Genomic DNA, 142411 nt, shown 5'->3' on the forward strand with positions numbered 1-142411 from the left:
TCAGATGGGTTTTCACCCTTATACTTCTCCAACCCCCCCCCCCAAAAAAAAAAACCAAGAAAAGAAAACAAACAACCCTGGCTTTTAAAAGAATGTCTGAATGTCTCTTAAGTGTTTCTTCTGTTCAGGAATGTGTCTGAATATGGGATGGGTCCAGAGTGAGAAATCTAGAATCTGAATCAAACAAATTCTTGAACCACACTGATACTTGTTCTTGTGTTCAAGACACAGGTCCATAGTTTCCAGATATTTTTGCTAAAGCCCCAGAAGTTGGAAAAAGGTGATACTGGGTTGTTATTCTTATTCTTTTTTATTTAAGCTCCTACATAATCAGAACATTTCAGCTTTGAAGATTGCTTTTGAAGTCCATGGCACCTTCTTGATCTCATGATAACTGTCGTACAGGGTCCACCTTTAAACCCAGAACTTATTTTTTGTTTATGTGGGGAAAAGATCAGCAACTTCAAGTTCTCCAGCACTTGTGGTTATAATTTTTCTCTAACCTCAAGTTACTAGACACCTGAAAGTAGGAGAACATGTCCTACTTTTCTCCTCACTTCCTCCATCTGGTGGGTATAGCCTTAAAGATTTTTGGCCTTTGGAGTAGTTTATTAAACACCTTTTCTTTGGTGTGTAGCCTGTCTGTAACAAATGCAATTAGCATGGTTTAGAATTAGAAAACTCTGTTTGATATTGACAAGACCTTTATCAATTACACATTGAAGACTAACTGCTTGTACTAGCACAATTCCTCTCAAAGTACATTTGCTGCTGTGTGCCTGTATTCATACTTGCAATCCCTTCCTCTCCAAAGAATGTAAGTATGTTAAATAGGGTGTCCTTCTCCCAGATTTGTCCTCTTTTCCAATTCTTTGTGTTATTTATTTATTTATTTATTTATTTATTTATTTATTTGTAAAATTTATATGCCGTCCAATCCCTAGGGACTCAGGGTGGCGTACAAAATTAAAACAACAAGTATAACAATTAAAAATGAATACATTCACACAGCATCTCCCAATCGAATCCCGCCCCCCTGGGGACATCAACCCCAGGCCTGCCGGAACAGGAGAGTTTTAATAGCTTTCTTGAAGGCCGGAAAGGTGGGAGTAGTTCGAATCTCGGGGGGAAGTGGATTCCACCACATCGGAGCCACCACAGAAAAAGCCCTTCCCCGAGGGCCCGCCAGCCGACATTGTCTGGCCGACGGGACCTGAAGGAGGCCCAATCTGTGGGACCTCACCGGTCTCTGGGAACTATGCGGCAGTATGCGGTCCTGTGAGTAACTTGGTCCTAAGCCATAAAGGGCTTTAAAGGTGACAACCAACACCTTGAGTTGCGTCTGGAGACTCACAGGAAGCCAGTGCAGTTTGCGGAGGATAGGTGACACGTGGGTGTACCTTGGTGCACCCACAATCGCTCTCGCGGCTGCATTCTGAACCAACTGCAGCCTCCTTAGCCTGGTCAGGTATTAATAACTATATTCTGCCATTAGCCAGAATGGCTAATAATGGGGAACAGTGGGAGTTCTACTGAAATTCATCTTGAGGACTTTTGGGTGAAAAGAACAGACCAGTGTTGAGTGTAGCAATTGACCAAACTCTTGAGAAACAATGATTATAGGACTGTGGTTATCATCAGCTAGTAAACAAGCAGACATGTGTTGATATGTAGGGAAAAAGTGTGGGTATTTACATGTGTGTGTTTCTGTCTGCATATTAAAACAGAAATACATGAACACACAGACAGAACAAAAAACAGATGTACACACAGACCAAACAAGAAACAATGGATGGAACCTAATCAAGGAGAGAAGCAACCTGGAGAAATTTCCTGACAGTGGGAACAATTAACCAATAGAACAGCTTCCCTCCAGAAGTTGTAGGTGCTCCAACACTGGAAGTTTTTAAGAAGAGAGTGGACAGCCACTTGTTTCAAATGGTATTGGGTCTCTTGCTTGAGCAAGGGGTTGGATTAGAAGACCTCCAAGGTCTCCTTCAGCTCTATTCTGATTGATTGATTGATTGATTGATCTCTTTTTGTTATCAGGATATATAAGGAGGATGAACTTACGTGAAATATTGTTAAAACTTCTACGAATGATCCTGAAATGGTCAACATTCCTTCCAATTCTACTAAAATTGTGGAAACTGCTTCAAATATTTCTAAAATATCAAAAAGTTCCTCTTCTCCATATGAGTAATTGTTCGATAATTTAACACAAAACCTATTCAATGATTTGAATATTTGGACAGTTCATGGATTCTTGAGACAAGGGCTGACTCTCTTTTTGTCGCTTTCTGTTAACAGGTGTGATAGCTGGACAGAATCTTTTAGAACTACTTCTACTCTTGGTGATTTAACACGATTTATCAATGGCTTCATTCTCATTATCTGTATTTTGGGACTGATGGGAAATGGAAGGACAATTTATCTCCTGGCCTATTCTATTAGGAGGAATTCTTTCACTACTTTCATCCTGAATCTATCCATTGCTGATTTTGGGGTCCTCACATCTCTTCTTGTTGTAGCTATATTTGTGGCTGTTTTAATTCTGCATGAAAAAACTAACTTCCTAACTTTCTTCTTATTTCTTGAGCTCTTTTTCTTCACCTATTCTGCCAGCCAGTTTCTGCTGATGGCCATCAGCCTGGAGAGGTGTGTGGCTGTCCTCTTCCCTCTCTGGCATCGCCGCCATCATTATCCATATCTGCCCAGCCTTGTTTGTGGCCTCATCTGGATCCTCTCCTTTCTGCTTTCTGGAGTGCACTTCATTCTCCATCTGACTAGAAGCTCTGGAAGTTCACCTTTGTTGTACCAGCTTATTGTGAATGGTTTACTTTGTACGCCTATCATGGTTGTGTCCACTGTGACTCTCTGGATTCTTATGAGGTCTAAATCACAACGCAATCAAAGGAAGTTGCTCACTGCCTTATTGCTGGCTCTCCTTTGCTTCCTCCTTTTTTCTCTCCCAATGAATGTCTTTTATGTCACCGAATATTTTGGTTCCTGTCATCCCATCCTCCTGACCATTGGGATGGGATGTGCCTCTCTCAACAGCAGCATCAACCCACTCCTTTATTTCCTAGTCGGGAAGAGGAATAAGGGAAAGGATCAGCCCAGAACATCCTTCAAGATTGCTCTGCAAAGAGTTTTCCAGGATGAACAGGGCAGCCCAGCAAAGCAGCAAACCATGAAGGAAGACCAGTTGTGAAGAATCACTATCACTGTTGATTCATTTTAAAAGTCATATCATTTCAACAACAACAGACGAAGTTAATGTAACTTGTGAAAGAAAATAGCAAAATTTGGAATCATTGCTGTATATGTAGCTTCTAGATGTGAAGAAGAGTCAACTGTATCAAATATTCTTAAATTAGATATGTCCACTATATTTCTTAGTAATAGTAATGATTACTACTGTATTGGGTTGGAATCACTGGCAAGAGTAGAGGGAGGAATAAAGAGGGGTTCTAGTTTGGAGTCTTTCCACTGGAGGAAGTGAGAGAAACCAGACCCTTGAAGCCTTTATGTTCCTGTTCCCCAGAGAATGCAGATAAACTAGCAAGGTTCTTAATCTACAAAAAAGAAACTACTTTGGCCTACTTATGTAGTTGTTCTTGTTCCTTATGCCAGACATGTGTGAAACTTTAAATACATCTAATATTTATGGTGAGAAATATTTGTCTTTATTACATTTTTCAACCCAATGTTCCCAAATTTCATACTTTAAAAGATGTGCTCAGTATAATCAAAACTTGGATTTTTTGAAAATGGATCTAAAATTTAAACCTGAAGCTTTTCTTTTAGAGGTGGCAATAAAGAGTTGGAAAGACAACATGGCTCTTTGTTTTTATATATGGTCTCAGTAGCAAGGTTGTTATCAGTGGTGGGATTCAGCCAGTTCACACCAGTTCAGCAGAACCAGTAGCTAATTTTTGTTGCCCAGGCCTAGAATGGACTTCTGGAAGTGGCATCCACACAGAGAACCAGTTGTTCACATATTTGAATACCACCACTCTTTCCTTCCTTCCTTCCTTCCTTCCTTCCTTCCTTCCTTCCTTCCTTCCTTCCTTCCTTCCTTCCTTCCTTCCTTCCTTCCTTCCTTCCTTCCTTCCTTCCTTCCTTCCTGTGGTTGGATTCACCTGGTTCTCACCACTTTGGCAGAACCGGTAGCTAATTTTTTGTTGCCCAGGCCCAGAACAGACTTCCGGAACCAGCATCCATACAGAGAACCGGTTGTTCACATATTTGAATCCCACCACTGGTTGGGATGGAAAGAAGAATATATACCCATAAAGCAAGAATGGCATTTGAATGTAATGGAGCTAGCTGAGATGGAAAAAAAATGACTGTTTGGATGACCTTGTGTGCAGAATTCTGTGCTGATACTGTGCAGAATGGGTCACCTGGGGATCATATCATTCTCAAATCAAGCCATCAGGGAAGAAACTTTTCAGCATATAGCACTACTCGCAAAAAGAAGTATCATGTGATTTTTAAAGATGATCAAAACTAGCAGAGATCTCATTACAGGCATTTCTTATCAGTAAAACAAGCATTTCTTAGATCTGGTATATCTCATGTAGGCAGGAAAAACACCCAGATTAATCAGATCTGATTCAAATTCCCATGTTTCTTATAGCACACACAACTGGTCTAATCACATCAGAGCAACATGATAGCTTTATGAGTCTAACTTCTCACTTTAGCTTTGTATGTGAACATTTTTCTCAACAGTGGGGAAGGCCATTTAAGATATTAAAATGGCTAAAAATGGCTACAAAAGTACAACATGGCTACATTATGATTCATCAATATCATGGCCCAATTGGAAGTTCCAAGTACGCTTTAAGGGCAGCCCCATGTAAAGTGCACTGTAGTAGTAGCCCAGTCTGGAAGTCATGTGGGCATGGTGACCCTGAGTAAGGCCCCTTGGTCCAAGATTACATGTAATGGATACACAGCCTTAAGCTGTGCAAAAACTCTCCTAGCTTACAGTAGGTAGGTTTATAGATGTAGGTCCTCCCAGCTGGCCAGTTGGAGAGACCAGTTAGGGCAGGGGTCTTCAAACTTGGCCCTTTTATGACTTGTGGACTTCAACTCCCAGAATTCCTCAGCCAGCATGCCTGACTGAGGAATTCTGGGAGTTGAAGTCCACCAGTCATAAAAGGGCCAAGTTTGAAGAGCCTGATATAGACTTTAAGAAGAGTGGACTTCAACTCCCAGCATTCCTCAGCCAGCGTGCCTGACTGAGGAATTCTGGGAGTTGAAGTCCACAAGTCATAAAAGGGCCAAGTTTGAAGACCCCTGAGATAGGGTATAGGGCTAAGTTGGGTGCAGCTGGGACTGATATTGAATGAAGGCTCCAATCAGTGGTGAGAGTATCCTTCTTCCACTCCCCACCCAGGTTTCTTGGATGAATGTGGATGGCTGGGGGAAGAGAAGGCCCTCTGACCCAGATGAGAGATATGACAGGGTTGGGGGAGGAGCAACATATTCAGGTGGTGACAGGCATGATTGGATTGATTGGAATCAAAGGGCAGGCAATTGCAAGGGAGGACACCCCTGAAGTTTAAGACCAGTGGTATATTCCATTCCCTTTTGCTTCTGCCTAAACCCTGGACAATCCCTTAAATAGGAGACAGCAGAGTGCTGCAGCTGCCAAAAAGACCAACACAGTGCTAGGCTGCGTTAACAGAGGGATAGAATCAAGATCACGTGGAGTATTAATACCACTTTACAAGGCCTTGGTAAGGCCACACTTGGAATACTGCATCCAGTTTTGGTCACCACGATGTAAAAAAGATATTGAGACTCTAGAAAGAGTACAGAGAAGAGCAACAAAGATGATTAGGGGACTGGAGCCTAAAGCATACAAGGAACGGCTGCTGGAATTGGGAATGTCTAGTTTAATGAAGAGAAGGATGAGGGGGGACATGATAGCAATGTTCTGGTATCTCAGGGGCTGCCACAAAGAAGACGGAGTCAAGCTATTCTCCAAAGCACCTGAAGGCAGGACAAGAAGCAACGGGTGGAAACTAATTAAGGAGAGAAGCAACCTAGAACTAAGGAGAAACTTCCTGACAGTTAGAACAATGAACCAGTGGAACAACCTGATTCCAGAAGCTGTGAATGCTCCAACACTGGAAGTTTTTAAGAAGAGACTGGACAGCCATTTGTCTGAAATGGTATAGGGTTTCCTGCCTGAGCATGGGGTTGGAACTAGATGACCTCCACGGTCCCTTCCAACATCATCATCATCATCATCATCATCATCATCATTATTATATGTCATCCATGGTTGTTTCATTATCTCAGTGGTGGGATTCAAATATGTGAACAACCGGTTCTCTGTGTGGATGCCTCTTCTGGAAGTCCATTCTGGGCCTGAGCAACAAAAAATTAGCTACCGGTTCTGCCGCACTGGTGCAAATTGGTTGAATCCCACCACTGCATTATCCTCTCTTTTCTAAAATAGGCTTCTTGTGGTGACATTCCTTGGGCAATTTAGGAAACAATCTTGTTTTTTAAACTCTATGTATATAGAATAGAAGAAGAGGACGACAGAGAATGAGGTGGCCGGATGGAGTCACTGAAGCAGTAGGCGTGAGCTTAAATGGACTCCAGAAGATGGTAGAGGACATGGGGTCGCAATGGGTCGGACACGATTTTGCAACAACAACAACAACAACGTATGTCAGGTCTAACAAGAGGATTCTTAAACACCACATTCACTTCTCATTTCTCATACAATACGTCACCGTGGAAACCAAATGTTTTGATATGATGGTATCTTTAAGTCTTCCTTTGCATCTTGTGTGCAGTAACACTTTCAACTGCAAAAGTCAGAGACATATTTTATATAAGATCTTTTTTTTTCCGAGAAAGTTTGCAGATTGGTTCTGCTCAATTCCTCTTTCTCACTATAAATGTATCCAGTGCAGGCCAACAGGATTCATTGAGAAACATGTCATCCTTTGACTCGGTATGTCTAGGTATGTCAGTAGTAAAGATAGAGTTTCTGTTGTGATAGTTATTATTTGCCAAGTATTCTTTTTTGTCAAACTCAATTTAACAACATTTTTTCCCCTCAGGATGGTGTGACACCATCTCTCATCTCCAATACATTTATATATATATATATATATATATATATATGTTTTTATTCATAATGCAATTAAAACAACAATGGACAAACATGACATTCCAGAATGAATTTTCCTATCAGTTCCTATCATGGTACAAAAGTTTAATACATCGTTCTTAACCTCTATATAAGCCTCATCTTCTATACAATACAATTATATATACAATTATATGTACAGTTATATATATCTTTTAATTCTACCATTAATTTGAAGTCCGAGCAGTTCTCTTTAATTCATACCAACGGTAAAATTTGCCGTAGATTTCGAACTATTCGTGTTCTGTCTTAATCATTGTAAGCCTGTCCATCTCAGCACATGATAAAATTTTATGCAGGATCTCTTCTTCCGTTGGAGTTCCCCTATTCCTCCAATTTTGAGCAAAAACCAGTCTGGAAGCCGTTAAAATGTGTAGCATTAAATAAAGTACGCCTTTGTCATGCTTTTGCGTAGTTAAACCTATTAGAAAGAGTTCTAGTTTTGGTTCTACCACTTGCTCTAATATTTCTTCCAACCATACTTTAATCCTGTTCCAAAAATCACAAGCTCGCGTGCATTTCCACCACATATGATAGTAAGTTCCACTTGTCAAATTACATTTCCAACATTTAGGGGAAACATTGGTACACATTTTAGCCAATCTTTTGGGTGGGAGATGCCATCTATAAAACATTTTGTAAAGGTTCTCTTTGTAAGAGGTGGCCAAAGTAAGCTTCTTGTTTCTTGCCCATAGTTCTTGCCAGGTGTGCAGATCAAAATTAAGACCAAAGTCCTTGCTCCAATTCAACATAGTCACTTTTACTTGTTCCTCGTACATTGCCTGATCTAACAAATAGTAGTATAATTTTTTAATCATTTTATCCTCCGACCCCAATATTATTTTTTAAAGATTTTATCTCAATTTTTGGATTCCTTGTTTTATGGTTACTGTATCGTATTGCTGGTCTTTTGATTGGAAAAGGGGGTGGGAAGAATCTCAGAAGGGACCCACGTTAGTTTTCTGGAAAATTAAAATAAGCAAGAGTGAAGGGCTTTCATACTTGCCAGATTCTATTCTTGCAACTCCACAATAAAGGTAGCATGTGGGACTACTTCACTAATATTAATCTCGCCGATCAATGACAAGAAATCAATATTTGCAGAACAATAGAAAATTAGCAAAAATAGGTCAAACCCCTTAAATATAAAGAGCTAAAGCTTCCAGAAGCCCCCAGATTCTATTCTCCTCCTATTGTTTCTAATATTTTCCCTTAATTTTTAAAATTCCTTTTTAATAGTTATTGTATTTGATATTTAGTCTTTTGATTGTGTTTGGGCTTGGACTTTAAACATATTTCGTTATCCTGATGGACTGGTTTCAGTCTGTTATTACTTGTCACTTCTTTCAAGTTATGATTAAGTTCCTAAATATTTGCTTCAAACAAAATTTGTAGAAATGTTTTCTCGTTTTTGGTTTATAGCAAGTTCCTCTTTTCTTTAAGATGGAAATCTGTTCCTTTGGTTGGACAAATTCTCCTTTTCTCTACAGTTAAATCTCTATGAACCGAACTGAATTCGTCAAAAAAATCTATCTTTATGAATTTCTTTGGATTCTCAAGGAGACCTCTTGACTGTAACTCTTGCCCATCCATATAACTGTTATATGAAAATAACTCTTTCCAAGTTCAGGATGAGCCTCAGAAACTTCTAGGGTGAAATAATTTGACTATATGATCAAACCCTCACAGATGACCACAGATAAAAAATGTTAAATATTTAGGTGGTGGAGATATATTATTTCTGGAAATACTTCTTCAAAACTGTAAGTCCTAACCAATGTAACCACCTATATCTTTATGCCAACCTACTTACCTTAAAAGTATTAATGGACCCAACTGCTCTTTTCACATCTCTCTGGAGACGGTGTGGAGGTTTCTGATGCATCCACTATTGTGTGACTTAGAGCATTCCCATTGTGTAACACTATGAATTATAAGCACCGAATCATCCTTCAGTGAGGGCTCAGCCTAGTTAACCATGTGGTCCTACGACTCTTATGAAGTCCTAATCTGCAGTGGGTCACAAATCTTGCTCTTCTCGATACATGTGGCTATTTGTCCTCCGTTTCTTTCCAATGTTTGTCAGAAAGTGTGTAAAGATGTCCTTTTCTGATCCTCTTCTCCTGCTGACTTTTCCAACACCCTTGACCCAACTCTTAAGCTTCTTGCTTTCATTCTGGAGAATCTCCTTTGCATATAAATTGTCTTGTGCAATTGCGCTCCCTCATTATGTTCCCGGCAGGAGTTGGAGTGAAGAACAAGAACTCAACCCTGCCTCATGGCAGCTTTGGGGACTCAAACACACGTGAGCGAACCTTCTGCCCAGTGTTGCAAGCATTCGAGCCACCATGCTCTTGGCATAAGAGGAAAGTGAGGGGAAATGCTCTCCAGTTTTTAGGGGCTCCTTCCCCCCCTGATATAAATAATAGATATACATGGAAGCAAGTGGAAGACTCTACTAAAACCAGCAGTTTTGTTCCATAAAAGTGAGCCACCTGAAAGAAGGTGGCAGCAGTATTTACTAGAAAGAAAGAAAAAAACCAAGCCAAACATTATAACTGATTACTTTGTCAGACTTTCAAGATTTTCATATCATAACTGATAGCTATTACATTTCCATTGTTTGTTTCTTTTTTTGTGGTGTCTGTTCCTGACCTGTTATATCTCAAATGACTGTCACCTACTTATGCATCTATCAATAAAAAAGCATAAATAAACTAAAATAAAAGTCCCAAAACATCAAGGATGGAAGAATATACTAAATGTTATTCCTAAGAACATTCTGCTTAGAATTCAAGATCAAAGGTCTTTTCAATGCTAGAAAGAGTACAGAGAAGAGCAACAAAGATTACTAGGAGACTGGAGGCTAAAACATATAAGGAACGGTTGCTGGAAATGGGTATGTCTAGTTTAACAAAGAGAAGGATGAGGGGGGATATGATAGCAGTGTTCCAGTATCTCAGCGGCTGCCTCAAAGAAGAGGGAGTCAAGCTATTCTCCAAAGCGCCTGAAGGCAGGACAAGAAGCAATGGATGGAAACTAATCAAGGAGAGAAGCAACCTAGAACTAAGGAGAAACTTCCTGACAGTTAGAACAATTAACCAGTAGAACAACCTGCCTCCAGAAGCGGTGAATGCTCTGAAATGGTGTAGGGTTTCCTGCCTGAGCAGGGGGTTGGATTTAATGACCTCCAAGGTCCCATCCAACTTTATTATTATTATTATTATTACTATTATTATTATTATTAAGTTTCCCAGCTTTACATTTGAATGCTTGGAAAGCAGCATGGTGACTGGGCAGTCAATAGTTCAATAACAAAGTCTCTAGTACATATCTCAGGTTGCATTATCAAAAATTCCTTCTCTATTTCCCTTAACATTCAATGTATCATATTTAAATTAGTAAATTTCTAACCATGGCAAACTCAATTAACACATTTATCAATATATTTTTTGCTTGTACATATCCATATCCTGTTTTAAGTTTTAGCTAATTTTGTCATTTTTAATTTCAGTATTCCAATGTACCTTTAACATCCATTGTTTTTAAAGTCCTGGTAACCCAAATTTCCTTTATTTCACTACGCAAAAATTATAATATCTAAAATATACATATTACTTACCTAAATATATTCACATTCTATTTGATATAGATTTTCTATTCCTTGTCCTAGCACATCACTACTTACAAATAGAGTAACCTTTATTGTCCCAAATCCATCATCTATATTTTCTGTGCTAAAGAATAATTCAAGGCTGACTCCTAATAGCTGTTTTCAATTTCCCTTATAAATCTAAGTCCTAAATATTAAGCCAATCAGTCCCTTATTTTTTTAAAATCATTTTCCAGAATATTTAAATCTAATAATCATATTACCCTTCATCTCAAAATCTCCCTTTAGCCTATTAAGACTGTAAAATCCTCTCTAATCAATCAGAAGGCCCCATTTTTTAAACCTAACTTTGCTTTCTTTTTATGCCAACCAGGCTTCCATGCCAATGCCTTTAAATCATCAGATATATCTCTCTTCATTCTTGCATATGTTGCTTGAATCAAAGGAGACCATCTAGTCATCAATTTTCCAGAGGAGCTGGCCCATTTATAATCATTAAATTGTCCTGGTGGAAACCCCCAAATTTTTAAAGCCTCTCAAAACAGCTACCCCAGGCCTGTTTTTTAGACTTCTTTCATTCCACAGCAGTGAGCAGAAGTTGCTGGTAAAGAATAGAATAAATTCCAAATAAGGAGCACCAACTCTTCAATCCTTACCCCATCCCAGGAAAATAAAATCCTCTCCCCATTCAGAAGATTTTTTTTCCCTTTTTGGTGTGAACATTTGTTCTAACCCCCATGTAGATTCCCTCTAGAGGTAATGTTTAGATAGAGTTAAAAGATACAGACATTTCTAAAATGCAAATTCTTGTTAAAATTCTTGTTCACTTGTCGCCATATTAGTAGAAATATTTAGCAGAGCAGATATTAATCAGATTCCAAAGAACAGTATTTTCTTCTCCTGTGTGACGTTTGTCTGTGGCTAAATACAAACCAGAATATGATTTAATGTTCTGCTAATTACAGGTGGTGTCAAAGAAAGCTTTTTAGAAGGACAAGGATTATAATCAATAACTTTGTGCAGCAGTTTGAAATATGCTTTAAAATAAAGACAGAAAGAACCCTACTGTATTGTATGAGTGATCCTATGAACAATGTATTCTTTTCGTTTTTGATATTACACAGTTCTTGTGCAGAACCAGAGGAAACAAACTCCCACAGAACTGAAAAAGGATCTCCTCTTTTATCTGATCGAGTAATCAATCAACCTGTCCCTCAGGAGTCATTTCTGCTTTGCTCCTATGGAAAGGCATTGAAGTGAAACAAGTCCTTTGTGGGAATCAAGTTCGTCATTAGTTCTCAAAAACTTATACATGTCAGATAACGGACTGCCCCATAAAGCTGAAAACTGATGGAAGGGAATAATAATCTACTGTAACCACTGTTGCATTCAGGGTCAAGAAGCAAGGCGGAAGTATGCAAAAGCATAACCCAATTGACTTCTGCTGACTTTCCCACAACCTTCACTGTGATTCTTGGAAAAATCAAAATAGAAGCAAATGACACTTGATCTCTGTGGACTAAAGTAAGGGTGACTAATTCATTTGTTAGCTTTCTGGATCCTTCATTATCCCTCAGCAAGAAGCAGAAACAACAACAACAACAAATATTAAAATAAGAAACATTTCCACAGAAGAAGAACAACCGACATGAGAACCATCTTTTCTGGAATAATGGATGCTAAAATAGGAAACTGGATATTCAATTCTACTAAACCCAATGACATTGATACCGTACCCCCAAAGGGCAAAATGTATCAGCCTGGAGTTTGGGGAGTAATCATCTATTCTGTAATCATTTTACTCTGTATTCCAGGGATTATTGGAAATGGAATTGTCATCCGAGTTTTGCATTGCCAGATTAAGAGGAATATCCTCAATTTGGCTGTGGCTGACAGTGGGACTCTGATATTCCTATTTATCTGCACAATTCTGCACTTAACTATTAAAGATTCCTGCATAGAAATCTTAGAATGTTTAGTATGCACTTACTGCACTGGTCAATTTCTTCTGACAATCATCAGCATTGACCGGTGTTTGGCTGTCTTCTTCCCAATTTGGCATCGATGCCATCAGCCAGCATACTTGTCCACCATACTCTGTGCCATTACATAGATAGTCTCCATCCTCTTCTGCACAATCCATTACACTTTGATTTTGGTTGAAGGCCGTGAAAACATCAGCCAATTCTACCACATTTTCATATATACCACAGTTTGGGTCCCCCTCATAGTGGTCTCCAGCCTGGCCCTCTTTATCAAAGGCTTCCTTAAATCACAACTGAAGAGGCGAGGAAAGCTTCTCAGAGCCATCTTGCTGGCCCTGTTCTTCTTCCTCATCTTTTCTTTCCCGCTAATCATCATTTACCTCATCAACCTTATATCCAAGGAAAAGTATTTCAATTTCTTTACATATGGCTACTTGTGTGTCTGCCTAAACAGCAGTGTTAACCCACTGATCTATTTTCTACTGAGGAGAAAGAAGGAACATCATTTTACATACAACCTAAAAATTAGCCTCCAGAGAGTTTTCAAAGAGGAAGAAGAGAGTGAAGAGCAAACAGAGGTCCAGGTTGATGTCCAGTTATGATGTCTATCGTGAGAGTGAAAAATGTCCATTTTCTGTCCATTCTGGACATTAGTGTTTCTGGAACACTAATTAATTAACCGGCCGGGACCGGTGACGCAGTCCATGAGCCGGGTGCAGATGCCGGCAAAACCCATTTAAGTCATCATTGTTTACTGGCTCCTTAGCCCTGATGATGTTTGGAGTTTCCAAACGAAAGCTTGGCAGCTTTTAGTAAAGTATATTTTTATATTTATACTCTCCTGGTGTTCGTATTTTATTTGTACCATAGACATGCCCAGGAGTCGTATTTTTATGCAAATTTTCCAGCATATATATATATATATATATATATATATATATATTATATAATATTATATATATATATATACATACACATAAAGGTTTCCTGTCTAGTCATGTCCCGCGAAAACCTCAGAATATATATATATATATATATATATATATAGATATATATATATATATATATATGTCTTTGGTTTTGTTCGGGTTTTTCTCCCCCGCGTAAATTGGAAGTGTCTTGGCAACGTTTCGACGAAGTCCATTCGTCCATCTTCAGGCTGGTGTTTTAGCTTTCTTGCTTTGAGCAGCAATGTGTGGTTTTAGCTGTTTCTTCCTCTTTTAACTGCCAGTGAGGGTATGAACTGATTGGATGGGAGCTTGGCTGTGTTCTGATTGGGTGGAGGTGTGTTCTGAATGGTTAGGGGCTTGGCTGTGACTCTGATTGGCTGGGGGAGTGTTCTGTTTGGTTGTGCTCAGGTTAGTCTGAGTTGCAGAGGGGTTTAAGATTTTGGGGTTAGGGAGTCGTTTGTCAATAAGGGCAGGTTTCCAAATGGCTGGTAGGCGGGAGGTATCATCTCGCTTGTTCATGCTGTGTGGGCGTTTTTCTATCTCGATGGCTTCTCTGATTATTCTGTTATTAAAATGTTCACTTTTGGCAATGGTTCTGGTATTTTTAAAGTCAATTTCATGTCCTGTGGCTTTAAGGTGTTGGACCAGGGAAGATGTTGGTTCCTCTTTTTTGACTGAGTTCTTATGTTCTTCAATGCGTGCACTTATTCTTCTGTTGGTTTGTCCGATGTATGTGGTGGGACAAGTGGTGCATGGGATTTCGTATACTCCTTGATTTTCTAATTCAATTTTATCTTTGGGGTTTCTAAGGATGGTGGATATTTTTCTGTTTGTGCAGAATGCTGTTTTGATGTTGTGTTTATGGAGGATCTTACTGATTCTGTCTGTGGTGCCTTTTATGTATGGGAGGAGGGCTTTGCCGTTTTCTTGTTCTTTGTCTTGGATTTTAGTGGGGGTTTCTTTTTGGATTAGGTTTGTAATCTTATTTCTATGGAATCCATTGGATGTTAGTACATTGGTGAGAGTGTGTAGTTCGGGTTTTTAGGTGTTGTTCGTCAGCTAAGCGTTTTGTTCTGGAGATGAAAAAATAAGGAAGAAAACAGCTAAAACCACACTTGCTGCTCAAAGCAGAAGCTAAAAACACCAGCCTGTAAGATGACGAATGTGGGCTATCCGTCGAAACGTTGCCGCCAAAAGACCACTTCTCCCAATTTTTAAACGCGCGGGAGAAAACCCGAACAACCAAAGACCTACATACAAAATACCCGCGAAAACCTCAGAAAATAAATATATATATATATATATATATATATATATATATATATATATATATATATACACACACACACACACACACATAAAGGTTTCCTGTCTAGTCATGTCCAGTCATTGTCCAAAGATATTTTCATGGCATGACAATATGCCAAAGGAGCACAGAATGCTGCTACCTTCCCACCCAAGTGGTACCTATTAATCTACTCACATTTGCATGCTTTTGAATTGCTAAATGAGCAGGAGGTGGACAAGTGACGGGAGCTTATTCTGTTACAAAGTGCTCAGGTCTTGAACCTGGGCTGTCAGCTTTCCAGCCGACAAGCTCAGCATCTTTAACTGCTGAGTGCCTGTACCTTCTAATGACATATACCAGTGATGGAAAACCTTTTAGACACTGAGTGCCCCAAAACTGCCCTGCCCACTGCCCCGCCTGCCCCCAGGGTCACCTACTGCATCCATGGCCCACCGCAGCAGTTTGCCCAGGTGGCCCTGCAGCAACATGGCAGCCACACCCTCTGCCCATGCCCTGCAGCATCATCTGTGCATGATGGGGCATGAGGGCGGAATCTTGTCCCTGCTGCACAGCTGCCACGTCCTTCGCTGTGCTGCTCTGTGGGCACAGGCACCATCACCTCAGCCCCACCTCCCCCTGCAGCCTCCTCCAGAGGGGCAGCTGGTGAGGAGGCTGCAGGGGGAGGTGGGGCTGAGGTGATGGTGCCTGTGCCCACAAAGAAGACTCTGACTGCCATCTCTGGAATGCGTGCCATAGGTTCACCACTACTGACATATGCACTTCATTATTTTCCCATGCACTTTTTAATATATTGCACAATGGATTTCAATTTTAATGATACGGAATTTAACTTCGCTTTAAATTGTAATGATCTGTTCTTGTGGTTTATGGTTGCCTTGTTGCAAAGGGGTGAGATTTGGGGTTTATTACAATTGGATGCTTCACACGGTTTTGCCTCAGATTTTGCCCGAATTAACTGCATCAATTCTTTCGTAGTAAAAGTATTTTTTTCTCTAAAGTTATGGAGTGAAGGATTTTTCTTTCCTAATATTTGAGTACAGGCACGATAACCTTCCCTTCTTCCATTAACCACAATGGAATGGTTATTCCATTAACCATGTTCAGCGACTTAGCATATTCTGTGAATCCAGATAACTGAGATTTTTGCTATCAACTCTAGTCTAGCATGCTCCCTCATTGATTTAGATGGAGCAAGATTGGTGGTTAGTGTTGTTCCAAAACATCATGTTTATTGCCTCTTGTGCTGCAGCTCAAGAAATCATGCCAAGAGTGGAGATAAATCTGTCTTTTTGTGCGGAATGGGTCCCTTGGAGATTATATCATTCCCACATCAAACAACCATGAAAAAACATTCCAGAATTCTTATAGCGCTCTTCACAAAAAAAGCATCATATGATTTTTAAGATTATTAAAACCAGCAGAAATGTTCTTAAGAAGAATTTTTTTTATCAGTAAATCAAGAATTTCTCAGATTCGGTATATCTCACATAGGAAGGAAGAAACAAACTCAGACAAATCAGGTCTGTTATATTTCAAGCTTCTGTGTTTCCTGCAGCATCCACAGCCAGTACCTTAAACATCAGAGCAACATAATCACTGTCAACATCCAGCTCAAGAATCCAAATAAAACTCCAGTTCATTCCGTCTCCGAAAATCTTATTATTTATTGAATACAATGTGTGGTTATGTTGAAGCAAAATTAACTCTGAGGTTCCATCACCAAATCATAGATTTAAACAATAATTTCCCCAGCCAAACCCCCAATGTCTTACATAGTCGATATAAACAAGTTCACTTTATTATGGGAACCATCTGCTTCAAATCCACACCTGTTCTGTTGTCTTTGAAAAGGCTTCAGGCTCTCATGGTCTTCAGCAGAATTGTAGAAATTTTGTTTCTCCATCTAACCCATTCGAAAGTAACAACTCCCCCACTTACTCTAAAGACAAGTTGAAACACTGAGGCACATAGTTGTCAAAGTTTCATCCTTGACAATTGCCTTATTCTGTCTATTCTGTCACTTTAGCTTTGCATGTGAATGTTTATTTTTCCAAAAAGACTGGAAAGGTTATTCAAAATATTAGAATGAATGAAAATATAACAGAAGAGCAGGTATAGTTGAGGATGAGTGTTAAGCACTTCATGGTCCCACATGGTCCAACTTAGACTTATATATCACTTTATAGTGCTTTACAGACCTTTCTAAACAGTTTACAGAGTTAGCATATTGCCTGGGTCCTTATTTTATCCACCTGAGATGGATGAAAGACTGAACCAACTTCAAGCCGGTGAGAATCAAACCATGTGACTCCCTGTTCAATAACAAGAATCCCAGGATTTCCAGTTGCAGTTGTTAAATGATCGTTCAAGTCATTAAATGGAGGGAGTCCCTGGTAAGAGTCCTTCACCCACCCATCTCACTTCCATCCAGGGCTTTTTTTGTCATAGAACACCCAGAACGGAGTTCCGGCACCTTTTTTGGATGGAACCTTGTAGGGTAGGCAAGGTGGGTTGTATGATGTATGTGATTTCCGGTACCTTTTTTTTTTTTTTACAGAAAAAGCACTGCTTCCATTTATGTTCTTTTGGACACATTGCACAATGACAATAGCGGGGACAGCCCCAGGTTCCACTACCACACAGGTGCCCTTCAGCACCAAGAGATGTTATCAAGATAGCAGTCCTTTCCTTCTGTATGTGGACTTCATAAAAGAAAATAATTCCTGATGCAGCTTCTGGGCATAACTATCAAATGGTCAAGTGCAGGAAATCAAGAAAAATACAAGTTTCTAAGAATAGTTTCTTTATTGCTGTTTACCAATAGACAGGAATCTTGCCAGAGTAAAGCACACTCAGCATATCTGTCAGATAAATCCTAAGAAGGATTTAGAGAGGATCCCTTCTGAGCCTCTTTCTGCATACCAATGACTTAAGGACTGCTTTGCCTGATAGCTCCTTGAGAAAGAGGCCTTCCCTCCTGCAAACATTCCTCCAAATCAAATGAAATATTTATTTTGATCATAGACCAGCATAAAAAGGGTAGAATGCAAACAAAAGCTAAAAAAAAATAAAATACATAAAGTGGAAAAATATTTTGAAAAAAGCTACTATCTATTTCTATCTATCTATAGTATATCTATATCTATATCTATCTACATCTATCTTGACTCTGCTATCAATTCCCCCCTCGTCCTTCTCTTCATTAAACTAGACATACCCAATTCCAGTTCCTTATATGGTTTACCCTCCAGTCCCCTAATCATCTTTGTTGCTCTTCTCTGTACTTTTTCTAGGGTCTCAACATCTTTTTTACATCGTGGTGACCAAAACTGGATGCAGTATTCCAAGTGTGGCCTTACCAGGCATTGTAAAGTGGTATTAACACTTCACATGATCTTGATTCTATATTAATTAAGATTGACTGAAATCAGATATGAGAAGATTGTTATCATACCTTACTGAAAAAAAATGCTGCTCAATTGAGTTCCATCACAGGGCAGAAGACTCTACTGGATTAGCTGAGCCCATACTAATGGGCTCCTAGTCCTACTCTGGTCTCAAAAAGGAACATTTTGCAGATAATAAATGACCCCAACACAAACTCTGCCTTTACCAGAGACATACCTAGTGATGATGGGAAGAATCTCAGATGGAACCAGTTGGTCTCTTTGGGAATCTAAGGATGAGATCTTTTTCCAGTGAATCCCGTTAGTTGGCACTTGATGCAGTTACAGTCAGAAAGAGGAACTGAGCTGGACCCAGCTGCAAACTTTCTGAGAGAAATAACTTGTCTGATGTTCTTCTCTGAATTTCGCAACTTTGCAGAAAGGATGCCAAAGAAGCAGTTAATGATATAATCATATCTTAAAGAAGAATCAACCAAAATGTACCAGCTTCAGATGCAGATTACCATGGATTTCAAATTCCTGGAAACCAGCCACTTAAAGGAAGAACATCTTATGGCAGCCTTTGTTAATTGTGACAACAATTTATATTTATTATTTGTTAAGTTTGTATGCTGCCTATATCTCCATTGAGTGGCTTGTTAAGCTAATGTACCAAGAAACAATGCAAGCTTCCACCATTTTGACCATTTAGTCCTATGTGCCAATCTTACTGGTGAGGATATACATGTAACCAAATGCAGTCTTTCTTCTGGTTGGTTCAACCAAACAGACAAAACCTGGAATGACTTTTTGGTGTGTGTGTCTGGAAGGAGAAGATTCCTGAAGGGAGCAGTAGGTCCCCATGGCCTATAGGGAAGATACTGGTGGGTCTCTTTCTTTCTACTTTCCTTTGACATTCTCTTAAAAACAAAATGGTGTCAGGAGCAAGGAACCAAGAAAGACACAGAGGTTTACTCAGATTAGTTTCTTTATTGTTGCTCACCCATTGACAGAAATCTTGCCAGACTAGAGCACAATATGCATATCTATTTTATATACTCTGTGAAAGGCTGCAGGAGGGTCCACCCTGTGCCTCTTTCTTCATTCCAAGGATTCTTGGTCGATGTGCCTATTACTCCTTGGCAAAGACCTCCTCCCTCCTGCGATAATGTACATCCGACCCCATATGGTAAATCCGTAATAACTTCCCCTTATCCCATTAACCACAATGGATGAATATTAAAATGCATGAAACTGTAGGAGAAGTATAGGCAAAACTGGTGGAGTGGGAGAGTTAAGTAAATAATCAGCCTACAGTTGTTATGTCCCCCCAAATGATCCATAAAAAGAGCCGAGGTGGCGCAGCAGTTAGAGTGCAGTACTGCAGGCCACTTTAGCTGACTGTGTTCAGCAGGTCAGCGGTTCAAATCTCACCGGCTCAAGGTTGACTCAGCCTTCCATCCTTCCGGGGTAGGTAAAATGAGGACCCAGATTGTTGGGGGCAATGTAAATATATATATATATATACATTGCTTACTGGTGTACACCGCTTAGAGAGTGCTTGCACTTAAAGCGGTATATAAATAAATAAATAAATAAATAAATAAATAAATAAATATTCAGCCCACCTTGAATTCCATTGATGTTTATCTGGCTCTGATTTGGATTGGAACTTTAGGTGACAAGATTCTTGTTTATAAGCTTGAGCAATCACTGCCTTACACCAGGGGTTGACTGTGAAGAAACTGCAACAGATGAACCCCAGGAGGCACCAAGCCAGGAAGAACCAGAAGCTTATTAGAAATAGGCACTATCAGAACCGCTTTGAAATCAGATAGTGAAATAGGGCCTCCAAACCCTGGGCCTCCGGGATTAGAGCAGAGAGCAAAGCCAAGAAGCTCAGTGAGGCTCCTTGCCAAGCAGAGATCAACTTAATAGAAAGAAGTGGCTGCAATCTGATTTAAGCGAGAGTACTGACCAGTCGAGTTTTTTGTGTTGGAAACAACTATTCCATGTCCTGCCCTGCTGCGTTGCTCTAGTGTTCTAGAATTGCAGTAGCAAGTCACAGTTATAATTAAATGAGGCACCAAGTGACTCCTTGTTCAACAACAAGAATCCCAGCACTTTGAGTTGCAATTGTTAAATGATTGCTCAAGTCATTAAATTGAGGGAGTCCCAGGTAAGAATCATTCACCCCACCTATCTCACTTCCATCTATGTCAGTGGTTCTCAACCTGTGGGCCACGACCCCATTTGGGGTCGAACAACCATTTCACGGGGGTCGCCAAACAATACCGTCTGCCATTTTCCCCCCTTTTCCTTACCTGTCCTACTCCCTTTTATTCTATTGGCTTTTGAAAGCCAATAGAAGAGACTCTCTTGAATAGAGTCTAATTCTATTGGCTTTCAAAAGCCAATAGGAATTGTCCAGGCTGTCTCTGCCTTGCTGAGCCCACCAAAAGTCCCATTCTGCAAACGGTGCTGCAAGTTGTCTGCAGTGAAGGCGATCTGTGTGGAAGTTTCCACCCCTGCCTGCTGAGCAACTACTAAAAATGTAAGTAAAAGAGGGCCAGGAGTGGGAGGTTGGAGGCCGGCGGGTGCAGCGAGAGTTGCTGGCATGCATGGGGCCTGGCGGGTGCCTTATCTCCCTTGGGCTGGGCCAGCTGGTGGCCCAGCCGGTGGTTGACCTGTGCCGTTTCTGCCACTTGCCAGCTACGCCTCAGCCGGCGCAGGGGGCAGCACCACGCATGCACGGTGCTCCTGGGTAGGGAAAGTCCTTGACTTACGACCAGTTGGGTAGTCCTCGACTTAAGACTGGTTGGGGGTCGTGGCATTAAAAAGGTTGAAAACCACTGATCTATGTTGTTTTGGACACATTGCACAATGACAGTAGCAGGGGCAGCTCCAGGTTCCATTACCACACAGGTGACCTTCAGCACCAAGAGATGTTTTCAAGATGGCAATCCTTTCCTTCTGCATGTAGACTTCAGAAAAGAAAATAATTCTTGAAGAACACAACAAGTTTCTAAGAATAGTTTCTTTATTGCTATTTACCAATAGACAGGAATCTTGCCAGAGTAAAGCACACTCAGCATATCTGTCAGATAAATCCTAAAAAGGATTTAGAGAGGATCGCTTCTGAGGCTCTTTCTGCATATCAATGACTCAAAACTGATTTGCCTTTAGGCATATATTAGAGAAGATAAAAAGTAGAGGGAGGGTCCTTCTGAAATTGAGCAAATAATCAAAAGAGACAAAACTCCTGAATCTGTCATAACTCTATGGATTAAATTTCAGTTCTTTGATGGACGTGGCTAAGTGGGATTATAGGACATGAAATTTCACTTTAAATTGAATTTCAGATAATTTCAGAAGCAGAAACAAACAAACAAAAACATATAGATATAAAGAGAGACTTTATGTGTGACTGCCATTTAAGCTTGATTCCTGAAAATATTTGGGCAATTGCACTAATTGGTCCTGCACATATGCATGAATTATTTCATTTTTTATAATTGCAAAAACAGATGAGGAAACAGATAAGCAATAAGCATAAAAACCATGCATGTAAAGGGGACTATGAAAATGGCTCAATTCTTAATCAACCTCAAATTAAGTTTGCTGTCATTAGTCTTTCTGACTTCAAATGGTTCTCACCTAGACATGATAGAACTGGATTTGCTGTTATGACAAGCCTCGGTAGGCTTAAATAGTTTCAGCAAACTATTTAAAACAAAACATGGGTTATTTGAATCCAATCTAAAATTGAATCTGACCCATAGGCTTTATGTGATTGGCTTCTGGCTTCAAGTACAAAGTTATTGTTAAATGCAGAACATTTTATACATTTAAGATTTATAGTTTCTTATTTGGCGGAAATGGCAAAGATTTCAGCTTTCTTGAAAGATCAATCGCAAGAGAAGTACCTTCTGGTATGGAAAAGATGGATAGATTTCATACAATATAAGTTGGATATAAAAAAAATATCATTTAGTTTTTGAATAATTTATATTTAAAGTTTAAGATATTTTATAGATATTCTTTTTTAATTTTTTATTTTCTTTTTTATTTTATCTTTTCTTTTTCTGTTTCTTTTCTTTCTTTCTTCTTGTTTTCTTTATATATTGTTGTTAATTATTTTATAATTTCTTTAATCAATGTATTTAGATTTGCTTATGGTTTATACGTGTTTTAAGATTTTTTTTTTAATTTTAATTAAGCCTGTATTCAGCTCTGGGAAGGTCCGGGGAGGGTAGGGGAGGGTTGGGAGGGTTTGGGGAAGGGAATTTCTTTTTTGTAAAATTTAAAAAAATTTCAATAAAAAAAAAAAACTGATTTGCCTTTTAGCTCCTTGAGAAAGAGGCCTTCCCTCCTGCAAACATGTCTCCAAATCAAATGAAATATTTATTTTGGTCATAGACTAGGATAAAAAGGGTAGAATGCAAACAAAAGCTAAAAAAAAAACTAAAATACATAAAGTGGAAAAATATTTTGAAAAAAGCTACTATCTATTTCTATATATCTATAGTATATCTCTATCTATCTATCTATCTATCTATCTATCTATCTATCTATCTATCTATCTATCTATCTATATCTATCTATATATCTATCTTTCCCTTTTTCTATATCTACATATATATCTGTATCAGCTATACCTATCTCTACCAATCTTCTTCTTCTTCTTCTTCTTCTTCTTCTTCTTCTTCTTCTTCTTCTTCTTCTTCTTCTTCTTCTTCTTCTTCTTCTTCTTCTTCTTCTTCTTCTTCTTCTTCTTCTTCTTCTTCTTCTTCTTCTTCTTCTTCTCCTTCTCCTCCTCCTCCTCCTCCTCCTCCTCCTCCTCCTCCTCCTCCTCCTTCTCCTTCTCCTTCTTCATCAACTGTATCATCTATATAGTGGTACCATGGTAGCATCATAATAACATGTAACATATAAAAATACATATAATCAGTTACACGTTTAAACTTTCATTCAGTAAGACTTAGTCCTGATAGTAGTTTTATGAAATAAAAAGGAACTATATCAACTAAAACATTTCCGGTAAACAAGTGCTACAGATTGTAAAATACAGACACAGCAATACTTCCTGCTTCCATATCTTTGTTTTTAAGCATTTTGCTCAATAAATTGTATCCATTCTGTATATTCTTAAGGAAATCATATTTTATGTCCCAAATAATCCTGTATCTTCAAATATTTTATATGCAATATTTATGACCCTTCACAACTGGTCTTCCTTCATGGTTTGCTGCTCTTCTGGGCTGCCCTTCTCATCCTTGAAGACTCTTTGCAGAGCAACCTTGTATGATGCTCTGGGCTGGTCCTTTCCTCTCTGCTTCCTCCCAATGAAAAAATAAAGGAGAGGGTTGATGCTGCTGTTGAGAGAGGCGCATCCTATCCCCATGGTCATGAGGAGGAGATTATAGGTATCAAAATAATGAATGACATAAAAGACATTCATTGGGAGAGAAAAGAGGAGGAAGAAAAGAAGAGCTAGAAAAATGGTGGTGAGCAACTTTCTTTGACTGCGTTGCGATTTAGACCTCATGTGAATCCAGAGAGTCACAGTGGACACAACCATGAGAGGTGTACAAAGTAAACCATTCACAATCAACTGGTATAACAAAGGTGAACTTCCAAAAGTCTTGGTCTGGTGGAGAAGGAAGTGCACTGCAGAGAGCAGGAAGGAGAGGATCCAGATGAGGCCACAAACCAGGGTGGACAGATATGGAGGACGATGGCAGCGATGCCAGAGTGGGAAGAGGACAGCCACACACCTGTCCAGGCTGATGGCCGTCAGCAGAAACTGGCTAGCAGAATAGGTGAAGAAAAAGAGCTCAAAAAATAACAAGAAAAAGGTATCAACCACATATGTCCTTTGATTCAGAGTTAAGACGGTGACAAATATTTCTGTCATAATGAGGGATGCGAGGACCCCAAAATCAGCCATGGAGAGATTCAGAATGAAAGTGGTGAAAGAATTCCTCTTAATGGAAAAGGCCAGGAGGTAAATGGTCCTTCCATTTCCCACCAGGCCTAAAATGCAAATAAGGACAATGAACCCATCGATAAGATTTCGTGTTAAATTATCGAACAGTTGATCATAAGGAAAAGGAAGGAATTCTTGTATTGCAGAAATATTAGGAGCAATTAAGGTCTCCTGATCTATCCTAATAACAGAAAGAGAGAGAAAGAGAATCAGTCCTTCTTAGAGAAATAAATACATATATATATAGTACATACATACACCCATACAAAGACACATATATACACACAGACACACAAACACATGCACACAAACATTTTCTTAACTTACACATATCAAGAGATATCTGCTTTTGGACCGCGTGATGGCAATTACATCCCTAAAATTAAAGTTTCTTGCAAGGTGGAGAATTGCTACAATCGATTGGGACCCAAGTTTCTACGCAAAATCCTTCAAAGTCTATTTCAGGACAATTGACATCAATTCCCTTTATTAGCCATTGTGGCTGAGCGCAGAGTAGGGTTACCTGGTATTTGAACAGGCAGAAGAGCAACACAAACAATCGGAAAGGAGAAGAAATGTAGGGGGAAGATGCAGCAATCATTTAATATTTACGTTCTTTAGAATAACGGCCCCAACCCTCTGGGCACCAGGGGTTTTTCTGTGGACTGGGGGGGGGAGTGGTTTTGCGTGTTGCCTGCATCTCGCAGATGGGTCTTCGCTTGTTTGCGTGGCCCAGTTTCTGGCAAGCTGTGGCCACGGACCAGGCATTGGGGACCCCTGCTTTAGAGAGTAAGGGATGACAAGTGTGCAAACAGGCACACAATGTGACATGCACTTTGAGAGGAACATGCTAGTACTAGCAGTTAGCTTTCAGTATGTAATTGATTAAGATCTTGTCAATTTCAGGTCAGAGTTTGTTAACTTTAATAACTATACTTAGCATTTATTAGACAAAAGGTGTTTACTTTGGTACTCAAAAACTCAAGACAATTTTAAACTCCATCTGTCGGTTGGAGGAAAGGAGGGCAACAAGTAGCACATGTCCTCCTTATGACAGATGTCTACTGACTGTAGGTTAGAGAAAGTTATGATCAAAGGTTCTGGAGATCGTGAGTTGATGGCCTTTTTCCCAAGTAAAGGAAAAAGGATGTGGGCGTATAGGTGAGATTTGTCATATGATCAAGAAAGTCCCATGGATTTCAACAAAGACCAACGAAGCGGAAATGTTCTCCTGATTATGTGAAGAGATTATATGGAGAGTTGAGCAACCTCCACCATAGAAGAGTCCCTTCAAAAGAAAGGGATCCTGTTCCAGCAGGCACAAATGGGCTGAGCAACAAAGCAATTCTCCTTTCGGAATATCATGAAATTACTGGATGGCTAACTCCATTCCTGCAAAGAAAATGTTTTGTATCATAATACACTTACGAGTGGTATGTCTCCCAAATAAGATGGATTGATGCATTACCTAAGGAAGCAATAATAGTCAGTCATTGATTTGATCAATAACAGCAGGCAGAAAAATGCTAATGTGCTTTATAATCTTCATTCACATTGATTTCTTTCTTTCTGAATGGGAATCTCTGAATGTATAAATAAAAAAAATCCCCAATAGATGTCCCCCCCATCGTTGCCCAGACAGCTATTAGCCAATAATCAGTCTTTATGATCCTCTAATTACTTAACCTGATAATTAATTCAAAATAATTTTAAAAGTGCTCATTTAAAAAGTAAAGTATTTTCTCCACTCTTGTTTTTCCATCATTTTTAGAAATGCTTCTGTGCATCTAATCTTTCCCCCCTAATTAAAGAAGAATAAAGAGGTTGATTTTATCCCTTGTGTCCTTCCAAAGGACAATTCCAGGTTGACGTTGCCTGTAGGAAGTGACAGGTATCAGTGTGCTGATATTCTTAAATTCTCCGTAAGACTTACTACTTTATATGAATAAATCCATCAGAAGCCATTTTGTGAATGCACCCACTGAATGTTTTGAAAATGCCAATGCAATCCCCAACTCATGATTTGCTCCTAGAGTTTCAATTCTGGAATAAACTCACGAATCACTATGAACCCTTGAGGTTTTCTTTGTCAATAGTACCCACAAAGGAAAGGAAATGTGTTATGGAATATAGTTTTCATGCTTTTCATACCTCCTGAGTAATCAAATTGCTGCTCCATTGTGCAAAAAGTGTTTGCTTGCTTAGAAAAGTTCAAATTCGCGGATAAGGTGGACAACCTGGGGAAATACAATTATTAAAGGAAAACAAACTTCTGACCGTCAAAATGGCTGAAAGGAATTGTGTTGTTGGGGAATTCAAAGCCATTGTCGGTTTGCCATTCGTCCAAACAAGGGTAGCCCTTCCTACCTTTCAATCAAGCAATACAATTTATTTACAGTTCAAAACCAAAGGAATCAAAAGACCAGAAGACCAACAACCATTAAAAGGGAATTTTAAAAAATAAGATTTATTTTTTGGAAAGATGGCAGTTAACAATTAATAGCATGAGATTAGAAAAAAATTAACAATAGCATTAGCACTCTGTAGAGATGACCTGATGAAATAACTCATGGATTAAAAGAGTTAAACCTTTTTTTATGGATCTTAGTTATTAGCTGGGAGCAGCTGAATGAATAGATTTCCTTATCTTCAAATTTTGCTCTAAAACAAAATGCTCCAAACACTGTTTAAAATGCTTCCATGTTCCTAGCTGTTTCCTAGCAATTAGCACTTAGACGTGTATATCACTTCAAAGCACATTACAGCCGTCTCTAAGTGGTGTACAGAATCAGCCTATTGCCCCCAACAAATGAGGTCTTCATTTTACTGACCTTGGAAGGGTAGAAAGCTGAGTCAACCTTGGGTCGGTGAGAATCGAACTGCTGGCAGTTGGCAGAAATTAACCTATACTACTGCATTCTAACCACTGCTCAACCACGGCTCTTCAATAACAACAACAATAACAACAACAAATATAATAATAGTTGGAAGGCACCTTGGAGGTCATCTAATCCAACTATTGTTCAGGCAGGAAACCCTATATCGTTTTAGACAAACGGCTGTCCAGTCTCTCCTTAAAAGCCTCCAGTGTTGGAGTATTCACAGCTTCTAGAGGCAGGTTGTTCCATTGATTTATTGTTCTAACTGTCCGGAGGTTTCTCCTTAGTTCTAGGTTGCTTTTCTCCTTGATTGGTTTCCATCATTGCTTCTTGTCCTGCCTTCAGGCGCTTTGGAGAATGGCTTGACTCCCTCCTCTTTGGGGCAACCCCTGAGATATTGCAACTCTGCTATCAATTCCCCCCTCATCCTTCTCTTCATTAAACTAGACATACCCAATTCCAGCAACCGTTCCTTATATGTTTTAGCCTTCAGTCCCTAACCATCTTTGTTGCTCTTCTCTGTACTCTTTCTAGAGTCTCAACATCTTTTTTACATCGTGGTGACCAAAACTGGATGCAGTATTCCAAGCATGGCCTTACCAGGCATTTTAAAGTGGTATTAACACTTCACATGATCTTGATTCTATACTTATTAAGATTGACTGAAGTCAGATATGAGAAGATTGTTATCATACCGTACTGGAAAAAAATGCTGCTCAATTGAGTTCCATCACAGGGCAGACGACACTACTGGATTAGGTGTTCCCATACTAATGGGGTCCTAGTCCTACTCTGGTCTCAAAAAGGAACATTTTGCAGATAATAAATGACCCCAACACAAACTCTGCCTTTACCGCAGACGTACCTGGTGATAATGGGAAGAATCTCAAATGGAAGCAGTTGGTCTCTTTGGGAATCTAAGGATGAGATCTTTTTCCAGTGAATCCCGTTACTTGGCACTTGATGCAGTTACAGTCAGAAAGAGGAACTGAGCTGGACCCAGCTGCAAACTTTCTGAGAGAAATAAGAATAACTTGTCTGATGTTCTTCTCTGAATTTTGCAACTTTGCAGAAAGCATGGAAAAGAAGCAGTTAGTGATATAGTCATATCTTAAAGAAGAATCAACCAAAATCTACCAGCCTGAGATGCAGATTAACATGGATTTCAAATTCCTGGAAACCAACCATTTAAACATCTTATGGCAGCCATTGTTAATTGTGACAAAAATTTATATTTATTATTTGTTAAGTTTGTATGCTGCCTTTATCTCTATTAAGGTGACTCTGAGTGGCTTGTTAAGCTAATGTACAAGAAACAATGCAGGCTTCCACCATTTTGACCGTTTAGTCCTGTGTGCCAATCTTACTGGTGAGGATATATATGTAACCAAATGCAGTCTTTCTTCTGGTTGGTTCAACCAAACAGACAAAATCTGGAAGGACTTTTTTGTGTGTGTGTCTCGAAAGAGAAGATTCCTGAAGGGAGCAGTAGGTCCCCATGGCCTATGGGGAAGTTACTGGTGGGTCTCCTTCTTTCTACTTTCCTTTGACATTCTCGTAAAAAAATGTGGTGTCAGGAGCAAGGAACCAAGAAAAACACAGAGGTTTACTCTGATCAGTTTCTTTATTGTTGCTCATCCTTTGACAGAAATCTTGCCAGACTAGAGCACAATATGCATATCTATTTTACATACTCTGTTGAAGGCTGCAGGAGGGTCCACCCTGTGCCTCTTCCTTCATTCCAAGGATTCTTCGTCGATGTGCCTATTACTCCTTGGTAAAGACCTCCTCCCTCCTGCAATAATGTACATCTCACCCCATATGATAAATCCGTAATAACTTCCCCTTATCCCATTAACCATAATGGATGAATATTAAAATGCATGAAAATGTAGGAGAAGTATCAGTAAAGCTGGTGGAGAGTGAGAGTTAAGTAAATAATCAGCCTACAGTTGTTATGTCCCCCAAATGAGCCATATTCAGCCCACCTTGAATTCCATTGATGCTTATCTGGCTCTGATTTGGATTGGAACTTTAGGTGAGAAGATTCTTGTTTATAAGCTTGTGCAATCACTGCCTTACACCAGGGCTTGGACTCTGACTCTGAAGAAACTGCAACAGATGAACCCCAGGAGGCACCAAGCCAGGAAGAACCAGAAGCTTATTAGAAATAGGCACTATCAGAACCGCTTTGAGATCAGATAGTGAAATAGGGCCTCCAAACCCTGGGCCTCCGGGATTAGAGCAGAGAGCAAAGCCAAGAAGCTCAGTGAGGCTCCTTGCCAAGCAGAGATCAACTTAATAGAAAGAAGTGGCTGCAATCTGATTTAAGCGAGAGTACTGACCAGTCGAGTTTTTTGTGTTGGAAACAACTATTCCATGTCCTGCCCTGCTGCGTTGCTCTAGTGTTCTAGAATTGCAGTAGCAAGTCACAGTTATAATTAAATGAGGCACCATGTGACTCCTTGTTCAACAACAAGAATCCCAGCACTTCGAGTTGCAATTGTTAAATGATCGCTCAAGTCATTAAATTGAGAGAGTCCCAGGTAAGAATCATTCACCCCACCTATCTCACTTCCATCTATGTCAGTGGTTCTCAACCTGTGGGTTGGGACCCCATTTGAGTTTGAACAGCCATTTCACGGGGATCACCAAACAACACCGTCTGCCATTTTTCCCCCTTTTCCTTAGCTGTGCTTCCTTAGCTGTGCTTCCTTAGTTGTGCTTCCTTAGCTTTTGAAAGCCAATAGAATAGACTCTCTTGAATAGAGTCTAATTCTATTGGCTTTCAAAAGGCAATAGGAATTGTCGAGGCTGTCTCTGTCCTGCTGAACCCGCCAAAAGTCCCATTCTGCAAATGGTGCTGCAAGTTGTCTGAGTGAAGGCGAGCTGACTGGAAATTTCCACCCCTCCCTGCTGAGCAACTACTAAAAATGTAAGTAAAAGAGGGCCGGGGTGGGAGGTGGGTGCAGGGAGGGTTGCTGGCACGCATGGGGCCCGGTGGATGCCTTACCTCCCTTGGGCTGGGCCAGCTGGTGGCCCACCCGGTGGTCAGCTTGCGCCATCTCTGCCGCTTGCCAGCTACGCCTCTGCCGCTTGCCAGCTACACCCTACGCATGGGGCAGCACCACGCATGCGCGGTGCTCCTGGGCAGGGAAAGTCCTTGACTTACAATCAGTTGGGTAGTCCTCGATTTACGATCGGTTGGGGATCGCAGCATTAAAAAGGTTGAGAACCACTGATCTATGTTCTTTTGGACACATTGCACAATGACAGTAGCAGGGGCAGCTCCAGGTTTCACTACCACACAGGTGACCTTCAGCACCAAGAGCTGTTTTCAAGATGGCAATCCTTTCCTTCTGCATGTAGACTTCAGAAAAGAAAATAATTCTTGAAGAAAACAACAAGCTTCTAAGAATAGTTTCTTTATTGCTGTTTGTCAATAGACAGGAATCTTGCCAGAGTAAAGCATACTCAGCATATCTATCAGATAAATCCTAAGAAGGTTTTAGAGAGGATCCCTTCTGAGCCTATTTCTGCATATCAATGACTCAAAACTGATTTGCCTGTTAGCTCCTTGAGAAAGAGGCCTTCCCTCCTGCGAACATGTCTCCAATTCTGTAACACAAATCAAATGAAATATTTATTTTGGTCATAGACCAGCATAAAAAGGGTAGAATGCAAACAAAAGCTGAAAAATTATTTCTATTATTTCTATTTCTAGTTCTGCCTAGCTACCTACATCTCTATCTCTCCCTCATCTATCATCATTATATCATCACCTCTATCTATCTATCTATCTATCTATCTATCTATCTATCTATCTATCTATCTATCTATCTATCTATCTATCTAATATCTATCATCTATACAAATACAAATACGCAAACACCCATACTCAAACCTTTATAAAACCCTCTGTTCCAAAAGTTGCCATAAATACAGAATTACAGAATACAAACCCAGATGAGGTTTGGGAATGAGAAGGAAGGTCTACTAAGGTCCTTCTATTCTAGAACTTTGCCAGGTGAGGTTGTTGCCCCCAAAAATAAGGACTTGAAATGGCTATAAAAGATTGGCAGGAAGGGAGTCTTACAATGAAAGAAGTGATATATCTTTAGTCAAGAAAGAAAGCCACTAAGTAATGATTATTCATAATGAAATCATATTTTAAAATATAATTGAATTATATTATGTCTGAAATTTTTAAGGATCAAAAATGACGCATTTCATTTCAAGAAACCGTAACCTCTCTGGCAGATTTTTCCCTTATCTTTCATCTCCATCATATTTATATAAATGTGCATGTCACAAAGAAAGATGCGTAAGATAAATTACACATTTTTAAAAATTCCTTCAGTAAGACTTATTCCCAACAGTAATAATAAGAAATAAAAAGGAACTATATCAACTAAAACATTTCCGGTAAACAAGTGCTACAGATTGTAAAATACAGACACAGCAATACTTCCTGCTTCCATATCTTTGTTTTTAAGCACTTTGCTCAATAAATTGTATCCATTCTGTATATTCTTAAGGAAATCATATTTTATGTCCCAAATAATCCTGTATCTTCAAATATTTTATATGCAGTATTTATGACCCTTCACAACTGGTCTTCCTTCATGGTTTGCTGCTCTTCTGGGCTGCCCTTCTCATCCTTGAAGACTCTTTGCAGAGCAACCTTGTATGATGCTCTGGGCTGGTCCTTTCCTCTCTGCTTCCTCCCAATGAAAAAATAAAGGAGAGGGTTGATGCTGCTGTTGAGAGAGGCGCATCCTATCCCCATGGTCATGAGGAGGAGATTATAGGTATCAAAATATTCAATGACATAAAAGACATTCATTGGGAGAGAAAAGAGGAGGAAGAAAAGAAGAGCTAGAAAAATGGTGGTGAGCAACTTTCTTTGACTGCGTTGCGATTTAGACCTCATGTGAATCCAGAGAGTCACAGTGGACACAACCATGAGAGGTGTACAAAGTAAACCATTCACAATCAACTGGTATAACAAAGGTGAACTTCCAAAAGCCTTGGTCTGGTGGAGAAGGAAGTGCACTGCAGAGAGCAGGAAGGAGAGGATCCATATGAGGCCACAAACCAGGGTGGACAGATATGGGGGACGATGGCAGCGATGCCAGAGTGGGAAGAGGACAGCCACACACCTGTCCAGGCTGATGGCCGTCAGCAGAAACTGGCTAGCAGAATAGGTGAAGAAAAAGAGCTCAAAAAATAACAAGAAAAAGGTATCAACCACATATGTCCTTTGATTCAGAGTTAAGACGGTGACAAATATTTCTGTCATAATGAGGGATTATCGAACAGTTGATCATAAGGAAAAGGAAGGAATTCTTGTATTGCAGAAATATTAGGAGCAATTAAGGTCTCCTGATCTATCCTAATAACAAAAAGAGACAGAAATAGAATCAGTCCTTCTTAGAGAAATAAATACATATATATATAGTACATACATACACCCATACAAAGACACATATATACACACAGACACACAAACACACACACAGAAACATTTTCTTAACTTACACATATCAAGAGATATCTGCTTTTGGACCGCCTGATGGCAATTACATCCCTAAAATTAAAGTTTCTTGCAAGGCTAGCAGAATAGGTGAAGAAAAACAACTCAAAAAGTAGGAAGAAAATGGTATCAACGTGTGTTCTTTGACTCAGAATTAAGGCTGTCGAAAATATAGCTGCCATAATGAGGGATGCGAGGACCCCAAAATCAGCAATGGAGAGATTCAGGATATAAGTGGTGAAAGAATTCCTCTTAATGGAAAAGGCCAGGAGATAAATGGTCTTTCCATTTCCCACCAGGCCTAAAATGCAAATAAGGGCAATGAACCCACTGATAAGATTTCGTGTTAAATTATCAAAGATCTGAGCATTAGGTGAAGAAAAAGTTTCTGGCATTTCAGAAATATTTAGAGCAATTTTAGTAGTATTGGAAGGAATGTTGGTCAATTCAGAACCACTCCCAGAAATTTCAGCAATATTAATCATCCTAATAACAAAAAGAGACAGAAAGAGAATCAGTCCTTGTTAGAGAAATACATACTTATATACTGTACATACATACATACACACACAAACGCACATACACACACAAATGCACATACACACACATGTACATTTTCACACACACAAACACACAGGCAGACACACAAACACATGCACAGACACACATTTTCTTACTTACACATATCAAGACATATCTCCTTTTCGGCCGCCTGATGGCAATTACATCCCTAAAATTAAAGTTTCTTGCAAGGTTGGAGAATTGCTACACTCAATCGTGACCCAAGCTTCTATGCAAAATCCTTCAAAGTCCATTTCAGGACAACTGGAGCCAATTTCCTTTATTAGCCATTGTGGCTGAGGGCAGAGTAGGGTTACCTGATATTTGAACAGGCTTGTTTGCGTGACCCCGTTTCTGGCAAACTGTGACCACGGACCAGGCATTGGGGACCCTTGCTTTAGAGAGTAAGGGATGACAAGTGTGCAAACAGGCACACAATGTGAAATGCCCTTTGAGAGGAACATGCTAGTACTAGCAGTTAGCTTTCAGTGTGTAATTGATTAAGATCTTGTCAATTTCAGGTCAGAGTTTGTTAACTTTAATAACTATACTTAGCATTTATTAGACAAAAGGTGTTTACTTTGGTACTCAAAACTCAAGACAATTTTAAACTCCATCTGTCGGTTGGAGGAAAGGAGGGCAACAAGTAGCACATGTCCTCCTTACGACAGATGTCTACTGACTGTAGGTTAGAGAAAGTTATGATCAAAGGTTCTGGAGATCGTGAGTTGATGGCCTTTTTCCCAAGCAAAGGAAAAAGGATGTGGGCGTATAGGTGAGATTTGTCATATGATCAAGAAAGTCCCATGGATTTCAACACAGACCAACAAAGCGGAAATGTTCTCCTGATTATGTGAAGAGATTATATGGAGAGTTGAGCAACCTCCACCATAGAAGATTCCCTTCAAAAGAAAGGGATCCTGTTCCAGCAGGCACAAATGGGCTGAGCAACAAAGCAATTCTCCTTTCGGAATATCATGAAATTACTGGATGGCTAACTCCATTCCTGCAAAGAAAATGTTTTGTATCATAATACACTTACGAGTGGTATGTCTCCCAAATAAGATGGATTGATGCATTACCTAAGGAAGCAATAATAGTCAGTCATTGATTTGATCAATAACAGCAGGCAGAAAAATGCTAATGTGCTTTATAATCTTCATTCACATTGATTTCTTTCTTTCTGAATGGGAATCTCTGAATGTATAAATAAAAAAAATCCCCAATAGATGTCCCCCCCATCGTTGCCCAGACAGCTATTAGCCAATAATCAGTCTTTATGATCCTCTAATTACTTAACCTGATAATTAATTCAAAATAATTTTAAAAGTGCTCATTTAAAAAGTAAAGTATTTTCTCCACTCTTGTTTTTCCATCATTTTTAGAAATGCTTCTGTGCATCTAATCTTTCCCCCCTAATTAAAGAAGAACAAAGAGGTTGATTTTATCCCTTGTGTCCTTCCAAAGGACAATTCCAGGTTGACGTTGCCTGTAGGAAGTGACAGGTATCAGTGTGCTGATATTCTTAAATTCTCCGTAAGACTTACTACTTTATATGAATAAATCCATCAGAAGCCATTTTGTGAATGCACCCACTGAATGTTTTCAAAATGCCAATGCAATCCCCAACTCATGATTTGCTCCTAGAGTTTCAATTCTGGAATAAACTCACGAATCACTATGAACCCTTGAGGTTTTCTTTGTCAATAGTACCCACAAAGGAAAGGAAATGTGTTATGGAATATAGTTTTCATGCTTTTCATACCTCCTGAGTAATCAAATTGCTGCTCCATTGTGCAAAAAGTGTTTGCTTGCTTAGAAAAGTTCAAATTCGCGGATAAGGTGGACAACCTGGGGAAATACAATTATTAAAGGAAAACAAACTTCTGACCGTCAAAATGGCTGAAAGGAATTGTGTTGTTGGGGAATTCAAAGCCATTGTCGGTTTGCCATTCGTCCAAACAAGGGTAGCCCTTCCTATCTTTCAATCAAGCAATACAATTTATTTACAGTTCAAAACCAAAGGAATCAAAAGACCAGAAGACCAACAACCATTAAAAGGGAATTTTAAAAAATAAGATTTATTTTTTGGAAAGATGGCAGTTAACAATTAATAGCATGAGATTAGAAAAAAATTAACAATAGCAATAGCACTCTGTAGAGATGACCTGATGAAATAACTCATGGATTAAAAGAGTTAAACCTTTTTTTATGGATCTTAGTTATTAGCTGGGAGCAGCTGAATGAATAGATTTCCTTATCTTCAAATTTTGCTCTAAAACAAAATGCTCCAAACACTGTTTAAAATGCTTCCATGTTCCTAGCTGTTTCCTAGCAATTAGCACTTAGACGTGTATATCACTTCAAAGCACATTACAGCCGTCTCTAAGTGGTGTACAGAATCAGCCTATTGCCCCCAACAAATGAGGTCTTCATTTTACTGACCTTGGAAGGGTAGAAAGCTGAGTCAACCTTGGGTCGGTGAGAATCGAACTGCTGGCAGTCGGCAGAAATTAACCTATACTACTGCATTCTAACCACTGCTCCACCACGGCTCTTCAATAACAACAACAATAACAACAACAAATATAATAATAGTTGGAAGGCACCTTGGAGGTCATCTAATCCAACTATTGTTCAGGCAGGAAACCCTATATCGTTTTAGACAAATGGCTGTCCAGTCTCTCCTTAAAAGCCTCCAATGTTGGAGTATTCACAGCTTCTAGAGGCAGGTTGTTCCATTGATTTATTGTTCTAACTGTCCGGAGGTTTCTCCTTAGTTCTAGGTTGCTTTTCTCCTTGATTGGTTTCCATCATTGCTTCTTGTCCTGCCTTCAGGCGCTTTGGAGAATGGCTTGACTCCCTCCTCTTTGGGGCAGCCCCTGAGATATTGCAACTCTGCTATCAATTCCCCCCTCATCCTTCTCTTCATTAAACTAGACATACCCAATTCCAGCAACCGTTCCTTATATGTTTTAGCCTTCAGTCCCTAACCATCTTTGTTGCTCTTCTCTGTACTCTTTCTAGAGTCTCAACATCTTTTTTACATCGTGGTGACCAAAACTGGATGCAGTATTCCAAGCATGGCCTTACCAGGCATTTTAAAGTGGTATTAACACTTCACATGATCTTGATTCTATACTTATTAAGATTGACTGAAGTCAGATATGAGAAGATTGTTATCATACCGTACTGGAAAAAAATGCTGCTCAATTGAGTTCCATCACAGGGCAGACGACACTACTGGATTAGGTGTTCCCATACTAATGGGGTCCTAGTCCTACTCTGGTCTCAAAAAGGAACATTTTGCAGATAATAAATGACCCCAACACAAACTCTGCCTTTACCGCAGACGTACCTGGTGATACTGGGAAGAATCTCAAATGGAAGCAGTTGGTCTCTTTGGGAATCTAAGGATGAGATCTTTTTCCAGTGAATCCCGTTACTTGGCACTTGATGCAGTTACAGTCAGAAAGAGGAACTGAGCTGGACCCAGCTGCAAACTTTCTGAGAGAAATAAGAATAACTTGTCTGATGTTCTTCTCTGAATTTTGCAACTTTGCAGAAAGCATGGAAAAGAAGCAGTTAGTGATATAGTCATATCTTAAAGAAGAATCAACCAAAATCTACCAGCCTGAGATGCAGATTAACATGGATTTCAAATTCCTGGAAACCAGACATTTAAAGGAAGAACATCTTATGGCAGCCATTGTTAATTGTGACAAAAAATTATATTTATTATTTGTTAAGTTTGTATGCTGCCTTTATCTCTATTAAGGTGACTCTGAGTGGCTTGTTAAGCTAATGTACAAGAAACAATGCAGGCTTCCACCATTTTGACCGTTTAGTCCTGTGTGCCAATCTTACTGGTGAGGATATATATGTAACCAAATGCAGTCTTTCTTCTGGTTGGTTCAACCAAACAGACAAAATCTGGAAGGACTTTTTTGTGTGTGTGTCTCGAAAGAGAAGATTCCTGAAGGGAGCAGTAGGTCCCCATGGCCTATGGGGAAGTTACTGGTGGGTCTCCTTCTTTCTACTTTCCTTTGACATTCTCGTAAAAAAATGTGGTGTCAGGAGCAAGGAACCAAGAAAGACACAGAGGTTTACTCAGATTAGTTTCTTTATTGTTGCTCATCCTTTGACAGAAATCTTGCCAGACTAGAGCACAATATGCATATCTATTTTACATACTCTGTTGAAGGCTGCAGGAGGGTCCACCCTGTGCCTCTTCCTTCATTCCAAGGATTCTTCGTCGATGTGCCTATTACTCCTTGGTAAAGACCTCCTCCCTCCTGCAATAATGTACATCTCACCCCATATGATAAATCCGTAATAACTTTCCCTTATCCCATTAACTATAATGGATGAATATTAAAATGCATGAAAATGTAGGAGAAGTATCAGTAAAGCTGGTGGAGAGGGAGAGTTAAGTAAATAATCAGCCTACAGTTGTTATGTCCCCAAAATGATCCATATTCAGCCCACCTTGAATTCCATTGATGCTTATCTGGCTCTGATTTGGATTGGAACTTTAGGTGACAAGATTCTTGTTTATAAGCTTGAGCAATCACTGCCTTACACCAGGGGTTGGACTCTGACTCTGAAGAAACTGCAACAGATGAACCCCAGGAGGCACCAAGCCAGGAAGAACCAGAAGCTTATTAGAAATAGGCACTATCAGAACCGCTTTGAGATCAGATAGTGAAATAGGGCCTCCAAACCCTGGGCCTCCGGGATTAGAGCAGAGAGCAAAGCAAAGAAGCTCAGTGAGGCTCCTTGCCAAGCAGAGATCAACTTAATAGAAAGAAGTGGCTGCAATCTGATTTAAGCGAGAGTGCTGACCAGTTGAGTTTTTTGTGTTGGAAACAACTATTCCATGTCCTGCCCTGCTGCGTTGCTCTAGTGTTCTAGAATTGCAGTAGCAAGTCACAGTTATAATTAAATGAGGCACCAAGTGACTCCTTGTTCAACAACAAGAATCCCAGCACTTCGAGTTGCAATTGTTAAATGATCACTCAAGTCATTGAATTGAGGGAGTCCCAGGTAAGAATCATTCACCCCACCCATCTCACTTCCATCTATGTTCTTTTGGACACATTGCACAATGACAGTAGCAGGGGCAGCTCCAGGTTCCACTACCACACAGGTGACCTTCAGCACCAAGGGCTGTTTTCAAGATGGCAATCCTTTCCTTCTGCATGTAGACTTCAGAAAAGAAAACAATTCTTGAAGAACACAACAAGCTTCTAAGAATAGTTTCTTTATTGCTGTTTGTCAATAGACAGGAATCTTGCCAGAGTAAAGCACACTCAGCATATCTATCAGATAAATCCTAAGAAGGTTTTAGAGAGGATCCCTTCTCAATCACTTTATGCATATCAATGACTCAAAACTGATTTGCCTGTTAGCTCCTTGAGAAAGAGGCCTTCCCTCCTGCAAACATGTCTCCAATTCTATAACACAAATCAAATGAAATCTTTATTTTGGTCATAGACCAGCATAAAAAGAGTAGAATGCAAACAAAAGCTGAAAAAATATTTTTATTATTTCTATTTCTAGTTCATCCATGCTACCTACATCTCTATCTCTCCCTCATCTATCATCATTATATCATGACCTCTATCTATCTGTCTGTCTTTCTGTCTGTCTATCTATCTATCTATCTATGTATCTATCTATCTATCTATCTATCTATCTATCTATCTATCTATCTATCTATCTATCTATCTATCTATCTAATATCTATCATCTATACAAATACACAAACACCCATACTCAAACCTTTATAAAATCCTGTGTTCCAAAAGTAGCCTTATATACAGAATTACAGAATACAAACCCAGATGAGGTTTGGGAATGAGAAGGAAGGTCTACTAAGGTCCTTCTATTCTAGAACTTTGCCAGGTGAGGTTGTTGCCACCTACAAATAAGGACTTGAAATTGCTATAAAAGATTGGCAGGAAGGGAGTCTTACAATGAAAGAAGCAATATATCTTTAGTCAAGAAAGAAAGCCACTAAGTAATGATTATTCATAATGAAATCTTATTTTAAAATATAATTGAATTATATTATGTCTGAAATTTTTCAGGATCAAAAATGACACATTTCATTTCAAGAAACCGTAACCTCTCTGGCAGATTTTTCCCTTATCTTTCATCTCCATTATATTTATGTAAATGTGCATGTCACAAAGAAAGATGCGTAAGATAAATTACACATTTTAAAAAATTCCTTCAGTAAGACTTATTCCCAACAGTAATTATAATGAAATAAAAAGGAACTTTATCAACTAAAACTTTTCCGGTAACCAAATGCTTCAATTGAAAAATACAGACACAGCAATACTTCCTGCTTCCATATCTTTCTTTTTAAGCACTTTGCTCAGTAAATTGTATCCATTCTGTATATTCTTAAGGAAAGCATGTTTTATGTCCCAAATAATCCTGTATCTTCAAATATTTTATATGCAATATTTATGACCCTTCACAACTGGTCTTCCTTCATGGTTTGCTGCTCTTCTGGGCTGCCCTTCTCATCCTTGAAGACTCTTTGCAGAGCAACCTTGTATGATGCTCTGGGCTGGTCCTTTCCTCTCTGCTTCCTCCCAATGAAAAAATAAAGGAGAGGGTTGATGCTGCTGTTGAGAGAGGCGCATCCTATCCCAATGGTCATGAGGAGGAGATTATAGGTATCAAAATAATGAATGACATAAAAGACATTCATTGGGAGAGAAAAGAGGAGGAAGAAAAGAAGAGCTAGAAAAATGGTGGTGAGCAACTTTCTTTGACTGCGTTGCGATTTAGACCTCATGTGAATCCAGAGAGTCACAGTGGAGACAACCATGAGAGGTGTACAAAGTAAACCATTCACAATCAACTGGTATAACAAAGGTGAACTTCCAAAAGTCTTGGTCTGGTGGAGAAGGAAGTGCACCACAGAGATTAGGAAGGAGAGGATCCAGATGAGGCCACAAACCAGGGTGGACAGATATGGAGGACGATGGCAGCGATGCCAGAGTGGGAAGAGGACCGCCACACACCTGTCCAGGCTGATGGCCGTCAGCAGAAACTGGCTAGCAGAATAGGTGAAGAAAAAGAGCTCAAAAAATAACAAGAAAAAGGTATCAACCACATATGTTCTTTGATTCAGAGTTAAGACGATCACAAATATTTCTGTCATAATGAGGGATGCGAGGACCCCAAAATCAGCCATGGAGAGATTCAGAATGAAAGTGGTGAAAGAATTCCTCTTAATGGAAAAGGCCAGGAGGTAAATGGTCCTTCCATTTCCCACCAGGCCTAAAATGCAAATAAGGACAATGAACCCATCGATAAGATTTCGTGTTAAATTATCGAACAGTTGATCATTAGGAAAAGGAAGGAATTCTTGTACTGTAGAAATATTTGGAGCAATTAAGGTCTCCTGACCTATCCTAATAACAAAAAGAGACAGAAAGAGAATCAGTCCTTGTTAGAGAAATAAATACACATATATAGTACATACATACACCCATACAAACACACATATATACACACAGATACACAAACACACACACACACAAACACACGCACACAAACATTTTCTTAACTTACACATATCAAGAGATATCTGCTTTTGGACCGCCTGATGGTAATTACTTCCCTAAAATTAAAGTTTCTTGCAAGGTGGAGAATTGCTACAATCAATTGTGATCCAAGTTTCTATGCAAAATCCCTCAAAGTCTATTTCAGGACAACTGACATCAATTCGCTTTATTAGCCATTGTGGCTGAGCGCAGAGTAGGGTTACCTGGTATTTGAACAGGTAGAAGGGCAACACAAACAATTGGAAAGGAGAAGAAATGTAGGGGGAAGATGCACCAATCATTTAATATTTACATTCTTTAGAATAACGGCCCCAACCTTCTGGGCACCAGGGGTTTTTCTGTGGACTGGGGGGGGGGGAGTGGTTTTGTGCGTTGCCTGCATCCTGCAGATGGGTCTTCGCTTGTTTGCGCAGCCCAGTTTCTGGCAAGCTGTGGCTACGGACCAGACGTTGGGGACCCCTGCTTTACAGAGTAATGGATGACAAGTGTGTAAACAGGCACACAATGTGAAATGCACTTTGAGAGGAACATGCTAGTACTAGCAGTTAGCTGTCAGTGTGTAATTGATTAAGATCTTGTCAGTTTCAGTCAAAGTTTGTTAACTCCAATAACTATAGTTAGCATTTATTAGAGAAAAGCTGTTTACTTCGGTACTCAAAAAGTCAGACAATTTTAAACTCCATCTGTCGGTTGGAGGAAACGAGGGCAACAAGTAGCACATGTCCTCCTTATGACAGATGTCTACTGACTGTAGGTTAGAGAAAGTTATGATCGTGAGTTGATGGCCTTTTTCCCAAGCAAAGGAAAAAGGATGTGGGCCCATAGGTGAGATTTGTCATATGATCAAGAAAGTCCCATGGATTTCAACAAAGACCAACGAAGCGGAAATGTTCTCCTGATTACGTGAAGAGATTATATGGAGAGTTGAGCAACCTCCACCATAGAAGATTCCCTTCAAAAGAAAGGGATCCTTTCCCAGCAGGCACAAATGGACTGAGCAACAAAGCAATTCTCCTTTTGGAATATCATGAAACAACTGGATGGCTAACTCCATTCCTGCAAAGAAAATGTTTTGTATCATAATACCCTTACCAGTGGTATGTTTCCCAAATATCAGAGTAGTCATATATATCTTGGATTGATGCATTACCTATATCATATTCATATATATCTTGGATTGACACATTACCTAAGGAAGCAATAATAGTCAGTCATTAATTTGATCAATAACAGCAGGCAGAAAAATGCTAATGTGCTTTACAAACTTCATCCACATTGATTTCTTTCTTTCTGAATGGGAATCTCCGAATGTATAAATAAAATCATCCCCAATAGATGCCCCCCCATCGTTGCCCAGATAGCTATTAGCCAATAACCAGTCTTTGTGATCCTCTAATTACTTAACCTGATAATTAATTCAAAATAATTTTAAAAGTGCTCATTTTAAAAAGAAAAGTATTTTCCCCACTCTTGTTTTTCCATCATTTTTAGAAATGCTTCTGTGCGTCTAATCCCCGCCCCCCAATTAAACACGAAAAAAGAGGTTCATTTCGTCCCTTGTGTCATTCCAAAGGACAATTCCAGGTTGACGTTGCCTGTAGGAAGTGACAGGTATCAGTGTGTTGATATTCTTAAATTCTCCGTAAGGCTTACTACTGTATAGGAATAATTCCATCAGAAGCCATTTTGTGAATGCACCCACTGAACGTTTTCAAAATGCCAATGCAATCCCCAACTCATGATTTGCTCCTAGAGTTTCAATTCTGGAATAAACTGACGAATCAATATGAACCCTTGAGGTTCTCGTTATCAATAGTACCCACAAAGGAAAGTAAATGTGTTATGGAATATAGTTTTCATGCTGTTCATACCTCCTGAGTAATCAAATTGCTGCTCCATTGTGCAAAAAGTGTTTGCTTGCTTAGAAAAGTTCAACTTCGTGGATAAGGTGGACAACCTGGGGAAATACAATTATTAAAAGAAAAGAAACGTCTGACCCTCAAAATGGCTTAAAGGAATTGTGTTCTTGGGGACTTCAAAGCCATTGTCGGTTTGCCATTCGCCCAAAACAAGGATAGCCCTTCCTACCTTTCAATCAAGCAATACAATTTATTTACAGTTCAAAACCAAAGGAATCAAAAGACCAGAAGACCAACAACCATTAAAAGGGAATTTTAAAAAATAAGATTTTTTTTCCGGAAAGATAGCAGTTAACAATTAATAGCATGATTTTAGAAAAAAAATTAACAATAGCAATAGCACTCTGTAGAGATGACCTGATGAAATAACTCATGGATTAAAAGAGTTAAACCTTTTTTTATGGATCTTGCTTATTAGCTGGGAGCAGCTGAATAAACAGATTTCCTTATCTTCAAATTTTGCTCTAAAACAAAATGCTCCAAACATTGTTTAAAATCCTTCGATGTTCCTAGCTGTTTTATAGCAATTAACACTTAGACGTGTACACTACTTCATAGCACTTTACAGCCGTCTCTAAGTGGTGTACAGAATCAGCCTATTGCCCCCAACACATGAGGTCTTCATTTTACTGACCTTGGAAGGATAGAAAGCTGAGTCAACCTTGGGTCGGTGAGAATCGAACTGCTGGCAGTTGGCAGAATTAATCTATACTACTGCATTCTAACCACTGCTCCACCACGGCTCTTCAATAACAACCACAACAACAATAATAATACTTGGAAGGCACCTTGGAGGTCATCTAATCCAACCATTGTTCAGGCAGGAAACCCTATTTCATTTTAGACAAATGGCTGTCCAGTCTCTCCTTAAAAGCCTCCAGTATTGGAGCATTCACAGCTTCTAGAGGCAGGTTGTTCCATTGATTTATTGTTCTAACTGTCCGGAGGTTTCTCCTTAGTTCTAGGTTGCTACTCTCATTGATTGGTTTCCATCCTTGCTTCTTGTCCTGCCTTCAGGCGCTTTGGAGAATGGCTTGACTCCCTCTTCTTTGGGGCAGCCCCTGAGATATTGGAACTCTACTATCAATTCCCCCCTCATGCTTCTCTTCATTAAACTAGACATACCCAATTCCAGCAACCGTTCCTTATATGTTTTAGCCTTCAGTCCCCTAATCATCTTTGTTGCTCTTCTCTGTACTCTTTCTAGAGTCTCAACATCTTTTTTTACATCGTGGTGACCAAAACTGGATGCCGTATTCCAAGTGTGGCCTTACCAAGGCATTGTAAAGTGGTATTAACACTTCAAATGATCTTGATTCTATACTAATTAAGATTAACTGAAGTCATATATGAGAAGATTGTTATCATACCTTACTGAAAAAAAATGCTGCTCAATTGAGTTCCATTATGGGGCAGAAGACACTACTGGATTAGCTGATCCCATACTAATGGGCTCCTAGTCCTACTCTGGTCTCAAAAAGGAACATTTTGCAGATAATAAATGACCCCAACACAAACTCTGCCTTTACTGCAGACGTACCTGGTGATAATGGTCTGGATGGTCTCTTTGGGGATCTAAGGATGAGATCTTTTTCCAGTGAATCCTGTTAGTTGGCAATTGATGCAGTTACAGTCAGAAAGAGGAACTGAGCTGGACCCAGCTGCAAACTTTCTGAGAGAAATAAGAATAAGTTGTCTGATGTTCTTCTCTGAATATCGCAACTTTGCAGAAAGGATGGCAAAGAAGCAGTTAGTGATATAGTCATATCTTAAAGAAGAATCAACCAAAATGTACCAGCCTGAGATGCAGATTAACATGGATTTCAAATTCCTGGAAACCAACCACTTAAAGGAAGAACATCTTATGGCAGCCTTTGTTAATTGTGACAACAATTTATATTTATTATTTGTTAAGTTTGTATGCTGCCTATATCTCCATTAAGGTGACTCTGAGTGGCTTGTTAAGCTAATGTACCAAGAAACAATGTAGGCTTCCACCATTTTGACCATTTAGTCCTGTCTGCCAATCTTACTGGTGAGGATATATATGTAACCAAATGCAGTCTTTATTCTGGTTGGTTCAACCAAACAGACAAAACTTGGAAGGACTTTTTTGTGTGTGTGTCTGGAAGGAGAAGATTCCTGAAGGGAGCAGTAGGTTCTCATGGCCTATGGAGAAGATACTGGTGGGTCTCCTTCTTTCTACTTTCCTTTGAAATTCTCTTAAAAACATGGTGGTGTCAGGAACAAGGAACCAAGAAAGACACAGAGGTTTACTCTGATCAGTTTCTTTATTGTTGCTCACCCATTGACAGGAATCTTGCCAGACTAGAGCACAATATGCATATCTATTTTATATACTCTGTGAAAGGCTGCAGGAGGGTCCACCCTGTGCCTCTTCCTTCATTCCAAGGATTCTTGGTCAATGTGCCTTTTACTCCTTGGCAAAAAACCCTTCCCTCCTGCGATAATGTACATCCCACCCCATATGGTAAATCTGTAATAACTTTCCCTTATCCCATTAACCATAATGGATGAATATTAAAATGCATGAAAATGTAGGAGAAGTATCAGTAAAGCTGGTGGAGAGTGAGAGTTAAGTAAATAATCAGCCTAGAGTTGTTATGTCCCCAAAATGATCCATATTCAGCCCACCTTGAATTCCATTGATGCTTATCTGGCTCTGATTTGGATTGGAACTTTAGGTGAGAAGATTCTTGTTTATAAGCTTGTGCAATCACTGCCTTACACCAGGGGTTTGACTCTGACTCTGAAGAAACTGCAACAGATGAACCCCAGGAGGCACCAAGCCAGGAAGAACCAGAAGCTTATTAGAAATAGGCACTATCAGAACAGCTTTGAGTTCAGATAGTGAAATAGGGCCTCCAAACCCTGGGCCTCCGGGATTAGAGCAGAGAGCAAAGCAAAGAAGCTCAGTGAGGCTCCTTGCCAAGCAGAGATCAACTTAATTGAAACAAGTTGCTGCAATCTAATTTAAGCGAGAGTGCTGACCAGTTGAGTTTTTGTGTTGGAAACAACTATTTCATGTCCTGCCCTGGTGCGTTGCTCTAGTGTTCTAGAATTGCAGTAGCAAGTCACAGTTATAATTAAATGACGCACCAAGTGACTCCTTGTTCAACAACAAGAATCCCAGCACTTCGAGTTGCAATTGTTAAATGATCGCTCAAGTCATTAAATTGAGGGAGTCCCAGGTAAGAATCATTCACCCCACCCATCTCACTTCCATCTATGTTCTTTTGGACACATTGCACAATGACAGTAGCAGGGGCAGCTCCAGGTTCCACTACCACACAGGTGACCTTCAGCACCAAGGGCTGTTTTCAAGATGGCAATCCTTTCCTTCTGCATGTAGACTTCAGAAAAGAAAACAATTCTTGAAGAACACAACAAGCTTCTAAGAATAGTTTCTTTATTGCTGTTTGTCAATAGACAGGAATCTTGCCAGAGTAAAGCACACTCAGCATATCTATCAGATAAATCCTAAGAAGGTTTTAGAGAGGATCCCTTCTGAGCCTCTTTCTGCATATCAATGACTCAAAACTGGTTTGCCTGTTAGCTCCTTGAGAAAGAGGCCTTCCCTCCTGTCAACATGTCTCCAATTCCATAACACAAATCAAATGAAATCTTTATTTTGGTCATAGACCAGCATAAAAAGAGTAGAATGCAAACAAAAGCTGAAAAAAATATTTCTATTATTTCTATTCCTAGTTCATCCAAGCTACCTACATCTCTCCCTCATCTATCATCATTATATCATGACCTCTATCTATCTATCTATCTATCTATCTATCTGTCTGTCTGTCTGTCTGTCTGTCTGTCTGTCTGTCTGTCTGTCTGTCTGTCTGTCTGTCTGTCTATCTATCTATCATATATCTATCATCTATACAAAAACACAAACACCCATACTCAAACCTTTATAAAACCCTCTATTCCAAAAGTAGCTATATATACAGAATTACAGAATACAAACCCAGATGAGTTTTGCGAATGAGAAGGAAGGTCTACTAAGGTCCTTCTATTCTAGAACTTTGCCAGGTGAGGTTGTTGCCACCTACAAATAAGGACTTGAAATGCCTATAAAAGATTGGCAGGAAGGGAGTCTTACAATGAAAGAAGCGATATATCTTTAGTCAAGAAAGAAAGCCACTAAATAATGATTATTCATAATGAAATCTTATTTTAAAATATAATTGAATTATATTGTGTCTGAAATTTTTCAGGATCAAAAATGACACATTTCATTTTAAGAAACCGTAACCTCTCTGGCAGATTTTTTCCTTATCTTTCATCTCCATTATATTTATATAAATGTGCATGTCACAAAGAAAGATGCGTAAGCTAAATTACACATTTTTAAAAATTCCTTCAGTAAGACTTATTCCCAACAGTAATTATAATGAAATAAAAAGGAGCTATATCAATTAAAACATTTCCGGTAACCAAATGCTTCAATTGAAAAATACAGACATAGCAATACTTCCTGCTTCCATATCTTTTTTTTTAAGCACTTTGCTCAGTAAATTGTATCCATTCTGTATATTCTTAAGGAAATCATATTTTATGTTCCTAATAATCCTGTAGCATCAAATATTTTATATGCAGTATTTATGACCCTTCACAACTGGTCTTCCTTCATGGTTTTCTGCTTTTCTGGGCTGCCCTTCTCATCCTTGAAGACTCTTTGCAGAGCAACCTTGTATGATGCTCTGGGCTGATCCTTTCCTCTCTGCTTCCTCCCAATGAAAAAATAAAGGAGGGGGTTGATGCTGCTGTTGAGAGAGGCGCATCCTATCCCAATGGTCATGAGGAGGACATTATAGGTATCAAAATATTCAATGACATAAAAGACATTCATTGGGAGAGAAAAGAGGAGGAAGAAAAGAAGAGCTAGAAAAATGGTGGTGAGCAACTTTCTTTGACTGCGTTGCGATTTAGACCTCATGTGAATCCAGAGAGTCACAGTTGACACAACCATGAGAGGTGTACAAAGTAAACCATTCACAATCAACTGGTATAACAAAGGTGAACTTCCAAAAGCCTTGGTCTGGTGGAGAAGGAAGTGCACTGCAGAGAGCAGGAAGGAGAGGATCCAGATGAGGCCACAAACCAGGGTGGACAGATATGGAGGACGATGGCAGCGATGCCAGAGAGGGAAGAGGACAGCCACACACCTGTCCAGGCTGATGGCCGTCAGCAGAAACTGGCTAGCAGAATAGGTGAAGAAAAACAACTCAAAAAGTAGGAAGAAAATGGTATCAACGTGTGTTCTTTGACTCAGAATTAAGGCTGTCGAAAATATAGCTGCCATAATGAGGGATGCGAGGACCCCAAAGTCAGCAATGGAGAGATTCAGGATATAAGTGGTGAAAGAATTCCTCTTAATGGGAAAGGCCAGGAGATAAATGGTCTTTCCATTTCCCACCAGGCCTAAAATGCAAATAAGGGCAATGAACCCACTGATAAGATTTCGTGTTAAATTATCAAAGATCTGAGCATTAGGTGAAGAAAAAGTTTCTGGCATTTCAGAAATATTTAGAGCAATTTTAGTAGTATTGGAAGGAATGTTGGTCACTTCAGAACCACTCCCAGAAATTTCAGCAATATTAATCATCCTAATAACAAAAAGAGACAGAAAGAGAATCAGTCCTTGTTAGAGAAATACTACTTATATACTGTACATACATACATACACACACAAACGCACATACACACACAAATGCACATACACACACATGTACACTTTCACACACACAAACACACAGGCAGACACACAAACACATGCACAGACACACATTTTCTTACTTACACATATCAAGACATATCTCCTTTTTGGCCACCTGATGGCAATTACATCCCTAAAATTAAAGTTTCTTGCAAGGTTGGAGAATTGCTACACTCAATCGTGACCCAAGCTTCTATGCAAAATCCTTCAAAGTCCATTTCAGGACAACTGGAGCCAATTTCCTTTATTAGCCATTGTGGCTGAGGGCAGAGTAGGGTTACCTACTGGCAAACTGTGACCACGGACCAGGCATTGGGGACCCTTGCTTTAGAGAGTAAGGGATGACAAGTGTGCAAACAGGCACACAATGTGAAATGCCCTTTGAGAGGAACATGCTAGTACTAGCAGTTAGCTTTCAGTGTGTAATTGATTAAGATCTTGTCAATTTCAGGTCAGAGTTTGTTAACTTTAATAACTATACTTAGCATTTATTAGACAAAAGGTGTTTACTTTGGTACTCAAAACTCAAGACAATTTTAAACTCCATCTGTCGGTTGGAGGAAAGGAGGGCAACAAGTAGCACATGTCCTCCTTACGACAGATGTCTACTGACTGTAGGTTAGAGAAAGTTATGATCAAAGGTTCTGGAGATCGTGAGTTGATGGCCTTTTTCCCAAGCAAAGGAAAAAGGATGTGGGTGTATAGGTGAGATTTGTCATATGATCAAGAAAGTCCCATGGATTTCAACAAAGACCAACGAAGCGGAAATGTTCTCCTGATTATGTGAAGAGATTATATGTAGAGTTGAGCAACCTCCACCATAGAAGATTCCCTTCAAAAGAAAGGGATCCTGTTCCAGCAGGCACAAATGGGCTGAGCAACAAAGCAATTCTCCTTTCGGAATATCATGAAATTACTGGATGGCTAACTCCATTCCTGCAAAGAAAATGTTTTGTATCATAATACACTTACGAGTGGTATGTCTCCCAAATAAGATGGATTGATGCATTACCTAAGGAAGCAATAATAGTCAGTCATTGATTTGATCAATAACAGCAGGCAGAAAAATGCTAATGTGCTTTATAATCTTCATTCACATTGATTTCTTTCTTTCTGAATGGGAATCTCTGAATGTATAAATAAAAAAAATCCCCAATAGATGTCCCCCCCATCGTTGCCCAGACAGCTATTAGCCAATAATCAGTTTTTATGATCCTCTAATTACTTAACCTGATAATTAATTCAAAATAATTTTAAAAGTGCTCATTTAAAAAGTAAAGTATTTTCTCCACTCTTGTTTTTCCATCATTTTTAGAAATGCTTCTGTGCATCTAATCTTTCCCCCCTAATTAAAGAAGAACAAAGAGGTTGATTTTATCCCTTGTGTCCTTCCAAAGGACAATTCCAGGTTGACGTTGCCTGTAGGAAGTGACAGGTATCAGTGTGCTGATATTCTTAAATTCTCCGTAAGACTTACTACTTTATATGAATAAATCCATCAGAAGCCATTTTGTGAATGCACCCACTGAATGTTTTCAAAATGCCAATGCAATCCCCAACTCATGATTTGCTCCTAGAGTTTCAATTCTGGAATAAACTCACGAATCACTATGAACCCTTGAGGTTTTCTTTGTCAATAGTACCCACAAAGGAAAGGAAATGTGTTATGGAATATAGTTTTCATGCTTTTCATACCTCCTGAGTAATCAAATTGCTGCTCCATTGTGCAAAAAGTGTTTGCTTGCTTAGAAAAGTTCAAATTCGCGGATAAGGTGGACAACCTGGGGAAATACAATTATTAAAGGAAAACAAACTTCTGACCGTCAAAATGGCTGAAAGGAATTGTGTTGTTGGGGAATTCAAAGCCATTGTCGGTTTGCCATTCGTCCAAACAAGGGTAGTCCTTCCTACCTTTCAATCAAGCAATACAATTTATTTACAGTTCAAAACCAAAGGAATCAAAAGACCAGAAGACCAACAACCATTAAAAGGGAATTTTAAAAAATAAGATTTATTTTTTGGAAAGATGGCAGTTAACAATTAATAGCATGAGATTAGAAAAAAATTAACAATAGCAATAGCACTCTGTAGAGATGACCTGATGAAATAACTCATGGATTAAAAGAGTTAAACCTTTTTTTATGGATCTTAGTTATTAGCTGGGAGCAGCTGAATGAATAGATTTCCTTATCTTCAAATTTTGCTCTAAAACAAAATGCTCCAAACACTGTTTAAAATGCTTCCATGTTCCTAGCTGTTTCCTAGCAATTAGCACTTAGACGTGTATATCACTTCAAAGCACATTACAGCCGTCTCTAAGTGGTGTACAGAATCAGCCTATTGCCCCCAACAAATGAGGTCTTCATTTTACTGACCTTGGAAGGGTAGAAAGCTGAGTCAACCTTGGGTCGGTGAGAATCGAACTGCTGGCAGTCGGCAGAAATTAACCTATACTACTGCATTCTAACCACTGCTCCACACGGCTCTTCAATAACAACAACAATAACAACAACAAATATAATAATAGTTGGAAGGCACCTTGGAGGTCATCTAATCCAACTATTGTTCAGGCAGGAAACCCTATATCGTTTTAGACAAACGGCTGTCCAGTCTCTCCTTAAAAGCCTCCAGTGTTGGAGTATTCACAGCTTCTAGAGGCAGGTTGTTCCATTGATTTATTGTTCTAACTGTCCGGAGGTTTCTCCTTAGTTCTAGGTTGCTTTTCTCCTTGATTGGTTTCCATCATTGCTTCTTGTCCTGCCTTCAGGCGCTTTGGAGAATGGCTTGACTCCCTCCTCTTTGGGGCAGCCCCTGAGATATTGCAACTCTGCTATCAATTCCCCCCTCATCCTTCTCTTCATTAAACTAGACATACCCAATTCCAGCAACCGTTCCTTATATGTTTTAGCCTTCAGTCCCTAACCATCTTTGTTGCTCTTCTCTGTACTCTTTCTAGAGTCTCAACATCTTTTTTACATCGTGGTGACAAAAACTGGATGCAGTATTCCAAGCGTGGCCTTACCAGGCATTTTAAAGTGGTATTAACACTTCACATGATCTTGATTCTATACTTATTAAGATTGACTGAAGTCAGATATGAGAAGATTGTTATCATACCGTACTGGAAAAAAATGCTGCTCAATTGAGTTCCATCACAGGGCAGACGACACTACTGGATTAGGTGTTCCCATACTAATGGGGTCCTAGTCCTACTCTGGTCTCAAAAAGGAACATTTTGCAGATAATAAATGACCCCAACACAAACTCTGCCTTTACCGCAGACGTACCTGGTGATAATGGGAAGAATCTCAAATGGAAGCAGTTGGTCTCTTTGGGAATCTAAGGATGAGATCTTTTTCCAGTGAATCCCGTTACTTGGCACTTGATGCAGTTACAGTCAGAAAGAGGAACTGAGCTGGACCCAGCTGCAAACTTTCTGAGAGAAATAAGAATAACTTGTCTGATGTTCTTCTCTGAATTTTGCAACTTTGCAGAAAGCATGGAAAAGAAGCAGTTAGTGATATAGTCATATCTTAAAGAAGAATCAACCAAAATCTACCAGCCTGAGATGCAGATTAACATGGATTTCAAATTCCCGGAAACCAACCACTTAAAGGGAGAACATCTTATGGCAGCCTTTGTTAATTGTGACAACAATTTATATTTATTATTTGTTAAGTTTGTATGCTGCCTTTATCTCTATTAAGGTGACTCTGAGTGGCTTGTTAAGCTAATGTACAAGAAACAATGCAGGCTTCCACCATTTTGACCGTTTAGTCCTGTGTGCCAATCTTACTGGTGAGGATATATATGTAACCAAATGCAGTCTTTCTTCTGGTTGGTTCAACCAAACAGACAAAATCTGGAAGGACTTTTTTGTGTGTGTGTCTCGAAAGAGAAGATTCCTGAAGGGAGCAGTAGGTCCCCATGGCCTATGGGGAAGTTACTGGTGGGTCTCCTTCTTTCTACTTTCCTTTGACATTCTCGTAAAAAAATGTGGTGTCAGGAGCAAGGAACCAAGAAAGACACAGAGGTTTACTCAGATTAGTTTCTTTATTGTTGCTCATCCTTTGACAGAAATCTTGCCAGACTAGAGCACAGTATGCATATTTATTTTATATACTCTGTTGAAAGCTGCAGGAGGGTCCACCCTGTGCCTCTTCCTTCATTCCAAGGATTCTTCGTCGATGTGCCTATTACTCCTTGGTAAAGACCTCCTCCCTCCTGCAATAATGTACATCTCACCCCATATGATAAATCCGTAATAACTTCCCCTTATCCCATTAACCATAATGGATGAATATTAAAATGCATGAAAATGTAGGAGAAGTATAGGCAAAACTGGTGGAGAGGGAGAGTTAAGTAAATAATCAGCCTACAGTTGTTATGTCCCCCCAAATGAGCCATATTCAGCCCACCTTGAATTCCATTGATGTTTATCTGGCTCTGATTTGGATTGGAACTTTAGGTGACAAGATTCTTGTTTATAAGCTTGAGCAATCACTGCCTTACACCAGGGGTTGACTGTGAAGAAACTGCAACAGATGAACCCCAGGAGGCACCAAGCCAGGAAGAACCAGAAGCTTATTAGAAATAGGCACTATCAGAACAGCTTTGAGTTCAGATAGTGAAATAGGGCATCCAAACCCTGGGCCTCCGGGATTAGAGCAGAGAGCAAAGCCAAGAAGCTCAGTGAGGCTCCTTGCCAAGCAGAGATCAACTTAATAGAAAGAAGTGGCTGCAATCTGATTTAAGAGAGAATACTGACCAGTCCAGTTTTTGTGTTGGAAACAACTATTCCATGTCCTGCCCTGCTGCGTTGCTCTAGTGTTCTAGAATTGCAGTAGTAAGTCACAGTTATAATTAAATGAGGCACCATGTGACTCCTTGTTCAACAACAAGAATCCCAGCACTTCGAGTTGCAATTGTTAAATGATCGCTCAAGTCATTAAATTGAGAGAGTCCCAGGTAAGAATCATTCACCCCACCCATCTCACTTCCATCTATGTCAGTGGTTCTCAACCTGTGGGTTGGGACCCCATTTGAGTTCGAACAGCCATTTCACGGGGGTCACCAAACAACACAGTCTGCCATTTTTCCCCCTTTTCCTTAGCTGTGCTTCCTTAGCTGTGCTTCCTTAGTTGTGCTTCCTTAGCTTTTGAAAGCCAATAGAATAGACTCTCTTGAATAGAGTCTAATTCTATTGGCTTTCAAAAGGCAATAGGAATTGTCGAGGCTGTCTCTGTCCTGCTGAACCCGCCAAAAGTCCCATTCTGCAAATGGTGCTGCAAGTTGTCTGAGTGAAGGCGAGCTGACTGGAAGTTTCCACCCCTCCCTGCTGAGCAACTACTAAAAATGTAAGTAAAAAAGGGCCGGGGTGGGAGGTGGGTGCAGGGAGGGTTGCTGGCACGCATGGGGCCCGGTGGATGCCTTACCTCCCTTGGGCTGGGCCAGCTGGTGGCCCACCCGGTGGTCAGCTTGCGCCATCTCTGCCGCTTGCCAGCTACGCCTCTGCCGCTTGCCAGCTACACCCTACGCATGGGGCAGCACCACGCATGCGCGGTGCTCCTGGGCAGGGAAAGTCCTTGACTTACAATCAGTTGGGTAGTCCTCGATTTACGATCGGTTGGGGATCGCAGCATTAAAAAGGTTGAGAACCACTGATCTATGTTCTTTTGGACACATTGCACAATGACAGTAGCAGGGGCAGCTCCAGGTTTCACTACCACACAGGTGACCTTCAGCACCAAGAGCTGTTTTCAAGATGGCAATCCTTTCCTTCTGCATGTAGACTTCAGAAAAGAAAATAATTCTTGAAGAAAACAACAAGCTTCTAAGAATAGTTTCTTTATTGCTGTTTGTCAATAGACAGGAATCTTGCCAGAGTAAAGCATACTCAGCATATCTATCAGATAAATCCTAAGAAGGTTTTAGAGAGGATCCCTTCTGAGCCTATTTCTGCATATCAATGACTCAAAACTGATTTGCCTGTTAGCTCCTTGAGAAAGAGGCCTTCCCTCCTGCGAACATGTCTCCAATTCTGTAACACAAATCAAATGAAATATTTATTTTGGTCATAGACCAGCATAAAAAGGGTAGAATGCAAACAAAAGCTGAAAAATTATTTCTATTATTTCTATTTCTAGTTCTGCCTAGCTACCTACATCTCTATCTCTCCCTCATCTATCATCATTATATCATCACCTCTATCTATCTATCTATCTATCTATCTATCTATCTATCTATCTATCTATCTATCTAATATCTATCATCTATACAAATACAAATACGCAAACACCCATACTCAAACCTTTATAAAACCCTCTGTTCCAAAAGTTGCCATAAATACAGAATTACAGAATACAAACCCAGATGAGGTTTGGGAATGAGAAGGAAGGTCTACTAAGGTCCTTCTATTCTAGAACTTTGCCAGGTGAGGTTGTTGCCCCCAAAAATAAGGACTTGAAATGGCTATAAAAGATTGGCAGGAAGGGAGTCTTACAATGAAAGAAGTGATATATCTTTAGTCAAGATAGAAAGCCACTAAGTAATGATTATTCATAATGAAATCATATTTTAAAATATAATTGAATTATATTATGTCTGAAATTTTTCAGGATCAAAAATGACGCATTTCATTTCAAGAAACCGTAACCTCTCTGGCAGATTTTTCCCTTATCTTTCATCTCCATCATATTTATATAAATGTGCATGTCACAAAGAAAGATGCGTAAGATAAATTACACATTTTTAAAAATTCCTTCAGTAAGACTTATTCCCAACAGTAATAATAAGAAATAAAAAGGAACTATATCAACTAAAACATTTCCGGTAAACAAGTGCTACAGATTGTAAAATACAGACACAGCAATACTTCCTGCTTCCATATCTTTGTTTTTAAGCATTTTGCTCAATAAATTGTATCCATTCTGTATATTCTTAAGGAAATCATATTTTATGTCCCAAATAATCCTGTATCTTCAAATATTTTATATGCAGTATTTATGACCCTTCACAACTGGTCTTCCTTCATGGTTTGCTGCTCTTCTGGGCTGCCCTTCTCATCCTTGAAGACTCTTTGCAGAGCAACCTTGTATGATGCTCTGGGCTGGTCCTTTCCTCTCTGCTTCCTCCCAATGAAAAAATAAAGGAGAGGGTTGATGCTGCTGTTGAGAGAGGCGCATCCTATCCCCATGGTCATGAGGAGGAGATTATAGGTATCAAAATAATGAATGACATAAAAGACATTCATTGGGAGAGAAAAGAGGAGGAAGAAAAGAAGAGCTAGAAAAATGGTGGTGAGCAACTTTCTTTGACTGCGTTGCGATTTAGACCTCATGTGAATCCAGAGAGTCACAGTGGACACAACCATGAGAGGTGTACAAAGTAAACCATTCACAATCAACTGGTATAAGAAAGGTGAACTTCCAAAGGTCTTGGTCTGGTGGAGAATGAAGTGCACTGCAGAGAGCAGGAAGGAGAGGATCCAGATGAGGCCACAAACCAGGATGGACAGATATGGAGGACGATGGCAGCGATGCCAGAGTGGGAAGAGGACCGCCACACACCTGTCCAGGCTGATGGCCGTCAGCAGAAACTGGCTAGCAGAATAGGTGAAGAAAAAGAGCTCAAAAAATAACAAGAAAAAGGTATCAACCACATATGTTCTTTGATTCAGAGTTAAGACGATCACAAATATTTCTGTCATAATGAGGGATGCGAGGACCCCAAAATCAGCCATGGAGAGATTCAGAATGAAAGTGGTGAAAGAATTCCTCTTAATGGAAAAGGCCAGGAGGTAAATGGTCCTTCCATTTCCCACCAGGCCTAAAATGCAAATAAGGACAATGAACCCATCGATAAGATTTCGTGTTAAATTATCGAACAGTTGATCATTAGGAAAAGGAAGGAATTCTTGTACTGTAGAAATATTTGGAGCAATTAAGGTCTCCTGACCTATCCTAATAACAAAAAGAGACAGAAAGAGAATCAGTCCTTGTTAGAGAAATAAATACACATATATAGTACATACATACACCCATACAAACACACATATATACACACAGATACACAAACACACACACACACAAACACACGCACACAAACATTTTCTTAACTTACACATATCAAGAGATATCTGCTTTTGGACCGCCTGATGGTAATTACTTCCCTAAAATTAAAGTTTCTTGCAAGGTGGAGAATTGCTACAATCAATTGTGATCCAAGTTTCTATGCAAAATCCCTCAAAGTCTATTTCAGGACAACTGACATCAATTCGCTTTATTAGCCATTGTGGCTGAGCGCAGAGTAGGGTTACCTGGTATTTGAACAGGTAGAAGGGCAACACAAACAATTGGAAAGGAGAAGAAATGTAGGGGGAAGATGCACCAATCATTTAATATTTACATTCTTTAGAATAACGGCCCCAACCTTCTGGGCACCAGGGGTTTTTCTGTGGACTGGGGGGGGGGAGTGGTTTTGTGCGTTGCCTGCATCCTGCAGATGGGTCTTCGCTTGTTTGTGCAGCCCAGTTTCTGGCAAGCTGTGGCTACGGACCAGACGTTGGGGACCCCTGCTTTACAGAGTAATGGATGACAAGTGTGTAAACAGGCACACAATGTGAAATGCACTTTGAGAGGAACATGCTAGTACTAGCAGTTAGCTGTCAGTGTGTAATTGATTAAGATCTTGTCAGTTTCAGTCAAAGTTTGTTAACTCCAATAACTATAGTTAGCATTTATTAGAGAAAAGCTGTTTACTTCGGTACTCAAAAAGTCAGACAATTTTAAACTCCATCTGTCGGTTGGAGGAAACGAGGGCAACAAGTAGCACATGTCCTCCTTATGACAGATGTCTACTGACTGTAGGTTAGAGAAAGTTATGATCGTGAGTTGATGGCCTTTTTCCCAAGCAAAGGAAAAAGGATGTGGGCCCATAGGTGAGATTTGTCATATGATCAAGAAAGTCCCATGGATTTCAACAAAGACCAACGAAGCGGAAATGTTCTCCTGATTACGTGAAGAGATTATATGGAGAGTTGAGCAACCTCCACCATAGAAGATTCCCTTCAAAAGAAAGGGATCCTTTCCCAGCAGGCACAAATGGACTGAGCAACAAAGCAATTCTCCTTTTGGAATATCATGAAACAACTGGATGGCTAACTCCATTCCTGCAAAGAAAATGTTTTGTATCATAATACCCTTACCAGTGGTATGTTTCCCAAATATCAGAGTAGTCATATATATCTTGGATTGATGCATTACCTATATCATATTCATATATATCTTGGATTGACACATTACCTAAGGAAGCAATAATAGTCAGTCATTAATTTGATCAATAACAGCAGGCAGAAAAATGCTAATGTGCTTTACAAACTTCATCCACATTGATTTCTTTCTTTCTGAATGGGAATCTCCGAATGTATAAATAAAATCATCCCCAATAGATGCCCCCCCATCGTTGCCCAGATAGCTATTAGCCAATAACCAGTCTTTGTGATCCTCTAATTACTTAACCTGATAATTAATTCAAAATAATTTTAAAAGTGCTCATTTTAAAAAGAAAAGTATTTTCCCCACTCTTGTTTTTCCATCATTTTTAGAAATGCTTCTGTGCGTCTAATCCCCGCCCCCCAATTAAACAAGAAAAAAGAGGTTCATTTCGTCCCTTGTGTCATTCCAAAGGACAATTCCAGGTTGACGTTGCCTGTAGGAAGTGACAGGTATCAGTGTGTTGATATTCTTAAATTCTCCGTAAGGCTTACTACTGTATAGGAATAATTCCATCAGAAGCCATTTTGTGAATGCACCCACTGAACGTTTTCAAAATGCCAATGCAATCCCCAACTCATGATTTGCTCCTAGAGTTTCAATTCTGGAATAAACTGACGAATCAATATGAACCCTTGAGGTTCTCGTTATCAATAGTACCCACAAAGGAAAGTAAATGTGTTATGGAATATAGTTTTCATGCTGTTCATACCTCCTGAGTAATCAAATTGCTGCTCCATTGTGCAAAAAGTGTTTGCTTGCTTAGAAAAGTTCAACTTCGTGGATAAGGTGGACAACCTGGGGAAATACAATTATTAAAAGAAAAGAAACGTCTGACCCTCAAAATGGCTTAAAGGAATTGTGTTCTTGGGGAATTCAAAGCCATTGTCGGTTTGCCATTCGCCCAAAACAAGGATAGCCCTTCCTACCTTTCAATCAAGCAATACAATTTATTTACAATTCAAAACCAAAGGAATCAAAAGACCAGAAGACCAACAACCATTAAAAGGGAATTTTAAAAAATAAGATTTTTTTTCCGGAAAGATAGCAGTTAACAATTAATAGCATGATTTTAGAAAAAAAATTAACAATAGCAATAGCACTCTGTAGAGATGACCTGATGAAATAACTCATGGATTAAAAGAGTTAAACCTTTTTTTATGGATCTTGCTTATTAGCTGGGAGCAGCTGAATAAACAGATTTCCTTATCTTCAAATTTTGCTCTAAAACAAAATGCTCCAAACATTGTTTAAAATCCTTCGATGTTCCTAGCTGTTTTATAGCAATTAACACTTAGACGTGTACACTACTTCATAGCACTTTACAGCCGTCTCTAAGTGGTGTACAGAATCAGCCTATTGCCCCCAACAAATGAGGTCTTCATTTTACTGACCTTGGAAGGATAGAAAGCTGAGTCAACCTTGGGTCGGTGAGAATCGAACTGCTGGCAGTTGGCAGAATTAATCTATACTACTGCATTCTAACCACTGCTCCACCACGGCTCTTCAATAACAACAACAACAACAATAATAATACTTGGAAGGCACCTTGGAGGTCATCTAATCCAACCATTGTTCAGGCAGGAAACCCTATTTCATTTTAGACAAATGGCTGTCCAGTCTCTCCTTAAAAGCCTCCAGTATTGGAGCATTCACAGCTTCTAGAGGCAGGTTGTTCCATTGATTTATTGTTCTAACTGTCCGGAGGTTTCTCCTTAGTTCTAGGTTGCTACTCTCATTGATTGGTTTCCATCCTTGCTTCTTGTCCTGCCTTCAGGCGCTTTGGAGAATGGCTTGACTCCCTCTTCTTTGGGGCAGCCCCTGAGATATTGGAACTCTACTATCAATTCCCCCCTCATGCTTCTCTTCATTAAACTAGACATACCCAATTCCAGCAACCGTTCCTTATATGTTTTAGCCTTCAGTCCCCTAATCATCTTTGTTGCTCTTCTCTGTACTCTTTCTAGAGTCTCAACATCTTTTTTTACATCGTGGTGACCAAAACTGGATGCCGTATTCCAAGTGTGGCCTTACCAAGGCATTGTAAAGTGGTATTAACACTTCAAATGATCTTGATTCTATACTAATTAAGATTAACTGAAGTCATATATGAGAAGATTGTTATCATACCTTACTGAAAAAAAATGCTGCTCAATTGAGTTCCATTATGGGGCAGAAGACACTACTGGATTAGCTGATCCCATACTAATGGGCTCCTAGTCCTACTCTGGTCTCAAAAAGGAACATTTTGCAGATAATAAATGACCCCAACACAAACTCTGCCTTTACTGCAGACGTACCTGGTGATAATGGTCTGGATGGTCTCTTTGGGGATCTAAGGATGAGATCTTTTTCCAGTGAATCCTGTTAGTTGGCAATTGATGCAGTTACAGTCAGAAAGAGGAACTGAGCTGGACCCAGCTGCAAACTTTCTGAGAGAAATAAGAATAAGTTGTCTGATGTTCTTCTCTGAATATCGCAACTTTGCAGAAAGGATGGCAAAGAAGCAGTTAGTGATATAGTCATATCTTAAAGAAGAATCAACCAAAATGTACCAGCCTGAGATGCAGATTAACATGGATTTCAAATTCCTGGAAACCAACCACTTAAAGGAAGAACATCTTATGGCAGCCTTTGTTAATTGTGACAACAATTTATATTTATTATTTGTTAAGTTTGTATGCTGCCTATATCTCCATTAAGGTGACTCTGAGTGGCTTGTTAAGCTAATGTACCAAGAAACAATGTAGGCTTCCACCATTTTGACCATTTAGTCCTGTCTGCCAATCTTACTGGTGAGGATATATATGTAACCAAATGCAGTCTTTATTCTGGTTGGTTCAACCAAACAGACAAAACTTGGAAGGACTTTTTTGTGTGTGTGTCTGGAAGGAGAAGATTCCTGAAGGGAGCAGTAGGTTCTCATGGCCTATGGAGAAGATACTGGTGGGTCTCCTTCTTTCTACTTTCCTTTGAAATTCTCTTAAAAACATGGTGGTGTCAGGAACAAGGAACCAAGAAAGACACAGAGGTTTACTCTGATCAGTTTCTTTATTGTTGCTCACCCATTGACAGGAATCTTGCCAGACTAGAGCACAATATGCATATCTATTTTATATACTCTGTGAAAGGCTGCAGGAGGGTCCACCCTGTGCCTCTTCCTTCATTCCAAGGATTCTTGGTCAATGTGCCTTTTACTCCTTGGCAAAAAACCCTTCCCTCCTGCGATAATGTACATCCCACCCCATATGGTAAATCTGTAATAACTTTCCCTTATCCCATTAACCATAATGGATGAATATTAAAATGCATGAAAATGTAGGAGAAGTATCAGTAAAGCTGGTGGAGAGTGAGAGTTAAGTAAATAATCAGCCTAGAGTTGTTATGTCCCCAAAATGATCCATATTCAGCCCACCTTGAATTCCATTGATGCTTATCTGGCTCTGATTTGGATTGGAACTTTAGGTGAGAAGATTCTTGTTTATAAGCTTGTGCAATCACTGCCTTACACCAGGGGTTGGACTCTGACTCTGAAGAAACTGCAACAGATGAACCCCAGGAGGCACCAAGCCAGGAAGAACCAGAAGCTTATTAGAAATAGGCACTATCAGAACAGCTTTGAGTTCAGATAGTGAAATAGGGCCTCCAAACCCTGGGCCTCCGGGATTAGAGCAGAGAGCAAAGCAAAGAAGCTCAGTGAGGCTCCTTGCCAAGCAGAGATCAACTTAATTGAAACAAGTTGCTGCAATCTAATTTAAGCGAGAGTGCTGACCAGTTGAGTTTTTGTGTTGGAAACAACTATTCCATGTCCTGCCCTGCTGCGTTGCTCTAGTGTTCTAGAATTGCAGTAGCAAGTCACAGTTATAATTAAATGACGCACCAAGTGACTCCTTGTTCAACAACAAGAATCCCAGCACTTCGAGTTGCAATTGTTAAATGATCGCTCAAGTCATTAAATTGAGGGAGTCCCAGGTAAGAATCATTCACCCCACCCATCTCACTTCCATCTATGTTCTTTTGGACACATTGCACAATGACAGTAGCAGGGGCAGCTCCAGGTTCCACTACCACACAGGTGACCTTCAGCACCACGGGCTGTTTTCAAGATGGCAATCCTTTCCTTCTGCATGTAGACTTCAGAAAAGAAAACAATTCTTGAAGAACACAACAAGCTTCTAAGAATAGTTTCTTTATTGCTGTTTGTCAATAGACAGGAATCTTGCCAGAGTAAAGCACACTCAGCATATCTATCAGATAAATCCTAAGAAGGTTTTAGAGAGGATCCCTTCTGAGCCTCTTTCTGCATATCAATGACTCAAAACTGGTTTGCCTGTTAGCTCCTTGAGAAAGAGGCCTTCCCTCCTGTCAACATGTCTCCAATTCCATAACACAAATCAAATGAAATCTTTATTTTGGTCATAGACCAGCATAAAAAGAGTAGAATGCAAACAAAAGCTGAAAAAAATATTTCTATTATTTCTATTCCTAGTTCATCCAAGCTACCTACATCTCTCCCTCATCTATCATCATTATATCATGACCTCTATCTATCTATCTATCTATCTATCTATCTGTCTGTCTGTCTGTCTGTCTGTCTGTCTGTCTGTCTGTCTGTCTGTCTGTCTGTCTGTCTGTCTATCTATCTATCATATATCTATCATCTATACAAAAACACAAACACCCATACTCAAACCTTTATAAAACCCTCTATTCCAAAAGTAGCTATATATACAGAATTACAGAATACAAACCCAGATGAGTTTTGCGAATGAGAAGGAAGGTCTACTAAGGTCCTTCTATTCTAGAACTTTGCCAGGTGAGGTTGTTGCCACCTACAAATAAGGACTTGAAATGCCTATAAAAGATTGGCAGGAAGGGAGTCTTACAATGAAAGAAGCGATATATCTTTAGTCAAGAAAGAAAGCCACTAAATAATGATTATTCATAATGAAATCTTATTTTAAAATATAATTGAATTATATTGTGTCTGAAATTTTTCAGGATCAAAAATGACACATTTCATTTTAAGAAACCGTAACCTCTCTGGCAGATTTTTTCCTTATCTTTCATCTCCATTATATTTATATAAATGTGCATGTCACAAAGAAAGATGCGTAAGCTAAATTACACATTTTTAAAAATTCCTTCAGTAAGACTTATTCCCAACAGTAATTATAATGAAATAAAAAGGAGCTATATCAATTAAAACATTTCCGGTAACCAAATGCTTCAATTGAAAAATACAGACATAGCAATACTTCCTGCTTCCATATCTTTTTTTTTAAGCACTTTGCTCAGTAAATTGTATCCATTCTGTATATTCTTAAGGAAATCATATTTTATGTTCCTAATAATCCTGTAGCATCAAATATTTTATATGCAGTATTTATGACCCTTCACAACTGGTCTTCCTTCATGGTTTTCTGCTTTTCTGGGCTGCCCTTCTCATCCTTGAAGACTCTTTGCAGAGCAACCTTGTATGATGCTCTGGGCTGATCCTTTCCTCTCTGCTTCCTCCCAATGAAAAAATAAAGGAGGGGGTTGATGCTGCTGTTGAGAGAGGCGCATCCTATCCCAATGGTCATGAGGAGGACATTATAGGTATCAAAATATTCAATGACATAAAAGACATTCATTGGGAGAGAAAAGAGGAGGAAGAAAAGAAGAGCTAGAAAAATGGTGGTGAGCAACTTTCTTTGACTGCGTTGCGATTTAGACCTCATGTGAATCCAGAGAGTCACAGTGGACACAACCATGAGAGGTGTACAAAGTAAACCATTCACAATCAACTGGTATAACAAAGGTGAACTTCCAAAAGCCTTGGTCTGGTGGAGAAGGAAGTGCACTGCAGAGAGCAGGAAGGAGAGGATCCATATGAGGCCACAAACCAGGGTGGACAGATATGGGGGACGATGGCAGCGATGCCAGAGTGGGAAGAGGACAGCCACACACCTGTCCAGGCTGATGGCCGTCAGCAGAAACTGGCTAGCAGAATAGGTGAAGAAAAAGAGCTCAAAAAATAACAAGAAAAAGGTATCAACCACATATGTCCTTTGATTCAGAGTTAAGACGGTGACAAATATTTCTGTCATAATGAGGGATTATCGAACAGTTGATCATAAGGAAAAGGAAGGAATTCTTGTATTGCAGAAATATTAGGAGCAATTAAGGTCTCCTGATCTATCCTAATAACAAAAAGAGACAGAAATAGAATCAGTCCTTCTTAGAGAAATAAATACATATATATATAGTACATACATACACCCATACAAAGACACATATATACACACAGACACACAAACACACACACAGAAACATTTTCTTAACTTACACATATCAAGAGATATCTGCTTTTGGACCGCCTGATGGCAATTACATCCCTAAAATTAAAGTTTCTTGCAAGGCTAGCAGAATAGGTGAAGAAAAACAACTCAAAAAGTAGGAAGAAAATGGTATCAACGTGTGTTCTTTGACTCAGAATTAAGGCTGTCGAAAATATAGCTGCCATAATGAGGGATGCGAGGACCCCAAAATCAGCAATGGAGAGATTCAGGATATAAGTGGTGAAAGAATTCCTCTTAATGGAAAAGGCCAGGAGATAAATGGTCTTTCCATTTCCCACCAGGCCTAAAATGCAAATAAGGGCAATGAACCCACTGATAAGATTTCGTGTTAAATTATCAAAGATCTGAGCATTAGGTGAAGAAAAAGTTTCTGGCATTTCAGAAATATTTAGAGCAATTTTAGTAGTATTGGAAGGAATGTTGGTCACTTCAGAACCACTCCCAGAAATTTCAGCAATATTAATCATCCTAATAACAAAAAGAGACAGAAAGAGAATCAGTCCTTGTTAGAGAAATACATACTTATATACTGTACATACATACATACACACACAAACGCACATACACACACAAATGCACATACACACACATGTACATTTTCACACACACAAACACACAGGCAGACACACAAACACATGCACAGACACACATTTTCTTACTTACACATATCAAGACATATCTCCTTTTCGGCCGCCTGATGGCAATTACATCCCTAAAATTAAAGTTTCTTGCAAGGTTGGAGAATTGCTACACTCAATCGTGACCCAAGCTTCTATGCAAAATCCTTCAAAGTCCATTTCAGGACAACTGGAGCCAATTTCCTTTATTAGCCATTGTGGCTGAGGGCAGAGTAGGGTTACCTGATATTTGAACAGGCTTGTTTGCGTGACCCCGTTTCTGGCAAACTGTGACCACGGACCAGGCATTGGGGACCCTTGCTTTAGAGAGTAAGGGATGACAAGTGTGCAAACAGGCACACAATGTGAAATGCCCTTTGAGAGGAACATGCTAGTACTAGCAGTTAGCTTTCAGTGTGTAATTGATTAAGATCTTGTCAATTTCAGGTCAGAGTTTGTTAACTTTAATAACTATACTTAGCATTTATTAGACAAAAGGTGTTTACTTTGGTACTCAAAAACTCAAGACAATTTTAAACTCCATCTGTCGGTTGGAGGAAAGGAGGGCAACAAGTAGCACATGTCCTCCTTACGACAGATGTCTACTGACTGTAGGTTAGAGAAAGTTATGATCAAAGGTTCTGGAGATCGTGAGTTGATGGCCTTTTTCCCAAGCAAAGGAAAAAGGATGTGGGCGTATAGGTGAGATTTGTCATATGATCAAGAAAGTCCCATGGATTTCAACAAAGACCAACAAAGCGGAAATGTTCTCCTGATTATGTGAAGAGATTATATGGAGAGTTGAGCAACCTCCACCATAGAAGATTCCCTTCAAAAGAAAGGGATCCTGTTCCAGCAGGCACAAATGGGCTGAGCAACAAAGCAATTCTCCTTTCGGAATATCATGAAATTACTGGATGGCTAACTCCATTCCTGCAAAGAAAATGTTTTGTATCATAATACACTTACGAGTGGTATGTCTCCCAAATAAGATGGATTGATGCATTACCTAAGGAAGCAATAATAGTCAGTCATTGATTTGATCAATAACAGCAGGCAGAAAAATGCTAATGTGCTTTATAATCTTCATTCACATTGATTTCTTTCTTTCTGAATGGGAATCTCTGAATGTATAAATAAAAAAAATCCCCAATAGATGTCCCCCCCATCGTTGCCCAGACAGCTAGTAGCCAATAATCAGTCTTTATGATCCTCTAATTACTTAACCTGATAATTAATTCAAAATAATTTTAAAAGTGCTCATTTAAAAAGTAAAGTATTTTCTCCACTCTTGTTTTTCCATCATTTTTAGAAATGCTTCTGTGCATCTAATCTTTCCCCCCTAATTAAAGAAGAACAAAGAGGTTGATTTTATCCCTTGTGTCCTTCCAAAGGACAATTCCAGGTTGACGTTGCCTGTAGGAAGTGACAGGTATCAGTGTGCTGATATTCTTAAATTCTCCGTAAGACTTACTACTTTATATGAATAAATCCATCAGAAGCCATTTTGTGAATGCACCCACTGAATGTTTTCAAAATGCCAATGCAATCCCCAACTCATGATTTGCTCCTAGAGTTTCAATTCTGGAATAAACTCACGAATCACTATGAACCCTTGAGGTTTTCTTTGTCAATAGTACCCACAAAGGAAAGGAAATGTGTTATGGAATATAGTTTTCATGCTTTTCATACCTCCTGAGTAATCAAATTGCTGCTCCATTGTGCAAAAAGTGTTTGCTTGCTTAGAAAAGTTCAAATTCGCGGATAAGGTGGACAACCTGGGGAAATACAATTATTAAAGGAAAACAAACTTCTGACCGTCAAAATGGCTGAAAGGAATTGTGTTGTTGGGGAATTCAAAGCCATTGTCGGTTTGCCATTCGTCCAAACAAGGGTAGCCCTTCCTACCTTTCAATCAAGCAATACAATTTATTTACAGTTCAAAACCAAAGGAATCAAAAGACCAGAAGACCAACAACCATTAAAAGGGAATTTTAAAAAATAAGATTTATTTTTTGGAAAGATGGCAGTTAACAATTAATAGCATGAGATTAGAAAAAAATTAACAATAGCAATAGCACTCTGTAGAGATGACCTGATGAAATAACTCATGGATTAAAAGAGTTAAACCTTTTTTTATGGATCTTAGTTATTAGCTGGGAGCAGCTGAATGAATAGATTTCCTTATCTTCAAATTTTGCTCTAAAACAAAATGCTCCAAACACTGTTTAAAATGCTTCCATGTTCCTAGCTGTTTCCTAGCAATTAGCACTTAGACGTGTATATCACTTCAAAGCACATTACAGCCGTCTCTAAGTGGTGTACAGAATCAGCCTATTGCCCCCAACAAATGAGGTCTTCATTTTACTGACCTTGGAAGGGTAGAAAGCTGAGTCAACCTTGGGTCGGTGAGAATCGAACTGCTGGCAGTTGGCAGAAATTAACCTATACTACTGCATTCTAACCACTGCTCAACCACGGCTCTTCAATAACAACAACAATAACAACAACAAATATAATAATAGTTGGAAGGCACCTTGGAGGTCATCTAATCCAACTATTGTTCAGGCAGGAAACCCTATATCGTTTTAGACAAATGGCTGTCCAGTCTCTCCTTAAAAGCCTCCAATGTTGGAGTATTCACAGCTTCTAGAGGCAGGTTGTTCCATTGATTTATTGTTCTAACTGTCCGGAGGTTTCTCCTTAGTTCTAGGTTGCTTTTCTCCTTGATTGGTTTCCATCATTGCTTCTTGTCCTGCCTTCAGGCGCTTTGGAGAATGGCTTGACTCCCTCCTCTTTGGGGCAACCCCTGAGATATTGCAACTCTGCTATCAATTCCCCCCTCATCCTTCTCTTCATTAAACTAGACATACCCAATTCCAGCAACCGTTCCTTATATGTTTTAGCCTTCAGTCCCTAACCATCTTTGTTGCTCTTCTCTGTACTCTTTCTAGAGTCTCAACATCTTTTTTACATCGTGGTGACCAAAACTGGATGCAGTATTCCAAGCATGGCCTTACCAGGCATTTTAAAGTGGTATTAACACTTCACATGATCTTGATTCTATACTTATTAAGATTGACTGAAGTCAGATATGAGAAGATTGTTATCATACCGTACTGGAAAAAAATGCTGCTCAATTGAGTTCCATCACAGGGCAGACGACACTACTGGATTAGGTGTTCCCATACTAATGGGGTCCTAGTCCTACTCTGGTCTCAAAAAGGAACATTTTGCAGATAATAAATGACCCCAACACAAACTCTGCCTTTACCGCAGACGTACCTGGTGATAATGGGAAGAATCTCAAATGGAAGCAGTTGGTCTCTTTGGGAATCTAAGGATGAGATCTTTTTCCAGTGAATCCCGTTACTTGGCACTTGATGCAGTTACAGTCAGAAAGAGGAACTGAGCTGGACCCAGCTGCAAACTTTCTGAGAGAAATAAGAATAACTTGTCTGATGTTCTTCTCTGAATTTTGCAACTTTGCAGAAAGCATGGAAAAGAAGCAGTTAGTGATATAGTCATATCTTAAAGAAGAATCAACCAAAATCTACCAGCCTGAGATGCAGATTAACATGGATTTCAAATTCCTGGAAACCAGACATTTAAAGGAAGAACATCTTATGGCAGCCATTGTTAATTGTGACAAAAAATTATATTTATTATTTGTTAAGTTTGTATGCTGCCTTTATCTCTATTAAGGTGACTCTGAGTGGCTTGTTAAGCTAATGTACAAGAAACAATGCAGGCTTCCACCATTTTGACCGTTTAGTCCTGTGTGCCAATCTTACTGGTGAGGATATATATGTAACCAAATGCAGTCTTTCTTCTGGTTGGTTCAACCAAACAGACAAAATCTGGAAGGACTTTTTGGTGTGTGTGTCTCGAAAGAGAAGATTCCTGAAGGGAGCAGTAGGTCCCCATGGCCTATGGGGAAGTTACTGGTGGGTCTCCTTCTTTCTACTTTCCTTTGACATTCTCGTAAAAAAATGTTGTGTCAGGAGCAAGGAACCAAGAAAGACACAGAGGTTTACTCAGATTAGTTTCTTTATTGTTGCTCATCCTTTGACAGAAATCTTGCCAGACTAGAGCACAATATGCATATCTATTTTACATACTCTGTTGAAGGCTGCAGGAGGGTCCACCCTGTGCCTCTTCCTTCATTCCAAGGATTCTTCGTCGATGTGCCTATTACTCCTTGGTAAAGACCTCCTCCCTCCTGCAATAATGTACATCTCACCCCATATGATAAATCCGTAATAACTTTCCCTTATCCCATTAACTATAATGGATGAATATTAAAATGCATGAAAATGTAGGAGAAGTATCAGTAAAGCTGGTGGAGAGGGAGAGTTAAGTAAATAATCAGCCTACAGTTGTTATGTCCCCAAAATGATCCATATTCAGCCCACCTTGAATTCCATTGATGCTTATCTGGCTCTGATTTGGATTGGAACTTTAGGTGACAAGATTCTTGTTTATAAGCTTGAGCAATCACTGCCTTACACCAGGGGTTGGACTCTGACTCTGAAGAAACTGCAACAGATGAACCCCAGGAGGCACCAAGCCAGGAAGAACCAGAAGCTTATTAGAAATAGGCACTATCAGAACCGCTTTGAGATCAGATAGTGAAATAGGGCCTCCAAACCCTGGGCCTCCGGGATTAGAGCAGAGAGCAAAGCAAAGAAGCTCAGTGAGGCTCCTTGCCAAGCAGAGATCAACTTAATAGAAAGAAGTGGCTGCAATCTGATTTAAGCGAGAGTGCTGACCAGTTGAGTTTTTTGTGTTGGAAACAACTATTCCATGTCCTGCCCTGCTGCGTTGCTCTAGTGTTCTAGAATTGCAGTAGCAAGTCACAGTTATAATTAAATGAGGCACCAAGTGACTCCTTGTTCAACAACAAGAATCCCAGCACTTCGAGTTGCAATTGTTAAATGATCGCTCAAATCATTAAATTGAGGGAGTCCCAGGTAAGAATCATTCACCCCACCCATCTCACTTCCATCTATGTTCTTTTGGACACATTGCACAATGAGAGTAGCAGGGGCAGCTCCAGGTTCCACTACCACACAGGTGACCTTCAGCACCAAGGGCTGTTTTCAAGATGGCAATCCTTTCCTTCTGCATGTAGACTTCAGAAAAGAAAACAATTCTTGAAGAACACAACAAGCTTCTAAGAATAGTTTCTTTATTGCTGTTTGTCAATAGACAGGAATCTTGCCAGAGTAAAGCACACTCAGCATATCTATCAGATAAATCCTAAGAAGGTTTTAGAGAGGATCCCTTCTCAATCACTTTATGCATATCAATGACTCAAAACTGATTTGCCTGTTAGCTCCTTGAGAAAGAGGCCTTCCCTCCTGCAAACATGTCTCCAATTCTATAACACAAATCAAATGAAATCTTTATTTTGGTCATAGACCAGCATAAAAAGAGTAGAATGCAAACAAAAGCTGAAAAAATATTTTTATTATTTCTATTTCTAGTTCATCCATGCTACCTACATCTCTATCTCTCCCTCATCTATCATCATTATATCATGACCTCTATCTATCTGTCTGTCTTTCTGTCTGTCTATCTATCTATCTATCTATGTATCTATCTATCTATCTATCTATCTATCTATCTATCTATCTATCTATCTATCTATCTATCTATCTATCTATCTATCTAATATCTATCATCTATACAAATACACAAACACCCATACTCAAACCTTTATAAAATCCTGTGTTCCAAAAGTAGCCTTATATACAGAATTACAGAATACAAACCCAGATGAGGTTTGGGAATGAGAAGGAAGGTCTACTAAGGTCCTTCTATTCTAGAACTTTGCCAGGTGAGGTTGTTGCCACCTACAAATAAGGACTTGAAATTGCTATAAAAGATTGGCAGGAAGGGAGTCTTACAATGAAAGAAGCAATATATCTTTAGTCAAGAAAGAAAGCCACTAAGTAATGATTATTCATAATGAAATCTTATTTTAAAATATAATTGAATTATATTATGTCTGAAATTTTTCAGGATCAAAAATGACACATTTCATTTCAAGAAACCGTAACCTCTCTGGCAGATTTTTCCCTTATCTTTCATCTCCATTATATTTATGTAAATGTGCATGTCACAAAGAAAGATGCGTAAGATAAATTACACATTTTAAAAAATTCCTTCAGTAAGACTTATTCCCAACAGTAATTATAATGAAATAAAAAGGAACTTTATCAACTAAAACTTTTCCGGTAACCAAATGCTTCAATTGAAAAATACAGACACAGCAATACTTCCTGCTTCCATATCTTTCTTTTTAAGCACTTTGCTCAGTAAATTGTATCCATTCTGTATATTCTTAAGGAAAGCATGTTTTATGTCCCAAATAATCCTGTATCTTCAAATATTTTATATGCAGTATTTATGACCCTTCACAACTGGTCTTCCTTCATGGTTTGCTGCTCTTCTGGGCTGCCCTTCTCATCCTTGAAGACTCTTTGCAGAGCAACCTTGTATGATGCTCTGGGCTGGTCCTTTCCTCTCTGCTTCCTCCCAATGAAAAAATAAAGGAGAGGGTTGATGCTGCTGTTGAGAGAGGCGCATCCTAGCCCAATGGTCATGAGGAGGACATTATAGGTATCAAAATAATGAATGACATAAAAGACATTCATTGGGAGAGAAAAGAGGAGGAAGAAAAGAAGAGCTAGAAAAATGGTGGTGAGCAACTTTCTTTGACTGCGTTGCGATTTAGACCTCATGTGAATCCAGAGAGTCACAGTGGAGACAACCATGAGAGGTGTACAAAGTAAACCATTCACAATCAACTGGTATAACAAAGGTGAACTTCCAAAAGTCTTGGTCTGGTGGAGAAGGAAGTGCACTGCAGAGAGCAGGAAGGAGAGGATCCAGATGAGGCCACAAACCAGGGTGGACAGATATGGAGGACGATGGGAGCGATGCCAGAGAGGGAAGAGGACAGCCACACACCTGTCCAGGCTGATGGCCGTCAGCAGAAACTGGCTAGCAGAATAGGTGAAGAAAAAGAGCTCAAAAAATAACAAGAAAAAGGTATCAACCACATATGTTCTTTGATTCAGAGTTAAGACGGTCACAAATATTTCTGTCATAATGAGGGATGCGAGGACCCCAAAATCAGCCATGGAGAGATTCAGAATGAAAGTGGTGAAAGAATTCCTCTTAATGGAAAAGGCCAGGAGGTAAATGGTCCTTCCATTTCCCACCAGGCCTAAAATGCAAATAAGGACAATGAACCCATCGATAAGATTTTGTGTTAAATTATCGAACAGTTGATCATTAGGAAAAGGAAGGAATTCTTGTACTGTAGAAATATTTGTAGAAATATTTGGAGCAATTAAGGTCTCCTGACCTATCCTAATAACAAAAAGAGACAGAAAGAGAATCAGTCCTTGTTAGAGAAATAAATACACATATATAGTACATACATACACCCATACAAACACACATATATACACACAGATACACAAACACACACACACACAAACACACGCACACAAACATGTTCTTAACTTACACATATCAAGAGATATCTGCTTTTGGACCGCCTGATGGTAATTACTTCCCTAAAATTAAAGTTTCTTGCAAGGTGGAGAATTGCTACAATCAATTGTGATCCAAGTTTCTATGCAAAATCCCTCAAAGTCTATTTCAGGACAACTGACATCAATTCGCTTTATTAGCCATTGTGGCTGAGCGCAGAGTAGGGTTACCTGGTATTTGAACAGGTAGAAGGGCAACACAAACAATTGGAAAGGAGAAGAAATGTAGGGGGAAGATGCACCAATCATTTAATATTTACATTCTTTAGAATAACGGCCCCAACCTTCTGGGCACCAGGGGTTTTTCTGTGGACTGGGGGGGGGGAGTGGTTTTGTGCGTTGCCTGCATCCTGCAGATGGGTCTTCGCTTGTTTGCGCAGCCCAGTTTCTGGCAAGCTGTGGCTACGGACCAGACGGTGGGGACCCCTGCTTTACAGAGTAATGGATGACAAGTGTGTAAACAGGCACACAATGTGAAATGCACTTTGAGAGGAACATGCTAGTACTAGCAGTTAGCTGTCAGTGTGTAATTGATTAAGATCTTGTCAGTTTCAGTCAAAGTTTGTTAACTCCAATAACTATAGTTAGCATTTATTAGAGAAAAGCTGTTTACTTCGGTACTCAAAAAGTCAGACAATTTTAAACTCCATCTGTCGGTTGGAGGAAACGAGGGCAACAAGTAGCACATGTCCTCCTTATGACAGATGTCTACTGACTGTAGGTTAGAGAAAGTTATGATCGTGAGTTGATGGCCTTTTTCCCAAGCAAAGGAAAAAGGATGTGGGCCCATAGGTGAGATTTGTCATATGATCAAGAAAGTCCCATGGATTTCAACAAAGACCAACGAAGCGGAAATGTTCTCCTGATTACGTGAAGAGATTATATGGAGAGTTGAGCAACCTCCACCATAGAAGATTCCCTTCAAAAGAAAGGGATCCTTTCCCAGCAGGCACAAATGGACTGAGCAACAAAGCAATTCTCCTTTTGGAATATCATGAAACAACTGGATGGCTAACTCCATTCCTGCAAAGAAAATGTTTTGTATCATAATACCCTTACCAGTGGTATGTTTCCCAAATATCAGAGTAGTCATATATATCTTGGATTGATGCATTACCTATATCATATTCATATATATCTTGGATTGACACATTACCTAAGGAAGCAATAATAGTCAGTCATTAATTTGATCAATAACAGCAGGCAGAAAAATGCTAATGTGCTTTACAAACTTCATCCACATTGATTTCTTTCTTTCTGAATGGGAATCTCCGAATGTATAAATAAAATCATCCCCAATAGATGCCCCCCCATCGTTGCCCAGATAGCTATTAGCCAATAACCAGTCTTTGTGATCCTCTAATTACTTAACCTGATAATTAATTCAAAATAATTTTAAAAGTGCTCATTTTAAAAAGAAAAGTATTTTCCCCACTCTTGTTTTTCCATCATTTTTAGAAATGCTTCTGTGCGTCTAATCCCCGCCCCCCAATTAAACAAGAAAAAAGAGGTTCATTTCGTCCCTTGTGTCATTCCAAAGGACAATTCCAGGTTGACGTTGCCTGTAGGAAGTGACAGGTATCAGTGTGTTGATATTCTTAAATTCTCCGTAAGGCTTACTACTGTATAGGAATAATTCCATCAGAAGCCATTTTGTGAATGCACCCACTGAACGTTTTCAAAATGCCAATGCAATCCCCAACTCATGATTTGCTCCTAGAGTTTCAATTCTGGAATAAACTGACGAATCAATATGAACCCTTGAGGTTCTCGTTATCAATAGTACCCACAAAGGAAAGTAAATGTGTTATGGAATATAGTTTTCATGCTGTTCATACCTCCTGAGTAATCAAATTGCTGCTCCATTGTGCAAAAAATGTTTGCTTGCTTAGAAAAGTTCAACTTCGTGGATAAGGTGGACAACCTGGGGAAATACAATTATTAAAAGAAAAGAAACGTCTGACCCTCAAAATGGCTTAAAGGAATTGTGTTCTTGGGGAATTCAAAGCCATTGTCGGTTTGCCATTCGCCCAAAACAAGGATAGCCCTTCCTACCTTTCAATCAAGCAATACAATTTATTTACAATTCAAAACCAAAGGAATCAAAAGACCAGAAGACCAACAACCATTAAAAGGGAATTTTAAAAAATAAGATTTTTTTTCCGGAAAGATAGCAGTTAACAATTAATAGCATGATTTTAGAAAAAAAATTAACAAGAGCAATAGCACTCTGTAGAGATGACCTGATGAAATAACTCATGGATTAAAAGAGTTAAACCTTTTTTTATGGATCTTGCTTATTAGCTGGGAGCAGCTGAATAAACAGATTTCCTTATCTTCAAATTTTGCTCTAAAACAAAATGCTCCAAACATTGTTTAAAATCCTTCGATGTTCCTAGCTGTTTTATAGCAATTAACACTTAGACGTGTACACTACTTCATAGCACTTTACAGCCGTCTCTAAGTGGTGTACAGAATCAGCCTATTGCCCCCAACAAATGAGGTCTTCATTTTACTGACCTTGGAAGGATAGAAAGCTGAGTCAACCTTGGGTCGGTGAGAATCGAACTGCTGGCAGTTGGCAGAATTAATCTATACTACTGCATTCTAACCACTGCTCCACCACGGCTCTTCAATAACAACAACAACAACAATAATAATACTTGGAAGGCACCTTGGAGGTCATCTAATCCAACCATTGTTCAGGCAGGAAACCCTATTTCATTTTAGACAAATGGCTGTCCAGTCTCTCCTTAAAAGCCTCCAGTATTGGAGCATTCACAGCTTCTAGAGGCAGGTTGTTCCATTGATTTATTGTTCTAACTGTCCGGAGGTTTCTCCTTAGTTCTAGGTTGCTACTCTCATTGATTGGTTTCCATCCTTGCTTCTTGTCCTGCCTTCAGGCGCTTTGGAGAATGGCTTGACTCCCTCTTCTTTGGGGCAGCCCCTGAGATATTGGAACTCTACTATCAATTCCCCCCTCATGCTTCTCTTCATTAAACTAGACATACCCAATTCCAGCAACCATTCCTTATATGTTTTAGCCTTCAGTCCCCTAATCATCTTTGTTGCTCTTCTCTGTACTCTTTCTAGAGTCTCAACATCTTTTTTTACATCGTGGTGACCAAAACTGGATGCCGTATTCCAAGTGTGGCCTTACCAAGGCATTGTAAAGTGGTATTAACACTTCAAATGATCTTGATTCTATATTAATTAAGATTAACTGAAGTCATATATGAGAAGATTGTTATCATACCTTACTGAAAAAAAATGCTGCTCAATTGAGTTCCATTATGGGGCAGAAGACACTACTGGATTAGCTGATCCCATACTAATGGGCTCCTAGTCCTACTCTGGTCTCAAAAAGGAACATTTTGCAGATAATAAATGACCCCAACACAAACTCTGCCTTTACTGCAGACGTACCTGGTGATAATGGTCTGGATGGTCTCTTTGGGGATCTAAGGATGAGATCTTTTTCCAGTGAATCCTGTTAGTTGGCAATTGATGCAGTTACAGTCAGAAAGAGGAACTGAGCTGGACCCAGCTGCAAACTTTCTGAGAGAAATAAGAATAAGTTGTCTGATGTTCTTCTCTGAATATCGCAACTTTGCAGAAAGGATGGCAAAGAAGCAATTAGTGATATAGTCATATCTTAAAGAAGAATCAACCAAAATGTACCAGCCTGAGATGCAGATTAACATGGATTTCAAATTCCTGGAAACCAACCACTTAAAGGAAGAACATCTTATGGCAGCCTTTGTTAATTGTGACAACAATTTATATTTATTATTTGTTAAGTTTGTATGCTGCCTATATCTCCATTAAGGTGACTCTGAGTGGCTTGTTAAGCTAATGTACCAAGAAACAATGTAGGCTTCCACCATTTTGACCATTTAGTCCTGTCTGCCAATCTTACTGGTGAGGATATATATGTAACCAAATGCAGTCTTTATTCTGGTTGGTTCAACCAAACAGACAAAACTTGGAAGGACTTTTTTGTGTGTGTGTCTGGAAGGAGAAGATTCCTGAAGGGAGCAGTAGGTTCTCATGGCCTATGGAGAAGATACTGGTGGGTCTCCTTCTTTCTACTTTCCTTTGAAATTCTCTTAAAAACATGGTGGTGTCAGGAACAAGGAACCAAGAAAGACACAGAGGTTTACTCTGATCAGTTTCTTTATTGTTGCTCACCCATTGACAGGAATCTTGCCAGACTAGAGCACAATATGCATATCTATTTTATATACTCTGTGAAAGGCTGCAGGAGGGTCCACCCTGTGCCTCTTCCTTCATTCCAAGGATTCTTGGTAGATGTGCCTTTTACTCCTTGGCAAAAAACCCTTCCCTCCTGCGATAATGTACATCCCACCCCATATGGTAAATCTGTAATAACTTTCCCTTATCCCATTAACCATAATGGATGACTATTAAAATGCATGAAAATGTAGGAGAAGTATCAGTAAAGCTGGTGGAGAGTGAGAGTTAAGTAAATAATCAGCCTACAGTTGTTATGTCCCCAAAATGATCCATATTCAGCCCACCTTGAATTCCATTGATGCTTATCTGGCTCTGATTTGGATTGGAACTTTAGGTGAGAAGATTCTTGTTTATAAGCTTGTGCAATCACTGCCTTACACCAGGGGTTGGACTCTGACTCTGAAGAAACTGCAACAGATGAACCCCAGGAGGCACCAAGCCAGGAAGAACCAGAAGCTTATTAGAAATAGGCACTATCAGAACAGCTTTGAGTTCAGATAGTGAAATAGGGCCTCCAAACCCTGGGCCTCCGGGATTAGAGCAGAGAGCAAAGCAAAGAAGCTCAGTGAGGCTCCTTGCCAAGCAGAGATCAACTTAATTGAAACAAGTTGCTGCAATCTAATTTAAGCGAGAGTGCTGACCAGTTGAGTTTTTGTGTTGGAAACAACTATTTCATGTCCTGCCCTGCTGCGTTGCTCTAGTGTTCTAGAATTACAGTAGTAAGTCACAGTTATAATTAAATGAGGCACCAAGTGACTCCTTGTTCAACAACAAGAATCCCAGCACTTCGAGTTGCAATTGTTAAATGATCGCTCAAATCATTAAATTGAGGGAGTCCCAGGTAAGAATCATTCACCCCACCCATCTCACTTCCATCTATGTTCTTTTGGACACATTGCACAATGAGAGTAGCAGGGGCAGCTCCAGGTTCCACTACCACACAGGTGACCTTCAGCACCAAGGGCTGTTTTCAAGATGGCAATCCTTTCCTTCTGCATGTAGACTTCAGAAAAGAAAATAATTCTTGAAGAACACAACAAGCTTCTAAGAATAGTTTCTTTATTGCTGTTTGTCAATAGACAGGAATCTTGCCAGAGTAAAGCACACTCAGCATATCTATCAGATAAATCCTAAGAAGGTTTTAGAGAGGATCCCTTCTGAGCCTCTTTCTGCATATCAATGACTCAAAACTGATTTGCCTGTTAGCTCCTTGAGAAAGAGGCCTTCCCTCCTGCAAACATGTCTCCAATTCTATAACACAAATCAAATGAAATCTTTACTTTGGTCATAGACCAGCATAAAAAGAGTAGAATGCAAACAAAAGCTGAAAAAAAATATTTCTATTATTTCTATTTCTAGTTCATCCAAGCTACCTACATCTCTCCCTCATCTATCATCATTATATCATGACCTCTATCTATCTATCTATCTATCTATCTATCTATCTATCTATCTATCTATCTATCTATCTATCTATCTATCTATCTGTCTGTCTGTCTGTCTATCTATCTATCATATATCTATCATCTATACAAAAACACAAACACCCATACTCAAACCTTTATAAAACCCTCTATTCCAAAAGTAGCTATATATACAGAATTACAGAATACAAACCCAGATGAGTTTTGCGAATGAGAAGGAAGGTCTACTAAGGTCCTTCTATTCTAGAACTTTGCCAGGTGAGGTTGTTGCCACCTACAAATAAGGACTTGAAATGCCTATAAAAGATTGGCAGGAAGGGAGTCTTACAATGAAAGAAGCGATATATCTTTAGTCAAGAAAGAAAGCCACTAAATAATGATTATTCATAATGAAATCTTATTTTAAAATATAATTGAATTATATTGTGTCTGAAATTTTTCAGGATCAAAAATGACACATTTCATTTTAAGAAACCGTAACCTCTCTGGCAGATTTTTTCCTTATCTTTCATCTCCATTATATTTATATAAATGTGCATGTCACAAAGAAAGATGCGTAAGCTAAATTACACATTTTTAAAAATTCCTTCAGTAAGACTTATTCCCAACAGTAATTATAATGAAATAAAAAGGAGCTATATCAATTAAAACATTTCCGGTAACCAAATGCTTCAATTGAAAAATACAGACATAGCAATACTTCCTGCTTCCATATCTTTTTTTTTAAGCACTTTGCTCAGTAAATTGTATCCATTCTGTATATTCTTAAGGAAATCATATTTTATGTCCCAAATAATCCTGTATCTTCAAATATTTTATATGCAATATTTATGACCTTTCACAACTGGTCTTCCTTCATGGTTTGCTGCTCTTCTGGGCTGCCCTTCTCATCCTTGAAGACTCTTTGCAGAGCAACCTTGTATGATGCTCTGGGCTGGTCCTTTCCTCTCTGCTTCCTCCCAATGAAAAAATAAAGGAGAGGGTTGATGCTGCTGTTGAGAGAGGCGCATCCTATCCCCATGGTCATGAGGAGGAGATTATAGGTATCAAAATATTCAATGACATAAAAGACATTCATTGGGAGAGAAAAGAGGAGGAAGAAAAGAAGAGCTAGAAAAATGGTGGTGAGCAACTTTCTTTGACTGCGTTGCGATTTAGACCTCATGTGAATCCAGAGAGTCACAGTGGACACAACCATGAGAGGTGTACAAAGTAAACCATTCACAATCAACTGGTATAACAAAGGTGAACTTCCAAAAGCCTTGGTCTGGTGGAGAAGGAAGTGCACTGCAGAGAGCAGGAAGGAGAGGATCCAGATGAGGCCACAAACCAGGGTGGACAGATATGGAGGACGATGGCATCGATGCCAGAGAGGGAAGAGGACAGCCACACACCTGTCCAGGCTGATGGCTGTCAGCAGAAACTGGCTAGCAGAATAGGTGAAGAAAAAGAGCTCAAAAAGTAGGAAGAAAATGGTATCAACGTGTGTTCTTTGACTCAGAATTAAGGCTGTCGAAAATATAGCTGCCATAATGAGGGATGCGAGGACCCCAAAGTCAGCAATGGAGAGATTCAGGATATAAGTGGTGAAAGAATTCCTCTTAATGGAAAAGGCCAGGAGATAAATGGTCTTTCCATTTCCCACCAGGCCTAAAATGCAAATAAGGGCAATGAACCCACTGATAAGATTTCGTGTTAAATTATCAAAGATCTGAGCATTAGGTGAAGAAAAAGTTTCTGGCATTTCAGAAATATTTAGAGCAATTTTAGTAGTATTGGAAGGAATGTTGGTCACTTCAGAACCACTCCCAGAAATTTCAGCAATATTAATCATCCTAATAACAAAAAGAGACAGAAAGAGAATCAGTCCTTGTTAGAGAAATACATACTTATATACTGTACATACATACATACACACACAAATGCACATACACACACAAATGCACATACACACACATGTACAATTTCACACACACAAACACACAGGCAGACACACAAACACATGCACAGACACACATTTTCTTATTTACACATATCAAGACATATCTCCTTTTTGGCCGCCTGATGGCAATTACATCCCTAAAATTAAAGTTTCTTGCAAGGTTGGAGAATTGCTACACTCAATCGTGACCCAAGCTTCTATGCAAAATCCTTCAAAGTCCATTTCAGGACAACTGGAGCCAATTTCCTTTATTAGCCATTGTGGCTGAGGGCAGAGTAGGGTTACCTACTGGCAAACTGTGACCACGGACCAGGCATTGGGGACCCTTGCTTTAGAGAGTAAGGGATGACAAGTGTGCAAACAGGCACACAATGTGAAATGCCCTTTGAGAGGAACATGCTAGTACTAGCAGTTAGCTTTCAGTGTGTAATTGATTAAGATCTTGTCAATTTCAGGTCAGAGTTTGTTAACTTTAATAACTATACTTAGCATTTATTAGACAAAAGGTGTTTACTTTGGTACTCAAAAACTCAAGACAATTTTAAACTCCATCTGTCGGTTGGAGGAAAGGAGGGCAACAAGTAGCACATGTCCTCCTTACGACAGATGTCTACTGACTGTAGGTTAGAGAAAGTTATGATCAAAGGTTCTGGAGATCGTGAGTTGATGGCCTTTTTCCCAAGTAAAGGAAAAAGGATGTGGGCGTATAGGTGAGATTTGTCATATGATCAAGAAAGTCCCATGGATTTCAACAAAGACCAACGAAGCGGAAATGTTCTCCTGATTATGTGAAGAGATTATATGGAGAGTTGAGCAACCTCCACCATAGAAGATTCCCTTCAAAAGAAAGGGATCCTGTTCCAGCAGGCACAAATGGGCTGAGCAAGAAAGCAATTCTCCTTTAGGAATATCATGAAATTACTGGATGGCTAACTCCATTCCTGCAAAGAAAATATTTTGTATCATAAGACACTTACAACTGGTATCTCTCCCAAATCTCATAGAACTCACTCTTCTCTAGGACTGATGCATTATCTAAGGAAGCAATAATAGTCAGTCATTAATTTGATCAATAACAGCTGGCAGAAAAATGCTAATGTACTTTATAATCTTCATTCACATTGATTTCTTTCTTTCTGAATGGGAGTCTCTGAATGTATAAATAAAATAATCCCCAATGGATGTCCCCCTCCCATCATTGCCCAGATAGCTATTAGCCAATAATCAGTCTTTGTGATCCTCTAATTACTTAACCTGATAATTCAAAATAATTTTAAAAGTGCTCATTTAAAAAGTAAAGTATTTTCTCCACTCTAGTTTTTCCATCATTTTTAGAAATGCTTCTGTGCATCTAATCTCCCCCTTCCCAATTAAAGAAGAAAAAAGAGGTTCATTTCGTCCCTTGTGTCCTTCCAAAGGACAATTCCAGGTTGACGTTGCCTGTAAGAAGTGACAGGTATCAGTGTGTTGATATTCTTAATTCTCCATAAGGCTTACTACTTTATATGAATAATTCCGTCAGAAGCTATTTTGTGAATGCACCCACTAAATGTTTTCAAAATGCCAATGCAATCCCCAACTCATGATGTGCTCCTAGAGTCTCAATTCTGGAATAAACTCACGAATCACTATGAACCCTTGAGGTTTTTGTTATCAATAGTACCCACAAAGAAAAGGAAATGTGTTATGGAATATAGTTTTCATGCTGTTCATACCTCCTGAGTAATCAAATTGCTGCTCCATTATGCAAAAAGTGTTTGCTTGCTTAGAAAAGTTCAAATTCGTGGATAAGGTGGACAACCTGGGGAAATACAATTATTAAAAGAAAAGAAACTTCTGACCCTCAAAATGGCTGAAAGGAATTGTGTTCTTGGGGAATTCAAAGCCAATGTCAGTTTGCCATTCGCCCAAAACAAGGGTAGCCCTTCCTACCTTTCAATCAAGCAATACAATTTATTTACAGTTCGAAAGCAAAGGAATCAAAAGACCAGAAGACCAACAACCATTAAAAGGGAATTTGAAAAAAATAAGATTTTTTTCCCAGAAAGATAGCAGCTAACAATTAATAGCATGAGATTAGAAAAAAAAAAAATTAACAATAGCAATAGCACTCTGTAGAGATGACCTGATGAAATAACTCATGGATTAAAAGAGTTAAACCTTTTTTTATGGATCTTACTTATTAGCTGAGAGCAGCTGAATGAATAGATTTCCTTATCTTCAAATTTTGCTCTAAAACAAAATGCTCCAAACACTGTTTAAAATGCTTCGATGTTCCTAGCTGTTTTATAGCAATTAGCACTTAGACGTGTATATCACTTCATAGCACTTTACAGCCCTCTCTAAGTGGTGTACAGAATCAGCCTATTGCCCCCAACAAACTAGGTCCTCATTTTACCTACCTTGGAAAGATAGAAAGCTGAGTCAACCTAGGGTCGGTGAGAATCGAACTGCTGGCAGTCGGCAGAATTAACCTGTACTACTGCATTCTAACCGCTGCTCCACACGGCTCTTCAATAACAACAACAACAACAACACCAACAATAATAATAGTTGGAAGGCACCTTGGAGGTCATCTAGTCCAACCACTGTTCAAGCAAGAAACCCTATACCGTTCCAGACAAAAGGCTGTCCAGTCTCTTCTTAAAAGGCTCCAGTGTTGCATTCACAGATTCTGGAGGCAGGTTGTTCCATTGATTAATTTTTCTAACTGTCAGGAAGTTTCTCCTTAGTTCTAGGTTGCTTCTCTCCTTGATTAGTTTCCATCCATTGCTTCTTGTCCTGCCTTCGGGTGCTTTGGAGAATAGCTGAATAGCTTGACTCCCTCTTCTTTGTGGCAGCCTCTGAGATATTGGAACTCTGCTATCATGTCCCCCATCATCCTTCTCTCCATTAAACTAGACATACCCAATTCCAGCAATCGTTCCTTATATCTTTTAGCCTCCAGTCCCCTAATCATTTTCGTTGCTCTTCTCTGTACTCTTTCTAGAGTCTTAGCATCTTTTTTACACCGTGGTGACCAAAACTGGATGCAGTATTCCAAGTGTGGCCTTACCAAGTGTGGCCTTATCAAGGCATTGTAAAGTGGTATTAACACTTCACATGATCTTGATTCTATACTTATTAAGATTGACTGAAGTCATATATGAGAAGATTGTTGTCATACCTTACTGGAAAAAAATGCTGCTAAATTGAGTTCCATCACAAGGCAGAAGACCCTGCTGTATTAGCTGATCCCATACTAATGGGCTCCTAATCCTACTCTGGTCTCAAAAAGGAACATTTTGCAGATAATAAATGACCCCAACACAAACTCTGCTTTTACCGCAGACATACCTGGTGATGATGGAAAGAATCTCAGATGGAACCACCTGGTCTCTTTGGGAATCTAAGGATGAGATCTTTTTCCAGTGAATCCCATTAGTTGGCACTTGATGCAGTTACAGTCAGAAAGAGGAACTGAGCTGGACTCAGTTGCAAACTTTCTGAGAGAAATAAGAATAAGTTGTTTGATGTTCTTCTCTGAATTTCGCAACTTTGCAGAAAGGATGCAAAACAAGCAGTTAGTGATATAGTCATATCTTAAAGAAAAATCAACCAAAATGTAGTCATATCTTAAAGAAGAATCAACCAAAATGTCAATCAGATTAACATGGATTTCAAATTCTTGGAAACCAGCCACTTAAAGGAAGAACATTTTGTGGCAGCCATTGTTAATTTTGACAACAATTTACATTTATTATTTATTAGGTTTGTATGCTGCCTATATCTGCATTAAAGTGACTCTGAATGGCTTGTTAAGTTAATGTACCAAGAAACAATGTAGGCTTCCACCATTTTGACCGTTTCGTCCTGTGTGCCAATCTTGCTGGTGAGGATATATATGTAACCAAATGCAGTCTTTCTTCTGGTTGGTTCAACCAAACAGACAAAACCTGGAAGGACTTTTTTGTATGTGTGTCTGGAAGGAGAAGATTCCTGAAGGGAGCAGTAGGTCCCCATGGCCTATGGGGAAGATACTGGTCGGTCTCCTTCTTTCTACTTTCCTTTGACATTCTCTTAAAAACAAGGTAGTGTCAGGAGCAAGGAACCAAGAAAAACACAGAGGTTTACTCTGATCAGTTTCTTTATTGTTGCTCACCCATTGACAGGAATCTTGCCAGACTAGAGCACAATATGCATAACTATTATAGAACCAGTAGCTATTTTTTTGTTGCCCAGACCCAGAATGGACTTCCGGAAGTGGCATCCAAACAGAGAACCAGTTGTTCACATATTTGAATACACCACTCCTTCCTTCCTTCCTTCCTTCCTTCCTTCCTTCCTTCCTTCCTTCCTTCCTTCCTTCCTTCCTTCCTTCCTTCCTTCCTTCCTTCCTGTGGTGGGATTCACCTGGTTTGCACCACTTTGGCAGAACCGGTAGCTAATTTTTTGTTGCCCAGGCCCAGAACGGACTTCCAGAACCAGCATCCATACAGAGAACCGGTTGTTCACATATTTGAATCCCACCACTACTCTGAACCCTGAAGAAGCAGAGCAGAGAGCAGAGCAAAGAAACTCAATAAGGCTCATTGCCAAACAAGGTTGAAAAGAATTCAATTAACAAGGTTAATTGAAAAGAGTTGCTGCAGTCTGATTTAAGTGAGAGCACTGACCAATCCAGTTTCTGTGTTGGAAACAACTATCTCATCTCCTGCCTGTTGTTCTAGTGTATTTTGCTTGTGTAAAAAAAAAAAAAAGTACTCTCTCAGCATGGTCATTAGCTTGCAGAAATTTTTCCCTGTAACATATCAAGAAAAACAAAATGTTTGCAAACCAGACAGTGTCAGGGAGGGATTCCATAGTGTAAAGATCAATGTGTGTTTGAGCTGGAGTGTAATAATTGAATCGTTGCCTCACTGTGCAAAAAGTGTTGTTTGCTTGCTTAGAAAAGTTCAAAGCTGTGGATAAGGTGGACCATCTGGGACACTCTAATTTAAAGGGAAATGCAATTATTAAAAGAAAGCGAACATGGCTGTTCTTCTGATTGTCAAAATCGCTGGAAGGAATTGTATTCTTGGGGAATTCAAAGTCATTATTGGTTTGCCATCCACATAAAATGGGGGTAGGCCTTCCTAGTGTCAGAAGTAAGTCTTCATCCTGGTTCATCCAAGCCAGGGATAAATAAACAACATGGCAACTGTTTTGGGAAGAAGGTTACAGTTTATTGAAGAAGCAGAAAGATGGTCCTTGCAAGAAAGAGCAGAGGAGAGGAAAGACCAGTTGAGCACATGGGCAGTAGGTTTTTATACCCCCTCTAGCCTTGCTTGGAATAGTTTCCTGTTCTTGTGGCATGAACCTTGAGGCTATTTCTGAGTGTTTTTTCTAGGCCTTGATATCTGTGGTTTAATCCTATTATCATATCCTGCTTCCCAGGTGATGGGGCTAATGACTCCTAGAGTTTGGGTGAGGCATGCAGATTTTCTCTTTGTCTTCTTGAGTGCTCTGGCTCCAACTTTCTGATGGTTTTGCATCTGCACTTGTATGGGGCTAGCTCTTGCTTGGGGCAGAGAGATAGATTTGGGGCCAGATTTGGTTTTAAAAAAATCCTTTTGAGGAAAAATATATTTTTCTGTCCTTTTAATATGTCCTTCTCTGGGCTAACTTCCCTCACTAGTTTTCAATCAAGCAATAAAATGTATTTACAGTCCAAGACCAAATGCAATGAAAAGATCAGGAATACAATACAATAACCCTAAGAAAGAAATTTTAAAAAATGAGATTTTTTTTCAAAACCATGGCAGCTAACAGTTAAGAACTTACAAAAAAAACATATTAAGATTTACTGCAGTCGGAGACCATCTTGGGAAAAACATTGCTATGAAATTGAGTTTCAGGTCTATTGAGATTCTCAACCATCCCAAGTCCCATGGTTTTTCAAAAAGGCAACTGGACTTGTTTTTTTTTTCTTTGACAATTTTTTGCTTCTCATCCAAGAAGCTTCTTCAGTTCTCAGTTAAATTGAGTACCATTGGAAGATCCCATGGAACTAGCTGATAACATCCCAAGGTTCCCTAAAATTCATTTTATTTATTTGTTTTTTAATTTTATTTGCAGAATATGTCACTTGGGGATTTATGTCATTCCCAAATGATCATGGACAAAACTTCACAGCATTTTTACACTCATGGCTGCAAAAAAACATAATGTGATTTTAGAGGTTATCAGAAGCATCAGATATCTCCCCAAGAGGCATTTTTTATCAGTAAAATAATCATTTCTCAGATCTGGTATATCTCAGGCAGCAAAAATAAAATTAGATAGTCATGTTATCTTTCAACCTCCTGTGTTTCCTGTAGTAGCCACGGCTGGCCTCTTAAATGGCAGAGCAACATGATAGCTTTATGAACCTTAACTATCATTTTAGCTTTGTATGTGAAAGTTTTTTTCTCTAAAGGAGTGGGGCAGATCATTCAGAATATTAAACTGGCTGAAAAGTACAAATATAGCTGCATTATGGGTCAGCCCAGGATTCAAACTCTGAAGAAGCCATTAGAAGCTGACCCAGTATAATTTCAACCTCAGGAGTTACCAAGCCAGTGTGCGAAGAATCCAGAGAAAAAAATATTGGGAAATATTAAAAAGACAGAATTTGTTGTTGTTGTTGTTAATTGCGAAGTCGTGTCCGACTCATCACGACCCCATGGACAACGTTCCTCCAGATCGTCCTGTCCTCTACCATCTTCTGGAGTCCATTTAAGTTCACACCTACTGCTTCAGTGACTCCATCCAGCCATCTCATTCTCTGTCGTCCCCTTCTTCTATTGCCCTCCATCTTTCCCAGCATTAGGCCCTTCTCCAGTGAGTCCTTCCTTCTCATTAAGTGGCCAAAGTATTTGAATTTCAACTTCAGGAAAAAAGGCAGAATATATTTCCCCAAAGGCAGAATATATTTTAAAGGCAGAAACCAACTCCCTCCCCAAAGTCTCTCTGCCCCAAACAGAAACCAGGTCTGCAGAAATGCAGATGTGATAATCTTGTCAGAAAGATTGGAGTCAGGAAGCTTGGATTAGAAAGACAAAGATCTCTAGAATCAACAATCCCTCACACCAAAAAAATCCAACAGTCATCAGCCACAGCCCCAGGGAAGCAGGACATGACCTTTGGGACATAATAGGATTAACCCACCACCATCAGAATACCAGAAAGACACACTCAGACTCAATCTTTATGCCTAAGATTTTCTATTAAAGTTCAAAGTTCATGCCACAGGAACAACTCCAAACAAAAGCCCAAGAAGGTATAAAAACCCACTCCCTGCTACATGTGGTCAGTTTTTTTCTCCAGCGCCATCTTTCTGACTGGCTTTCCTCTTCAATAAACTACAACCTTCTTTCTAAAGCAGTCACCATGTTGTTTATTCCCAGCTTGGACTGGACCCTGATGAAGATTTTTCCTTCAACACCTGGAATTGCCAGAAGTTGATCAAACACAGAAATCATCAGAATATCTGGAATAATCAATGGGTGAGGTATGGATTCCAAGGCCTGGGACTCAGGAAAAGGGGAGCAGAGCAAAGATGCTCCATGAGGTTCCTTGCCAAACAATTGACTAACCGGTGCATGTATTACACACAAACACACACACACACACACACACATACGTGCACATACACACATTCAAAATAGTGAGAAATAGAAAGGAACAATAGTTAGAAGATGGTCTGGGAGCCAAAAGAAAAATCTTAGGAGATTCTGTGTTCTTTGGAGATACAGTTTCCTTACCTCTAATCTATAATATTTGTGCATGTGTGTTGTATGGAACGGAAGGGAGACTGTTGGAAGAAAAAGCCAGGGGTTGCTTTCCAGCAGGGAGGCTATATCTTTAAGAGAGGGGAAAAAAACCCAAAGCGCCACCGTTTGAAATAGACGAGAGGAAGCCAGTTGCTTGAGAGAAGATGTTTATTGGCAGAACAGAACTAATTGTTGAAAGAAAAATCTTCATCAGAATCCAGTCCAAGCTGGGAATATACAAAGTGGAGACTGTTTTAGAAAGAAGGTTCTGGTTTATTTGGTTGCAGAACTGGACAGAAAATGGTTCTGGGGCAGCTGACCACATGGAGCTGGGAGTGGTGGGTTAATCCTATTATGTCCTAAAGGTCATGTCTTTAGATTTTGGATGGGGGGGAAGTATATTATTAGGGGTCTTTGTCTTTTTAATTCCATCAGCTCCAAGCTTCTTGGCTCCAGTCTTTCTGAAAGGATGATCAAATCTGTATTTCTGCAAAGCTGGTTTCTGCTTGGGGGTGGTTTCTGCCTAAGATTTTCTATTATTCCTTTCAATAATAGAATAATATATTATGCTTTTTTAAAAATATCCCCCAAACTATTTACACTCTCTCTGTGTGTAAATATATTCTGCTTTTTTAAATATCCCCCAAACTATTTACACTGTTTGTGTGTGTAAATATATTCTGCTTTTTTAAATATTCCCCAAACTATTTACATTGTGTGTGTAAATATATTCTGTTTTTTTTAATATCTCCCAATTTACACTCTCTCTCTGGTGTATATTCTGCTTTTTTAATATCCCCCAAACTATTTACACTCTGTGTAAGTGTGTGTAAATATATTCTGCTTTTTTAAACATTCCCCAAACTATTTACATTGTGTGTGTAAATATATTCTGCTTATTTTAATATCCCCCAAACTATTTACACTGTGTGTGTGTGTGTGTGTGTGTGTGTAAATACATTCTGCTTTTTTAAAAATATCTCCCAAACTATTTTTTGTGTGTGTTGTCTTCCCACAAGACCAGACTTTTTTACTGAATGGCAGAATAAGCCTTGCGATCCGTATCCTCAGCTTTATTTTATCTTATTATTTTATTTTCCTGCAGGGGGCATTGCAACGTTGTTTTCCTTTTTTAAAAAAAAAAAAAAAAAAAAGCCTAATAACCACAACATGCCTGGGGGGTCAAACCCTCCCCTCCCCTTGGCTGACTGAGGAGCTGAAGCCTCGCGGGCAGGAGAAAGGGTGGGTCTCATCGGGCGTGCAAATGACGTAGCCGTGCAAGCTCACTCCTGCTGGGTGGGAGAAAAAAGGAGGCTGGCTTATTGCGCTGCCCTTATAAACCGGCTCCGGTTCCTCCTTCGCCACTTCGGAAAGGCGCTTTTTCTCGGCTGCAGCTGGAGCGACCGTCGCGGGAAGGAGATGAACCGTGCTGGAAATTTGCTTTGCAAGCGACGCTTTCGGGCTGAGAAAACAGACAACCCTTCTTTGGGGGGTGGGGGTGGAAGACCCCCCCCCTCCTCCCCCTGTCTGGCCAAAGGACCCACGGCCGATCTCCCTCCGGATCGCACCAGCTTCCAGATCGCCGGCGTGCAAGAGTGGGGAGAATCTGGATTATGAACAGCAACAGCCGTCAATAATCAACAGCCCTCGTATTTGGGCCGCTCTCGTGGGGAGGAAAGGAATATAATTACATGCATCAAAGCCTGGATGAGTTTTTTTTTTTGCATCGCAGAGGATGGATATCGATAGCCGAAATGGATGTTTTTTTTTTTTTAAAAAAAAAGGGAATTTGCGCTTCCGTTCTCCTTTCTTTTGTCCTTGGGCCGTCTTTCTTTCTTTCTTTCTTTCTTTCTTTCTTTCTTTCTTTCTTTCTTTCTTTCTTTCTTTCTTTCTTTCTTCCTTCCTTCCTTCCTTTCTGCCTTTCTGCCTTTCTGCCTTTCTTTTCCTTCCTTCCTTTCTGCCTTTCTTTCTTTCTTTTCCTTCCTTCCTGCCTGCCTCTTCCTTCCTTCCTTCCTTCCTTCCTTCCTTCCTTCCTTCCTGCTTGCCTGCCTTTCTTTCTGTCTTTCTTTCTTTCTTTTCCTTCCTTCCTTCCTTCCTTCCTTCCTTCCTTCCATCTTCCTTCTTTCCTTTCTTCCTGCCTGCCTCTTTCTTTCTTTCTTTCTTTCTTTCTTTCTTTCTTTCTTTCTTTCTTTCTTTCTTTCTTTCTTTCTTTCTTTCTTTCTTTTCCTTCTTTCTTTCTTTTTCTTTTTCTCTCTCTCTTTTTCTTTCTCTTGTTCTTTGTCTTTCTTTCTTTTTCTTTCTTTCTCCCTTTTTCTTTTTTCTTTTTTTCTCTCTTTTTCTTTCTCTTTTCTTTTTCTTTCTCTCTCTTTCTCTCCTTTCTTTCTCTTTCTCTATTTCTTTCTCTTTCTCTCCCTATCCCTCTTTCTCTCTCTCTCTCTCTGTCTCTCTTTTTTCTTTTTCTGTCTTTTTCTTTCTCTCTTTTTTCTTTTTCTTTCTTTCTCTCCCTTTCTCTTTTTTCTTTTTCTTTTTCTCTCTTTTTCTCTTTTCTTTTCTTTTTTCTTCTTTCTCTTTCTCTCTTCTTTCTTTCTCTTTCTCTCCATTCCCTCTTCTTTCTTTCTTTCTTTCTTTCTTTCTTTCTTTCTTTCTTTCTTTCTTTCTTTCTTTCTTTCTTTCTTTCTTTCTTTCTTTCTTTAACTTTTCCCCCTGGTTAATGGAGTTTGCACCCCCCCCCCCCCCAGAATGTCTCACCTTTGTATCTTTTCAGCCTCAGCTGAAGATTTTTTTTTCCATTTTAAAACCGAGGCTTTTTGAATGGGTTTGGACTTTTGATTTGATTTTGAATGCCTGCCATGCAAGCTTGCCTAGTTCGTGTGATGGTTTTACTTCGCATTTTATTGCTTTTATCCTACACGTTTGTTGTTGCTTTTTAAAGTCTAAATAATAAACATTTTATGACATGGGCTTTTTTTAATTCCCTCCTTTAATGTTAAGCTATTTGGAAGGTCTTTTTTGGGGGGGGGGGTAACTTTGAGACCTAATCTGGGTCTATAAAACAGATTTATATGTTAAATCCAGAGAATCATCAATGAGTGGTTAAACTCCAATATCTTTTTGTGGAGTTATTTTCAGCTAGGACAGGATAGAAAATAACTAAGAAAATCTAGGGAATGGAAAATCACTGAAAGGGGATTATTATGAGATTGGACAACCATTTGTTTGAGATATTATAAGATCCTCTTGGATCTGGGTTGGACCAGTAAACTTCCAAGATCCCTTGGAAAGAAAGAAAGATTTTAATTAGAAGGATTTCAATTAGTCAAATCCATGTCTCTCTTTCTCTGTCTCTCATTTTTATTGAAGCTTTTTTTTAAAAAAAATGTTAAAATAATCCAAATTAATATAAAATAAGAAAAAAAAAAGAAAAATCAGAATTATTCAGATAATGTGAGATCTAGTGTGAGATCACTATTTTCTCAACCATTTAACCCTGGAGTGGAAGATTAGAGACTGGTTTAGACCCAAAAATATGATGACAATTCCATTTCCAATAATCCCTACAATATAGATTAAACTGAGTAAATAAGACCACTGGAAAAATATGAAAGTGCTGCCATCAGTGTCATGTTCAGTAAAATTGCCTGATAACGTTCTCATTTTAATATCTGTTATTCTGGACAATATGGTTATTATCTTCGGTGGAGATTAATCTTGACTCCCACAAAGTAAAGGACTTGTTTCACCTCATTTTGCCAACTGACACACAATGTGACAGTTGCACATGGATTCTATTCTATTCTGTTCTGTTCTTGTTCCTGTTCCGTTCCGTTCTTGTTCTATTCCACTCCACTCCACTCCACCCCACCCCATCCCATCCCATCCCATCCCATCCTATTCTATTCTATTCTATTCTATTCTATTCTATACAGAGAGTGGTAAGGACAGCCGAGAAAATCATAGGAAGCTCGTTCCTTGGTATTCAGGATGCTGCTTTTAAGTGCTTATATGTGCTTAGAGCTCAAAGCATCGCTAGAGACTCCACAGACCCACTTTATGGTCTGTTTCTGTTCCTCCCCTCTGGGAGGAGGTTTTGAAGTATTTCTAGCAGGACTACCTGATTCTGTAATAGCTTTGTTCCCTCTGCCATCCGTCTGGTAAACTCACAAGAATCGTTTTTTCTCACCATGCACATGTAAACATAACTTGAACTAGACTGTTGTTTCTCTGTGTCATATAATATATGTGGGTATATGCATAATTCTATAGTTATTTATTTATATTTGTCACATTTATGTAGTGTAGATCGGAGGTGGTGACCCTTTGAGAGCTGAATGCAATGAAATTTCATTTTAATGTATGCCGATTAGTGTACATTCAAAGTGACAATAAAGTTATTATTCTACTCTACTCTACTCTACTCTACTCTACTCTACTCTATAGAATCTAAAAGGAGGAGTCAAAGTATTAATTAATATAATCTGACTCATGTTGCAAATATCTTCTCTGACTTCTTTTGAGATTATTGTTCTGGAGTCTAAAACAACCAAAGATTCTGCCTTCTATTCCAGATTATCTTTTTTTCTTTTTTACTTATCTCTATGCCTTTGAGACCCCTGGAATTCTTAGGAGTTTAACCTCTTTTCCAAGGTAAACTTGAACTTTGGGGCAGCCCTTGTTGGCTATGACTTTATCTTAACTAAAAGTAAGTTTTCAGAAGTCAAGGAACAAGGAGCAAAGCTGAAAAATGCCCTTAATTTGGTTCCAGGTGTATTCATGGGGTGGGATGGGGGAACCCACAAAATCCATATATACACACACCTAGGTTTTTGACATTGGTTATTCACCAAGGAGTAACAGTAACAAGCTGTATGAGTGAGTGATGAGTGTACATGTGTGTGTACAAGCACAGTTCCATTCACACGAGTGTCGCCATGAGCATCATGGGCATTTGTGGCCCCACTCGCTCAAGCAATGGGCATTTATGTGCGCACACGTTCGTGCACATGCATTTACTCCTCCCACCAAACCATCCCTTCTTTCCTCCCCCTGTTCCAGGTTGCCAATGCCAAAAGTTTGGGGAACTCTGTTCTACACAACAAGGTGAATTATTATTAATTTATTTGCTAAATTTATACTCTTCCTTCCAGATTATTTACCATTCAATGTGGCTAACAGCAGATAAAAATAGAAAGAAAAAACCACAAGGATTGATTATTATGACTTTAATGAAACCAAAATTAAAATAAGTATTCTTATATTTGAAATCCATATATGTAAAGATGCGTGGGATATTAACGAAGCGTGCATATTGAACGGAGACCATGTTTGCATGGATCACAGAACGAGGTTTCCAGAGTCACAGATCAATTCTCATTGCTAAAACATCTTTGCTGAGTAACTGCCCCTCAGGATAAAAGATCTAGGAACATTAAAAAAGTACTTGGAACCCCATTACATTTCTGGCAGTCCTGGATTTGCTAGAGCAAGTTTGCCTGAATTAACAGTCACATCCTGGATGGAGGTTATAGAAATATGGATATTTCTTTTTTACTCTCACGAGCATATTGTAACTGGCTAACAACCTGGACCTCTGGATGCTTTTCATTCTTTTCTTCCTCCTCCTCCTCAAAAAGTCTCTGAAGGCTAATTTGTAGGTTGCACGTGTTTTCATGTTCCTTCTTTCTCCCCAGTAGAAAATAGATTGGTGGTTTAATACTGCTGTTCAGACAGGCATATAAGTAGCCATATGGAATGAATCTCAAACATTTCCTATTGGAAATAACATTGATGTTAGAAATGGCAATTAGTGGAAAAGAAGAGGAAGAAAAACAGAGCAAGCAATATGGCTGTGAGAAGCTTTCCTTGCCTTTTCATGTGTGATTTAAGGTAGCCTTTGATGAAGAGGGCCAGGCTGGATACCATCATGAGCGGGACACAAACTGAGGTGCATATGAGAATGTGATAAAGTGGGGGGAACCAAGCAAACCCAAACAGAGCATAATTAAATGTATAGATAAAGAAAGAGCTTATCCAGATAATGACACAGACTGTGGTGGACAGGTATGTGGACTGATGGTACTCATACCAAATTGGGAAGAAGAGAGACAAACATCAGTCAAAGCTGATGACAGTCAGAAGAAGTTGACCAATGCAATAAGTCCAAATGAAACCTTCTGTTAATTCTATGAGAAATTCCTTACTAATTAGGTACTGAATTCCAGCCAGAAAAAGGAATACGAGAGTCCCACTATCAGCCAAGGCCAAATTGAGGATATAGACAGTGACAGAATTCCTCTTCGTCTTGAAAGCCAAATGTCAGATGACAATTCCATTTCCAATAATCCCCGGAAAACCAAGGAGAATGAGTACCGTATATACCGGCATATTAGGCGACCCGGCGTATAAGACGACCCCCGTCTTTATAGCCGGGCCGCATTCCTAGAACGTCATCTTATACACCGGAAACTAACAGTATTTCCAGTGTATAAGACGACTCGGCATATAAGACGACCCCCGTCTTTGGCACCGATTTCAGCGCTCGCGGAAGTCGTCTTATACGCCGGCATTTACGGTAAATAAGACAAGATTTCTTCTAGATGTGCAGATGCAGGAATGTTGGGGTGTCTGCCCTCAGTGCCATTGTAAAATTCAGCACAACTGTTTGATGATTTTTCCATTTTAATATTCATTCGTCTGGACAATGTGGTTATTATCTTCTGTGGAAATGAATCTTGACTCCTACAGTGTAAAGGACTTGTTTCGTCTTAGTGCCTCTCTGTACAAGCAAAGCAAAAAGGACTCATGGAGGACAGCTGGTTCGATCACTTTGCCAGATTTTTAAGTTTTGAGTGAAGTTTGGCTTCCCGTGGTTTTTTTTCCTGAGAACTGCGTGAGAAGTGGGAAGGAAACAAATAATGGTCATGTGATCATTCTGATGCCCTATGATACAGTATCTATTTTCCCATCTTCATTCTAAAGAGCTGTGAAAAGTTATTATTCATAATTTTTATTCTTCTAAAAGGTTCTCTTTGAGGCCCCCTATAAATAACAAAATATTTAATCATGTTCTGGTTGATTTATATTAATTCACAGATGAATGAATGAACCTTTATTATCGAAGTATAACATGTATACAGTGAAATTGGCTGGGCCTCTCTCCGTGCCCACACCACCACAACTCACAGTGACTTTGAAATCACTAGCTGATTGTTTTTATCCTACTAAATATTTCTACTAATATAGAATTTCACTGTCAAGGTTCCAACAGATGAAACTCTTCAAAGAACTTTGAAGCATTGTTTACCTTAAAGAATCTTTATTAGAGAAGCATAGCATCGGCACTAACATAATCAAACCCCAAAACTAGATTCCCCTCCCCTGAACACATAGTATCAAAGCACAATTCCCTCCTCCAATTAACTGTCATAAATCATATTCTCCTATTAGTTTGAAATGCAGGCTTTCCCTCCAGTTCTTCAGCCTGCCAATTCTTATCATTTCTTATTTCAATAACCTTGGTTCACACACTAGGTCCAGTATTTTTATGTCTAGCTAAACTCTCATGCACATTCCTCCCCCCCCCCCAGCATCATCTAGCTCTAACTCTAAGAGTAAACCAGAAGAAGAAAATGGTTGCATCTCCAACTGTTGTCAAAGCAAAAACACCCGATTTTAGCAGCGTTGACACTCACATTGTGACTGACAAGATAAGAAGGCACTTAACTGGCTATTGAATTTGAGTTTTAGAAATTTCTCTGCTTTTGATTAATCAAAGTAAATATTAACTAGAATCCACCTGAAGATTAGAGTAACAAAAGGGAATACAGATTAAAATTGGAGGAGGCAGGACAAGAAGCAACAGGTGGAAACTAAGCAAGGAGAGAAGCAACCTAGAACTAAGGAGAAACTTCCTGACAGTTAGAACAATTAACCAGTGGAACAACCTATCTCCAGAAGCGGTGAATGCTCCAACACTGGAGGTTTTTAAGAAGAGACTGGACAGCTATTTGTCTGAAATGGTATAGGGTTTCCTGCCTGAGCAGGGGGTTGGGCTAGAAGACCTCCAAGGTCCCTTCCAACTTTATTATTATTATTATTATTATTATTATTATTATTATTATTATTATTATTGTTGTTGTTGTTGTTGTTGTTGTTGTTGTTGTTGTTATTGAACAGATTACATTTTTCAGGTAATCAGGCTCATAAAAGTTGCCCTTTGAGTAGGTGGCATTAGGTTCACTGGGTTCATTATAACTGAATGTCAAATCTCCCATTTCAGCATCCATTAATCCAAAACTGATGGTTGTTGTATTCTGTAGAAATGAACATTATTTTGATTTTTTTATTATTATTTCTGCTTCTTTTGAGAGTTAATTATGGATCCCGACAACTAAGGGACAAACTCTTCAGCTTATGTTAGTCAACAGAGATTCAAATGTCATTTGGATCTGTTTTGATTTTTCCAAGATGGAGGATGTGTTTCACTGAACACTTTCAATAAAAGTCATGTAGGTTATCCTTTTATGTATTCCTGCACTGGTTCTTGCTCAAGAAGGCAAAAGTGGTGATATTGGTGATATTATTATTCTCTCCTGTCCAGTGCTTGTTTTGTAAAAAAAAAAAAAAAAAGGTGCCAGAACTCACACACGTCATACAACCTGCCTTTGCCTACCCTACAAGGTTCCATCCAAAAAAGGTGCTGGAACTCTGTTCTGGGTATTCTATGATTAAAAAAAAGCCCTGCTCCCATCAGTTTTCAACCATATAGATTGATTTATCATCTGATATGTATAACTTTTCAGAACTAATGAAGAACTTGAATATCACTAAGTAAAGGACTTGGCTCGCCTCGCCTCAATGCTTCTTATGGAAGGCAGTTTATCTGATCACTTTGCCAGATAAAAGAAGGGATCCAATTTGGTTTACGGGAGAGTTTGTTTCTTCTAGTTGTTCACAAGAACTATATAATATCAAAAAGGGAAAGAACACAATGTTCATATGATCACTCTGGTGGCATACAAAACAGTATGGATTGTTCCATCTTTACGTTAAAGGGCAATTAAAACTGCTCTAGTTAACAACTCAGTAAAGTCAAGTCAAGTCAAGTCAACTCAACACAACTAAAAACTAAACTATAAAACAAAATAATAGAATAAAATAAAATATACAATGAAACAATACCCTCATGCAATACCTGATACAACACCGGACAACCTAAAATCCCCTCCTGCCCCAGGCTAATCAGTTTCATGGGAGGGCTGAAAGTAAGACTATATTTTTGCAGTGATATAAACTGAGGAATTACTTGATTTTTTTTTTTGAAAGGAACGAATGTAGGAAAGAAAGACTAGAAAAAAGACAAACAAGAACACTTGCTAGAATAAGAGACAATTATTCAAAAACCTCTGCTCTGTGTGATCTGAAAAATATAGACAAGGAGTGCAGTTGCATAACGTAAATACATGCAGAGAAGATTTTCCAGAACAAAAATGAACTGGGTCACAGGTGAGAAAAAGTCAGTAGGAAAAGAGGATCGGGAAAGGAAATCTTCATAAACTTCCTGACACACATTTGAACAAGCCTGGGCTCCCAGTAAAAGAATATTGGCCATTTGCTTATAATTGACAGTGATACAGGATGAAAATGCTTTAAAGCAGGAGTCCCCAATGCCTGGCCTGTGGAACCGCAGTGGTCCACAACATGCCAACAACTGGGCTGCACAAACAACTGAAGCCCCATCTGTGGGATGTAGGCAGCATGCAAAACCATGCCCCCTCCAGTCCTCGGAAAAACCTTTCTCCGTGGAACTAGTCCCTGGCATCCAAATGTTGGGGGCCACTGCTTTAAAGCACTGCATAGTGCAGGGGTAGGCAACTTTGGCTCTTTTATGACTCATGGACTTCAACTCCCAGAATTCCTGAGCCAGCCATGCTGAGGGGAAAGGGAGCGTTTCCAAGCTGAGCCATGCTGGCTCAGGAATTCTGGGAGTTGAAGTCCACGAGTCATAAAAGAGTCAAGGTTGCCTACTCCTGGTATAGTGGATGCATCAGAAAATTCAACACAGATGACACAACCCAGTTGGGGCCATTAGTATTTTTATGGCAAGCAGGTTGGTATGAAAATACAAATAGATATGTTGGCTAGGACTTATAGTGCTGAGGAAGTACATGTAGAAATGGTACATCTCTTCCATCCAGCTATTTAACTGATTTTGTTTTCTGGGTTGTCATCTGAATGGATGCCTCTTGTAAGAGATGCAAGTTCAAATAATCTCATCCTAGCAGTTTCTGAGGGTTTTTCCCCCCTTCATATTATAGCTACCATGATAAAAATTCAACCTTTGCTTTGGACATACCTGGTGATGATTTGCAGTAATACCTGGTGAGAAGTAACAGGTCTTTTGGAGAATCCAAAGAAGTCCAGAAAGGAAGATTTTGATGAACCCAGTTTGGTCTGTCTTTAACGTGGTTGTGATGAAAAAGCAGAATTTATTCAGCATCAGGAACACTATTCCAGGTACAGAAAAGAGGAACTTGCTTAACATTTTGCTACGTACATTTTCTACAGATTTAACACTTTATGTGAAGACTTAAAAAAAAAAACAATAAACCAGAAACTTCACAGTGAAATTCTGTCTAATCTCATCTGGGTTTATAGCTTATGTAACTGGAAGTTTTTAAGAAGAGACTGGACAGCCATCTATCTGAAATGATGTAGGGTTTCCTGCCTGAACAGGAGGTTGGACTTGATGACCTCCAAGGTCCCTTCCAACTTTATTATTATTATTATTACTGGTACTGAAACACTTGAAAGTGAATCTAAACGTCTGTTTCATCCTTTGCCTTTGAACGTAAATGATTTCTCAGTTTGTTTGCCTGAAATTTTACATGAATGGATGGATAGATAAATAAATAAACAAACAAAGGAACAATTTTGTATCTTTTTATTAGTTGTGAGGTTCAGTGGAAAACTGAACAGATTTTATATATCAGGATATGTTCTTGGGAATGTATATGGGTTGAAAAGCATTATTTGGAGCAACGAAAGTAAAAAAGAAGCTTTAACCTTATGGTGCTTTTGAACATTCAGAAAGCATCACCCATGGGGCTTCCCTTGAACAATATTCAGAACTACTATGGTCCAGAATGCAGCAGCCTAAGGAATCATGAGCATTTTTCATTTTGCCCATGGGACTCTCCAGACATGTCAAACACAAGGCCCGGGGGCCGGATGCGGCCCACAAAGTGGTTTCATGTGGCCTGCGAAGCCACCCTGGAAACAATGAGGGAGTGGCCCCTGCTGCCTTGGCCCTCACCCAGGCTGGCCAGGAGCCAATGCACAATTTTGTGATGGCCATCTATGCTGAAACGCATTCAGTCTTAGCTCCACAAGGCCATCTGGAAACAGCGAGGAACCAGCTCCTACCGTGTCGGCCCCGCCCCCTGGGTGCATACTGGGGAGGTGTCACCCTTTGGAGTAATGAAGAAATGCACCATCGCCTTGGTGCTTGCCCCGGTCCCACCTCCTTCTGCCAGAGACCCTCAGATGTGTCCCACTCCTGCCCAGGCCCCCACAGGTACCCTTGACACAAACGATGTATAGCTGGCCATGCCCACCCAGTAGACCACACCCACTTCATCCACGTCCACCAGTAGGCTGCACCCACCTTGGCCATACCCCCGCCCCCCCGAGGGCAACCGCAATGCTGATGCAGCCCTTAATGAAATTGAGTTTGACACCCATGCTCTACTTTGTGAGTTGCACTGGTTAGCAGCATGCTTGCAGGTATAATTTAACTTAAAAAGAAGTCAGCAGGAGAAAATGACCAGGAAAGCATATTTTCACAAACTTTCTGATAAACTTTTGATAGGAAAGGATGTTCTTGATAAATAATCAAATCTGTCCAGAAAAGGAAGAGCAGATTTGTGAGTCACTCAGGATTAGAATTTGATAAGTGTTGTGGGACCACAGGGTCAAAACTCAACACTCACTAAAGGATTGTGCTTATAATTCACAGCTGCACAAGATGGAAACATTCTAAGGAATACTATAGTGGATGCATCATAAACCTCCATACAGTCTCCAAACAGATGTGAAAACTCAGTTAGAGCCCTTAATGCTTTTATAAGCAAACATGTTGGCATGAAGATATAGGTGATCATGTTGACTAGGAAGTATATGGCTGAGAAAGTACTTCTAGATGTGGTATTTCTAGATGTGGTACATCTCCTCCACCCAACATTCTTTGAGAATCCAACAAAGTCTAAATTGTAAAGAGGTATTAACACTTCATGATCACGTGAAATGTTAATACCACTTTACAATGTCTTGGTAAGGCCACACTTAGAATACTGCATCCAGTTTTGGTCACCATGCTGTAAAAAAGATGTTGCGACTCTAGAAAGAGTACAGAGAAGAACAACAAAGATGATTAGAGGACTGGAGGCTAAAACATATAAGGAACGGTTGATGGAATTGGGTATGTCTAGTTTAATGAAGAGAAGGATGAAGGGGGACATGATAGCCACATTCCAGTATCTCAGGCCACAAAGAAGAGTTATTCTCCAAATCGCCTGAGGGCAGGTCAAGAAGCAATGAATGGAAACTAATCAAGGAGAGAAGCAACCTAGAACTAAGGAGAAACTTCCTGACAGAACAATTAACCAGTGGAACAACCTGCCTCCAGAAGCGGTGAATGCTCCAACGCTGGAAGTTTTCAAGAAGAGACTGGACAGCCATTTGTCTGAAATGGTGTATAATTATAATTATTATTATTGATGATCATCGCACAGTCAGCCAGATGTTCAGACTGGATTTGGCATTTTGTCTACCTATCAAGTCTTTACCCAGGACCTGGGATAGGCAGATGTGGATGTTTGATGGTATTACAGATATCGTCGCAAGATGGAAGCAGTTCCTAATAAGGCCGCCTTTTGCAATTGACTAATAGCGAATTTGTCAATGCCAATGGTGTTCAAGTGGTGCTCCAGTTGTTTTGGGATTGCACCCAAGGAGCCTGTGACTATTGGTACTACCCTTGCTTGCTTTTGCCACAGTCTTTCTATTTCTATTTGTAGGTCTTTGTATTTTGTTATCTTCTCCAGTTCTTTCTCTTCTATTCTGCTATCTCCAGGCACTGCCACATCCACTATCCAGACTTTTTTGTCTTTCTTATCGACAATTGTTAAGTCTGGGGTGTTATATTGCAGGTGTTGTTGTTGTTGTTGTTGTTGTTATTATTATTATTATTGTTGTTGTCATCTCCCTGAAATTAGATTACATTTTTGTCTGACCCGTGTTACCGAATTCTAGATGCTTATAGAAGCTGCCCATTATTACTCTATTAGGAAATGAATGTCTTTCTCTTAATGTTATTATTGGATAGATTCAGGGACAAATGCCATCCTCTTTGATGCTAAGTGAGCTTTGGTACTGGATAAATTAATGATCGTGGAATTCCTGGACATCACTGGACTTTGTTGTTTACTTACAGATGTTCTTTATATGTATGTTGCATGTTACACAATAACAATTGCCACAGAGAAAAACCACTTCCCAGCAAAATTGTCCAGGCAGCTTCTGTGTGTAAACAGGCAACCCCCCCCCCACTCACTTATACTGATGATGTAACTTAGTTGGGTAATGAAATATCTGCAAGGAAACAAACAAGTTTCTAGAACACCAAGGACTCTACAATTAAACCCCAGTTACATATGTTCTTTTCTATTGAAATTAGTCATTTCCTATTGCCACTTTTTAAGGTTTTCACACTCTTTCACTTTAATTATCAAAAAATCAAGATCAAAAGCAAACTCATTCAACCCTTCTGCTTCCTATTTCCATTGCCTGGCCTGTTTTCTACTTATTCCTGAGATCGCAAGGACGATCTTCCTTTTTCCTGGTGTATAACATTAATTATTATATTGTTGGTTCTTTACTGATAGACTGCTATGACCATGATTCATCATCATCATCATCATCATCATCATCATCATCATTACTTTATTACTTTACTTGGCCAAATGTGATTAGACACACAAGGAATTTGTCTCCCATGTAGAAGTTCTCAGTGTAAATGCTAAGCAACAGAATGATAGTTATAATAACAATAATAATATCCATAAGAGGGGGGAGTAAAGAAGATAATAAGGATAAATAAAAAATATTATAGCCATACTACAAGGGTAAATACACATAAACATTAGACAGCACTGTGAAAATTAGGGGTGCATTAGAGTGATGGCATTGTTATTTTGAGAAAATGACTATTTTCTAGCTTCCATTAAATTTCTCATCATCCTAGATTTGCCGCAGCAGATTTGACTGAGTTAACTATTATATCCTGGAAGGGAACTTTAGAAAGATGGAAGGTTTTCACTTTTGTGAGAACATCATAACTATATATCAACCTGAAACTCTGGTTGTTTGTCATTTTCTTCTTGAAAACTCTCTGGAGAATAATTTTTAGGTCACATTGCACTCCTGTCGGAACCATGGAGGTATTTCTGGTTTTAAAGGATTAGCCAGTGACATCACCGTTGCCTAGGGGATGCCAAGATAAGATAAGATAAGATAAGATAAGATAAGATAAGATAAGATAAGATAAGATGAGGTGAGGTGAGGTGAGGCAAGGTGAGACGAGATAAGATAATGTGATGAGATGAGGCGAGGCAAGATGAGATGAGAAGATAATGAGGTAAGGTGAGGTGAAGTGAGGTGAGGTGAGATGAGATGAGATGAGATGAGATAAGATAAGATAAGATAAAATAAGATAAGATAAGATAAGATAAGATGAGGCAAGGCAAGGCAAGGCAAGATTTATTGTCATTTTTTACTGTGGGCACAACGTCACACATCAAAAAATGAAATTTAGTTGTCCGCTCTCAAAGTGAAACACACACCTAAAACATACTATATACAACATATGTACACACCCACCCCCCTACATATACATAGCAAATAAATATTAAATACTGTCCATTCAAGATGGACAGTATTTAATATTTATGTTAGGGGCTCCTTTCATATCCTCAGTGTTTAGGTTACACACAGGTTTACATTCTTTCTTTCTCCCCAGGAGAAAATACATCAGTGGGTTTAAACAAACACATAAGTAGCCATATGTAATTAAATTTAAATAATTCCTTTTGAAAAGACTATCAAGGAGATAAATGGCACTTAGTGGAAAAGAAAAGATGAGGGATCCCAAAGGTGCTTTTTTCAGGAGGCAACTGGACTTTCTGGTTCTTCTTTGAAGACATTTCGCTTCTCATCCAGGAAGCTTCTTCAGCTTTGACTGGATGGTGGGTAATGGAAGGATTTATACTCCTGGCAGACAGCTGATCATTTGCATCCTTTTAGAGAGACGTTAAAGCTACCTGGAGGCTTATCTGTGTCCTCAGGGTCACCTGAGTGATGCAAATGGGTATGGAGTCTTCTTGGAACTGTTGAAAGGACTGTGTTGTAGACTGGAGATAGATGATATCATATCCCTCCCCTTTTGTTGAAGGAGGGCTGTTCAATTTGGACACAGATGGCCTATTTGACCCCTCTTTCAAACCAACGGTCCTCTCTAGAGTTCCAAGAAGGCTCCACACCAATTTGCACTACCAGTGGTGAGATTCAGCCAGTTCACACTACTTCAGCAGAACTGGTAGCTAATTTTTTGTTGCCCAGGCCCAGAACGGACTTCCGGAAGCAGCATCCATGCAGGGAGCCAGTTGTTCAGATATTTGAATCCCAGCACTTTGCACTACTCAGTTGACCTGAAGACACAGATAAGCCTCCAAGTAGCTTTAATGACTTAGCTAAGCTAAGCTAAAGTAAGCTAAGCTAAGCAAAACTAAACTAAGCTAAACTAAGCTAAGTTGAACTAAACTAAGCTAAGCTAAGTTAAGCTAAACTAAGCTAAGATAAAATAAGCTAAACTAAGATCAGCTAAACTAAGGTAAACTAAGCTAAGCTAAGCAAAGCTAAGCTAAATGATAAAATAAACATACAATGAAAGAATAGCCCTACATAACACGCTAGAAGCCCTCTTAAACCACCTCCTGCCCCAGGCCTATCTCTTTCATAGAAGGGCTCAAAAGTAAGGGAATATTTTTGCAGTCATAATTACTTGACTTGAGAAATGAATGAATGTGGGAAGAAAGATCAGGGAAAAGGTAAACCAAAGAAACCAATCAACAAGCCAAAAAGACAAGAACATTTGGTAGGATAGGAGAAAACTATTGAAATCTCTTCGCTCTCTGTGACCTGAAACAATAACCAGGGAATGCAGTTGCACAATACAAGATATATCCAGAAAGATATTCTCCAGAATGAAAATGAGGAGCATAAAGTTGGGACATGGGTGGGAAAAATGTCAGTAGGAGAAGATGCCCAGAAAAGGACGTCTTCATAAACTTTCTGATAAACATTTTAAAAGAAAAGGATGTTCTTGAAAAATAACCAAATCTATGATGACCCAGGTCCTCGAACGGAGGCAAAGCAGTCGGCTGGCAAGAGAAACAGTCCTTTAATCACTGCCAATGTTCCCCCAAAGCTCCCACATATGCTGGCAAAAGTTCAACCAATACAGCCAGGGAAGTTTACAATGTTCTCAAGGCAAGGCAGATAAGAAGAAAACGTAAAGAGTCCTTTTAACTCTCAGCTTGCCTGCAGACTGCAAGGACAGACTCGGGAATGCAGTCTGTGGTCGTGAAGCAGGAAACCAACCGGTCCGGAATTCAAAGTGTCCAGGTTAAACAAAGAGAAGAGCACAATTCACAACTATCTCAAGATACCATAATTGTTCCTCGCAAATGCTCCACCCCACAGCGTCTCCTTAAATCTTAATCCCCAGGTGTGCCTTGTGGAGTGGGGCGGGCACTCTCCTCCAGAGCAATTGAGCCTGCTTCTGTTGTTCTCTCCTCCTCTCTGCTCTCCTTGCTCTAGGATCAGTTGGGGGGAGCCTTGTTCCTCCCCTGAACTCTCCCTTCCCTGTTCCAAACCTGAAGGGCCCTGGCCTGCCTCAGCCTGCTCCTCCCTACAGTCCTTCGAAGCCACAAACACACCCTCCTGGGCCTCAACAGAGAACTCCATGTCTTCCTCAGATTCAGGCTCCAGCGGGAGGCATGACACAAATCTGCCCAGGACAGCAAGAGCAGAATTGTCGGTCAATGCAGATTAGGATTTCATAAGGGCTGTTGGACTACATCGTCAAGCCTGAGCCCTCACTAAAGGTGGATTGGCACTGTGGTTATAATTTATTGGTGCAAGATGGAAATGAAGTATCAGTACTCACTTTAGTAAGACCACACTTAGAATACTGTATCCAGTTTTGGCCATCACAATATAAAAAGATGTTGAGATTCTGGAAAGAGTGCAGAGAAGAGCAACAAAGATGATCAGGAGCCTGGATGCTAACACATATGAAGAACAGTTGCAGGAATTGGGTTTGTCTAGTTTAATGAAAAGGAGGATTAGGGGTGACATGATAGCAGTGTTCCAATATTTGAAGGGTTGCCACAAAGATGAGGGGGGGGTCAACCTATTTGCCAAAGCACCAGAAGGCAAGACAAGAAACAATGGATGGTAACTAATAAGGAGAGAAGCAACCTAGAACTAAAGAGAAACTTCTTAACAGTGAGGACAATTAACCAGTGGAATGGCTTGCCTCAGAAGTTGTGTGTGCACCATCACTGAAGGCTTTTAAGAAGAAACTGGAAAGCCATTTGTCTGAAATGGTATAGGGCCTCTTGCTCAAGCAGGGGCCTGGATTAGAAGATCTTCAAGATCCCTTCCCACTATGTTATTCTATGTCAGTGGTTCTCAACCTGTGGGTCGGGACCCCATTTGGGGTCGAATGACCATTTCACGGGGGTCGCTAAACAACGCAGTCCGCCATTTTTCCCCCTTTTCCTTAGCTGTGCTACTCCCTTTTATTCTATTGGCTTTTGAAAGCCAATAGAATAGACTCTCTTGAATAGAGTCTAATTCTATTGGCTTTCAAAAGCCAATAGGAATTGTCCAGGCTGTCTCTGCCCTGCTGAGCCCGCCAAAAGTCCCATTCTGCAAATGGTGCTGCACCAGTTGAGTAGTCCTCTACTTACAACCAGTTGGGGGTCGCGGCATTAAAAAGGTTGAGAACCATTGCTCTATGTGCTATGTTCTATCAGTCTTGGGACCTGGAGTGAAGGTGTTCTGCCAGATTTTACAGGTCATGCAGAAACAAAAACATAAGCGTGGTCCCCTAGGCGCCTAAATCTTAAGCCATTGTAGGAAGTCAGCACCATCCCCATCCCCCAGAGAAGGAAAGATTTGGGGGGATATTAAAAAAGACAGAATATTATATTTCCCCAAAACTATAATGGAGAAAAATCTTAGGCAGAAAAGCCCCAGTCTCCTTTTCCTCCAAGCAGAAATTGAGCAGGCTAGTTTTGCAGATTTGGCAATCCTCTTCAGAAAGACTGGGTCATCTATTCAAAGTGCCTTCATCCACAGCTCTAGAGAAGGTCTGAGCTGATGGGATTAGAAAAACAACTCCAAGGACAGGAAGATGACCTTTATGACATAATAAGATTAACCCACCACCATTAGAATACCAAAAGGGCACACTCAAGCTCAGCTCAAAGTACATGGCACAGGAACAGGAACAACCTCAAGTACAAAGCCCAAGAAGGTATAAAAACCCACCCACTCCCAGCTCCATTTTGTCAGCTGTCCCAGAACTGCATGCTGTTCTGCTCTTCAATAAACAAGAGCCTTCTTTCTAAGCAGCCTCCATTTTTATTTCTAGTGTCTTAGCCTCCATTTTTATTTACTCTCAGTTTGGAACTGGACCTGATGATGTTTTTTCTTTCAACTTCATGAAGGCCTTTATGGGTGAAAATGAACATTGTATCTGGAGGCCTGCTGGTAACCAGTGCAATTCACAAAGTAGAGTGATAAAATCATCTGTAATTCTGAGTACTCTTCACAAGTAGCCCTATGTGTGGTGCTTTCTGTATCTTGAAAAGCACCACAACATTAAAGGTTCTATTTACTTCAATTGTTCCAAATAATCCTTTTCAATCCAATTTATGCCCTCAAGAATATAGGGTGAGAGAGAGAGAGAGAGAGAGAGAGAGAGAGAGAGAGAGAGAGAGAGAGAGAGAGAGAGAGAGAGAGAGAGAGAGAGATTTTGTTGTTGTTAATTGCGAAGTCGTGTCCGACCCATCGCAACCCTATGGACAGCGTTCCTCCAGGTCTTCCTGTCCTCTACCATCTTCTGGAGTCCATTTAAGTTCACACCTACTGCTTCAGTGACTCCATCCAGCCATCTCATTCTCTGTTGTCCCCTTCTTCTATTGCCCTCAATCTTTCCCAGCATTAGGCCCTTCTCCAGTGAGTCCTTCCTTCTCATTAGGTGGCCAAAGTATTTGAGTTTCAACTTCAGGATCTGGCCTTCTAAAGAGCAGTCGGGGTTGATCTCTTCTAGGACTGACCGTTTGAACGCCTTGCAGTCCAAGGGACTCGCAGGAGTCTTCTCCAGCACCACAGTTCAAAGGCCTCAATTCTTTTGCGCTCAGCCTTTCTTATGGTCCAACTTTCACAGCCATACATTGCAACTGGGAAAACCATGGCCTGGACTATACGCACTTTTGTTGGCAGGATGATGTCTCTGCTTTAGAGAGATTTTAGCCATTGTCTATCCACTGCAAGATGAAGATCTGTTCTGCATGTTTCCAACCAATATGGTCCTGAGCTTTCTTTTGCCAGTTGGACCCTCAATACTTGCAGATCTCGTTGCTCCATCTTATGTTAGACCTTTTTTGTGGATGCTTATTATCAAGTGGGATCCATTCTATGATTTCCTTGGTCCACCTACCCTCAGTTCTGTTCAGTCTTATAATGAATCTTACAACTACTAGAAAGCTGCAAAATATTTCTTTCTTTCTCCATTCAATTGACTTCCAATTTTATTTGAAACATTTCAATGAAATTTTTGCAGGCATGGGATGAAACAGACTTTGGATTCAGTTTCATATGTTTTCTCATTCTTGTAGAAGTAAGAACAGATGAGATTAGACTGGTTTTCAGTCTGATGTTTCTTGTTTTTACTTCAAAGTTATGATTATGTATTTAAACATTTCCTTTACAAACACATGTGTGGAAACGCTTTCTCTTTCCAAGTACATAGCAAAATGTTAAGCAAGTTCCTCTTTTCTGTACCTGGAAAGATGTTCTTGGTGCTGAATATATTCTGCTTTCTCATCACAGCTAAATCAAACACAGACCAAACTGGATTCAATCTATCTTTCTGGACTTCTTTGGATTCTTAAAGGTACCTGTTAGTTCTCACCAAGGATGATGATGATGATGATGATAATAATAATAATAATAATAATAAAAAGTTGGAAGTTCTAGGTTGCTTCTTTCCTTGATTACTTTGCATCTGTTGCTTCTTGTCCTGCCTTCAGGTGCTTTGGAGACTAGCTTGACTCCCTCTTCTTTGTGGCAGCCCCTGAGATACTGGAACACTGCTATCATGTCCCCCCTTGTCCTTCTCTTCGTTAAACTAGACATACCCAATTCTAGCAACCATTCCTTATATGTTTTAGCCTCCAGTCCCCTAATCATCTTTGTTGCTCTTCTCTGTACACTTTCTAGAGTCTCAACATCTTTTTTACATCGTGGTGACCAAAACTGGATACAGGATTCCAAGTGTGGCCTTACCAAGGCATTGTAAAGTGGGATTAATACTTCACGTGATCTTGATTCTTGCACATCATCACCAGGTATGTCCACAGCAAAGTTAGAACTTTCATCATGGCAATTGTTATTTGAAAATATCTATGCAGATTCTCAGTAATCCAGGTCATGGTTGTCCCAAAGGTTTTTCAAAAGGCAACTTGCCTTTCTTTGTTTTTCATTGAAGACGTTTTGTTTCTCATCCAAGAAGGTTCTTCAAGTCTGATTGGAATTTAAAGGTTTATATGTGCCCTCTGGGTCCCCTGAATAGTGAAAATAGACTTGGAATTTTCTTGGAACTGCTGAACAGACTGTGTTGTAGACTGGATATAGGTGGCTGTCCAGTTTCTTCTTAAAAAACACAATGTCTGAAGGTAACTTCTGTTCCACTGGTTATTTGTCCTCATGGTTAGGAATTTTCTCCTTAATTCCAGATTGCTTCTCTCCTTGATTAGTTTACATCCATTGTTTCTTGTCTTGCCTTCTGCTGCTTTGGAAAATAAATTGCCCCCCCCCCTCCTTGTGGCAGCCTCTCAAATACTGGAATACTGCTGTCATGTCACCCTAGTTTTTTCTTTTCTCTAGACTGGCCAGACCCAAATCCTGTCTGTCACCAACAATATGAAATTCTACATTAGTGGAAATATGCAGGAGGACAAGAACTTGATTAGTGATTCCAAACAATATCATTTTCTTCATAAGTGACCAATATAAACCAACCAGAATATTACCAAATGTTGTATTATTTATACTTGTTCCCAAAAAGAACAATTTAGAAGGATAAGAATTGTGCTTAATAAGATAAGATAAGATATAAGATAAGATAATAAGATGAGATGAGATGAGATAAGGCAAGGCAAGGCAAGATAAGATAAGATAAGATAAGGTAAGGTAAGATAAGATAAGATAAGATAACCTTTGTTGTCATTTTTTTTTACTTTTTTTACTTTTTTTTTTTACTTTGTAGAGCAGTTTTGATTACACTTTAAAGTAAATATGGAAAAATCCAACAACTAGTGGAAACAAACTCCCCACAAAAACAAATAGGATCCCTTCTTTTATCTGCTAAAATGGAAAGCTCAACATTCAGTTACAATTAATACACTTACACCAATGCATTCAAAGGCCAGTGTTTATCAACCTGGATATTAGGAAAAAAAAAGTCATCTATTCCTTAATCATTTTAATCTGTATTCGAGTGATTATTTGTCAGAACTGCCATCTCTTTGTTTTGCATTCACTTGATGCCTGCGTGCCATGAACTCTGGGGGAGGGGGGGAAGGTGTTTGATGGGAAGGGGAAAAGCTCACTACACACCATACCTTCTGGAGATACAGCTTCAAGGTCAGACAGCTGAGAATGGCATGCAGCTGGATACCTCCCAGCCAGTGGTGGGATTCAGCCAGTTTGCACCACTTCTGCAGAACCGGTAGCTAATTTTTTGTTGCCCAGGCCCAGAATGGACTTCTGGAAGTGGCATCCACATAGAGAACGGGTTGTTCACATATTTGAATCCCACCACTGCTCCCAGCCCACAGCTGAAGAGAAACAATTCATTTGAATATGATAGGATACTCATGAGGGTCTCCAGCCTGGCCCTCTTCATCAAAGGCTACCTTAAATCATGGATGCAGAGGCAAGGAAAGGTTCTCGTAGCTATCTTGCTTGCCCTGTCTTTCTTCCTCATCTTTTCTATTCCATTAAGCCAGGGGTTCTCAACCTTGCAACTTTAAGACTTGTGGACTTCAACTCCCAGAATTCCTCAGCCAGCAAAGCTGGCTGAGGAATTCTGGGAGTTGAAGTCCACAAGTCTTAAAGTTGCGAAGGTTGAGAACTCCTGCACTAAGCATTATTTATCTCAGCATTATTCTCAATAATATATATTTCAATTTCATTACATATGACTACTAATGGTCCCTGTATAAACCACAGTGTGAACTCACTGATCTATTTTCTCCTGGGGAGAAAGAAGGAACATTATTCTATGTTCAACTAAAAAAATATCCTCCAGAGAGTTTTCAAGGAGGAAGAAGAGAATGTAGAGCAATCAGGTTGATATCCAGATATGATATCCTCACAAGAATGAAAAAAAATTCATATTTCTATACTACCCTGCCAGGATCTCAGAGTTAATTCAGAGAAACTTCTTCAAGCAAATATATAATTGCCAGGAATTGTATGCCGAGGAAGTTAGAAAATCAGGCTTTCAGTTTCTCAACTAAAATAATGGTTCCATAACATTTCAAACAGATCCTCTTGAGATGACTTGATGAAATAACACATGGGTTAAAGAGTCAAACGTTTCTTGGATCTTAGTTCTGGAATGACTTTTGTTAACTTCAAATTTCTGCCCTTGCTCTTGGTTTATTTGCAAGCACAAATCAAAATGCTTTGATATTTTTTAAAATGCTGTGATATTCCTAGCTACTTTACTTGTCGCTCAACAGTGAGACCCTGGTGAAGCGGGCACAGCAGCGCCTGCATTTTCTCTGCCACACAAGAAAAGTACATCTTTCTTCCCCTATCCTTACCACTTTCTATAGAGGGATGATTGAGAGCATCTTGTCATGTTGCATTACAGTCTGGTTTGGAAGCATCACTGCTTCGGACAGGAAGGTGATGCAGAGAGTGGTGAGGACAGTAAGAATAGATTATTGGCAGTTCACTCCCTTCTATCTAGGACATGGCACATAAGCAATGCTTGAGCAGGGTCCACAGGATTGTCTAGGATGCTACACATCCTCTGTTTTCCTTGTAAATGTCTGGGACAGGGCTTCGTGGAAGCCAGATTATATCATAGTTTCATTCCATACAGTACCAACCTTGTGAATTCTCAAGTTTTCTCTTTCCTCTATGTATTCAAGATAGACAGTGATTAATATTTATATGAATTTATATGTAAGGTGTAGGTATATATATATAGCTGGTCCAATGAAAAAAATGTACAAAAGAGATGGTTTGCATCCATCAAAGAAAGGGACTGAGTTACTCAGCTATAAATTCACAGATTTTCTGGAGGAATATTTAAACTAAACAGTGGGGACAGTGAATTAATTGATACAGAACATCCTTGTCCCCGGCAATCTAAAAACTATAGAGCTATCAGTGCATGTAACATAGATGTGTGTGTGGACAAGAATACCAACCTTGCTGTCAAGCAAAATCAAGCTTTCAATAATGAGTGCCACATAAAGTGCACTAACCAAATAGGTGATAGGACAATAGGGGAACTCAGGCACCACATAGGTTATGTAGAAAGTAAACACAGGGTCGGTAATACAGGACTCAAATGTCTATACAAAAATGCACAGAGTATGAACAGCAAACAGGGTGAAGTAGAAATTCAGGTTAATGAGGGCAGATATGATATTGTTGCCATCACGGAAACATGGTGGGATGAAACACACAAATGGAACACACAGCTAGAGAGATTTAAATTATTTAAAAGAACTTATCCAAATAAAAGAGGAGGTGCAGTTGCTCTCTACATAAGAAATAACTACATCTCTACAGAAATAGAGCACAATAATGATGAAAACTGTCTTGAATGCATTTGGGTCAATATAAAAGGGAGAAAAAATGACATTGCCATAGGTGTATACTATAGGCCACCTAACCAAACAGAGGAAATAGATGAACTTTTTGCTAGTCAGCTAACTAAGGTATGTAGGAAGCAAATCACAATAATAATGGGGGACTTTAACTACCCTGACATCAACTGGGAGACAAACTCTGCACCAAGTGGAAGATCAAACAGATTCCTGACAAACCTAGCAGACAACTTTGTCTCCCCAAAAGTAGAGAAGGGAACTAGGGGATTAGCCATTTTGGATCTAATTCTCACTGATAGAAGGTGTTGAAGCCACAGGAACCTTGGGAGGTAGTGATCATGCAATATTGGAATTCAATATTATGGAAGCACAAGCAATAGAACATAGTCAAACTACAGTCTTGGACTTCAAGAGAGCTAATTTCAATAAACTTAGAAAGGGTTTGGGAAGGATTCCATGGATGAGAATCCTCAAGGGGAAAACAACTCAAGAAGCTTGGGAAATTCTGAAAAGTGAGATAATAGAAGCCCAGTCTAGCACAATACCAAAAAAGAGGAAAAATAAAAGCTCTCAAAAGAAACCAGCATGGCTGCATAAAGAACTCTCTGATAAATTGAAAGATAAAAAGGACAAGTATAGAAAGTAGAAAGAGGGGCACATAACTAAATCAGAATATCAACAAATAGCCCGAGCCTGCAAAGATGAAGTGAGGAAAGCTAAGGCTCATAATGAACTAAGGCTTGTGACCAAAGTCAAAAACAGCAAAAAAAGCTTCTTTCAACATGTAAAAAACAAGAAAAAAGTGAAGGATATGATTGGTTCATTAGTGGGTGAAGTGGCAAGAAGGTGACAAGCAATAGGGAGAAAACAGAACTAACTCATTTTTTGCATTTGTCTTTACACAAAGGGAAAAAACAGACCAACCTATCAAAAATAGTGCCATAAAAAACAGTATAGAAATACAAGTTAAGATAGGCAAGAAAATGATAAGTGAGTACCTGTCCAGTCTAGATGAGTTCAAATCACCAGGACCAGATGGATTACACCCCAACTGGCAGATGTGATCTCAGAACCACTGAACTATATTTTTCAAAGCTCTTGGAGCACTGGGGAACTACCAGAGGACTGGAAAAAAGCTGATGTAGTTCCCATTTTCAAAAAAGGAAAAAAAAATGGACCCAGGAAATTACAGACCTATCAGCCTGACCTCAATACCTGGGAAGATTCTGGAAAAGATAATCAAACAATGAAAGCGAACACCTATAGGCAAACGAAGTCATTACTAAAAGCCAACATGGGTTTGTCAAAAATAGATCATGCCAGACAAATCTTATTGCATTCTTTGACCAAGTGACAAAATTAGTGGATCAGAGGAATGCTGTGGATGTAATTTACTTGGACTTCAGTAAGACATTTGATAAAGTAGATCACAACCTACTACTTGACAAGATAGAAAAATGTGGGGTAGACAGCATCACCACCAGATGGATCCGTAGCTGGCTGACCGGCTGCACTCAGCATGTGGTCCTCAATGGAACTGCATCTACATGGAGGGAAGTGTGTAGTGGGGTGCCCCAGGGCTCTGTTTTAGATCTAGTGCTCTTCAACATCTTCATCAATGATTTGGATGAGGGGATAGATGGGGAACTCATCAAATTTGCGGATGGCACCAAGCTGGCAGGAATAGCCAACACTCCAGAAAAAAGGCTTAGGATACAGGAGGATCTGGACAGACTTGAACACTGGGCGCTATCTAACAAAATGAAATTCAAGGGTGAAAAAAGCAAGGTTCTACATTTAGGCAAGAAAAACCAAATGCACAGGTACAGTATAGGGGGTACCTTGCTCAATAGTAGTAACTGTGAGATGGATCTCGGAGTCCTAGTAGACAATCACTTAAATATGAGCCAGCAGTGTGCTGCAGCTGCCAAAAAAGCCAACTCAGTGCTAGGCTGCATTAACAGAGGGATAGAATCAAGATCACATGAAATGTTAATACCACTTTACAATGCCTTGGTAAGGCCACACTTGGAATACTGTATCCAGTTTTGGTCACCATGATGTAAAAAGATGCTGAGACTCTAGAAAGAGTACAGAGAAGAGCAACAAAGATGATTAGGGGACTGGAGGCTAAAACATATGAGGAACGGTTGCTAGAATTGAGTATGTCTAGTTTAACGAAGAGAAGGACGAGGGGGGACATGATAGCAGTGTTCCAATATCTCAGGGGCTGCCCCAAAGAAGAGGGAGTCAAGCTAGTCTCCAAAGTGCCTGAAGACAGGACAAGAAGCAATGGATGGAAACTAATCAAGGAGAGAAGCAACCTAGAACTAAGGAGAAACTTCCTGACAGTTAGAAGAATTAACCAGTGGAACAACCTGCCTCCAGAAGCGGTGAATGCTCCAACACTGGAAGTTTTTAAGAAGAGACTGGACAGCCATCTGTCCGAAATGGTGTAGGGTTTCCTGCCTGAGCAGAGGGTTGGACTCTTCCAACTTTATTATCTCTCTCTCTCTCTCTCTCTCTCTCTCTCTCTCTCTCTCTCTCTCTCTCTCTCTCTCTCTCTCTCTCTCTCTCTCTCTGTTGTATATAGTGTGTTTATATCTAAGTTATGTATGTGTACACTTTTGAGAGTGGGCAACAGAATTTCATTTTTAATGTGTGCCAATATGCCCACAATAGAAAATAACAATAAAGCTTATCTCTTCTCTTACTCTCACAGTTACCCAATAAAGTTTATTTACAAGTGATAATTGATCTGAGACTCTGGAACCTTCGTGGTTTGATGAATCAAGGCTTTCTCATAACCCCTTTTTATTCAGAGAAACAAGGCCAGATCATCACCCACATCTCATCTTATACAAACTGCATCCTTCCATGCTAATTGTGAGGATGTGGCTACTAATCTGGAGAAAATCTTGCAATATGCATTTTTAAGAACTGTGACAAAACCTAATGCCATCTGCTTCTGTTCCAGCAGAAATATCTGAAGCCACAGAAGGTAGAGAAAAGACTGAAGCATAATGGATATGGCATCCCCCTCTCCATCCAGTATCTTAGCACAAACCAATGAAACATCCAGTGGCATAAATAGAACCTGTTATGATTCCAGCATAAATGAAGTACTTACTTTTGCAATCTTGAGTATGCTTGTTTGTGTGTTGGGAATGTTGGGCAACGGCCTTGTGATCTGGCTGCTGGGCTGCTCCATTAAGAGGAACACTTTTGCCATTTATATTCTCAACCTCTCTGTTGCGGACTTTGGTTTCCTCACCACTGAGCTGATTATCGAAATCCACTGGTTTTTTACACACTTGTATTGTGACTTTCCCTATGAACTCTTCCAAACGGTCCTGCTGTTAATGTACAATTTCTCCTGATGGTCATCAGCATCGACAGGTGTATTTCGGTCCTTTTCCCAATTTGGTACCGATGCCACCGGCCGGTGCATCTGTTCACTGCTGTGTGTGCTGTCATCTGGGCCACTTCCTTCATCCTCTCTTCCATTCACTTCACAATTATAGCTGTTGATGGATTTGGAAAGAGTTATACTTTGATGTATCAGTTCATTGTTAATGCTGTGCTTTGTCTCCCACTGATGACAATCTCCAGTGTTACCTTGTTTATCAAAGTCTGCTTCATATCCAAAAGCCAGAGGCGGAGAAAGCTTTTGACAGCTATTTTGCTCACACTTTTCTTATTTTTAGTCTTGGCTTTTCCACTAAATGCCTTTTATGTCATCCTGTACTTTTTCGAAGATATAGATCCCAACTTTGTACATTTTGGCTACTTGTGTACCTGCATCAACAGCAGCATTAACCCCCTGATCTATTACCTGGTGGGGAGACAGAAGGGAAAAACCCAGAAAGGCATCAAAGAGTTGTTTCAGAAGGTTTTCAAGGAGGAGGAACTCTCTACTGATAAACTGGAGACTTCGGAAGGTTCCAAGATCTGAACGTTTTACTTTCACTATTGTCATTCAAAAGATGCATTCGTTTCTTTCTCACCGAGCACATTTTTTTTGAATTTAAAAGAAACTGGTCTTTATGCTGATTTATTTCTGCATTTATCCAGAATTCATGCAGTACAATTATCTTTGTGGAAAACAAAACATTTCTCAAGTTGGACTCACCTATGTAATCAAGTATTACTTGAAGACTAATTAGCTTGGTCTCGTTCAGTCTTCCCCAGTTGGAGTGGCCTTCAATTTTGTGTATTTGAACTTTAATCTCAATCCAGTAGGATCATCGCTAAATTTTCAAAGCTGACATTCACACTTTTGGAAGGTGTCCATCATAGATGCCCACATGTGACTTTCAAAGTATCCCAGGTTCTGTCAGCTACATGACCAAAATGACATGACATGATAATGGAACTCTAGTTCAAGACTATCTGGAGAATTCTCTATCTGTATCTCCATGAGACCAGGGTTCATCAACTCAGTTGAATCAAAAGATGGACAGCTGTTACAACAAGAAATGTTTTCACATTTAAATGAAAACATTTTGGGCTGATTCCAGAAGAAAAGAGAAAAGACTGAAACAATTTAAAGTGGTAATATCTCCAAACTGATCTCTCTTTCTACACACGTATATATATATATATATATATATATATATATATATATATATATATATATATATATATATATATATTGTACTTAGAACAAATGGTTGAAATGTAATTGCTCTAACTTTATTGTCTGCGCATACACATATGAGATTTAAAGCTTTCATATCATTAGGACAGATACAGAAGCAACTGCAACTATAACAGTGCTGTATATCTTTTACAGAAGGAAAAAAAATAACATTATTTACTCAGTGTATTCCCCCTAAAAAGCTAGCAACAAAACATGAAGGAGCTCTGGACTTTTTTAGCTTTCTTGTGAATGTGCAAGTGACTATTTTAGACAAAACAATTTCCTTATGTTTCACGTGCTATGGCTCAATGCAGAGAAAATGAATCTTGCTATGTTATAATCACGTGGGGCTACCCATAAAGACAATTTTAGAAATTTCAAAGGTTGTAGGAAGGGTAGTGATAGCTACTTGGCACTCTGATTTTATTATATTTAATGTCAATGTCAATGGCTGCCTATTCAACTTAAGAGAGAAGCTGTAGGTATCAAATTCCTAAATGGTTCTGGGTTAGCATCTATAACAGTGATGGCGAACCTTTTAGAGACCGAGTGCCAAAACTGCAACCCAAAACCCACTTATGTATTGTCGGGTGCCAGTGGGCATGGCTCATTGGGTGGGCATGGCCCATTGGGTGGGTGTGGCCCATTGGGTGGGCGTGGCCCATTAAGTGGGCATGACTGTGGTGGTAATGGCAGACTAGGTGGGACTAAAAGATTCAATCAATTCCAACTTTGCAAGATCTTTTTTTTCCCACGAGAAGTTGAAATTGATTGATTGATTGAACCTTTTTGTTTTTTGCACACAGCAGCGGAGGTCTAAAGCGAAAAGGTTTTATAAAACCTAGCTGAAGGCCTAGGACTGGGGCAATGGTGCATGTGCCCACAGAGAGGGCTCTGCGTGCCACCTGTGGCACGCGTGCCATAGGTTTGTCACTATGCAAATGCCTCTGCTCTCCTATCAACAAAAGGCAGTTTGCCTCCCTTGGGAAAGAAAGTAAACATTCTAAGTTTTTTGGTTTCATTTTTTAAACTCATTTAAATTACACAGGCATCACAATTTTAGAAATTCATAGATGCTTGAGCCTGCACTTAGCAAGGTTGTTTTAGCCTCAAGCAACTTCAGTTGCACGGAGGGACATTTTTTTTCTTCCAGTAAAAGCTGATGATAGTTTATCTTTTTTTTGGTATAAATTTTATTAGTTTTTATAGGGTTAGGAATAAGGTGGGGTTGGGGTTGGGGTTGGGATTTGGGTTAGGGTTAGGATCAGGGTTGGGGTTTGGATTTTTCCAAATAACATTCTCAATATTTAGCAAGCAGCATAATGCCTGGGTTCATGTGTTTAACAAACAGTAATAGATAATAGTTAATTATCATAAACGATATGTTAATTAATTGCTTGATAGTCTTCTTCTTGCTAATATATATTCAAGGTTTCATATCACATTCCTTTCTCTCTAACTTGTTTTTCTAGCCATTGATAGAAATTTTATATGGTTAAATAAAAGTTTATATCTTCAGATTTGGAAGTTTCTGTTAATGCAGCTCTGCAATAAAGTAGATTTTTGCTCATCTAGCCACGTTTCCTGCCTGGTTTATCCAGGACAGATGACACAGGAGAGGGGACAGATAGTTAAGCACACAGCAACTAAATGCTAGATGAATTGAAGACAAGCCATGCCCAAACAGAATGATGAAACTTCTCCTTTTGCTGTGGATGTCCCTGGTGATGATTTTCAGTAATCCCTGGTGAGAACCAACAACAGACCTCTTTAAGAATCCAGAAAGCTAGATTTCATTGATGAATCCAGTTTGGTTTGTATTAGACATTGCTGTTCTGAGAAAGCAGAATTTATTCAGGATCAAGAACAAAGGTCTAGGTTAAAGAGGAACTTGATTTACATTTTGCTATAAAATTGAAAAGTGAAAGTGTTTCTACAAATGGATGGAAGGATCATTTTTAAAGACTTAATAAATAACTTTTGAAGGAAAAACACACAGCAGACTGAAAGTCTGTCTAATCTCATCCCTGTTTATAACATCTGAGAAAACACTTGAAATGCGTCAAATTCAGATCCACTCAGTTGCAATAATTTCTCCTTTTTCCAAGTCTCATCCTATTCTGTCCTATTTTTTTTTCAACAGAATATGTATCCTAACAGCAATAATAATTAATCAGTGGAATAATTTGCCTTCAGAAGTTGTTGGTGCTCCGGCACTGGAGATTTTTAAGAAGAGATTGGACAGCCATTTGTCCTAAATGATATAGACACTCCTGCCTGAGCAGGGGTTGGACTGGAAGTTCTCCAAGGTTCTGTTATTCTGTATTCTGTGTTTTATAAATGTATAGAGGACAGGCCAACTATGTCAAACTATTTGAGAATAAATTATCTGAAACAGTATCTTTCCCAAATTTCCATGGGTTTAAAATAGGATTTAGGATGTCTGTGGTGTTCGGAAAAATATGAGAAATTGCAAATGTGCATCTATTTTCCTAAAACTCCACCTCTCCTTCCAGATCCCTTGTGGATCTCTTGCAAGTATCTTGCTGGCGAGTGGTAGATATGGGATGTTTATTTATTCTGTCTGTATATGTAATGCATCAGACATTTATTTATTGGCTGCTTCTTGGCTTGCTTTCACGAGTTCTTTATTGTCATCAAGAAAATTGGAATAGCTTTGTCTTAAGAAAAAAAATCCCTTTTAATCACTTAGTTTTCTTTTAGCTGTAAAAAAATTCTGAAAATAATTTAGCATAATTTAGGACTTATTTTATACCTGTTTTGCCTCTCTCTGCAGGTGTTTATGTACAAAAGGAGAACAAGGAAATTGACCTGAGCAAAATGGCAGAGTTTGGCCCTACCTCTTTAGCCGCTTCAGAGATAAAATATAATATGTACAACCATTCAAATTCCTCATTATTTGCTTCAGAGATGAAATATAATACTCACGACAATCCAAATTGGACTGACTTTGAAACTTTCCAATTTTCAAATATTCCAAGTTTTATTAATATTATCGTCTTTAGAGTGATTCTTTTTACTCTCTGCTTTTTGGGACTTGTAGGGAATGGAAAAGTCATCTGGATCCTTGGTTTCCATATGAAAATGAATTATTTCTCCATCTATGTCTTGAATTTGGCTGTGGCTGATTCTGGAGTACTCATAATGGAGGCTTTGATGCAAATATCCCAGATCCATTATCGATATAATTTTAGAATAGATTTTATTTTCTTCCTCCTTTATTTTGTGTTATACAATACTAGTCAACTTTTACTAATAAGCATCAGTGTGGACCGTTGTGTATCTGTGCTTTTTCCAATTTGGCATCGATGCCATCGGCCACCAAAATTGTCCCTCACTGTGTGTGTTATCACCTGGGTTCTGCCCATTGTGTACTTTGCCTTGGAAATTATATTTTCAGAGAGTTTTCTATTGTTTCAACTGATTTTTAATGGTCTCATTTCTTACCCACTGGTGGTCATTTCCTCTCTGATCCTGCTTGTTAAAATTTTCCTTATTCAACCCCAGCTAAAGCGTAAAAAAGTGTTGACGGTAACCTTGCTTTGTCTCATATGCTTTATTGTATTTAGTTTGCCTCTGAGTATACTTTCCATTATTACTTACAGTATACTAAGAAACAATGATTTACATTCGCTAGTCAATGCCCTGTTTGTGAATTCACGAAGAGAAATTAAAGTGAAGTTTGACTTTATTTTAACTAATGCACATAATGTTCTTCCCTGGATTCAACATATAATTATTCTTGTATTACTATCTAACATCTGTATTGCAGTTAATAGCAGCATCAATCCAATTCTTTATTTCCTGGCTGGGAGAAATAAAGAGGATCGATCCAGAGTATCCATGAAACGTGTGCTTCAAAGGGTTTTCAAAAACGAGGAAGACACCAAAGAAGATGGAACACAGCCTAATGAAAGCCAGTTATGAATATCTGTGAAAATACTGATGTTTCATGCTTTGTTGGTTGGGCAATGAGAATGGGTTTTTATTTTTGTTTTTGTATGTTGCAATTTGTTAAATGCAAGCATGTACAACCAGTTGCCACTAAATTTCCCTCACATTTTATATCACGGAGACAACAATAATGTTCCAAAGCAGAAGTTGAGAGAAGCTAACAATTAAGAACCTCTCTCCATCTAAAAACTGAAAAAAGTCCTTGGGACAAAGCTAATGATATGTTTGAATTTGTTATATTTTAATGCAACTTCATTTGTACCATAGAGATTTTCATGTCAAGATGTACTTTTCTGTTTACATGTTTAAGGAGAATTATTGTAAGGATTTGAAACGTCAACAAAGGTTATTCTTAACCAAAGATTGGAAGCCACGTAGCAAGAAAAAAAAAAGATTTAAAATGATAAAAACCATATATTTTTGAAATACATTGAAAAGAAGAAAATCTAGAAGCAAACTTTATTGTGAATTTAAATATAAATATATTATAAAGATGTTAGCGTAATATATAGAATAATACGAAGTCTGATATTTTCTGGATGATCAATGTTATATTTCATTTCTTGGATTATTTACACAGCAAGGTTTCCCTTTTTTTCTATTTCCTGTAATTACTTAAATCAATTTGACATGTTTTATTCCATATATATTTAATTAAATATAATTATAAGTAAAAACAAAACTGATCATCTTTCATGGATTTCTGTTTTTCCCAACTGCCTTCTAAACTTTAAATACCCTCTATGATAGACGTGTCAAACACAAGGCCTGGGGGCCAGATGTGGCCCACAAAGTGGTTTTATGTGGCCTGCAAAGCCATCCTGGAAACAGTGAGGGAACGACTCCTGCTGCCTTGGCCCTGGCCCAGGCCAGCCGGGAGCCAATGTACAATTTTGTGGTGGCCATCTATCTGAAACGCATTCAGTCTTAGCTCCACAAGGCCATCTGGAAACAGCGAGGAACCAGCCTCTGATGCATTGGCCCCACCCCCTGGGTGCTTGCTGGGGAGGTGTCACCCTTTGTAAGGAATGAAGAAATGGACCATGCCTTGGCGCTTGCCGCGGTCCCACCCCCTTCTGCCAGAGACCCTCAGATCTGTCCCACTCCTGCCCAGGCCCCCACAGGCACCCTTAACGTGAACGATGTAGAGCTGGCCATGCCCACCCAGTAGCCACACCCACTCTATCCACGCCCACCCAGTAGGCTGCACCACCCTGGCCACACCCACCCAGCCCCCAAAGGGCAACCACAATGCTGATGTGGCCCTCAATGAAATTGAGTTTGACACCCCTGCTCTATGAGGTTGCTTTAGTTCTTTTTTTTTTTCCATCTTTGGCTAAAAAAAAATAAGTCATTTGATTGATACTTCTCTTAAAAGGGTACATCTATACAGTACTGAGGAATAAAAGACTGACTTGAAGGAGAATTTACTTGTGTTGCTGGTATAACTGATATAAAATCACCTATGCATAATTTAAAATATAAACAGACATTAATGCACCTCAACATTTAAAACTCTTCAAGCTTTCAATTAACTGTCAATTCAAGCTACAACTTAATTTCAAAAGCAGAAGTTCCTAAGCTACTAATGGAAGTTACTAAGTTGATTATAGCGGCTAATTGAATCTCAGACTCTATAATTTGGTGATAATGCTTGGAAAATAGACAACAAAGCATAATATTTAAAATGATAAAGGCTATGGGTTTTTTTTAAAAAAAGTCATCCGGTATAAACTAATATTGCTGCAAAACTATTATTATGAGATAAAAAAAACAAATCGAATAATATAAAGACATTTTCTGTATGCACATTTTATTAACTTTAAAAACCACGAATACAGCATTGTTTATTCTTTTTGTGGTTTTGAGTTTTATAGTTTTGCCTTGTAGATCACATCAATTTTATACATTCTTGCTGAAAGCACATGTTATATATTACATTAAACAACAGCATAAAATATTGGATGCACGGTGTCAGTGACTCTTCACAACTTGTCTTCCTTCGGGATTCCCGGGTCTTCTGGATTTGCCTGCTCATCCTTGAAGACTCTTTGTAGAGCAACCTTGTATGATGCTCTGGGCTGCTTCTTTCCCTTCTTTTTCCTCCCAACTAAGTAATAAAGAAGAGGGTTGATACTGCTGTTGAGAGATGCACATCCTATCCCAATGGTCATCAGGATGAGACAATGAGGACAAAAATATTCAATGACATAAAAGACATTCATTGGGAGAGAAAAAAGGAGGAAGCAAAGGAGAGCCAGCAAGATGGTGGTGGTGAGCAGCTTCCTTTGATTGCACTGTGATTTAGACTTCATATGAATCAAGAGGGTCACAGTGGACACAATCATAATAGGTGTACAAAGCAAACCATTCACAATAAGCTGGAAAAGCAAAGGTGAACTTTCAGAGCTGCTGGTCTGATGGAGAATGAAGTGCACTGCAGAGAGCAGGAAGGAGAGGATCCAGATGAGGCCACAAACCAGGGTGGACAAATATGGAGGACGATGGCAGCGATGCCAGAGTGGAAAGAGGACAGCCACACACCTGTCCAGGCTGATGGCCGTCAGCAGAAACTGGCTAGCAGAATAGGTGAAGAAAAAGAGCTCAAAAATCAAGAAGGAAATGGTATTGACAATGTCAGTTTTTTTACCCAGAAATGACACCACTACAAATACAGTTGCCATAATGAGGGATGTGAGGACCCCAAAATCAGCGATGGAGAGATTCAGGATGAAAGTGATAAAAGAATTCCTCTTAATGGAATTCACCAAAATATAAGTTGTCATTCCATTTCCAACCAGGCCCAAAACACAAATAACAGCAATGAATCCACTGATAACATTTCGTGTCGTATTATCAAATGGTGTATCATATGGAACAGAAATATTCTTAAAGGCTTCATGTAATGAATTCATAACATCTTCAGTTCCAGAATTCTCAAAATCTAGTCCAGGATCCGATCTGTTAACAGAAAGAGAACAAGAGAACAAGAAAGAAACCGATGACCTCTGGCGAGCCCAGGATAGGGGTCATTCCTCTATCCTGGTGCTTCTTGACCTCTCAGTGGCTTTCGATACCATTGACCATGGTATCCTTCTGCGTCGTCTCGGAGAGGTGGGGGTGGGCAGCACCGTATTACGTTGGTTCTCCTCCTACCTCTCTGACAGGTCGCAGTCGGTGTTGGCGGGCGGACAGGGATTGACCCCTAGGCGCCTCGATCACGGGGTGCCTCAGGGCTCAGTCCTGTCCCCCCTCCTTTTTAACATCTACATGAAACCGCTGGGTGAGATCATTTGGCGACACGGGGTGAGGTATCATCAGTACGTGGATGATACCCAATTATATATCTCCACCCGTGTCCTTTCAGTGAAGCAGTCGACTTGATGTGCCGGTGCCTGGAAGATGTGAGGGTCTGGATGGGGGTGAACAGGCTTAGACTCAACCCTGACAAGACCGAGTGGCTCTGGGTCTTGCCTCCCAAAGGCCAACTGGATGGTCCATCTTTAGTCCTGGGTGGGGGCAAATTTACTTCCCACAGTGCAGGCACGCAACTTGGGTGTCCTCCTGGACTCACAGCTAAATCTGGAACAACATCTATCGGCTGTGGCCAGGGGGACCTTTGCACAGGTTCGCCTAGTGCACCAGTTGCGGCCTTATTTGGACCGGGAGGCTTTACTCACAGTCACTCATGCCCTTGTCACCTCAAGACTGGATTACTGTAACGCGCTCTACATGGGGCTACCCTTGAAGAGCGTTCGGAGGCTGCAGTTGGTTCAGAACACAGCCGTGAGAGTGATTGTGGGCGCGCCAAGGTACGCCCACATGTCACCTATCCTCCGCGAGCTGCACTGGCTTCCTGTGGGTCTCCAGACGCAATTCAAGGTGTTGGTTATCACCTTTAAAGCCCTTCATGGCATAGGGCCAGGTTACTTACAGGACCGCATTCTGCCGCACAGCTCCCAGAGACCGGTGAGGTCCCATAGATTGGGCCTCCTTCAGGTCCCGTCGGCCAGACAATGTCGGCTGGCGGGCCCTCGGGGAAGGGCCTTTTCTGTGGTGGCTCCGACCTGGTGGAATCAACTTCCCCCCGAGGTTCGAACTACTCCCACCCTGCCGGCCTTTAAGAAGGCCGTTAAAACCCTCCTGTTCCGGCAGGCCTGGGGCTGATGTCCCGGGGGGCCGGGATATGATCGGACTCGCGGTATGACTGCTTTATTTTATTGTTTTATCATTGTTTTAACTTTGTACGCCGCCCTGAGTCCTTTGGGATTGGGCGGCATATAAACACTGAAAATAAATAAATAAATACATAAACAAAATGAAACCAATCCTTATTATAGAAATAGACAGGTTTTTTTAAAAAAGAAAAATGCGAAGACTGGGGGACAAATTTCTTTTTCGATAATTAAAAGGCAACTTCTGCAATTCCGATTCTCTGTTCTTATATGGTGGGAGAATAACTGCCGTCAATATAAATCCAAGCTTTTTATCCATAAGTCTTCTAGATGCTTTTCATTATTACTTCCAACAATCGTCATTATTGACTATTCTGACTGATGCCAATGGAAGGTAGGATTCCATGTTTTTGAGAACATCAGATCCCTGATGCGGTGGTTTTGTACCCAAAGTCATCAAAATCAAACACACTTGGAAACCAATGTAGCCCCTCTCTGCCAGTTTGAATGCCATGTTGCTTTCAAGTAGCAATGAGGGGCACCAGAAGAGATAGCAATTCCATCTGACATTCCCGCCAACTGTGTTGATAGATTCATGGTTCTTAACACAGTGGTTCTTAACCTGGGCAATATTGCCCCCCAGGGGGCAATTTCATTTTTCAGGGGGGCGATGGGACAAAAAGGGGCGACGCGGGGGCAAAGGAACGAAAAGGGGGTGATATGGGGGCGATGGTGCGAGACTTTTGGGGACACTTTTGAGAATTGCTGTATATCTATCATACAAAAACATCAGATTGCTCGTTATTAGTGGATTGAATTGTGTTTTCAAATGTTCCTCCAGCTAGCTTCAGTACAGAATGCCGTACATATGTGAAGACGCATCGCTTATCTTGTTGCGCATTGCTCAGCAGCCTCTACCCATACAGTGGCACGCCATTGGCCAGAATATGGGAGATATGGGGAAAAGACTGGAAATAAATTATTTGCATCGATATGTCCTGACGACAATTTTAAAGAAAACAAAACAAGGGTTTGCATAAATTGAAGAATTATTTCCTACGTTGTGATTGAGAGGTTATGTTGGGGGAGGGGGGGTGATGACAACTTCCTCATTGGCTCAAGGGGGCGATTCGTTCAAAAAGGTTAAGAACCACTGGCTTAGTATACTAACCGTACAGTTTCGTTATCTTGAGGACTGTCATCAAACCTTATTGATGGAATGGAGGTGATCCTGCCCATCCTCAGAAGATCTAAAGAAAGTAGGGATGGGAAGGAAATTATTGCAGCAAGTGTCATTTCAGCAGTTAAAGACCCCATTTTCTAACACCATGTTAAACTTCATTAAAGTTAAGTGAAAAGCATAGTCAACAAGTTAATAAGCCCAAATAAGATATTACTTTTTTGACTTGCACAGGAGAGATAGACTGCAGAATCCTGCCCTGATGATTTTGTTCTCCTGTGTTGTGCCATGCATTTGTGAAGTGGTTGTTTTGTTTCCCCAGTGTACTGGTCTACACATGTCTTGCTGCATTCCTTCCATTTCCCACCAGTCAATTAGAATGAAAGAAGCTTCTTGGATGAGAAGCAAAATATTTTTTAAAAAAAAAAAATCAAGAAAGAACCCAAGACAATCCAATTGCCTTTTGAAAAAAAAAAATCACCTTTGGGACAACTATAACCTGGATGATTGAGAATTTCCATAGACACTTAGAAGATATTCCTTACCTGTGAGAATCTCTAGTGCTAAAAGGAATTGATGGAATACCAACTGAAAAAATAGCAAGCAATTGAGGAAGAATCAGTGATGCCAACAAAGCTATGCCAACAAATCTGCATAACATCATAGTGGTCATAGAGGAGTGGAGGGGAGGGGAGGGGACGGGACGGGACGGGAGAGGAGAGGAGAGGAGAGGGGAGAGGAGGGGATGGGAGGGGATGGGATGGGATGGGATGGGAGGGGTGGAGAGGGGAGAGGAGGGGAGAGGGGAAAGGAGAGAAGGGAGAGGGGGAGAGGTGGTAGGGTAGGGTAGAGTAGAGTAGAGTAGAGGAGTAGAGGAGAGTAGAGTAGAGGAGAGGAGAGAAAACAATTTCTATTGATAATGTCATTAAACACTACATAAACACTTGAGAATTTCATTATAAGAAATAACCCAAAAGAAGACAAAGAAAAAAGCACATCATTCCGTTTATATCTTGTATATACCTTTTAAAGAAGTACTTATCCAGTTCCGTCTAAATTTAGAAGAAGCCATTGTTTAAAATGTCTGTTCAAGATACTGAAATTTTAAAAAGAAACATAATGGTTAGAATGAAAATGAACAAAACAGCTAATCAATAAAGCATATTTGCTTTCACAAGAGCACTGATCAAACAGAGCTCCAATTAGCTTTTCCATGATTCTGTTTTGTTGTTGTTGTTGTTGTTGTTGTGCTTTCAAGTGAGCCTTGACTTTTGGTGACTGTCTGCAATTTTCTTCACAAGTTTTTTTTGGGAGTAGCTTGTGACGGTCCTCTTTCTAGGCGTGAAAGAGAGAAACTGAGCTAAGATCACCCAACAAAATAACCACAAAGAGAGGAATAACTCAGTCTCCAGGCTTCTGGCCTGGTTCCTTAACCACTGCAACAGACTGGCTGTCTTTCAAGATTGTAATATATGTAAAAGTTTTCTTTACCAAACAAAGGTGATTTCCCAAGAGGCAACTGGACTTTTCTTTCTCTTTGAAGACAGTTTGCTTCTAATCCAAGAAGCGGAAGAAGTTTCTTGGATGAGAAGCAAAACGTCTTCAAAGAGAAAAAAGAAAATCTAATTGCTTTTTTTAAAAACACCTTTGGGCACTTGAATGAACCTTTATTATCAAACATGTGTACAATAAGATTGGCTGAGCCTCCGTCCGTGCCGCCCCATAACTCACAGTGACTACAAACCCACCAAAATATTACACCCTGTGAGCTACTTGCACAGCGCGCCGGCCTCACGAGTCTATCATGCATAAAGTTATGTCCCATTCAAAAGCCTGACAGCCCATGGATAGAAGCTGTTCTTCAGCCTGTTGGTACGGCTGGCTATGTTTCTATATCTCCTACCCAACGGTAGGTGAGTAAAGAGGTACCGACCAGGGTGTGAGTTGTCCCTGAGAATTTTCCTCACTCTTCCAAGGCAATGGGCCCTGGCGATGTCATCCAGTGGTGTCAGGGAACAGCCCACAATGTCTTGTGCCATGCTCACCGCCCTCTGTAATACCTTCCTGTCCGCGGCTGTCAAGCCAGCATACCAAACTACGATACAGTGTGTGAGGACACTTTCAATAGTAGATCAGTAGAAGAAGGTCATGAGTCGTTGCTCTACCCTGTTCTCCCACAAGACCCTGAGGAAGTGGAGTCTCTGTTGGGCCTTTCTGGCCACCTGGGCTGCATTAATATTCCAGGTAAGATCTTCACAGAGGTAGACTCCCAGGAATTTGAAAGAGAAAACTCTCTCCACACAGCCCCCATAGACATTTGCCTTAAACACAGTTTCTCAATTTTTTTGAAAACTATGCCTTACCTAGTGCTTCACTTTGGCTGGTTGCTCAATAAGACGATCAATCTGTATCAAGAACATAAATTATACTGCTCAAGGCTATTCTTGACATTTACTTCCTCTTCTTTCTATGGGTTCGGAGGATATTATAAAATGAGGACTAATCTCACTTGCCTTTTCTCTCCAAATCTGGAAAGAATGGCTGGCTTGGAGCCCCCATCCTGGCCCAGCTCTCAGCTGAAATCCCATCTGCCTTTGCTGCCCGTCTCTGATCCTAGTCAATCTATTTTGATTGGTTTTCTTTTTCAGGAAGAGCTTGGGAAATTATTATTTTTTTCCCAGCTCTTCTTTCAATTTCCAAAAAAGCACAGGATTTCTTCAAGTCAACACATTGGAGAAAATCACTACACACTCATCCCAACGTTTCTTTCAACCTATCCAGAACAGGAGAAGGCTTCCGTTTTGCTTTTCTTGACATGTAACAATTTCCAAGAGCTACACTCTTGGTTTACAACAGGTTTACCTGGTGATGATAGCCAGTCGGTCCAAGGAGGATCAGCTGATCTCTTTGAAAACCAAAAGATGCCCAGAAAATGCAATTTCTTCGATGAATCCGGATTCACACTTTGATGGCCTGTGGCAGAGATGTTTTGAGAAAACAGAATATATGCAGCCAAGGTGGGGAGCAAAAGAGGAACTTCTTTAACCTCTTCAAACTCAGCAAGATAAAGTTTTTTTCGTAATATGCAAAGGAAATGATTAAATATGTGATGATATCTTGGCAGGAGAAGCAATCTAAAAATCTGAGTGAAAACATCCTGTATCCCTGTGGTCACTTAATCAAAATTCAGATGCTGGGCAACTGACTCATATTTATGAGTTGCATTGTCCCCGGGGGTCTTGTGATTCCCTCTTGCGACCTTATGATATTTGTTTTGCGACCTGAAGACTGGCATTTCAAGACAGCCACCTATCTGAAGTAGTATAGGCTCTCCTGCTTGAGCAGGGGGTTGGATAGAGGACCTCCAGGGTCCCTTCCAGCTCTATTCTGATTGAAATTGACAAGCAAAACCAGGTTCATTTAATAACGGTTTTACTAACATAACCATCGCAGCGATTCACTTAACAACGGTGGCAAGACAGGTTGAAGTTTTCAAACTCTCTGTATGGGCAGCCCCACATGGTTATAGTATAGTTGCAGAAGAAAGCTGCAGTCAATCCATGAGAGCTAAACACGGAGAATTTTTGTCTAAAATAGTCACTTGCACTTTCATAAGGAAGCAAAAAAAAAAGAAGTCCAGAGCTCCTCCATGCTTTATGATTAGCTTTTTAAGGAGGAATACACTGAATAATGTTATTTTTTTCCCCTTCCATAAAAGTCATACAGCATGGTTTCTGTTTCAGTTGTTTCTGTATCTGTCCTCAGTAATAGGAAACACTTTAAATATCATTTGTGTATGTGCAGTCAATAAAGTTATCACAAATTGCTGGAATGCAATTGTTCCAAGCACAATATATACTGCTTAAAAAAAAAAAAAGGGAACACAAATGTATAGGATCCTATATGTTTGTGTTCCCTTTATTTTTTTGAGCAGTATATTTACATGTGTAGGAAGAGAGATCAGTTTATATGTAGATATTGCCATTTGAGATATTTTCAGTCTTTCTCTGATTCTTTTCTTTGGGAATGTTTACAGGTATGTAGATTCTCAATCGTTCTGGAACCATTCAAAAATATTGACATTTAAATGTGATTTCATAAGGCCTTGTTGTAATAAATGTCCTCCTTTTGATTTAGCTGATACGGTGAATCCTCGTCTAGTGGAGCTAAGAGACATATCATACTCTGGATAGTGTTGAGCTAGAGTCCCATTATCCTTCTCCATTCGCCATGTAGTTGATAAAACCCGGGACATTTTGGCTTGGCCTTCCTGTGATGAAACCTTTCCAACTTTGAAAATTCTCAACAATAGTCCCATTGTCTAGACTAGACAGGTCAAACTTGCGATGTCATGCGACATTGCGCAATGTATTGGGACGGTTTTGCCATTGCTGGCAATGGGATGGGCGCAGCTTCCGGTTGACGTGTCTGGCCTGTGGGCTGGCAGTTTGACACCCCTGACCTAGACACTGAAGTTCAAACACGCAGAATTGGAGGCCACAGAAGTTGAGGAAGGCAGAACTAGAGCAAGTTGATTCATCTTCAGGTAGGAGATACTTGGTAAAATAGGTTAGTCCAACTTCACAAATGTTTTGATATTCCACAAAGATAATTATCTGCCTAAATTCTGGTTTCATGTCCAAATTAATCAATACAGAAATCAATTGTTTAAAAAATATGGTCATGCTTGGAAAGAAATGAATATATCTTTTGAATGACAATGGTGAAATTAAAGAGTTCAGATTTTGGAACCTTCTGAAATTTCCGTTTGATCGGTAGAGTTTTCTTCCTCCTTAAAAATTCTCTGAAGCAAGTCTTTGATGCTCCTCTGAGTTTTACCCTTCTGTCTCCCCACCAGATAATAGATCAGGGGGTTAATGCTGCTGTTGATGCTGATACATAAGTAGCTACAATGTACAATATTTTTATTTACAAACTTGTGCCTGATTAAATAAAAGGCATTTAGTGGAAAAGCCAAGACTAAGAAGAAGAAAAGAGTGAGCAAGACAACTGTCAAAAGCTTCCTCCTCCTTTGGCTTTTGGATATGAAGCAGATTTTGATAAACAAGATGACACTGGAGATTGTCATCAGTGGGAGACAAAGCACAGCATTAACGATGAAGTGATGCTTCACGGTATACTTTCGTTTATATCTATGAATAGCTGCAATTGTGAAGTAAATTGAAGAGAGGATGAAGGAAGTGGTCCAGATGACAGCACACACAGCAGTGAACAGATACACCGGCCGGTGGCATCGATACCAAATTGGGAAAAGGACCGAAATACACCTGTCGATGCTGATGACCGTCAGGAGAAATTGCCCAGCACTGTACATTAACAGCAGGACCGTTTGGAAGAGTTCATAGGGAAAGCCATAGTAGCAATGTGTAGAAAGCCCATGGATTTCAATAATCAGTTCAGCGGTGAGGAAACCAAAGTCCGCAACAGAGAGGTTGATAATATAAAGGGCAAAAGTGTTCCTCTTAATGGAACAGCCCAGCAGCCAGATCACAAGGCCGTTGCCCAACATTCCCAACACACAAAAAAGCATAGTGAAGGATGCCAAAGTAAGCATCACTTCATTTACGCTGGATTCATTGCCGGTTTTGCTTTTGCCACAGTGTGTTGCATTGATTAGTGCTAAGGCACTGAATCGAGAGGGGGACGTCATATTCATGATGCTCCAGTCTTTTGTCTTGCTTCTGTGGTTTCAGATACTCCTGCTGGAACAAAAGAGAAACAGATGACATTAGCCTGGTCACAGCTCCTGAATGCATATTGCGAGGCAGTCTCTAGATTAGCACTAGGAACCCTGGTGGTGCAGTGGTTAGAATGCCATATTGCAGGCAAACTCTGCCTACAACCTGGAGTTCAATCTGACCGGCTCAAGGTTGACTCAGCTTTCCATCCTTCCAAGGCCGGTAAAATGGGGACCCAGATTATTGGGGGCAATAATGCAAATAACGCTTTGCATTATAAATTATCCAAAGAGTGCTATAAAGCACCATGGGATGGTATATAAGCCCAAATCTATTGCTATTGCTATTAGCAATCCTATCTTCACAATTTGCATGGAATGATGCAATTTGTATGGTTAACTGAGGATAATAATCTGGCCTGGTTGATCTGAATAAAAAGTATAATATGGAAGCCTTGGTCCATCAAAGCAATGATGGGCCATGGAGGTCACCTTCCATTTATGGTTCCATCTGATGTTCTCATGCAGCATGAAAGATTTTTACTTCAAATCTAAGAGAGTGAATATTAAGCAACATGGATTAATGAATGGGAAGGAAGGAAGGAAGGAAGGAAGGAAGGAAGGAAGGAAGGAAGGAAGGAAGGAAGGAAGGAGAAAGGGAGGGAATTTGGTTTTGTTAAATTAAAAGAAAGGGAAAGAATATACAAGATAAAATGAAGATCCTCTAATCTTCTGGAGTTGATGTCTGCACACAGGGAATAGGAGCAAAGAAAAGTTTAATTCCTTTTTATTAATCAAAATGGATCATGGCTTCTGACCATGAATTATGGATCTGTTGCTCCATATTAACATTTTTTTCACAATATATTTTAGTCTTTCTGACTTTTCAGTCCTCTCATTAGGATTTAAGGACATTTTCACGGTCAGTTCAAAATCTAGATTTTTTTGTTTTCAAAAGCATAAGTAGTAGACTCAATCTCCCTTGTCCTTAAATTCTCTACATGCTTCCTTTTTTCAAATCTTATCTATTGTGACAGTACCTTACATATGCTGAGAAGGCAAGTATTAACAGAATAACAAAATAAGCAGGTTGAAAGGGACCTTGGCGGTCTTCTAGTCTAACCCCCTGTTTAGCAGGAGACCCTATATCATTTCAGACAAATGGTTGTCCAATCACTTCTTAAAAACCTCCTGTGTTGGAGCACCCACAACATCTGGAGGCTAGACTGATTAATGTTCATTTTATGCAGAGGAGAGAGAAGATTTTTCAGCCTTTTTTTTTTTTAAAAAAAAGTACAGGAGCCACTATTGGGTTTAGATATCCTGAAATCAACAAACAGTGGAGAACACTTTATCTTGGCAATGGGGAAATACCCTAAGACAGGGGTCTCCAGAATTGGCCCTTTTATGACTTGTGGACTTCAATTCCCAGAATTCCTCAGCCAGGCATGCCGGCTGAAGAATTCTAGGAGTTGAAATCCACAAGTTATAAAAGGGGCAAGTTTGAAGACCCCTGCCCTAAGTCCTTGGCTTAATCAACATTCATTTCATCTTTGCACAAAAAGCAGTGGCAATGGCATTTATTGATCTAGTGTTTAAAAACCAGGATGCTAAAAAAAGAAGTGTCTGCCTTGGAACTGCAAGAATATCTGCAAAATAAAAGGCTTTCTGGAACTGCAGCTTCTAGTTTTGGATCGTGTGGCTCTCACTATCACAGCCAATTTAATTAATGTAATCTCAGGACTGGACCCTCCATTTTGCCCTTGTTCTTGCTGCCCAATCTTACAATTGTCACAATATTACATTACTTCAAAATGAGATTTTCAAACTATCCATTCAAATGGAATAGACACAGAAAGACATCTACTTTGGCCACATTCATAACAAGCTCCATGTATTTTCTCCTTTGCTTGCCTGTACACATTTTGGAGGACATTTTGGTCACCCCATCATAAAATAGATGTTGAGACTCTATAAAGAATGCAGAGAAGAGCAACAAAGATAATTAGGGGACTAGAGGATGAAAAATATAAAGAATAGTTGCAGTAATTAGATATGTCTAGTTAATGATAAGAAGGACTAGGAGTGACATGATGGCAGTGTTCCAATATTTGAGGGGCTACCACGAAGAAGAAGAGGTCAATCTATTCTCCAAAGGACCTGAAGGCAAGACAAAAAGCAATGGATGGAAACTCATCAAGGAGAGAAGCAACCTAGAACTAAGGAGAAATTTCTTAACAGTGAGAACAATTAATCAGTGGAATGGCTTGCCTTCAGAATTTGTTGGTACTTCAACACTGGAGGCTTTTAAGAAGAAACTGGGCAGCCACTTGTCTGAAACGGTGTAGAGTCTCCTGCTTGACCAGGGGGTTAGACTAGAAGACCTCCATGATCCTTCCAACTATATTATTCTGTATTCTGTAAAGAGCTTTCACAGATGCTGGTTCAGCAAGTGATGGGGGAAATTGGGCACAAGAGATAGGGATGGCAGTAGACAGGTGAGAGGATAGTCATTTACATGCCATATGAAGGAGAGTTGTGAAGGAGTGTAATAATGCTGAGTAACTTTTACACTTAGTTTATGATGAAATACACCATCACTACCACTACTGCAAATAATAACAAAGCTAGAACATTAAAGAGGAAAGTTAGATATTTTTTTACACCCAACGTGCAGACATAACTTGATATTTCTTGAGCTTTTCCTAATACTGTGCAGTAGGACTGAAAATTACAAAATCACCATGATGTCTCCTAACTTGGTGAACCCATTAAATCAGGAGTGTCAAATCACCAGCCCATGGGCCGGATGGATCAAACTGAAACTGCGCCCACCCCATTGCCGGCAATGGGGGAAAAGTTGCGATACATCACGACACGTTACGTGCTGTTGCAAGTTTGACACCCCTGCATTAAATGAATCCCAACTCTTCTTTCAAGTTTTCTATAGATATGAGTTCCATACTGAGGGATGACTTGGCTTCCATGCTTTAGAATGTAATTAATTTCACAGCAAGAAAAAAGCATTAAAAATATAATATTCTGACAAATTATTTCCATTTCTCTCATTACAGAAATGTTTTGGTACTATTCTGGAGCATTTACCTTTCCTCTACATAGGTTTTTTTTGCATATTTATTTATATATCAAATTTCTTAACCGACCATCTCCCTCAGAGAGGGGGTCTAAGCAATTACATATACGTAACATGTATAATTATATACATGGTGTGAAATAATAACAATAGTAATATAATTAACAATTGTCAATAAGAAAGACAAAAAAGTCTGGATAGTGGACATGGCAGTGCCTGGAGACAGCAGAATAGACGAGAAAGAACTGGAGAAGATAACAAAATACAAAGACCTACAAATAGAAATAGAAAGACTGTGGCAAAAACAAACAAGGATAGTACCAATAGTCATAGGCTCCTTGGGTGCAATCCCAAAACAACTGGAGCACCACTTGAACACCATTGGCATTGACAAATTCGCCATTAGTCAATTGCAAAAGGTGGCCTTACTAGGAACTGCTTCCATCCTGCGACGATATCTGTATTACCATCAAACATCCACATCTGCCTATTAGGTCCTTGATAAGGACTTGATAGGTAGAACAAAAATGCCAAATCCAGTCTGAATATCTGGCTGATTGTGTGATGATCAACAACAACAATAACAATAATAATAATAATCTCTGCATATTAGGAAACAAGGAAGCAGTCTTATCAATCAAAAATTTTGGAGACAAGGCTGTATTTGATGAAGAATGATAGAGAGAAGAGGAAAAGCTAGTAATAAGCTAGTAACAAGAAAAGTTTCTATGAATGTCTTACCTATTTTTTTTGGAGAAGACCACTGAAAAAAGGTCTCCTTCTAGATCTCCATAAGGTCTTCTTCCAGATGTCAAGATTTTTCTTCCTAATCTCAACTCTGACTTTTGAAGAGCTGTGGCCACTCACTCATTCCTCAGCAGAATCTATTACAGAATTGCTTTATGTATGTTTGAACACATACAGATAGGGGTGGAGACACAATTACTAGGAAATAAGTCTATCTTTTTTTTAAATTGCACTTGCCACAGAATGAGGAACTTCTTTCTTTCTAGAGAACTCTGAAACCATCCTTAAGAGGATGAATGTGCTAATATAGCATTGAAAGAAAAAAATTTCATCAGGGTCCAGTCCAAGCTGGGAATAATCAAAATGGAGACTGCTTTTGAAAGAAGGTTGTAGTTTATTGAAGAGGAGAGCCAGACAGAAAGATGGCTCTGGAAAAAACTTGACTCCATGGAGCAGAGTGGTGGGCTTTTATACCTTCTGGGGCTCTTGAGGCTGTTTCCTGTTTATGTTTGAGGCTTCGTATTTCCAGTGTCATGTACTTTAGCCTGAATCTGAGTGTGCTCCTTTGGCATTGATGAATTAATCCTATTATTTCCTGTCTTAGAGTTTGGGTGTGGCATGTAGATTTTAAGGGTCTTTGTTTTCCTAATCTCTTCATCTTCCTGACTCCAACCTTTCTGAATGGATTATTGAATTTGCATTTCTAAAAGCTGGTCTCTGCCTGGGGGCTGGGGCTGGTTTCTGTCCTTTTTAAAGATCTTCTCCCTTATTCCTTTGGAGAAAATATATTCTGCCTTTTTAATATTACCCAAAATATTTCTTTCTCTGGATTCTTCCCACAAGCTATTTTTCAACAACTCTCAGTGATATGAATTCTACGATAAATGATTCTTTGCAGGCAGAGGGCCACAATTATTTCCTATGTACATCAGGAGTATATTTATATTTGATTTATATTCCATTATTTATTTTGTATAGTTCAGGCTCCCACCATCTATTTTCCATACAAGAATGTCAGGTTTGTGAACTGGATTGAGTTGAATCAGAGACTGATGCCAAATCAACTGTTTTTGAAGAAAAAAACTAGAGTTCACGGTTGTCTAAGGTGCTTTTTTTTTCTTTTGCTTCTCATCCAAGAAGCTTCTTCAGTTCATAGACATAGAACTCATGGTCTCCTGGTTTCTAGCATAGCACTTTGGAAACTACACTAAACTGATTCTCTTCCCACAATGTTATAATATCCTATATAATATTTTACTTTATTTCCTATTGGGAAGATGCTAGGTTGGGGTCTATGTGATTTTTTTTTAGTTCATTTTTTTAAAAATTAACTTCCCAAAACTTCCTTTTCACTCTGTGTAGGAATAATGTTCTTCTGCTTGTGTGAAAATCCTTTGAAATTCTAATGTATTTGGGACACTTAACATGACTGATCAATTTACTGATTTTCATTTTAACTTTAGCCTTAAAGTTTTTGTTGTTGTTAATTGCGAAGTCATGTCTGACCCATCGCGACGCCATGGACAACGTTTCTTCCTGTCCTCTACCATCTTCTGGAGTCCATTTAAGTTCACGCCTACTGCTTCAGTGACTCCATCCAGCCATCTCATTCTTTGTCATCCCCTTCTTCTATTGCTCTCCATCTTTCCCAGCATTAGGCCCTTCTCCATATTATAAAGTTGGCTAATAGGGTAACATATACGTTACAACCAGTGATGGGATTCAGCTGATTCGCACCAGTTTGGCAGAACCGGTAGCTAATTTTTGTTGCCCAGGCCCAGAATGGACTTCTGGAAGTGGCATCCACACAGAGAACCAGTTGTTCACCTATTTGAATCCCACCATTGGTTATAAGTCACTTTATATGTTACACCTAATAACTTTACAAGTCCTCCATTTATATGGAAAAGTGCCACATCATCACCCTGAATTACTTTGTTTTTTCTTTGAAATTCTCCTGTCACTCTTTTACTCTACTTCATAAATTGCCACTTCCATACAGTAAGCCAATAAAAAAAGAAACTTAGTAAGAACTTTTGCTTGGATGTAGTAACACTTCATGTCTGTCCTCTTTAACAAATAAATAACAATAGCACTTAGATTTATATACTGCTCCATAGGGCTTTACAGCACTGCCTGGGCATATTGACCCCCAACAAACTGGATCCTCATTTGACTGACCTCGACCTCCAATGGATGGAAGGCTGAGTCAATCTTGAGCCCTGTCAAGATCTAACTCCAACAACAATCAGCAAGGTTGGACTTTCCTGGGCACATCACACCTGTTCAAAGATGCCATACAAAACCAGGAACTGAGAGCCTGAGATTCTACACCTAGTTTGGTGTAGTGATTAAAGGCATAAGACTGTGAGTTCTAGTCCTACCTTTGTCATGAGCCCAGCTGGATGACCTTGGATCAGTCACTTTCTTTCAGGTACATGAAGAACGGATGTGCAAACCACTTCTGAAATCTGTGCTAAGAAAATTACACAAACCTGTCCAGCTGCCGGAAGGCAAGATTGTTTTGAAGTCACCGAGAGGAAGAAGGAGACATGAAATCTTATGACTAATAAGACAGTTCCGTGGAAATCTTTATCTGGCTGTTTTGTTTCAGAACTGAAGAAGCTTCTTGGATGAGAAATGAAATGTCTTCAAGGAAAAAAAAAAAAAAACACCAAGCAAGTCCAGTTGCCTTTTGGAAAGGACAGCCATGACTTGGATGATTGAGAATCTCCTGTGGGAAGTCAGCCCACCCCGCAAGAAAGAAATATTTTTGGAAATATTTAAAAGGCAGAATATATTTCCGTAAGGCAGGGGTGTCAAACTCAATTTCATTGAGGGCCACATCAGCATTGCGGTTGCCCTCTGGGGGCTAGATGGGTGTGGCCAGAGTGGGTGCAGCCTACTGAGTGGACATGGATGGAGTGGGTGTGGCCTACTGAGTGGGCATGGCCAACTCTACATCATTCGCATCAAGGATGCCTGTGGGGCTCTGGGCAGGAATGGGACAGATCTGAGGGTCTCTGGCAGAAGGGGGTGGGACCAGAATAATGTACAGCTATTGTGAAAAGTCAGTAGCAAGTTCTGAGTTCCAAAGCTGATTTCCCCAGGAGACACCTCAGCTGGAATCTCTTTTAGCACCTATTGTAGTTATTCTTATTTCATCTCCTACTAAGGTTTCCACCAGCAGATGGAGCATTAAGGACTATGCAAGTTCCTATTTGAATTAAAAATAGGGTTTGGTTGTGCATATTTGGTGAGCGTCCTTTAGTAAGTAAATATGAATAGATGTAAAATGTGTAATATCAGTGTGATTGCTTAGTTGATTGGGAAGCTTATTTTTGCATATGTCTCAACCATCATATTTTGAAGATGGTGGGTAACCTTGCTATCTAAATTCACAATAGGTATGGCATCAGAATTCATGTGTCAATCTACCAGCATATTCTCTTCTTATTTAACTTTATTTTACAAGTTTATATAGCAACCATCTTTTGGATCTTGGAATCTTAGTGGACAATCAATTAAATATGTGCGGTGGCAGCCAAAAAAGCCAATGCAATCCTAAATTGCATTAACAGAGGGCTTCAATCAAGATTATGGGAGGTACTAATACCACTCTACAAAGCCTTAGTAAGACCACACCTAGAATAGTGCCTCCAGTTTTAGTCTCAACCCTATAGAAAAGATGTTGACACTCTAGAACAGTGGTTCTCAACCTGGGGGTTGGGACCCCATTTGGGGTCGAACGACCATTTCACGGGGGTCGCCAAACAATGCAGTCTGCCATTTTTTTCCCCTTTTCCTTAGCTGTGCTACTCCCTTTTATTCTATTGGCTCTGGAAATCCAATAGAATAGACTCTCTTGAATAGAGAGAGTCTATTTCAAAAGCCAATAGGAATTGTCCAGGCTGCCTCTGCCCTGCTGAACCCGCCAAAAGTCCCATTCTGCAAACGGTGCTGCACCAGTTGAGTAGTCCTCGACTTACGAGCGGTTGAGTAGTCCTCGACTTACGACCGGTTGGGGGTCGCGGCATTAAAAAGGTTGAGAACCACTGCTCTAGAAAAAGTGCAGAGATGAGCAACAAAATGATTAGGGGACTGGAGGCTGAAACATAAGAATAATGGTTACAGAAACTGGACATGGCTAGTATAGTGAAGAGAAGGACCAGGGAAGACATGATAGTAGTGTTGTGATATTTGAGGAGCTGTCACAGAGAGGAGGGGATCAACCTATTTTCCAAAACATCTGAAAGCCAGACAAGGAATAATGGATGGAAACTGATCAAGGAGAGATTCAACCTAGAAATAAGGACAAACTTTCTGATAGTGAAAACAATCCACCTGTGGAACAGCTTGCCTTCCAAAGTTGTGGGAGCTTCATCCCTGGAAGTTTTCAAGAAGAGACTGGACAGCCATCTGTCAGAAATGGTATAGGGTCTCCTGCTTGGGCAGGAGATTGGACTAGATGACCTATAAGGTCCCTTCCAAATGTGTTATCTATTCTATTCTTCCCTTTGTTTTGGGACTTGTGCTAGTTGCCAGTTAGGGGGTAATTCAAGGTGCTGGCATGATCCATAAACCCTTCACCACTGTCAGGCCCAAGAAGCCAAGAAAAATATGAGGAGTTACTTCAGAGTAGTTTCTTTATTATTGTTCACCTATAGACAAAACTTTTGCCAGACTAAGGCAACAAACTGCATGATTATTCTGTCTCTTAAATAGAAATGAGCAACGTTGGGATTCTCCGTATCCCATCTATGAAACAAAAACAGCATCCTGTCCTCTTCTTCAGCTCTGTGATTAGCTCAAGAAGACGATAGATCTGCATCTGTGGTCTACAGTCACTGCTCTACACTGGGTCTCATCTGAAACTCCAACTAACTTTGCCACAGTTTTAAACTTAGCCAATCTAAGAAGCAACGGGTAGAAACTAATCAAGCAGAGAAGCAACCTAGAACTAAGGAGAAACTTCCTGACAGTGAGAACAATTAATCAGTGGAATAGCTTGCCTCCAGAAGCAGTAAATGCTCCAACACTGGAAGTTTTTAAGAAGAGACTGGACAGCCATTTGTCCGAAATGGTGTAGGGTTTCCTGCCCGAGCAGGGGGTTGGACTAGATGACCTCCAAGGTCCCTTCCAACTTTACTACTATTATTATTTTTACTATAATTTGACTGAGTTTTCAGAAAGAGTTTGGAGAAAATAGTTTCACAGAATTGCTGAATTGCTTCTGATTTGTAGGAAATCATCAGATCTTATGACCTCATCCTGAGACTCATATAGAAGCAAAAAGGAATTATTTGCAGATAACAATAGCTCTTTAGAGGGAATAGAAAAAAGATCTACTTTCTCTGGATTGAGTCACAGCCAGTGAACCACATAGAGAATTTTTTTTAAAGATTTTATTGAGTTTTATAGAGTTGGGGATAAAATAGGATCGGGATAGGGATTAAGATTTAGGGTGGGGTTAGGATCAGGATTGGGATAGGGACAAGGTTGGGATCAACATTAGGGTTATCCCCCAGTAACATTTTCAATCTTTAGCAAACAGACTATTGTCCGGGTACATACAGTATGTTCAATTAACAATAGTTGATATAGTAATAAATAATTGTAGTAAATGTAATAAACAATAATCACAAACAATATCAGTTAGTCAAGGCACATCATTCTTCTTACTAATATATATTCAAAATAACATATCACATTCATTTCTCACTAGTTCGTTTTCCTAACCATTGGTAAAAATGATCCCATGTTCTAAAATAAACTGAATCTTCTTTTTCTTTAATCTCTACAGTCAATCTATCCATTTTTGCACATTCTAAGATTTTCTTAATTAAAACCTCTTCAGCTGGTAAGTTTTCATTTTTCCAGTATTGGGCAAATGCTGTTCTCGCTGCTGTCAGTACATGCAATATTAAATATTCATTCTCCTTCTCCTAAATAGGTCCTAATATTCCTAACAAAACCAGTTCTGGTTTAAATTCTATCTGTCTTTTAATCATCTTTTCCAACCATGTATGTATCTTAACCCAAAACTTTTTTGCTTTAGGGCATGTCCACCAGTTATGATAGTAAGTACCTGGCCAACCACATAGAGAATTTTTGTCTAAAACAGTCACTTGCACTTTCATAAGCAAGCAAAAAAAAGTCCAGAGTTCCTGCATGATTTGTCATTAGCTCTTTAGGGGGGAGTATACTGAATACATAAGGTTATTATAATGATTTGCCCCAGCTGGTCCTTTCAGGAAAGCACAGCTCTTGACTTCATTAAGGTTAATCACAAGAACTTTTCCTGAAAGTGGGTGCAATAAAGTCAGGGGGAATCTAATGGTCCCACACAAAGCACAAGGCAATTCTTCCCATTCCAAAACCCAATCCCTGGACCAGTTCACCAGCTGCCAATACGATGCTGCAAGGTTGCTTTGAGAATGCTGAGGTGTAAGGCAGATAACAAAACATCCTCAGGGCACAGTGGCCTTGGAAACAGGTTGGAACTGGCTGAGAAGAAGTCTGCTTCATCTCCAAAGATAATCCCCTTCCCTAATTCCCAAGCAATTACAGCAAAAGTGAAAGCATGTGAAGAATGCCGCCCAGAGCCTCCCCCTCCAACAGAATGGCAGGACACCAGCATAGTGACAGTTATTTTTTTTCCTTCCATAAAAATTATAAATTGCAGTGTTGTTTTAGTTTCATTTGCTTCTGTATGTTCCTCAGTAATATGGAACTCATAGACAGGCAATAAATCTATTACAAATAGTTGGAATATAGTGGTTTTAAGTAATATATATAT

At 39.6% G+C, this 142411-nt stretch overlaps 12 protein-coding genes and 1 pseudogene across 13 annotated transcripts; 3 read left to right on the forward strand and 10 right to left on the reverse strand.

Annotated features, from left to right (window-relative positions):
• Positions 1-2206: 2206 nt before the first annotated feature.
• Positions 2207-3811, forward strand: LOC120309412 (proto-oncogene Mas-like; the record flags this gene model as incomplete). The annotated part of the gene is made up of 1 exon (XM_039346598.1): positions 2207-3811. A coding segment is annotated over one exon (1008 nt), but the record flags the coding sequence as incomplete, so codon positions are not given.
• Positions 3812-23322: 19511 nt separating this feature from the next.
• LOC120309404 (proto-oncogene Mas-like) lies at positions 23323-28296 on the reverse strand. The gene is made up of 4 exons (XM_039346584.1): positions 28163-28296; positions 26570-26655; positions 25847-25886; positions 23323-24599 (listed from the first exon to the last, which is right to left on the reverse strand). The coding sequence occupies exons 2-4, from the start codon at positions 26595-26597 to the stop codon at positions 23651-23653; spliced, it is 1017 nt and encodes a 338-aa protein (XP_039202518.1). The 5' UTR covers positions 26598-26655; positions 28163-28296; the 3' UTR covers positions 23323-23650.
• A 2290-nt stretch (positions 28297-30586) lies between these two features.
• Positions 30587-35232, reverse strand: LOC120309405 (proto-oncogene Mas-like). Its single transcript, XM_039346587.1, has 3 exons — positions 35160-35232; positions 34437-34476; positions 30587-32692 (listed from the first exon to the last, which is right to left on the reverse strand). The coding sequence occupies exon 3, from the start codon at positions 32597-32599 to the stop codon at positions 31904-31906; it is 696 nt and encodes a 231-aa protein (XP_039202521.1). The 5' UTR covers positions 32600-32692; positions 34437-34476; positions 35160-35232; the 3' UTR covers positions 30587-31903.
• Positions 35233-39881: 4649 nt separating this feature from the next.
• LOC120309406 (proto-oncogene Mas-like) lies at positions 39882-44564 on the reverse strand. Its single transcript, XM_039346588.1, has 4 exons — positions 44443-44564; positions 42855-42940; positions 42076-42172; positions 39882-40830 (listed from the first exon to the last, which is right to left on the reverse strand). The coding sequence occupies exons 2-4, from the start codon at positions 42880-42882 to the stop codon at positions 39882-39884; spliced, it is 1074 nt and encodes a 357-aa protein (XP_039202522.1). The 5' UTR covers positions 42883-42940; positions 44443-44564.
• Positions 44565-46791: 2227 nt separating this feature from the next.
• LOC120309407 (proto-oncogene Mas-like) lies at positions 46792-52066 on the reverse strand. The gene is made up of 4 exons (XM_039346589.1): positions 51933-52066; positions 50341-50426; positions 49618-49657; positions 46792-48535 (listed from the first exon to the last, which is right to left on the reverse strand). The coding sequence occupies exons 2-4, from the start codon at positions 50366-50368 to the stop codon at positions 47539-47541; spliced, it is 1065 nt and encodes a 354-aa protein (XP_039202523.1). The 5' UTR covers positions 50369-50426; positions 51933-52066; the 3' UTR covers positions 46792-47538.
• A 3242-nt stretch (positions 52067-55308) lies between these two features.
• Positions 55309-60339, reverse strand: LOC120309408 (proto-oncogene Mas-like). 2 transcript variants are annotated; one of them, XM_039346590.1, is made up of 4 exons: positions 60218-60339; positions 58630-58715; positions 57851-57947; positions 55309-56606 (listed from the first exon to the last, which is right to left on the reverse strand). In XM_039346590.1, the coding sequence occupies exons 2-4, from the start codon at positions 58655-58657 to the stop codon at positions 55658-55660; spliced, it is 1074 nt and encodes a 357-aa protein (XP_039202524.1). In that variant the 5' UTR covers positions 58658-58715; positions 60218-60339; the 3' UTR covers positions 55309-55657. The 2 variants fall into 2 exon arrangements, with proteins under 2 accessions (XP_039202524.1, XP_039202525.1); XM_039346591.1 differs by lacking the exon at positions 60218-60339 and having other exon boundaries at positions 58630-58776.
• A 2227-nt stretch (positions 60340-62566) lies between these two features.
• LOC120309409 (proto-oncogene Mas-like) lies at positions 62567-68297 on the reverse strand. Its single transcript, XM_039346592.1, has 5 exons — positions 68164-68297; positions 66571-66656; positions 65848-65887; positions 64350-64729; positions 62567-63933 (listed from the first exon to the last, which is right to left on the reverse strand). Exons 2-5 carry the CDS (start codon positions 66596-66598, stop codon positions 63314-63316), a joined length of 1068 nt encoding a protein of 355 aa, XP_039202526.1. The 5' UTR covers positions 66599-66656; positions 68164-68297; the 3' UTR covers positions 62567-63313.
• A 2291-nt stretch (positions 68298-70588) lies between these two features.
• LOC120309413 (proto-oncogene Mas-like) lies at positions 70589-73467 on the reverse strand. The gene is made up of 2 exons (XM_039346599.1): positions 73463-73467; positions 70589-72261 (listed from the first exon to the last, which is right to left on the reverse strand). Exons 1-2 carry the CDS (start codon positions 73465-73467, stop codon positions 71301-71303), a joined length of 966 nt encoding a protein of 321 aa, XP_039202533.1. The 3' UTR covers positions 70589-71300.
• Positions 73468-78241: 4774 nt separating this feature from the next.
• LOC120309414 (proto-oncogene Mas-like) lies at positions 78242-81812 on the reverse strand. Its single transcript, XM_039346600.1, has 3 exons — positions 81785-81812; positions 81047-81104; positions 78242-79962 (listed from the first exon to the last, which is right to left on the reverse strand). The coding sequence occupies exons 1-3, from the start codon at positions 81810-81812 to the stop codon at positions 78966-78968; spliced, it is 1083 nt and encodes a 360-aa protein (XP_039202534.1). The 3' UTR covers positions 78242-78965.
• Positions 81813-115124: 33312 nt separating this feature from the next.
• On the forward strand, positions 115125-116056 carry LOC120309415 (annotated as a pseudogene).
• Positions 116057-119584: 3528 nt separating this feature from the next.
• On the forward strand, positions 119585-120691 carry LOC120309416 (mas-related G-protein coupled receptor member H-like). Its single transcript, XM_039346602.1, has one exon. The coding sequence runs from the start codon at positions 119585-119587 to the stop codon at positions 120689-120691; it is 1107 nt and encodes a 368-aa protein (XP_039202536.1).
• Positions 120692-122703: 2012 nt separating this feature from the next.
• LOC120309417 (proto-oncogene Mas-like) lies at positions 122704-130328 on the reverse strand. The gene is made up of 2 exons (XM_039346603.1): positions 130258-130328; positions 122704-123679 (listed from the first exon to the last, which is right to left on the reverse strand). Exons 1-2 carry the CDS (start codon positions 130326-130328, stop codon positions 122704-122706), a joined length of 1047 nt encoding a protein of 348 aa, XP_039202537.1.
• Positions 130329-130811: 483 nt separating this feature from the next.
• Positions 130812-131744, reverse strand: LOC120309418 (mas-related G-protein coupled receptor member H-like). The gene has a single exon (XM_039346604.1). It carries the CDS (start codon positions 131742-131744, stop codon positions 130812-130814), a length of 933 nt encoding a protein of 310 aa, XP_039202538.1.
• Between the last annotated feature and the right edge of the window lie 10667 nt (positions 131745-142411).

Source organism: Crotalus tigris, unplaced genomic scaffold (genome assembly GCF_016545835.1).
Source record: "Crotalus tigris isolate CLP2741 ecotype Arizona unplaced genomic scaffold, ASM1654583v1 scf7180000018016.4438896, whole genome shotgun sequence".
NCBI classification, from domain to species: Eukaryota; Metazoa; Chordata; class Lepidosauria; order Squamata; family Viperidae; genus Crotalus; species Crotalus tigris.

Bases quoted from the DNA above. Each gene is read 5' to 3' on its own strand.
- LOC120309407 (XM_039346589.1), bottom strand. From the start codon at position 50,368: ATGGAGCAGCAATTTGATTACTCAGGAG. The intron at 49,658-50,340 runs GTATGAAAAGCA...TTGCTTCCTTAG, and splicing joins GCAATTTGATTACTCAGGAG to GTAATGCATCAATCCATCTT. The intron at 48,536-49,617 runs GTAAGTGTATTA...TTTTGTTATTAG, and splicing joins ATTTGGGAGACATACCACTC to GATGATTAATATTGCTGAAA.
- LOC120309408 (XM_039346590.1), bottom strand. From the start codon at position 58,657: ATGGAGCAGCAATTTGATTACTCAGGAG. The intron at 57,948-58,629 runs GTATGAACAGCA...TTGCTTCCTTAG, and splicing joins GCAATTTGATTACTCAGGAG to GTAATGTGTCAATCCAAGAT. The intron at 56,607-57,850 runs GTAAGGGTATTA...TTTTGTTATTAG, and splicing joins ATTTGGGAAACATACCACTG to GATAGGTCAGGAGACCTTAA.
- LOC120309404 (XM_039346584.1), bottom strand. From the start codon at position 26,597: ATGGAGCAGCAATTTGATTACTCAGGAG. The intron at 25,887-26,569 runs GTATGAAAAGCA...TTGCTTCCTTAG, and splicing joins GCAATTTGATTACTCAGGAG to GTAATGCATCAATCCATCTT. The intron at 24,600-25,846 runs GTAAGTGTATTA...TTCTGTTATTAG, and splicing joins ATTTGGGAGACATACCACTC to GATAGATCAGGAGACCTTAA.
- LOC120309405 (XM_039346587.1), bottom strand. From the start codon at position 32,599: ATGACAGAAATATTTGTCACCGTCTTAACTCTGAATCAAAGGACATAT.
- LOC120309418 (XM_039346604.1), bottom strand. From the start codon at position 131,744: ATGACGTCCCCCTCTCGATTCAGTGCCTTAGCACTAATCAATGCAACA.
- LOC120309409 (XM_039346592.1), bottom strand. From the start codon at position 66,598: ATGGAGCAGCAATTTGATTACTCAGGAG. The intron at 65,888-66,570 runs GTATGAAAAGCA...TTGCTTCCTTAG, and splicing joins GCAATTTGATTACTCAGGAG to GTAATGCATCAATCCATCTT. The intron at 63,934-64,349 runs AGTTGTTTTTCT...TCTTGTTATTTT, and splicing joins CATTTTCTTCCTACTTTTTG to TTGAGCTCTTTTTCTTCACC.
- LOC120309414 (XM_039346600.1), bottom strand. From the start codon at position 81,812: ATGGAGCAGCAATTTGATTACTCAGGAG. The intron at 81,105-81,784 runs GTATGAACAGCA...TTGCTTCCTTAG, and splicing joins GCAATTTGATTACTCAGGAG to ATAATGCATCAGTCCTAGAG. The intron at 79,963-81,046 runs GTAAGTGTCTTA...TTTTGTTATTAG, and splicing joins ATTTGGGAGAGATACCAGTT to GATGATTAATATTGCTGAAA.
- LOC120309417 (XM_039346603.1), bottom strand. From the start codon at position 130,328: ATGTCCCGGGTTTTATCAACTACATGGCGAATGGAGAAGGATAATGGG. The intron at 123,680-130,257 runs GTATGATATGTC...TTCTGTTAACAG, and splicing joins CTAGCTCAACACTATCCAGA to ATCGGATCCTGGACTAGATT.
- LOC120309406 (XM_039346588.1), bottom strand. From the start codon at position 42,882: ATGGAGCAGCAATTTGATTACTCAGGAG. The intron at 42,173-42,854 runs GTATGAACAGCA...TTGCTTCCTTAG, and splicing joins GCAATTTGATTACTCAGGAG to GTAATGTGTCAATCCAAGAT. The intron at 40,831-42,075 runs GTAAGGGTATTA...TTTTGTTATTAG, and splicing joins ATTTGGGAAACATACCACTG to GATAGGTCAGGAGACCTTAA.
- LOC120309416 (XM_039346602.1), top strand. From the start codon at position 119,585: ATGGCAGAGTTTGGCCCTACCTCTTTAGCCGCTTCAGAGATAAAATAT.